The sequence below is a fragment of the Microtus pennsylvanicus genome, chromosome 7, assembly GCF_037038515.1.
Source record: "Microtus pennsylvanicus isolate mMicPen1 chromosome 7, mMicPen1.hap1, whole genome shotgun sequence".
In the NCBI taxonomy this organism is placed as follows: Eukaryota; Metazoa; Chordata; class Mammalia; order Rodentia; family Cricetidae; genus Microtus; species Microtus pennsylvanicus.
Window position 1 is genome coordinate 13,239,910 of NC_134585.1, and position 144,179 is coordinate 13,384,088.

At 39.8% G+C, this 144,179-nt stretch overlaps 1 protein-coding gene and 1 long non-coding RNA gene across 2 annotated transcripts; one reads left to right on the forward strand and one right to left on the reverse strand.

Moving 5' to 3' along the window:
• Positions 1 to 41,834: 41,834 nt before the first annotated feature.
• Positions 41,835 to 63,964, reverse strand: Zwint (ZW10 interacting kinetochore protein). The gene is made up of 8 exons (XM_075979995.1): positions 63,886 to 63,964; positions 63,044 to 63,134; positions 62,765 to 62,888; positions 62,442 to 62,608; positions 62,270 to 62,326; positions 61,786 to 61,925; positions 61,577 to 61,692; positions 41,835 to 42,165 (listed from the first exon to the last, which is right to left on the reverse strand). The coding sequence occupies exons 1-7, from the start codon at positions 63,921 to 63,923 to the stop codon at positions 61,578 to 61,580; spliced, it is 732 nt and encodes a 243-aa protein (XP_075836110.1). The 5' UTR covers positions 63,924 to 63,964; the 3' UTR covers positions 41,835 to 42,165; position 61,577.
• A 6,927-nt stretch (positions 63,965 to 70,891) lies between these two features.
• On the forward strand, positions 70,892 to 113,916 carry LOC142853654 (uncharacterized). The gene is made up of 3 exons (XR_012911227.1): positions 70,892 to 71,058; positions 83,677 to 83,725; positions 113,681 to 113,916. It is a non-coding gene; the product is annotated as an uncharacterized LOC142853654 (long non-coding RNA).
• The last annotated feature ends 30,263 nt before the right edge of the window (positions 113,917 to 144,179 follow it).

Here is a 144,179-nt window from a genome sequence, read left to right on the forward strand (position 1 = left end):
TACTGAGGGAGAAGCAATGGAAGCTCATTCCTCCTCACTTAATTCCTGCCCTCACTTGGAGAAAGCCAAGGAGTAAAAAGAAAGGAGAGAGTTTTAATATAAGTGTCATTAAAATAGCACTTAGGTGGGAGAAAAAAAGGCTGCAGTATGAAAAATGCAGAGAGTGCAACCTAGACAGACAATATTATCTGCCTTACTAAGAGGGGAAGAAACACAGGCTCATGAAACGCTGGCTTGGCAAAAACTGGGTGCTGAGGGTAAACTCTCAAAACCTAGGACACAATCTGGTGAAGTACTCACAAGGGATAACTACATATAAGTTGTGTTGTTTAAGTGTCTAATATATTATACAAACTGCATCTACATGTTCTGTAAAAACAATTTGCACCAAAACATCTAAATAAACCAAGAATGAGTGCACAGCCATGTTCTAACATAAGTGGTGAATATTTAGGGGGTCTCACATACAAATTTACGGATTAAAGTTGCTTTCTATTTATTTTCCTTGGCATTATCAGTGCAGGGATTTCATGGTCAATCAAGTCTCTCTTCAAAATCCACTGTGGGAACTGGCTTGAATCAGCATGACTGGATATTTTATTTTTAAATTAGCTTATACAGAAGTGGGTTTCTATATGGGATTTTTATACATATTTCACCCACACCCATTCTTTCTATCACAAGCAACATCAACCTTTACTTTATCCCTCTGAAACTTGATATCTGCCATCCATAAACCTCAAAGAAAGGCCAAGAGGATTTCTAAACCAATCTAACAGGTATTTTAAAAGTCTCTTCGGCATCTTATATTAAACATAAGACAGTTTTTGTTCTCAAGGACACTTCTCATGTATCCTACTTCAAGCTTTGACATAAAATATAGAATGAACTTTCAGGTAAATCTTGCAGTCTTATACACACACAAATACACACATTTGCAAACACGTACACATACACATGTGCAAACACACACATGAATACATGCAAACACATATATGAACACACACATAAATACACATACACACACACTTGAATACAAATTCACATGAATAAACAAAAAAGCAGATACACATGAATATATATGCACACGTACATACACACACGAGAGAAAGAGAGAGAGATCTTTCTACACTAGCCCCGACACAGAAACTTTAGCACAGGTGGTAGATTCTGGGTTTTTCAGAAGTGTAAGTAAACTGCTTTCTGTAACATTCTGTGGCCTAGACATGAAAATTTCAGGACGGTAGTTTTATTTTAAAGAGCTAGTGATGAGTTTGATAAGATTCAAACTTTACTAGTCCATTTTTATTTCCCATTCCTTACGTCAGATTCTCAGTTTTCTGTTTTGCCCTAAATATTTGCCAAAAGTATTGTATTTTTCAGAATAAGTTATCCATGTTAATTAATATTGCCCTCCTTCCTGTCTGTAGTCTCCATCAAACATCATAGTTTTCAGGATAAGTTATCCATGTTAATAGTGTCCACTTTTCTGTCTACCCTCCATCAGTAGACACTGAGTTTTGAAGACCTTTGAAAGTGATCAGTTTACAGTCTGACAACACTGCATCTAAATATGCTAGACCTGTGAGTGGCCCCTTCAGTAAGTGTTTAGTTTACTGAAGTATTGTACTTAGACGAAGCGAAAGACAGAGGAGACTTAGGGCCAAGAAGCCTGTGATGATGAGAAATCTTGAGAGAGAGATTCTCCAAAGAGAGAACTTGTGTAATAAAGTCAAAGGGAAACAGCATGTCAACACATATTATTCACTTATTGGCTGAAATATAATCTATGGTATTTTAGGACCTTGGAGAAAAAATACAAGGAAGCGTAAGAATCGTGAGAATTAGCTCATACTTTTTTAACAGTGAAAGGAAATATAAGGAGATATTGTATAAACAGAAGTTTTGCTGCAAAGAGTAATCAATAGGACATTGGTTTGTTTGATTCAGGTCTGTGTCATGTTTCAGTAAGTAAGCAAAAGGCACCTATAATATATACAAGTATAGCAACACTTACAAGGAAAGACACTGGAAGATATCGAGATATACTAATATCAGATTGAAAAGAGTGCCTCTCCATTCATAACACGGGGTCTGCAAGGTTCACTTCTGATAGACAACACAGAAAGATTCTGAACATGATGCCCCACCCGCCTTGTAAGGCTAGAACCCTGCAAGCAAATTGCATCGTGTAAACAATTTAATAATTTCTATTTATGTATCTGTGTGGAACTTTTACTAAACTGTTAGTTATTATTTTGGCTAAGCAATTATCAATACTTTTAATTAGTCCTCTGGTGGGATACCTGAAGGTCAATAGAATGTAGCGTTTGTCACTTTCCCCATTCCACCAGAATGTGGAAACCCATTTTCAGGTTGGTCTTATTTTACCAAAGCATAATTTGTATGTGATTAAGACCTATGGAATCCAATGTGTTTTACTTCAAACTAAATGACATACTTTAGGGTCCTGTAGTCAAAGTCAGAGAACAGAAACAGAAAATCAGCAGCGTGGAAAGCAGATCCTGGTGTTTCTCTAGCCTGTAGTAATCAACTGGCAGGAACACAATGAAGAAAAAACCTTTTGCTTGTCATTCCAGAATTTCTTTATTCAACAAGAATTTGTTGTCCTTTGAACAATGCAGAAGAATACTTACGATATAGACATTTACTTGAAGCTCCTCACATATCATGGGATCTTTTCTCAGTGGGGAAACATAAAGGGTAATAGTTGCCAAGAGCATCCTGACTCAGATATGAAGGAAAAGACCATCAGGCAGCATTTCAAACTTTCTCCTCCCGATACAAACCCTCTTGGGCCAGGAGGGATGCAATGACCCTGGCTTAGGGAAGTTATTTCATTTCACCTTTAAACAGTTCTATACCTATTTAGAAATGGAGGCCTAAGGTTTCCAGAATGACTTCCAGGTTCTCTAATCAATAAGGTTGTTCTCACAAGATGGGATAAGGATTTTACCCTCAAAAGTGAAGACATAGTGACAGGATGAAAGTAACACAGGGAGAAGAGAACCAAAGCTCACAAGTGTGCTCCTCCAACAGTTACTGTGACCAGAAGATGAAGGTTTGGGGCTGTAAGAGTGAGACAGCTTTACACCTAAGAGACCCTAAAGGCTCCACCAGGAAACTCCCACAGCAGATAAATACTTTCATCAAAGCAGCAGGACACTGCAACAAACAAAAATCAATACCTATCCAATATATAAATGACACACACACTGAGAAAGAAATCAGGGAAAGAGTACTTTTCTCAATAGAATCAAAGAAAGTAAAATACCTTAGAGTGTTTCTAATCAAGCAATTAGAAAACATATATAATAAAACATTAAGAGCACAGGACTGAAATCTCAAGGTCCAAATCAGGAGCAGAAGGAGAGAGAGCACGAGCAAGGAACTCAGGACAGCGAGGGGTGCACCCACACACTGAGACAATGGGGATGTTCTACTGGGAACTCACCAAGACCAGCTGGCCTGGGTCTGGAAAAGCCTGGGATAAAACCGGACTCTCTGAACATAGCGGACAATGAGGACTACTGAGAACTCAAGAACAATGGCAATGGGTTTCTGATCCTACTGCACGCACTGGCTTTGTGGGAGCCTAGGCAGTTTGGATGCTCAACTTACTAGACCTGGATGGAGGTGGGGGTTCCTTGGACTTCCCACAGGACAGGGAACCCTGATTGCTTTTTGGGCTGGGGGGGGGACTTAATTGGGGGAGGGGGAGGGAAATGGGAGGCGGTGGCGGGGAAGAGACAGAAATCTTTAATAAATAAATAAATTAAAAAAAAAGAAAAAAAGAATAAAAAAAAGACAATGACAAAATTGAGAAATCTAACAGAAGATGAACAGTGGATCAGTAGAATTAATATTGTGACAATGACCATTCTACCATAAGCAATCTACAGATTCAATAAAATCTTCATCAAAAATTTTTCACAATTCCTCACAGAAAGTGAAAAAAATCTTAAATTTAATATGGGAAGACACACATACAAAAATAGCTAAAACAATCTTGAATAATAAAAGAACTAGTTGGGCTATCACTGTCAGATTTCAAGTTATATTACAGAGTTATAAAAATAAAAACAGTATTGCATTGGCATATAAACAGACATAATGACAAAGGAATAGGATGACCTGAACATAATTCCACACACCGAGAGACATTTGCTGTTTTACAAAGGGGCCAAAAATTTGAAGTGAAAAAAAGAAAGAGTCTTCAACAAATCATACTGCTGAAATTGGATACCCTCATAAAAAAGAATACAAATAAATTCATATGTATCATCCTGCTCAAAATTCAACGCCAAGTAGATCAAGGACTAAGCACAAGACCACATACCATAAATCTTATAGAAGAAAACACATGAATTCATTGGCAAGTTTGTCCTTCATTCCAAGTTTAGAGAGAAGCCTGAGAAGAAATTGGAACAAGAAATGCAATTATGAGGTGATGAACACACTTCTAAACAAAAACCACTCTGGCCCTCTTTCTTGAGTCCTCAGCTGCAGTAAAAGTGTGGTGCTAGTTCTACCAAGATAACAAAGTAAGACAAAAACAAACAATGGTTTGGGTCGCTCTCAATCCAATTTAATTTTTGTACCTGTCTTAATATGTGGAAAGGAATATGGTATAATAAACGTGGAAATTATTGGCTAGTGCAAATCGTCAAAGGAATATAGAAAACACTGGAGAGTATTGCTTACATTGTGTCTAATTCTTGCTTTGGACAAAGGTGTTGAGTGCCCTTAACTTGAGAGCTTTCACAGGTATAGACTCTATAAATATAGAAGGTCAATAAGTAATAATTCTAAGTTTTGTTTAAAGGACACACAAAGAATCTTTCATAAGCTTACAGAAATCGGAGAAATATACTTCCAGAAATGTGGGCTTCCAAAGCTCTTCTTTAGAAAATCAATAGCAATATCAAGCAGAGCCATGCTGATGTTTCTAAGGCATTTATGTAGCCTCACATCTTTCAATAGTAGGGCTTTGATTTTAAGCCCCTGTCGCAATGATGCAATGTATTGATTTTTTTTCCTTCCCATTGTTCACTAGGTCGGTTTATTTTTATAAGAACACCACTACAACGAGTCCATTAACACAGGAAAAGGTATCTCTAGAAATTATCACCCAGAAAAACTTCTATAAAAAATAAAAGAATATAATCAGTGTTATATCCATTCCATAAATTTCTGGACCCAGAAAGTATTATGCACTCTGGAAATCATTACTACGAGTCCGGTGGCAAGCAAGGGAACTTAAATAGTAAACACAACTGTAACAGGAGAGGAACCCCCACATTTAAGAGAGTTTCTTACTCCATGTTTTACTCTTCTCTCCACCAGTGATCATAATATGATTTTAATTTGAAAGAAAACAATTTGATTTTTAATTGAAAATTTAAGTGGTGGATAGCTCTGAAACCTTTATGTAAAGAAGAGCTACAATCTTTTGGCCTAAACAGCATTTATGAAAACAAAAACCTGTGCTGTGGGTTGGGGAGGGAGGGAGGATGATATGAGTGCATGTGCTTCTGTGGACACTCTGATGTCGTTCTCAGAGTTGACCAGATGCACTGCCATTGCCTCTTCCGCATCCTCCTGCTCTTCTATCCTTCCTCTCCTTGGATAGGGACAGGGTCTCTCACTAGTCTAGAACTAGCCAAGCAGGCTAGACTATCTGGCTGGAAAACTCAAGGACCCCGCCGTCTACTTCCCAACACTAGGATTCTAAGTGAATACCTTATGCTCTTACCACCCCCTTTTATTTAAAACATGGTTCTGGGATCAGATTGACACCCACCTGCTTGGGAGGTAAACATTTAACTGAATGAACCATCAGGACCCATTAATTCTTACAGCTCAGTTTCCAAGACCAGTGTCGTCCCACCCCACCTTCACATACCTGTTCTAGCTTCTCCTTCTCTTGAGGAACCTATAAACTATGATGCTTTATGCTAAATGTCCAAATCGAGACCAGAGCCATCTCACTTGTTAGGTGACAATCTGTTCTTCCTCTAAGATCTTCAACCTCAACCTCATGCTAACATGCAAAATCACCACACAGAGCCAAGCTCTGAGAATTTCAATTTTACTTAAGGTTTCAATTTCAAATAGAAGATATAATTCTTCCTATTGAGTTATATTAATTTCTGCTTGTGAATGAGTAAACTCATCCATTTTGAACATCTGAATATTACATGTGATGATCTGACAGATACAGTGTCTGAATATATATAGTTTCTGAAAATGTTTTCATTTCAGGATACAATTTTTTAATATTTTCATTGGTACTTAAATGAACTTAATGAGACTTAAGGTATAGATTTAAACTTTCTATTTTAAGTAGTACTACTTAAAAATGATAGAATACTATAAAGAGTTAAAAAATATAAATAAAATATCTCAACTGGAAATGAAAATCCTAAATGACTTATTATGTATTGTTCACATTTGTTTATATGATATGAAGTTGGAAATTTATCTATGTTAATTGTGGTTATTTTGCAAATATCATCTATCTCCAGCTACTATGTTCTTGAATTTTCACCTTAAAATAATACTGTAAGATATTTGGTTTGCATAAAACTTACCCGAATTCTTTGAATATCTCTGTGGTAGTTTGAAAGAAAATGGACCCCAAAAGATGCGGCACTATTTGGAGTGTGTCACTGTGGGAGCAGGCTTTGACTTAATTTCCTGTTGCCTGCAAGATGTAGTGCTCTCAGCCCCAGTAAGCCCCATGTCTTCCTGCATACTGCAAAGCTCACTGTCATGATGATAATGGACTGAATCTCTGAAGCTGAAGGGAAATCAGTAAGCATCTCTCTCACATCCATAGCCTCTCACTTCCATAGCCTCAGCATCAACTCCTGGCTCCAGGATCTTGCCCTATTTGAGTTTTTATCCTGACTTCCTTCAGTGATGAACAGCATCACTGCAGTATAAGCCAAATAAACCCTTTCCTCCCCCAATGTGGCGATTAGTCATGGTGTTTTGTTGCAGCAATAGAAACCCTAAGACAATCTCAATGCTACTAGGATCAAATATATAGTCTTATATGGTGGAATGCTGATGGGTGTAGACTCCACTCCATCCACAGTCAAAGGTTTCAGGGATTTGGGTACCATTCACCAGTGGCGTGCCATTGGTACAACACCACACAAAAACAAGTAACTGCTCTGGGGTAACAAAAATATAAAAGACATGAAAGTATGAGGGGATTGTGGAGAAGGGGCTTGGTGGGGGATGGAGTGGGTAGATAAGAGAGGACAGTGCGTGGATTCTCATCAGTCATGTATGTGAGTATAAGTGTGTTTGTATGTGTATGTGTGAATGAGTTCATGCATGTGTGTGTTTTATGTGTGCTTGTGTATACATGTGTGTGCAGTACCTGTGTGTGTGCATGTGTTTCTCCACAAAAGAATAAATTAATAAGGACTAGAGGCTATGTCAGAACAAGTCATAGATCACAGCTTTAGAAACAAAGGAAAAATTAATGTTTCATAAGTTCTACTACTTTTCCATTGACTACTTCTCTATTCCTTAAATCCGCAGAACAAACCTTTTCTACCCAGGAAGTTTCTCTACCATGAAAGACTGGACGTGCTACTAGGACTAACATCTTTGAAATGCTACAAGGTCATAATTACTAACACAATCTAATACAACAAAGAAACTGTCATAATTGAAACTGAAAGAAAAAATATTCCATGATAAAATCAATCTAAAGAAATGTATGATCACAACCCATTTGTACAAAGAATACTGGAAGAAATACTTAGGTCTGAAGAGAAAGAAAAACATACTCAAATGAAAACAGGGAGAAAAATAAATGATGCTATGACAGTTGTTAAACAAAAAAAAAAGTATCAAGAAATTCCTAAACATTAAAAAACATTTTAAAAAAAGGGAAGCACATTTAATCCCTGAACTCAGGAGGCAGAGGCATGTGGATATTTGAGTCTAAGGCCAACTAGGGATATAGAGTGAATTTCAGGACAGCCAGGGCTACACAGAGAAACCATGTCTCAAAAAAAAAAGAAAGAAAGAAAGAAAGAAAGAAAGAAAGAAAGAAAGAAAGAGAAATCAACAAAATGACAGGGGAGAAAAACAGAGCATTGTAGTCAGATTACAGAAGGTAATCTCCAGGAAGCACACCTTCTCATCAAAGGCAAACACTATCCAAGCATGAGAGGGGAAAAAAGAACTCCAAGCATATTGAACCAGGAAACAAAGAGACATGGCTATTCTAGTATCTGACTAAGATAGACTTCAAATTATATGTCATCAGAAGCGATTAGAAGGGTTGCTTTGTACCGATCAATTGAACAGTCTGTCAAGAAGAATTATAATTATTCATATATTCATCCTGTGTACAGGTAGCTTTGACACACTCCAATAGATGGTCCCGCAACCCATTGAGCATGATAGGTTACCAAAAATAGAGAGATAGAGAGAAAGAGGAGGGTGAATTTGAGAAGAGATGAGGAGTAGAGTGGATGTAGAGGGAGTTAGGAGAAGGTCTGTGGGTGAATGAGAACAAAATACATTGGCTGCATATATAAAATTCTCAAAAAATAATAAAATTATGTCATGGCATTACAATTGTATTTTAATAAATAAAGCTTGCCTGAAGATCTGAGAGTAAAACAGCCCCACTGGTCAGCCTTACAGGCCAGGTAATGGTAACACACATCTTTAATCCCAGTAGCCATACTAGTTGCCATAGAAACCGGGTGGTGCATTCCTTTAATCCCAGTGGCACATACCTTTAACCCCCAAACCAGACAGGATTATAAATGGGAATAAACAGCCCTCAGACACAGTTTCATTCTGAGATTCCTGGAGGCAGGATCATCATTTTCGGACTGAAGTCGTGGTAATACGAAGCAGTGACTGATTGCTTTGCTTTCTGGTCTTCAGCTTGAACCCCAATACCTGTCTCTGAGTTTTTTTTAATCATGCTTCAAAATTATGTTAAAGCATAAAAGAGTAAATTAATAAAATACATGTGTTGAAGACTTATGTGAACAGACAGAGAACACTCTAAGATGAGCATCCTATATTTCCTCTGATGAATTTGTTCCATGTATTACATGGTTTTCTCATGATAATGACACAGAATAGACCCACACATAGACTGTAAAGCAAGAAACTGCAGATTTTACTTCCAAATGAGTACAAAATGCAGAATTCATGGAGAATTTCAAAAAGAAAGCAAATATTATATGACTTTTGATAAAGATCTGGTCAGGAAGAGAAACGAAGTGTGCCTGTGCCAGGATGGCCAACATTACAGAAACAAAATCAGAGTGCTTTACCTGTGCTGGACTCTACTCTGAATAGCATTATGGAAATCTGAATAAACTTTAGTTTTGTACAAGCCCTGTAATCTGAATCATCCAGATGGCAAAGGACAAGGGATGCTTCCAGATACGAAGAGAGCCATGGTGTTAGAAGAGATCTTCAAAAGTACCAACTCTGAGTGTTTTTTTTTTTTTTTGGTGTAATAGAGTTTCTGTGTTAGCTACTGTTGCTGAGATAAAACCCAATGACCAAGGTATCTTACAGAAGCAAGAAGTTATTTAGGCTTATGGTTCTAGAGGGAGAATCCATAATACTAGAAACAACATGGAAGAAGGCAGAAGACATGGTAGCTGAAGCTGGAAGCAGAGAACTCACATCTTCAACTTGAAGCAGGAAGTAAAGTCAGAAACTAGCACTAGTCTTTAAGCTCTCAAAGCCCAGTCCAAGTGACACACTTCCTCCAGCAAGGTCACAAATCCAAAGCCTCCCCATAAAAGGGGTCACCAGTTGGGAATCAAGGATTCAAATGCCAGAGAGTGTGGGGGCATCTATTCTTCTAACAATTCCAGTTTCCCAGCATATCTCTTAAATGTCATCACTGCAACAAATTGAAACCAAACCTGGTAGCTAAGTGTTCAGCTGCCATCACAACATGACAGCTAATTTTTCAAAATCAATAATTCACATGTTTAAATTAGTTTAAATTTCAGGCAGAGGATTCTTAGGGAGTTATCTCTTTACAGGAAAAAAATCTATCAACGTTATTAAAGTAAACTGTATTGGAAAATTAGCTTGTGCTAGTCAATGCCATATCACAATAAAATTGAAGATGCTATGGTATTTTCCACAGTAATCCTTGAGTATGCTAGTTATATGATTTGGTACTTTTATAGAAACATTAGGTAATTAATTTTGAGGTTGCAGTTGACAACTATTTTCAAATGTGTTACTTTTAAAGTTGAAAGATTTCCAAAGATAAATATACATTTACAGTGTGATTGCTTTGTTTAATCATATGAGTTTTAATTCTGTATAGTTGGCAGCTAATAGAATTCAATTACATCAAAAGCTTTTTGTTTTTGTTGTCAACTCAGAATATGTTCACAGTAAACTATACAGTACATATTACACACACACACACACACACTATCTACCATACCAAGCCTTGTAACTAGAACAAACATGGGAAATGATGGGCAGAACCAGTTTAGTGATTTCCTTTCTTCTTGAAGGAGTCACACTTGTGGGCATTCGTGCACACATGCACACACTGTCTTCTAATGGCACCACCTAGAACACTGTTCCAACTCCTGCCAATTAGGGTTCATTTCCACTATTACTGTGTAGTCCTGCCCTATTTGTATTGCCACAGAACTGTTACTGGAGCTCAAACTGAAATAAAATATCACTAATCTTTGCAAACTGAGATCCCATCCCAGAGACTTGAAAGCCTGCTAAGAAGAAACTTTTTTCCAAAGCAACAAATCCTTAGACCCAAATTCTGAAGACATGGTAGCTTTAAAATATCTATGCTGGTTTAGCTTAGCAGCTCATACAATGAAATGTGTCTTTGTATTTAGCTTTTTCCCAGTCGATGAACTTAAAGAAAACACATAAAGTACATAATCCAGACTCTCTGTGCATATTCCATTCTTACGTGGCTTATTTTTCTTACTCTATTACTTTTTCTACAAGATTAATGTTTATTTTGTTATTTTTATTCATTTAATCCGTGACTGTCTGTACTCTTTTATATTACATTTACTGGCACTTTAATCTTTTTCTTCTCTCTCCCAAGCCTATGTACATTTTTTAAATACACTATGTCTCATTTAGAGGTCTTTTATGTCTGAATCTGTCCTATTATATATTTGAAATCCTTTTCTGTCCAGGAATGCTTCTCAAAACACTAAACAACATTACTAGAACTAAGGCTACTTTGCCTTTTGGCTCTGCCCAGTCCAACATGTTGGAGATCCTGGAGGTTCATTCATTGTTTCTGAGAGCCTTTCTCCCCACTCTAGATCCAGAATTTGGTTGCAGCAGACCACTAAGCAAGTTGTAGCACTCTGTTCACAAACCCTATTTAAATGCACCATAGCCAGACCTTCCAAAAGAGTCCGAGTTCATGCTAACAGCATGACCCAGGAAGCTACCATTTCAAAACCACATGATTGTGTGTGTGTGTGTGTGTGTGTGTGTGTGTGTGTGTGTGTTTGCTACCACTGAATTAGGAAGAGCTCTTTTAAAGGAGCTGCATCATGACACCAGAAAGCAGAGCCCATCCCCCCAAAAAATGCAGCTAAACTTTGCTTTTTAGTGTCAGAATTCCTTTTCAAGCCCTCTCATGTTTTATGTGGATTTAGCCATCACATGTTGAAGCACCAATCTGTTGGTGGGAGGTTTCCATCCTGCCTGGTTCCATAAAAAACACACAGAAACTATATTATTTGCAACACTGTTTGGTCTACTAGCTTATGCATATTCCTAGCTCACTCTTAGGGATATATGTAGATTAGATTCAGTTAGAAGGAGTCATTGGAAAAATCCAATATGTTTTCTCATAAGACAAATAAACACAGGATTGCAGCACATAGAGGGAAATAGCACATGTCAAAGATGCAGAAGTTAAAATGCTATGGCTCAGAAATGCCAACTTCTTCACTCATGCATCAATGGCAGGACTGAAAAGGAAGAGGAAGGTTTTAGGTGACCCAGGCATGGCTGATGTTTGGATTTCAGAGTTAAGTACTTACAAAACTATGAGAAAATAAGTGCCTTAAATTTTAGGCGGCCCAGTTTGGAATATTTAATTTTCCATCCCTAGAAAAGTAATGCAGGATCTTATGCGAGGGTGACAAAAATTTTCCACATTCATTTAGGTTATGACTTAACACTCAAAATGTCATTTCAGTTTTCTGTGGAAATGGACATTCTGGTAAAAAGACAGAATGTAATCTGTAGAGTACAATTGATTCATTTGGCAATTTCTCATCACTATAGCTATTAAATTGTGTTTTATTTGCAGAAAAGAGCAGCTTTTCCAATATACGACCTTCAAGGCAGAAGAGGAGCAGTCACCTAGCATAAGAAATAAAAAGCTATCCGTGTTTCTTGTGTCTTCAGAGACTTTCAGGCTATCCAGTGTTAACAATGGTGTTATATTACAGTAATTGAGTTTATAGATTTCCTTTCTCATCTCATCGCAGTCTTCCTGGTGACCAACATAAAATATTTCTTGTAATTGTATCATTATATGTCAACTAAAATTAGATCGAGCACTAAAATGTATGCTTATTCCCAAGAATTCTTCACCGCGTATAATCCTGTCACTTGCCACTAAAGCATACAGATCAAAATCCTCAGCAACTGAGGCATGAGTCCTGAGCCAGAGTTTCCTCCCAACTCTATTTCCAATCCAGGCTCCCCACAGTACCCTTGGAATGCTGAGATCCCATCACCCCACTTGGTTCTTGAATTTATTAGGATTATTGTTTTCTTGCATGTCTCCCTGTTTTAAACATTGTGGAGTGGGTCCTGTTTGTTTCACTCAAAGTCTGAAAGGAAGACTGGAAGGAAAGTCGGAGCAAACCAAACTGCAAGAACACTAAAGGGGAGAAATTAAACTTGTTGCCTCCTGTAATGAAGAAGGTTGGGGCTTTTATCTTTCTCAAAAGACTCTAGCCCATCTGGAAAATAGCTAACTCACCAATTCTCATAATGTTTTCAGCTTAATAACAGGCTTCACTTTTAAGTAGTGTTATGAATATTTTTCTTGCTTTTGATTACTCCTTGGCAATTCTTGAGTTTTGCAAATCCCCCACTTCTTTCAGATTCTCCCAAGATTCATCTTAACTATTTTATCTTAGCAATTGGGATTTGGGTAGTAATGTCTTTTGTAAGTTTTGCCATATTAAAGCATTGAAGAGCTGCTGAATGAGATCCAGCTTGTAGAAAGCTAAGACTTTACTCCCAATAGTTCAAAGCATATGCTTTACTTTTCTCTTTTTCTTCCCAAGGTCTGATCATTTACTTTTAAGTGGGCTTAGACTTCGAAGTAGAAGCTCTTAGGGAAGACAGCTGATGTCTCTTACAAATGTGTTCCCAGTATTTTTCTTTGGCTTCCTTCATTCTCTTGGCAAAAAGTTCACATAATTTATAGTGCTCTTTTCATTTGTCTTCGTGCATGATTTCTTCAGAGAAATATGCCAGGGTTTGTGTTACAGCATATGTATCATAGCAAGACACAGAATCCTGGTTGTTTTTGGTCCTGGGTCTCTTTGTCTAAGGGCTTTCTGACAATATATTAAAGATATAACCTTCTTTAGAGATTGAACTCTTTTGGATTTAGGTAGCTCTTTGGGGGCCCCAACCACCACCAAGGCATTGTAGTATATGTCAGTCCAGAGAAATCTCTCTCTCTCTCTCTCTCTCTCTCTCTCTCTCGTGCACATAGTCTCTCTCTAACAATAACCAAGTCGAGAACACTCAGTTTGGTGTTCCCAATGCATCTGCAAAGAGACTTGTATTTCTTCCCCCCAGTTAGCCTATAAAAAGAACATCCCTTACTCAACAGCAGGCAAACTCTGCCATGTGTCCAGACACCTTGCTTCCTGGGAAAACCCTGTTGGTCATTCACACCACTGGTGTGGACCATGGAACACTTCGCTCTTCATCCAGACTGTCAGCAGCTGCTTTTGTGGCCCTGAGTTTCCCATAGAAAGTACAAGGTTCTTGTTTATCAACCACTTCACATAAGTTCCTCACAGTGGGTGGGGGGAAAGAGATACTCTGCCTCATCTTGACACAGCTCATGGCCTATAAAGGACCATGAAAAAGATGCACAGGCTTTCCTGTCTGGCCATTATACAGTAATTATACAAGCACCAATGGTTAATGTACGTAGGCACTATATGAAAGCTTTCCACATAATGCACAGAAATTCTATATTTTATCTATACCATGGGTTATCCTTTCCCTTTTCAATATTACTCAGGAATTTACTGATAGTATTAGTGAAGCTTTCTGTCAGATCCTAGCACATCAAATAACTGCAGCAGAGCAATAGAGAAGTTCTTTAGCTAGGTGCTCATTCAACATCTGGCCTGGATGAAGTTTTATAGACCCTTGCTAAAAAACTGTCATGGGCTATTCTCATTCCTCAATTATATTTTATTAATACCCTTAAGAACTGTTCCTTGATTTTATTAAAATTATACTGTTTAGTATCTTCCAGTAAGAGAATTTATTTCTAATCACTTTCTGTTATTGATTTCTAATTTAGTCCACTGGAGTCAGTGTAGGCAGAGGCTGCTTGTTCATTTCCCAATCATCCAGACACAAATAATCACACAGAAACTATATTAATTATAACAGTTTGGCTAATAGCTTATGCATATTTCTATCTTACTCTTACATCTTATATGAATTCATTTCTATTAATCTGTGAATCACCATGAGGCTGTGGTCTACTGATAAAATTCTTACTGGCAGCTGGCCTCTTTTTCCTTCAGCAGCGACGTGGCGCCTCTCTGACTCGGCCTATTCTCTATATATATCCCTGTTCGGATTTCCCCTTGGTTTTACTCTACTAAATCATTAGCTATAATAGCTGATTTAATAACCAATGGTAATAAAAGATATTCATAGTATACAGAGGTGAATCCCACATCAAGCCAGATAATGTCATCTTAATGAATTAAGCATTTTTATTATGGACATGGACATGGAATACTGAATAATATCTTGTGAACATTCTGTTTCTTACTTCTGTGTTGTTTAACATTACTGTTATTTTTGCCTGAAAATTTCTCAATCCCTCTTTATTTAGTATCTTAATATATTACAGCTTTGCCTGAAAAGTTCTCAAACCCCCTTTGCTTACTATTTTTGATCAATTCCTCTTATAGTTGACAAAGTTTGTAAGTATATTTTGGGATTTGGCTTACCTATTTTGGTTAGTTTCTGTTCCATATATGAAATTCAATATGTTTAATAAACAGCATATTAATTTATGCTGCCATATTATAGCACTGAACCATTTATTTCTATAAAGTGACCCTTATTTTTCTTGATTTGAAGTGGGTCTTGTCTAATGTTAATATGCCCTACCAATCTTCCATTTTATTATTGACTGGAGCAGAGTTTTTCCAGTCTTCTCTCTCTTTGATATATCTCTATTATTAGTTTTTTAAAGAGGATTAGCATTATTGGGGGGGGCAGTCATCTGTAATGAAAGATGATTCCATCTTTTTGAAGCCATCATTTTGTGTACATCCATTTTATCTCTGTCTTTTGAAACATTTTGTGTAGGATTCCCATTACTGTGGCAGTTTGTGTAAGAGTCTTTCTTCCCACCTTCTACTTTTGAGAAAGAGTCCATTTCATCTTTGTCTTGGAAAAGTCAGCTAAAGTCCACCTTTTTCTTTCACCCTAGCCCATTGTCTTGTGACTTCCCAGCCTCTGAGAGGAAGTCTGGTGGGACCCTTTGGTTTATTTACAGAAAAAAAATCCCTTTAGGAATCTTTTTAGACTGCAAAATGCTCAAGAACTTCCTATATGAGTTCTATAATTTCATAATTTTCATCCTTCCCTATCCCCTTCAAGTTCCCCCTTCTTTCCCCCTCTCTCTTTCCTCATGTACGTGTGTGTGCACACACGCAAGCACTTGTATATCTGTTCGTAACCTAGTGATCCCACTTAGTGTTGCTGTTACACACGTGTGTTTTGAGCTGACCACTTGGGATGGGATAAACTCGCAGGGGTCCTTGGCGAGTCTCAACTATTAGATGACATTATGCCTTGGCATGGTAATTTTTTCATGTTTCCCTGATCCCGGGTTCCTGAGAACTTTGGATTTGTAGTTGATAGTTCTCTTAATTGTATAAAGCTCTGGCTATGCCATCTACAAGTGAGTGTTCATCCTTCTGTTGCTGTATTCCTTGGAACACAATTATAGAGACTAAAAGACCACCAGATGTCTCCTAAAATTCCTTGGCCCTCTACTCATTTGTATGGTAATTTTTTATCTTTGTCTCTTGAATAATTTCTAAACATAGTTTTAAGTTTCCTAATAGCTTTTAATTTTTTTCTTGATTCAATATACTGTATGCTCATAAAAACAGTGACTTCTTCATTTTGAATTTGTTTTATTCCTTACCATTCCCTCCTCATAGTCATATATTTTTTAGCTTCTTGAACACTTGTAATGTATCTATATACTTTTTATGACCTAGTTGTCTAATATTATCTATCATCTGAATCCTTGTAGCCCTGATTCTTCTTCTTCCTGATTTTTGAGGCCGATTTCCTGGCTTTGAAAATATTTAGTACTATAACAGATATTTTGAAATTTAAGTTTCTTTTTTTTCTTGATCTGTTTAAACTTGCTTTTGGCTATTTTCTAGGAAACAATTATCATGCATAGAATTAGTTTGATTCTATTTTTCAAAAGCCCTTTTAACATGATCACCGTGAGCTTTGGACAGCCTTTAATCTATGCGTAATTGTCTCCCTTTCCTGAGGACTCTATTAGTCTGTGTCTGTTCCAACCATGTCAGCATAACAAACAACACACCCTGAAAGGATCGCAACAGAAAATCCATTCTCTTTCAGTTATGGAGAATGAAAGGGAAAAAAGCAGCTGTCACACGGCCCATCCCCTTGACAATGGGCAGGCTTTTGCATCAATGTGATGAATCCCTGTCCTTTTTTAAAAACCTCACCTTGCAGTGTAATTCAAGCACATCTACAGAGTCTCAATTCTCTAAATGTGTCACACTCACAAGTGCCAGAGGTCGTGGCCTGAACATATATTTGCAAAGCAAATAACACCCCCTTATTGCAGCTACTCCATGGACTGGTGGTCTGGGTGATGTGGCCACAACTACCAGCAGGGTCTAGGTGCTCGAGCCACAGTGCTGCCAGCAGGTCTGTGCATCATTCTGCATCTTCCCTTCTCTGTCCTCTGCCTCACACTGGAACTTCACTCACAAACTTCTGTGGACCAGCACTTAGCAATGGGCCCAAGCTGATCCTTTCATAAATCACCGTCTGGCTCTGCGTAGCTGCTTCTTTGTGCCATTCTTGAAAATTCTAGTTTCCTGGACTTCTGAAGCTCCCACCTCTGCTTCTCTAATGCAGGGAAGCTCCCAGACTCCACTGGAATTGCAAGTTCTTTCCATCGGGAGGCTGGTGCACTTGAATACAAGCAGTTCTTGTGTTCCTATTTTGTCACGGATTGGTGGCTCTTCCTTCATGTTGCCAAATGTTTTGAAGCCGTGACCTCACTTCTTCCAGGGGCTCTGGTAGTTTAGGGCATAAGGCCATGCCTGGTGTTCTCCCATAATCACAAAGGCTGGGGATTGTTTTCTGTTGCTTTATACTACGTTTCCGGCTAACCTTACAACACTTCCTAGTCACCTATAATAAGTCCAGACCAAGGTGCTTTTTAGCCTGTTACTCTCTTGATATCTCCTTGCCAGAACCATTTCATCTTACCCAAATATAGCACAGTTTCATAATTATATGCTTTCATTTCTTTCTGTCCTGGGAACCTAACGGAGCCTTGCTCAAGCTAGGTAATCCACTGAGCTTCCCATCACTGTGCTGCTTTCCAGTGGAAATTAGCTTAATGCTATCTTATCAAAACATCGGTTAGAAAAATGTCAAACTAGCACATGATAACATTGGGGATTTATTATTAGTGCATTTCCCAGATTTTTATTCATTGTGTTGTATTTTGTAGCAGTGCATGGACCAAACCCATGGCCTCATGTATACTACGCAAATGCTCTAAAACTTAGCTACCACCCCTGCCAAATCAATCTCACATTTAACATAATACAATTTATGTCTTATAGACTCTCATAACCACCAATGTAAAAGGTAAGTAACATTTCTTATCACTAAGAGTTGAAGACAGTAAATCTCCTATCATAAAAGCTTATAGCCATAGTTCAGTGATTGTGGCTGGCTCATGCTATATGGCTGAGCAAAGATGAAAGCAAGATGGTGGTGGTTTGATTGTGATGTCCCCTAGAAGTCAATACAACCCCTATACTTGGTGCCATTTGGGTCATTTTGGGGAAATGACTATGGGGTATGGCCTTGTTGAAGGATGTGTTCACTGAGGTCTGACGCTGAGATTTCAAAAGACTTCCCATTTCCAATGTGCTGCCCCGCTGCCTGCTTAGAGTTAACGACCCTATAAGACAACACTAATGGAAAATGTGGGGTTTGTTTTTGCTTTTTAAGTAAAACAAAGGTTTGATAGGATGCTGACTTTTAGTAGCGTGTTATAAAACAAAAAACTTCAACATCTCTTTTCCTAGTTTCACTAAATTAAAGCAAAGTGGCCTCTTCAAAGTGAGAGGAACTGCAGTGAGACTTGGTAAGGCAAAAGGAGACGTCATCTCTGCCCAACTCTAACAAGGATCCTGTGTGGCCCAAACCTGTTTAGAATAACAGTGATAAAAAAAAAAACTGTACCCATCTAATTGAAGATATGACTTATTTATTGCTGTTATAAAAGGCTGCTAAAAAGCCTGTATGCACATGGCAATTGCCCATAAAAATAACCCTCAAGATGTTGAGACACTGATTGCCCTGTTAGTCTCTTTAAAAGGCCATAACTGTTTCAGAAAGGTTCCTATGACCATCTGGCACAAGCAAAGGCATTTACCTGTGTGACATCATGCAGGAGTTCCAGAAAAATAAAAGTCTATTTATTTGTAGTTTAAAAAAGAAAAAGCTAGACACCACTACCAGTGTCTGTACACAGGTGAGCTATATTCCATGCTATTCCCATAGCTCTTTTGGTAAAGTGATTATTAAATTACTAATGATGTCATGGAAATTCATGAAAATATCAAATAATACCATACATGGGCTGTGAGTTTACATAGTACAAATTTCATAAATTCCACAAAGTAGGAATAAAGTCTCATCATGCAAAATGGAAGAACAATGCTGAACACTATGTTGAAATAATCTACTTTTCCAGATTTCTTCTAATTTACCAGCAGTACAGAAATAAAAATAGGTAACATTTATAGATCCTTTCTTCCCACACTGAGGAAAAAATCATTTCTTCTATTCTTCAACCTCAATAAACAATACATCTCAAATTTAATACTCTTCCTTCACACAGTCACAAGATCCCAGGATCCACGTAAAGGATCTGCTGATGAAGTCCAGACTGCTCCAACTACTTGCTCTCAATTCTTAATCTAACAGTTGAACCATGAGATGGCTCACTGTGGCAGATCAACACACACACCAATCAGGCAGGGACCACACCCATCTCCTCTCTCACCCCTGCCATTCTCCCCACTCTCGGAAGTTCTTCAGTAGACTCATCACAAACTGTCGCTGTAAAAAACAGTCCTCAGCCAATGCATTACACCTTGTCATTGGTTTTCTAGCAATCAAACACCACTTAATCCTATACTTTATAAGCCACGATTCTCAGCATCTCAGACCTTATTTTCTATACCACATGGCAGTAAAGCATTAATTATGACAGGTTAGAAAAGCTGTGGACTCATAATATACCACGTTTGGGGCAGACGTTAGATGAAGGGTGGAATAATGCTGTCCTTGCTTCCATTCCTGGCCCTCACTTACTTCTTCACATTTCTGAAGCTCTTGGTTGATCTGTGCTGTAGTTCACCTCTGCACCCTGCTCTCATCTTCCAAACCAGATACAATCCCACTGGACAGTACTGCAAAGCCTTCAGTGGCAGGCGGAGCTGGTCATGATTACGTAGGCATGATCTGGAGAACTTCCAGGGTTTGCTAGACCCACAATCCACAAATCAGACCCTTTAACTTGAGTGCTAGATCTTTGACGCAGAAAGTAAACCATGAAGGTTCAGTTCCAATCTAGGTTAAGGGTAACATGCTAGGAAAGGAGTGGATGCACAGATTGAGAAGAAAGCCCACTCACAGCACATCTTTTTTAGCCTGGCCTGCCCTTCAGTCTCATGAGCACTGGGTAAGTTAGTCAAGTGTATTTGCAAAGGAAATAGATTCAAGTCAGAGAGGAATAGCAATTTCTCAGTCCTATGCTCAGTAAGACAGAAATAATGAAGACAGCCCTTGGAACCACACACACACACACACATATACACCCAAACACATATGCACATACACATACATGCACACATGCACTGACACACACACACACATACATTGGTAGTGAGCATAAACTAATGAGTGTCATGTGTTTGTTCATTTGTTTGTTTGTTTTTTAAACAAGGTCTACTATATATCCCTAGCTTTCTCAACATCAGTTGGCCTCAAATTCACTTCTGTATCTGAAGTGCTGGGATTAAAGGTACATGCGACCTAGATTAGTGAGTGTCAGATTTTTATGAATATTAACTCTGAAATATAAGGATGATGTGGAAAGTAGCTAAAGTAGAAAAATTTTAGAATCTGAAATTAACACACACATAAAAAAGAAAACACTTACACACAAAGAAAAAAGCTGACTGGAATGAATTGTGGTTGCTTGGTAGACAATTCTACCTCTTGTCTTGGACCAGGATTGACTTTCATTTCTCCTTAGCAGCGGGATCAACGGGGGTCAGAACTGACCACTGGGCTCTCATTGAGAGTCACCCTCTGAAAACAAGCACCATCAAAGTCCAGATTCAGCAAATGTCTGAATCAAAGTTTCCTTCTCAGTGACTGCAGCGAGGCCTGGCAATGACCCCATGATGAGTTATTCAATGTTTGCTCTTCTTGCTGGTATTCTCTCAGCAGAGGTCACTACGATGCAGCATTCAGCATGCTTCTACCTCACAAAGATGAATACTACCTGATTGCAGTACCCCGTGCAGATTGTAGTAATAGGGGCGGCGGGGCTGCGTCCCCAAACACCCCAGCCGCCTGCCCGGCTAGCTTTACCCGAAATAATTACACAGACACTGTATTCATTTAAACACTGCTTTGGCCCATTCCTATCTAGCCTCTTCTAGGCTAATTCTCACATATTAATTTAGCCCATTTCTAATCATCTGTGTAGCGCCCCTAGGTGCGCTTACCGGGAAGATTCTAGCCTAAGTCCATCCTGGGTCAGAGCTTCATAGCGTGCATCTTCCCTGGAGTGGGGAGGATGGCGTCTGCTCCCGAGAGGAGAGCTGTGGAGTCTGACCTCACTTCCTCTTCCTCCCAGCGTTCTGTTCTGTTTACTCCACCCACCTAAGGGTGGGCCTATCCAATGGGCCTAGCAGTTTCTTTATTGCTTAGCCAATGAAATCAACAGATTGATATATGACACTCCCACATCAGTGGATGGACGATACTGTGACCCCGGGAGTGTGTCCATTCTTTCCCCCAAATATGCAAATACCTTAGATAGTCAAGGCACTGGAGTGGAATCACCTCTGCTAGTTGAAACTTAAATGCTGTCCCCAGTTTCCACTCCAGAACACAGTATAACAGATCTTCATGGGACATTGTATGCTGGGCTAGAACACTTTAATAATAAAATAACGTTTCTTCTGTGTGCCTATTCAACTCTAGATTATGTTATTGGGTAAAGTTATTAGGATCCATGGTTTACTCTCAAATAAGCAGTGTTCAAAACAAACAAATTCTGTTGTTGTCACTAAATAACCCAGACTGGTCCAGAACATATTGGAATCCTCCTGCCTCCCTCCTCCTCTAGAGTGCTGAGATTATACCTATGTGCCATGCTATTAAGCTATAGAGATTTTTATTTAAGACGTTTGTGAAATTCACAATAGATAAAAGTGAGAAAGAGAAATATACATCAAGATAAAGATATAGAAACATTAATACAGAAAGACATGGAGACAAAGATATACAAACAGAAATAGAAACATTAAGGCAGACAAGGAGGCAAAGAGCAACCAAAACAGACTAAAGACGAAACACTGAAAAAAAAGTTCCAAAGTGTAAAAGTCTTTTCTAGCAATCATTGATATCCAGAAAGGCTGAAGAAACAACTCTGCATTAAATACACAATTTTTAAAAAATGAACAAAGTTATTAAACACCTTGTAGTCATTAAATTTTCAATTATCACTCAAATATAGTCATTTCCTGCCAAAATTGAAAACACTATATGATGTCTTATTAGTCATCTGTGTTTCCATTATCAAGGGAGAAAAGTGATGGTCGGGGAGATGGTTCTACAGGCAAGAGCACAGGCTTTTCTTTCAGAGGACAAAGGTTTGGTTTCCATCGCCAATGTGATGGCTCACTACCACTTGAAACTACAATTCCAGGGGATCCAACACCCACTTCTGGTTTTCTAGGCCACAGGTACCCAAATAGTGACTGACATACATGCAGGGGAAACAGAGAGACAGAGACAGAGAGGGACAAAGTGGCAGGGAGATAGACAGAGGGAGAAAGGGAAACAGAGAGAGATATAGACAGGGAAAGAAAGTGAATGCTAAAAGCACTAAAAATTAGATCCCCAAAGGTAGCGCCCTCTGCCTTTGAGCGGTTTTGTGGGTGTTGCTTAGGAACACCAATGTAAGTGCAGGAGACAGGCGTCAGCTCCTTCTGGCCACTCAGCATTTGTCCTTACATCTTCTCAGATTTCTCTTGTCAATACAGTCAGTAAATTACATTATTTTGAAGTTTCTGTCAGAAGCATCATGTTGACATTTTCACCATTTACCAGAATAAAATTATAAATTTCAAAACTGGACTTTCATGCAATACCAAAAGTAAAGCAACAATTTGTATCCTTTATCCTTGAAAGATCTAAATTGTGATAGCCTACAAAGATCTTTCTATAACTGTGATAGTCTGAGTATAAAATGTCTCCAACAGGCTCCTGTTTGGAGTGCATACTCCCAGTGGGTGGTACTGTGGGGAGGTTGTAGGGCGGTTAGGGGCTGTGGTGGAGGCAGGTCACTAGGACATGCTTCTGAAGGTATTGACCTGGCTTCCAATTCCAGCCACTGTCTTGTAGCATGTGGTAATACGAGGTGCATTTGTCTCATGCCCCCATGCCTGTCTCGCCAGGATGGACGGAAGCCCTCAGAAAGCAAGTTCCAAATTCGACCTTTCCTTTCTCAAGTTGTCCCTCTCTGACACTGTGCCACACTGAAGCAGAGTAACTTTCCATCATAGCAGTTATATGAAGTTAATTAAGAGGTACATAAGGTTAATTAAAGTTAAACAGAGAATTAAAATAATTATCAGTAAACATTTGCATGACATTCCAGGAATATCACTGTACATTTTTGGAGATCCCATCTTTGTTGTAAAGGTTGAATAATATCTAATCTTTAATGCCTGTAATATTAGCCATCCAGAAGCCCTAGCCTAGGAAAGCTACTGTTATGAAGTTCCTGAGAAAGACAGTATGTGTTTGCATATTGCCTGCAAACATTCCAGTAATCATCGTCTATCATCTGCTTTAATATAAAACACAATGAATGAAATTGTCTGCACAATGTTGCTGAGAGAACACTGACAAAAATGTTCTCTGCATCCAGAGTATAAATGCAGCTTTTTTTCTTTTTTTTAAATTTATTTATTTATTAAGGATTTCTGCCTCCTCCCCGCCACCGCCTCCCATTTCCCTCCCCCTCCCCCGATCAAGTCACCCTCCCTCATCTGCTCAAAGAGCAATCAGGGTTCCCTGACCTGTGGGAAGCCCAAGGACCGCCCACCTCTATCCAGGTCTCCTAAGGTGAGCATCCAAACTGCCTAGGCTCCCCCAAAGCCAGTACGTGCAGTAGGATCAAAAACCCACTGCGATTGTTCTTGAGTTCTCAGTATTCCTCATTGTCCTCTATGTTCAGCTAGTCCAAATTTATCCCATGCTTTTTCACACCCAGGCCAGCTGGCCTTGGTGAGTTCCCAATAGAACATCCCCATTGTCTCAGTGTGTGGGCGCACCCCTCGCGGTCCTGAGTTCCTTGCTCGTGCTTCGTCTCCTTCTGCTCCTGATTTGGACCTTGAGATTTCTGTCCAGTGCTCCAATGTGGGTCTCTGTCTCTGTCTCCTTTCATCACCTGATGAAGGTTAATATTCAGGAGGATGCCTATGTGTTTGTCTTTGGATTCACCTTCTTATTTAGCTTCTCTAGGAACATGAATTATAAACTCAATGTCCTTTATTTATGGCTAGAAACCAAATATGAGTGAGTACATCAGTATTTTTGCTTCCTGACTGGTTGAATTTGAAGTAATGCAAAACTTAAGAGTGATGACTGTTTTTCCGTTTTGAAAAATGTTTGAGATTACATCAGTGGGAAAGAAATTTTTTAAGAATAAAATACAATGCTTATTTTTTGATAACCATGGCAAACTAAATGAATATGCATGAATGAGAGAGAAAGGTTTGTGGGAAGAGCGAGGCAGACGGGGATGTCAGAAAGGGAAGAGTGGTTGGCATGCATTGTGTATGTGTCACTAAATAGAATCCTCAAAAATTGTCTTCACCAGAAACATAGTGTATGCATATGATCCCAGCACTCAGGAGGTTACGGTCTCAGGATTCCTGCAGACTCAAGGCCAGCTTGAGCCAAACAGGACTTGAAGACTCATGTCTCCAGAACAAAATAAAACACCAAAAAAAAAAATGCACCCTGCTGAAAGAAGTGGTTAGTGTCAATTAAAACATCAGTTTGTCTTAGGAAGTGACAGGACTTCAGCGCAATGAAGAAGCAACAATTATGTCGAAGGCCCTGGGAGACTCATCCTAAATCGCCAGGCTCTTTCTGTAGTGTCCCAGTGACTAATGAGTCAGACTGGAGCTCTGCTCCTGCGCTTCTGTCTTTATCTGTAGTGAGCACTGTGAACATCACACCATCTCTATACCAAAGGATCAGCTGATTTGTACCCTAGTTAGCGAAGAGCCTGGGGAAAAATGGGCTTTCTTGGCACTCTGTGTAGTGCAGATAGCCTTAGAACATAGAATCAGAGCAGTTGCCGAAAGGACTAGTCACTAAAGATAACACAGGACTGATTACAAGCTAAAATAATCTAAATTCTTTTGATCAAAATCTGAAGCAACTGACAGCAACCATCCAGCATTGTGTACAGCCTATTTAAAGAAGCAGGGTGGACCTTTCTCAACTCTAGAGATACCTTGCACGTGGCAAACAAAGTATTCCTGACATAACTAGTTTATGGGAGAGTCAGGAACTGGTGCACAACTTTATGCCCAGGATCATGTAAGTACCATTCGTCCTTTTCATATTAATAATTCTTATAAATACTCAATGTAATGAATGATCATTATAATCAATTCATGTTTCTTTAAGGAATTCAACATCCATACAATTTCAGTTAATTATCTCCTTCAATTGGTTACCTTTTAGTATTGATCAGTTTCTGTCATCATTTATTTTAGATTTAAGCTAATCTTATTCAGGCATGATTTTCTAACATTTCTTTTACATCTTTGGCGATGGGTTCTTACTCATTTATCACATTTCAAAAAGGCATTTATCGGACAACAGATGCTGACAAGGATGTGGGTGAAGGGAAACTTCTGGACATGGTAATAAGAAAGCAAGTCTGTCCAGCCGCAACACAAATCAGTATGAATTTTCCTTAAAAATCTAAAAGTATACCTATCTACCACATATATATATATATATATATATATATATATATATATATATATATCCAGCTGTACCATTTCTGAGCATATGCTCAAAGACTGAGTCCATCATATGACAGAGATACCCACTCGTTCATGTTTATTGCAGTATTGTTCACAATAATAAGCTTGGGTATCTGTCATTAATGATTGTACAGAAAAAAAAAATATTCCATGCACATGCAGTGGGATTTTTATCCAGCCATAAAGAAGGATGAAATTGTTTCGTTTTTCCAGAAAATGATGACTAGAGATCATATTAAGAACACTTTATAGGTATTAAACTTGTGTTTGTGTGTATGTGTGCCTGTCTCTATGTGTGTACACATGTCAGTGTTGAGGTACTATGTAATTACATTAAGGTGAGCTAGGCAATGACCGACGATATGAGTAGCACACTGGGTGTTACTTGATCAACTAATGCCAAGATTCCGACTAGTCTCATTGAAGAATAAGTGTGATAGTCGTGGCACATAATTTCCTAGTGCACAAGAAACAAGTTACAGCTGGCCTCTGTATAATATGAGTTCACAGAGAGAGCTCAGAAAGTTCAGTGCAGTAGTGGATGGAATACCTTGATAACCCCAGCTGAGCATGAGCTCAAACACAATAATGAAGGATCTTCACACCTTTCTTTCTTCATTAAGGTGTGCTGGAAAGAAAGTCGTATCTCTACAAGACAGGAGTAAGGTCATGGAAAGATTTTAAAGTAGCTAATACTCTAGCTATTTTGAAGTGTATAATTGACCTTTATAGACAACATCGGAAAGATAACACTTAAGGAGAAACCAATACTAATTACTACAGTCTGATGACTATATACTATGAGTGTATTTAAACATAATATGCTCCACGATGGAAGGCTATATGGGGTGGTACATGCTAATAATCCCAAAGCTGGATGGGCAGAGACGGGGATTTCTGGTGCTCAGCTCAGCCTAGCTGGGAAGCTAGAGCCAATTAAAGATCTGATCCCAAAAGAAGAGACAGTCTTCCAAGGGAGGATACCACGTGTGTCCTCTGACATTCAAGTGTATACACACATACATATACATATAAACACATACTTTACAAATAAAGGGTCAAATATTATTGACAACTAAAAAAATTAATCTTGATGCTAGATTCAGCTCAACTTTAAAAAAAATCATCAGTATTGGACATGAAAAGGAATAAAGGGACAAAGTAACACAGAAGTCACATCTGCCATAATCCCCTAGTGCTTTAAGGACATGATTATCCATTATCAAAATTTATAGGAGAAAAATACTGCAGCGGTGGCTTCAACATGCACATTAGGTCACATGGCAAATAACACTGGAACATTACAAAATCAGTTACTTATTAACTGATATTTATTTCTATTGAAGTTAATGCAATGCTTTTATTAAAAAGATTTCATGCTGGGCAGTGGTGGTGCATGCCTTCAGTCCCAGCACTTGGAAAGCAGAGGCAGGTGGATCTCTGTGAGTTCGAGGCCAGCCTGGTCTACAAAAGCTAGTTCCAGGACAGCTAGGACTGTTACACAGAGATACCCTGTCTCAAAAATAAACAAAAAAGAAACGAATTTCATTTATTTGATTTCATTTGTATGAGCCTTGTGTGTGCATGTTTGTGCACTGCATGCAGGGCTAGCACCTGCAGAGTCAGAAGACACCACTGGAACCTCTGCAACCAGAGCAACAAATGGTTTTGAGCTGCCCTGTGAGTGCCAAGAATCGAATCTTCGCCCTCTTCAAGATGGCAAATTTTAAGGTAAATTTAAATCTTTGATGTAGTGTTGCCACAAATGACAAACAAAATTATCTTACTTAGTAAGGCTGTCAAATTTTCAATTGTAAAGTCTACTTTGATGTCGGTTTTAAATCTATTGGTCACCAGAGCTCACTTGAGCGGACTAGCACTCAACATGGAGTACTCTTAACTCGGTTTCCATAGTGATAGCTTTGCACGAAGCGATGCCTTAAATATCCAAGGTATTGTGTTTTTGTTGCTTGTAACAGCAGGCTTGCCTTATGCACAAATCATGCATCTGAAGCACTTGAGCTTCTACTTAAAGATCTATACATCAACTTCTCTCAAACCTACCGTTCTGATTGTGAATAGGACAAAGCCACATACTGTTCTTTGTATTGATGTTACTTACATTGGAAATGCAGTAAGGATCGGCAAGCTGCTTACAAAATAGAAATGAAGACTAAGGGAATTTGGAAACGTGAAAACACACTACAGATGTTAAGATCAGAATGAATCACTTCAATACGACACGTTTGGAAAGAAAGTGAAAATGTGATGTAGAACACCCAGGGTGTGCCATACAAATGGTTAACCTTTTCACTCTTCAGGCCTCCCATCTCTAGTGAAATTATCTGCCCCTAAGTCAGAAAGGTGGGCTCTATCTGAACCCATGTCAGTGGATTCACAGTTCAAGTGTGGTGGTCATTTCTAAATAAGAGAGTGTGTGACTGAACATCTATCTGCAACCCTAATGCTAAGGAAATGGAAAATACAGTATTCATTTGAATCTATGAAAATCTTTAGCTGGTATGACTATCTTCTTTTTTGAACAAAAGTAAAATTAGTCCACCATGGTTGCAAGCAATTTTGGCTACCTAAAGAACTGTGATTTCTTTTCTAGTATGAACGTCCCACATTAAACATTGCATCAGTTATAACATTCAATACTAAAGCAGCCCCTTAATACCCAATATGTAGATGGCAAAAGTGTGTTTAGAGAGGGCAAATAGCTTCTCCAAAGAATTGTTCTTCTTAAGACATCGTCATCATAGCTTCCCATGCCCCAAAGCTACCCCCAGTCAATAAACCCACTTTATGGACATTTTTAGAAAGTTACAGGTTTTTGTTATTGAAATAGGAAGAAAATAAGAAACAAAAACGAGGAAATAGTCCTTTCTTTGGACAGATCACCTTCAACTGGCACAAGAGGCTTAGAATTAGAGCTGGAGTCCAGTCTGAGCCTTTGTCCATCTCCAGGCGACTTTATAGAATAGCTTAATTTCAGACTTCTGTATTTAACTGCTTCCTAAAGATCCCCAGCTAAATATTTGAATTCTTATATGGAAAATCAGCTTTTTCTTTGCCCTTGGCCTTCAGCATCCATGCAATCACTTCACATGTGATTTCCAAGCCAGATGTGAGAACATCTACCGCCAAAACAAAGGAACAAACAAAGAAAATAAAAAGTTCAAAGCAGATGTGACAAATAAGAAAGAGGGGGGAGGAAGAGAGAGAGGGAGGGGGAAGAAGGGAGGGAGGGAGGGAAGAAGGGAGGGAAGGAGGAAGGGCATTGGGCTTTATATTGTTCTAATTATTTTCCCTTTGAACAACAGGGAGTCAAAAAAAGCAGCCAAACTCTCAGAGACAAATGAAAACCCACAAGGATTGGAGGCACTGGCTCACACCTTGAAAGAGACCAAAGTTTAATAAAGTTAATGACAGCTCAGTACCCAGGCAATGCACTGTGTCAAGAAAGCAGACTAGGTTGGGAACAGAAACATAAATTCTGTTTTATTGGACATGTACACAGGCAGTCTTGGGAGATAAGGGTAGAAATTAGGTGAATTTGGGTCATGATATATAATGCTTTTTGGAAGAAGTAGGGGAATCTATAATTAATTCTGAGAGAAGTAAGGAGCCAGCGAAATTTACTTTGCATATTTTTGAGGTCTAATTAAATCTCTGTTTAGGAACATAGTTTTTTCAGCACCCAGGAATTAGACTTCACAATATCTAACCTTCCAAATGTACCTCCCAGTAAAAGTATCTCAAATTGTCTATTATGCAAATTAAAACTTCATATGCCCTGTTAGCCTCATTAATAAATTACAAGCATCTTGGAAAGTCTATTACCTTTGTCCAAAATCACCTAGAATAATTTCTTAAAGAATATATCCAGAAGTGTTAACTATACGAAGTAGACTCTGTAGTCTGATAGCTATCAAAATCCTGGCATTCAGCAGAACTCAGCGAACTCTGAAAGCAGCTCATCATTCCGTGGCCCTCTGCTCCTTTAAGTTTTACAGAGTTCCTTCAGGTCTGTAGCCCTCTGAGTAATGATTACAGAGGTCAGTTATCCCTCTACAGAATTTGATAAACACTTTATGGTCAGGAGCCTGATCTCCCTGTCTGCACTTCTTGCCACATGGAAGGCTAACAAAAGTGCACACCTGAGAATCTAGTCTAGGCTTACTGCACCCCCATTCTGATTGTCCCACTGTACGGCACTGTAAGACTCTTGTCCACTCACGGTTTGACTAAACGGTCCAAAGTGTTTTCTATTCGATGTGCCAGTTTGCATGGAATTTAGGAAACCATTCCTACACTGCTATTTCTCTAGCGCCTACAGAGATTCTTTGTGTTGTATTTTCCTTTGGGAACTGATGCTGTCGTGGGCTAGAAGAATAAGGTTATGGGTGAAAACAATACAGGCAAGTAATTGTTTCTGCTTTTCACATAAGTAATCATTGCTGTTTCCCAAAATTTCTGTCCTGTGTGATACAAGACTGGGAACACCAGGAACATCTTCACAGCACCAGGTCAAATGTATCCCTGTGATACTTCAAATAAGCCTAACTCTAAACATTGAGAAGGATTATGTACTTGAATGTAATTGCCCAAGTGCTGCCTCATCAACTTTGTTCATTAACGTAAGAGCTGTTAGCACCTAATTCAATTTATAAAATCAAAAATTTCTTGAACAGTTTTACTCTATAAAATGCAGTTTTTTAAAAAAACTTAAAATGTAGATATAGCTATTCTGTTATTATCATAACTGAGTACCATTTTCGAATGATCAACATTCTGTTTGTAAAGTGTTTTTTGTTTATTTGCTTTTGTTTTGTTTTCCAGCTTCACATTTTCTCTGATGAAAGCCTTGATATTGAGAACTCAGTTTGCATTCTTATAGATATGAAGTAGAAATGAAAGTCCCCTAGTAGACATTTTATTCTATGTCTATTATCCATTATTTCTTCAGCACTGTATTAAGAAATCTAAGGAAATATGATATGCAGAGAAATAACCAGGCTAGGGAGAACACAATAAAAGTAGATAAAGTCATTTTTGCCCTCAAGGTGTCTGCTCTTAATCTGACTTTTACTCCTTACTCTTTGGAACTAGAGCAGAACTCTTATTTGAGTTAAAGCATTACCTACTTCAACTATGTGCCTCTTGACCTAGTCTCTCCATTTCATAGAAAATACAACAGTCCCTCAGACGAGAGGGGATAAAACGGGAACTTAGCTAAGAGCTAAGTGCAGACTCGTTAGACATTAAACTAGCTGCCTGGAAACTAGATCTGTTGTCTTTCCATATGCTCTGTCTACTAAGTGTAAGATTGGAAGGAATCAGAGGCAGTGAATGCCCACAGTTCAACATGTCCAGATAGAATATATTGGAGATCAGGCAGGATAAGGCTGTAAAACACACATACATTCATCCTATGACACCACGAACTCCATTCTTGGCCAACGCAAAATTAAAAAAAAAAAAGTCCAGGAATATCAAAGTCAACTTGTGCCTTAGAATTTTTATCACTGCGATAAAACACTGTGAGCCAAAACAATTTGAGATGCCAAGTGTTTATCTCACCTTACAGATTGTAGTCTATCATCTAGGGAGGTTAGGGAAGAAGTCAGGCAGGAATCTGGAGGCAGGAACTGATGCAGCAGCCATGGAGGAGTGCTGCTTACTGGCTTGTTCTTCATGGCTTGTTCAGTATAAGAAAAAACACACTGGGCCACCTGCCCATGGCGTGGTACTTCCCACAGTGACCTTGCCTTCCTATGTCAATCTTCAATCAAGAAAATGCACTATAGACTTTCCTACAAACCAATCTATTGGGAATATTTTCTCCCCCGAGGTTCTCTCTTCCAAAATGACTCTAATTTGTTGACATGAAACTAGCCAGCAGAATTGGTCCCTTGTCAATTTTGCACACAAACATATCACTACTAAACTAGACCTTTTCTTTTTTGTTGTTTTCAAGATAATATATTATTAAATATCACAAAATAAGACATAGTATAAAATTGAAAGTCCAATCTTTAGAAATTCAACCTAAAAGTTCAGTCTCTTCAAAATATCCAAAGTCTCTAAATATCCTAGTCTCTCTAAAAGTCCGAAATCTCATTCAAAGTTCAAATTCTCTTAACTTTGGACTCCTGTAAAATGAAAATTGGTTAAATACTTTTTTATTTCAGTAGGGAAGAGCCACAATAAAATTAAAGAAAAACCAAAATCCACCAGCATGAAGATCAGTGTCAGACTTCTCAGATTCATTCATGATTTTCTGGGCTCCTCCAAAGGACTTGGGGCCAATTCCCTGGCCCCACCCTGCTCAGCACACACAGTCTGGTTTCCTTGGCTCAGGCCAGCTCCACCCCATTTGTGTTGCAGGCCTAGGAGTGGTCTCGTTGTATTGGTTTCTCCATATTGCTTGGGTTTCCAATGTAATCAGGCTGCACATTCAACAGTAGTCTTTCCTGGGCTCTCTCTAGGGCCTCAAACCCTGCCACATGATGCAAAGGCACGGTCTCTCTCCACAGCCCTTTAATCCTAGCTCTTTTACTGTAACTGAGGCTGCATATTACCCAATGGTCTGTCCCAGCCTCTCTCAATGAAACCTTCATGCCTTCAAACCCAGCACCACCTGGGTGACTCTTAAACTACCAGCTTTGGCTACTAATACAGGGTACAGCTTTTCTGACCTTTGGCTCACAGTCTCCATGTGCTGACTCGGAGGAAGCACTTCCCAGATTTCACCTCTTTGATGCTGGTCTCTTCTTAATCTCTAGTCTGATTCTCTAGTCCCTGCTGAATAGTACCCATTGTCTCTACCAAGAAAAAAGATTTACTTCAGTAGCGCTAGGGTCTTCTCGATCACAGCTGATTCTTCAGCTCTGACCGACCAGACACCACAGATTAACACAAAACACCACACAAATGCTCCAGGAGTATTGCAGGGACTCTAAAAATTTCCTTCTGAAGCTTCCTAAGCCAACGCTGTCTGGAGCACTCTCAGCAATCTTATCTACCGAACTTCCACAGAAATAATAGTCCACTGAGCTCTGAGAACCCAGTTGCTTTTCCGGTCCAGTGCTCCAAAATCCTTCCAGAATCCTGCCCAAAACATGGTCAGGCATATTAGAAAAACACTATCATCTCCGCTACCACCTTCTTTGTGTTAGTTAGGCTTTCTATTGTAGTAATAAAACACCTTGGGGAGGAAAATGTTTATCTCATCTTACAGCTTGTAGTTCCTCAGCCTGGTGAGTAAAGGCAGGAACTCTGGGCAGGAACTGATGTAGAGACCACTAGGAGTGTCGCTTATTAAATTGTTCCATATAGTTTGTCCAGCTTGATTTCTTAAAACACCGAGAACCAACGTGGTGGTATAGACCACTGTGAGCGGTGCCCTGCCACGTCAGTCTTCAAGCAAAACCAAACAAACACTAAGAAGAGCAAAACAACAAACAAACAAAAACCAGCAGGCTTCTCATCTGGGGTTTTCCTTCCAAAATGATTCTAACTTGTGTCAGGTTGACCTAAAACTAGCCAGCATGCCTTGGTGACTGAAAGGCTACTGAGAAAAGCATCCCGGACTGAAGAATGTGGAATGTGGGGCTCTTGTCCATGGGTGCCCCGGCCATCTGGAAGCCATAATGATCTAGCAGCTTTGGAGAAGTCTGGGAGCCTGCGTGGGGTTCACTTGGAGCTTTACAAAATGGAACTTCCTGAAGAAAGTTTACTGTCATGGTGAGAAGCCCAGTGGGAGACAGTGTGACAAGAAGAGCTGGAGGAGCTGGTTGTCGGGAGGTTCTGTCCTGGGTTAACTTATTGCCATCATCTGTTTCCAAACCTCATTTGTGTCTTCAGCTGCCAAGGAAGGCTTTGTATCTAACCACAGGAGGCTTACATCTGGATACCAGATTTCTTCATTTTTTTATATACATCTATCATGTCCTCTGAGAAAGGACATGAATCCATCCAGCTTTAGCTGTGGTGGTGTTTTAAAGTAACTTATGACTTTATGTGTTCATATGAATTTTTCTATATATGTGTATACACATATGTGGATCCCTGTTTCATTTTGAATCATCCATCTGTAACAAAACGTATTCATACTTAATCCTACAGAAGAGTTATTGGAGTTTAAATAGAGACTCTTGTATCCGAATCGTTACCTAAAAGTAGGCATGCAGGGACTAAGGATGCAGGGTACTTAGCTAATGTGGAGGAAGATCCTGGGTTCAGTCTCCAGCAATGGTAGATTAATTATAATTAATTAATGGCAGTTAGTCACAGTCTTTCACTTTGGGGGTAATGACTTCATTGGCAGTTGTATACTTAATATATGATGAAGTATATAATCTCTATTATAAAACATTTAATTGCTTTGAATGGAAAATATATTACTGTAGATCCTTAATGTTTTCAAAGACTAGATCTTACCACGTGCAAACTGCACTTTTTGCTCATCATCTACGCAACAGCATGATAAAGTATTAATATATGTTCTAAATCATTATTCCATAAATAACAGTTTTTTAAAAAATGTATCGTCATCTGTGGCTGTGAGCTCACCCAACCTCACTCCCTTCACCACCTCTCCTTTCCATACTCATCTTGCTTACAATGTGTGTTTCAGCAATCACACAGTATTTCCAAACTTAGTCAGCTCCACAAAAGTAAAACAATGACTCTGGCTGTGCCTAGATTCTTCTCAATTTGTTCACTGTCCAGAGGTCTGCAGTGACAAGGACACACCTTTTACTGCTGCAGACTGACCTTTCCAGTACAGGTAATGGGTTGAAGAGAGGCACAGCACAATATTTTATTTTCAGAAAAATTTGCCTTTCATTTTACACCCCAATCCCAGTTCCCCCTCTACCTGTTCCCTCTACCTTCCCCCTTCCTACCTCCCATCCACTTCTCAGAGGGCATAAGAACTTCCTTGGGGAGTCAATTGTTGTGGGATATTTTACTCTCTTGGCCGTTTGAGGGGTCCACTATTCAGTTCCTAAATAAATCACACATGGAGGCTTATTCTTAGTTATGAATGCCCAGCCTTAGCTTGGTTTGTTTCTTTTCTTAACTTGAATTATCCCAACTACCTTTTGCCTCCGTGCTTCTATCTTTTTTTTTCCTTTCCTTCTTACTCCATGGCTGGCTTGCATGTCCTCCTCTCCTTCTTCTTTCATTGCTTCTCATTCTCTCTCCTCTCAGATTTTTCATCTTCTCTTTATACTCTCTGCCTACAAGCCCTGCCTATCCTTGCTCTTGTTTTGGTATTGGCTGTTTATCTTTTTATTAGTTCCATCAGGTGTTTTAGACAGGCACAATAACACAGTTTCACAGAGATAAAAAAAAATTCATCATAAGCAAAAGTCAAACAGCTGAAAATAGTATTTCCCAACAGTCAGCCAAGTCTGGCATACCAACCTGAGGCAGGTCCAAGCTCCCCACTCTACCACCACCAACCCGGTATCAAGGTATTCCACCATAGGGAATGGGCTCCATAAGCCAGTTCATGCACCAGGGATAAATCCTGGTCCTACTGCCAGCCCCGGCCCTAACAGATCAAACCACACAACTGTCACCCACATTCAGAGGGTCTTGTTTGGTTCCACGCAAGATCCCCAGCTGTCACTCCATAGTTTGTGTGGAGGTCCAGGAATGTGAGGCTGTTTCCACATTGACCAGAGTTGGAACTTACTTCTATTCTTCAAGGTTTTTTCTTTCTACCTCAAGCAAAGATGCCACCTAGACTCAGACCAGAGAGTTCTGCTCTCTCAGGGTTATTGTCTACAGGTGTGACTAAAAGTCAGCCCTTGTATTTCAGGCTTAGAGAAGCAGATATGTTTCTACCACAAACAAAAGTCTAAGGATCCAAATAAGGGCCCATATCCTTTATGGAGACAACACTAGATTCCACCCAGGGAGTGGTTTGCCTACAAAATGTTTTGGTCTAGGGTATGAGCATGACTTGTTTTGTTCTACCAACAGAATGTTGAACTGTGGTAGCCTGAGACCTTCAATTGGTATGTTCATTTCCTTGTATCGTGTTAATGCAGTTTTTTGTCTTACTCCTACCTTTTGGGGTCAGGGATATTTTAAGCAATTGGATATTAAACACAGGTGAATTTCACTGGAACTCCCTCCTGATACTATCCTCTATGTTTCTGCCTTATTATTTTTAAGCGCATTTTGTATTATTTACTATATTCTTAAATCCCAACGTCCCTACCCTGGCAAGAGGCATTTTTGTCGAGGTTGGTCCCTGACAAGTTCATGACCTCCCACTAGCTTGGGTCAGCTGTCTCTGAAGACAGTATTTTAAATACACTGTAAGAATACTGCATATACAAGGGCATCAGGTGGTCTGACAGCCATGTGTGTTATTTCAATTTTGATCTTTTCTATTACCAAGTATTTACTTGAGGAGCCTGCCATCAGATCCTCAGGGATCACAGACCCTAATAGGAAAGGGGATGCTGAACTTCTGCACTCTGAAAAAGCTGCCCAAGAAGAGATTAATTACACATGTCAAGAGTTCCTGTGTGATAAATTAAATCCTTCCTTGATTCATAAGCAGGTTCCCCAGTGAGTTTTGGAGGTAGCAGAAATTTAATTTGAAGAGGACTGGGCATTTGGTACTAACTATGATCCAGAAGAGAATAAAAGTCACTTCACATCTAGAAATAGGTAAATTAGAAAGAAATTAATCAAATTATAAAGTCAAAACATAATTTATAGTAGCATTGATTGCCATCACCATACGACTGGTAAAGAAAAGACATGCCAGAGAGTTTGGGTCTTATCCAATATAACTGGCTAAATCTCACACCTACTGTTCTTTCTCCTACACTAGAATATAAGGAGCAATGCTAGCCAGGAGCAGCCTGTCCCTGTACCATGACACCAAAAAGGAAAATTAAATGGTAACATATTCGTGTTTTAAATTATTGAAATGAACATTCCACATGGGAAACTGGCACAGTTTCAGTAAGCCTCAGTCAGGCTGGGAGGTAGGAGGATTAGGATTCCATTGTTAGCTTTAGTCTCCTGCCGTAGACTCCCATTTTGGGATTTATGAGATGCTGCCTCAAGAAAAATTTACATTTGAAAGTGACTGTCGACCAAATCAGAATATGCTTACTTATTTTATTTAAGATTTGTTTTCCTGTTGGAATTGTTCTTTCTCAGAGCAGTGGAAGCCTTTCCTTTCACCCCGACGAGTGCTTCCTGAGGTAATCCCCGCACTGACTGAGCTTCTGGATACTAGCTATCATTTCCCTCAGAACTTGGGCGAGCCCTTGTACCTCACGGCTGCTTTTGTCATTACAGTGCATTTACAACACACGACGGACATTCAGTAGTCTTGGATGTCGGGTAAACTTGGGGGAAGTCCCAGTTGACACAGTCACTACATGTGTACTGAGAAAAGGAGTTTGTTGGGATTAGAGCAGCCTGGGCAACAGGCTACCTGCGGCACAGCTGCTTCTCAGCCGCATTCAAAACCCCATGGCAGATGAGGGAGGGTGACGTGATCGGGGGAGGGGGAGGGAAATGGGAGGCGGTTGCGGGGAGGAGGCAGAAATCCTTAATAAATAAATAAATTAAAAAAATAAAAATAAAAAAAAAACCCATGGCGCTGATACTCTCACTATTATGTTAACTCAGTTTGCACGGACACAATCCCTACCTAAACCATCACCACAATGAGCTGTCATCTCCTCTTTATTCTTACACTAATTGTGTGGCTAGCTGGATTCTGGTTCCCACATACCCTCCAATCTCCTATCACTATGGTATAAACCACGTACTAAGACCACGACCGCCATTCCTGTAACAGTGTTAAAATGAAACCTCAGCTTTGGCAATGTAGTAAAGAATCAGTCTTACTTTTCCTCAGTTAAACACAAGAAACATTCACAAACTCTATGGATTGTTTCAATTAAAGATCTATCACCCAAACCTTTACCACAATGTCTACTAGATACTGAGTGTAAAATTATGATTACACATAATTTTATTATGTTATTTTGAGTATTGAACAATCCCTAAATCTAGTTCCTACTCCTTATATTCCTAGTTTCCCTGAGCCCTGTGCGACTTACCAACCATGTCTAGTTTTCCTTAGGCTACTGTACTTAGTCTTACGTCTTACTCCATTTTACGCAACTTATTTGCAGAACTTCCAGAGCCCCCAACGGTCATTTATCTCAATTAAGGCGTGCACCTGCACATTCAGGAGCACGTAGCAATTCCAGTGCCCCGGTAGATGACTCACAGTCGCAGAGCGGGCCTGGAGTGATCTGAATGCATTCAAGCCACATAGTTCTAAACCCTAAATTAGGGCCCACAACAATTTGACTCATTCTTTTTAAAACTTGCCATTTAATTATTGAGATTACAGTTACATCATTTCCCCCTACTTTCTCTCCTTCCAATGCTTGCATGTATTTCACTGCCCTTGCTTTCTTTCAAATTCATGGCTTTTAAACATTTAATTGTTGGTGGGTATGTGTACTTTAATAAATACATAATGCAACCTGTTTTTGTCCATATGACATGTGTGTTTGATCTCAGGACTGACAATTTGGTTTTGGATAACCAATTTTTGTTCTTTTCAATGGGAAAGATGTATTTCTCTAAGCCCAGAATTCCCACGTTGTCTAGAGTTGTGGTTTCCCAAGCTTTCCCCTGTCCAAATCAGCATGTCTATTGGTATTATCAAGAAGCTACACCTTATTTTAAGCTTTGGGATATTCTGTCAATCAATTCTTAAATCACTCACCTCCACACTTTAAATGTTCTGTACTTTTTTAGCTGACTGAACTCAGAACCTGAAGTTTCTAAAGTCACTCTGAAAAATGTTGAGAAGTGATGCCCTCAATATATATGATTCTTTGATCAGGATTACAGTAAAATATCTGAATCAGTTTAGCATTTCCCCAAAACTGCTTGAATTCTGCAAGAAATGGGACATCCTTTAATCAATTTTATGCCTCTCTCTGACAGGATGCTTGATCGGGATCATTGATCATACGGTGTCAAGTGTTCTTCCAAATCCAAGCTTTACTGACAAGGAAGAATTTGAAATTAAATGCAGAGTAGTTCACTTGTTCCTCCTGGAGGACATGTTTTTATAACTGTGTTTCTTGTGCCCCAATTAAGCTATCAATCTAGGATTACAGGCAGAGAATGAAACAAACACAATTTAAACCCAAAGGTATGCAAAGTGATGAAAGCAACTATCTAATGTATATTCTCACATGTCTTTCCCCCTCACAGATAAGTTTCAAATTAAAGAGTTAAAAGCTAGGAAATTATTTACCTACAGCACTAAGCAAGATCATATTAAAGCTCAGCTACCTTATGAGCTAGTGTCCACACAGAAAGGATTCAAGGCTATATTGATCAATGGGGATCACCTACACTGACCTTGACACAAACCCACTCAGTTATTGAGACACAGTGCACCTGTATTTATACCAATAGAATTAATTTGCTACAGCATGATATTTTTTCCCTAATTGCATGATGACATGGCACACCAATTAATGGATTCTGGCCATGAGATGTTGTTACATCTGTGGCACCCACCTAATTAAGACACAATCACAGTACTCTGGGCAACGTCAGAGGGTAAAGCTAGTGGTTTGAATGAGAATGGCTCCCACAGGTCCACAGTTAAACGTTTGTACCCCGGTTTGTGGAACTTCTTGGGAAATATTAGGAGGTGTGGCCTTGTCTGAGGTGTGTCATTGGGTGAGCTTTGATGTCTCAAAAGCCCACGCCAGGCCCAGTCTCCCTTCCCGCTGCCTGGCTAGCAGTATAAGAAGCTGTCAGCTACTGCTCCAGCACCATCCTGCCTGCGTCCTGCCACAATCACGGACTACCCCTGGGAAACTGTTACCAAGCCCCCATGAAAGGCTTTTTTTTTTTTTATAAATTGTCTTGGTCATGGTGCCTACTCACAGCAATAGAACAGTAACTAAACAAGTAAGATTCAGAATAGTCTTAGATAATTTTCTTTTTTTTAATAAGTGTTTATACTACCTCTTGAATATGTAGTATATTTTTTCTGTTTACCCGTTATAGTCTATAAAAAGAGAATTTGTTCTAATCTAGCCTTCAGTGACTCTGTGATTTGATTTGGAAATGGATGGGGCTTTATAGTAGTAATCAAATTAAAATAAGATCATTAGGTTGAGTCCCAATTAAGTATTACTGGTGTCTTTAGACAAAAAATTAGAGATACTATCACACTAAGAGCAGATGATGGAGACACAGAGGAAATGCAGACCAATGGGAGGAGCCTGGCTACACATTGTAGAACAAACAATGTGGACTGCGAGGAACCACACCATGGAGTTACTTCTTGTGAACCCCGACCCCTACCACCCCAACTCTAGCTCTTTCCTTACCTCTTCCAGGATATGACCTCCTTTTGGACAAACTGGGCTAGTACTATACATAAAAGAAAATCAAACAATAATAAAAAATACTTAAATGTAAGAGTAAATATTAAAAACAAACAAAAGAGTAAATAGCTCAAACCTTGAACACACACAGCTGACTGTACTTAAACCGGTAAAAGCTCTTCTCCAAGAATCCATATAAGCTGGACACGTAGGTGCATGGAAAACCAGGCTCTCTTCATAATCAGTTCATGTCTGAGCCACACTTCAGACATGTTAGTTTAGTCGCAAAGTTTTAGCAAGCGTAACTAACCTATCCCAAGGTTTACTCTGAGGATTTTCAAATTAGAAATGTATTGTACATGCCTTCAGATAAATGTAAAAACAATTCCATTTTTAAAAATATACTATTTGGAGATAAGTTTGGGGTTGTAAGTCAGAGATAAATGGAACAAAGGCTTGTATTTGTCTAAATAAAATAAAAAAAACCTGGCATATTTCAGCAGTTATCTACAATTTATGTCATCTATTTTGTGATCAATATGTGTCTCCTGGCTCAATTCCATTTTCTCTACCTATCCCTCACAATTGCTAGTAATTAACGGGATAGTCGAGATAGGAAAGGACAGAGATTAGAGCAAGGAAAGAGATATCTTGTGGCTAGTGAGAAACTTGGCACTAGAGAAATTCCCAGAAATCCACGAAGATGACTCTGGCTAAGACCCTAAGCAGCAGTGGAGAGGGTGCCTGAACTGGCCTTGCTCTGTAGTCAGATTGATGACTATATTAAATGTCACCATAGAACCTTCATCCAGCAACTAATAGTGACAGGGGCAGAGACCCACAAGGGAGCACTGGGCTGAGCTCTCAAAGTCCAGTTGAAGAGTGGGTGTGAGAATATGAGCACAGAGGTCAAGACTATGATGGGTTCACCCACTGAGACAGTTTACCTGAGCTAATGGGAGCTCACCAACTTCCAGGGAAGGAACCAGCATAGGACCAAACTAGACTCTCTGAACGTGGGTGACAGTTGTATGACTGAGGCAGACTGTGGGGCCACTGGCAGTGACTTCAGAATTTGACCCTGCTGCTTGTACTGGCTTTTTAGAATCCATTCTCTTTGGATGGATACCTTGCTCAGACTGGATATAGTGAGGAGGGCCTTGGACTTGCCCTTAGCAATGTGCCTTACCCTCTCTGAGGAGTGGATGGGAGGTGGGGTGGGAAGGAAGGTGGAAGGAATGGGAAGAGGGGAGGGAGTGGGAACTGGGATTGGTATGTAAAATGAAAAACTAAAATAAGCGATTTTTAAAAACTAAAATAAGCAATTATTGATAATTTAACTGTCATGAGGCAAATTTCTCTAACAAATTCTTATCTTCATGTTCCTCTTATCTCAAACATTGTTCGAATGATCTTTTTTATTTCAAATAAGGCAGAATAAGGTAGATTGCACTGTGAGGGAAAAAATGAGCAATTTAATGAAAGATTACACTTCCATAAATGTATTCAACAATAAAAGGTCTCCCAGAAGGTTCATCTCCATGGAGTGGGTCGACATCCAGGTCACCGAGTCTTGTTGAAAGTTCTTCTTTTGCTGCCTGTCCTGGAGATCTGCTAATGGGCTTCACAACCATCAGTCTTAACTAGATTTCCTTCAATCCAGACTCCTTAGCTCTTGAGGATATCATGACACCATCTCACTTCTCAAGGCGCAGCATTATCACATGACTTCTTATTCTCAGTGGATAGGATGTTCGATGCCAAACCAGTACTTCTTTTTGTTCCTTGTAAAATATAAACATGCATGATAGAACAATGTTAAAGAGCTGATGATGTCAACCCTACCTTTAGTTGTTGCCACTACTTGAGTTATTAGCCACTCCAGCCTTAAGAGATACACAAGTAGAAGCACTAAAGCTCCATGATTCCAGTCAGACCTATGGTCCCCAGGCACCTGAATGCAATGGTCTAGTGTGCCACTTGAATGGGTGCACACTGTAAACCACCATTTATCTCTGTTTCCTGGCCAAGGTCAAAGCCTGTCTATTCTTCCTCTCAGCATGAAACTGGATCCTACCAGTTCAGGACAAAAACATATTGGAGCTCCCCTGACACACAGTCCAAACATTCAATATTGATTGAATAATCAATGGGGAAAAAGACACTCAAACTATCCATAATACTTTTCTGCCAACAGTACCTGGTCTAGATATTAGTTATTTTTCAACCTTGTTAAATGCATTCATAAATTCTAAATAACTGTATTTCAAACATACCATCCCTGTTCTAATCTGTATAGAAAACACCACGTGGTCCTTGTAAATATAAATCAGATTACATACTCAAAGCTTTCCACTAGTATGCTTCTCTCAGAGTTGCTCAAACCCAGTGTCCGGTACGCTTTGTCATCAAGGTCCATCTATTGTCTCTGTGTTTCTTTCTTCACATATAATGACTATCTTTCTTCACATATGACTCTCATGTTATTTTCTGAATAAACCTGCTTCATGGATTCCTTGTCGGAATCTAGTCAGACTGATCCCATGTAACTCAATTGGCTCAGTTTTCATCCCGTGGCTTTTTTATCATTAGTGTAGATTATCTTTCTCTACTTAATGTACTTTCGTAACAAACACCATCCACAGGAACTCTCCTCCCCATGGAATACTGTTCCTTCCCTGACAGATTTTCACTCAATAATTTGTTGCTATATTTATTTCACTATCTGTGCTAGAGTGTCAACCATATGATGCTGAAGGCGAAAATTTTGAAATGCATGATTACTACATAGCAAGTTGTGCTCCTAGAATTAGGAGATGAAACAGGAGAAAGCTGCGCCAGAGACCACGGTAATAAAGATGAAAAGCATATTTTGAAATGTTATTTTGGCCAAGATTTGTCTACTTCAATTCATTTTTTTAAGTTATAAACAAAAGTTGGAAAAGAGCCTACAAATCATGACTACATTGTACTAATATTTAAGAGCGTAATAAGTTTTACTCCATTTCTCAGTATTTATTTTGGAGGAGGATTTCAAGTATTATAAAAAGAAAATGGGCCGGGCGGTGGTGGCGCATGCCTTTAATCCCAGCACTCGGGAGGCAGAGGCAGGCGGATCTCTGTGAGTTCGAGGCCAGCCTGGTCTACAAGAGCTAGTTCCAGGACAGGAACCAAAAGGTACGGAGAAACCCTGTCTCGAAAAATCCAAAACAAAAAAAAAACAAAACAAAACAAAAAAAAAAAGAAAATGAGTTTAGGGAAAATATTTTGACTTGAGTAGCACTTCAGTAACTCTATTTTCACCTGTATCATTTTACAAATTGCTAATTGGAAAAGCATTTGCTATTATTTGTCATTCTATATGTGAATGTCAAACAAGCACATCCCTAGACTCTATACTAATGGGCAAGTTTGGTATGAATAGCAGAAACAGACTTCGTTCATGCAGAACAACCAGCCAATAGCTTGCTGGTAAGACCTTGCAACCCCACACTCCCAGCTTTTGTTAACAAGCTCCATTCTCCCCAGCAGGATGTGGCTGGCCAAGTCAGTCACAGGACAGTTGCAGAGTGGGTGGATTTAACTTTGGGCTTTATAATAGCTTCATTTTCTTCATCACTGAGTAGCTTGGTAGCACTGATTTTTTTTAAGATGATGCATACAGTGTAAAAGGGAAAACTTCACCAACGTCTTATTGTTTTCCACCTTATATAGAAAAATATTTCTAAATTATGGTAGCAAATTCCCTCACAGATCACACACCACAGAGGAACCATTTCAGGTTCTGTCTTATCAGATCTTACAGATTTCAGTTTTTTGGAACTCTAGGAGCAATTCAAGAAACTACCTGCAATCAAACCATACTCTCTGAGCCAGCCTTTATTGTGGAGTTATCCCAAGGGCTTTTGCTTGTATGTGTGTGTGTACACTCGCCTTTAAGAAAGAGTCTCACTGTCCTTTATTTATGGCTAGAATCCACTTATGAGTGAGTACATACCATATTCATCTTTTTGGGTCTGGGTTACCTCACTCAGGATAGTGTTTTCTATTTCCATCCATTCAGATGCAAAATTCAAGACGTCATTTTTTTTTACCGCTGAGTAATACTCTAACGCGTACATATTCCACACTTTCTTTATCCATTCTTCCATTGAGGGGCATCTAGGTTGTTTCCATGTTCTGGCTATTACAAATAATGCTGCATGAAGATACTTGAACAAATGTTTTTGTTGTATGATAGAGCATCTCTTGGGTATATTCGCAAGAGTGGTATTGCTGGATCCTGGGGTAGGTTGATCCCGAATTTCCTAAGAAACCGCTACACTGATTTCCAAAGTGGCTGCACAAGTTTGCATTCCCACCAGCAATGGATAAGTGTTCCCCTTATTCCACATCCTCTCGAGCAAAGGCTATCACTGGTGTTTTTGATTCTAGCCATTCTGACAGGTGTAAGATGGTATCTCAAAGTTGTTTTGATTTGCATTTCCCTGATCGCTAAGGAGGTTGAGCATGACCTTCTTAAGTGTCTTTTGGCCATTTGAACTTCTTCTGTTGAGAATTCTCTGTTCAGTTCAGTGCCCCATTTTTTAATTGGGTTAATTAGCATTTTAAGGTCTAGCTTCTTGAGTTCTTTATATATTTTGGACAACAGACCTTTGTCTGTTGCAGGGTTGGTGAAGATCTTCTCCCATTCAGTAGGTTGCCTTTTTGTCTTAATGACAGTGAGGACATTAAGCCTATAATCTGTGATCCTAGAGAAGCTAAATAAAAAGGTGAACCCAAAGAAAAACATACAGTTATCCTCCTGGATATTGGAAGGAGACAAGATTGCCAGGCAAAAATTGGAAACTTGGGGGTAGGGATGGGGTGGGGATAAGGGGAGATGGGGAGAAAAAAGTGAGAAGGGGGGGGATGGGGAGAGCTTGGGGGAATGGGACGGTCGGGATGGAGGAAGGGTGGATATGGGAGCAGGGAAGTATATATCTTAAATAAGAGAGCCATTTTAGGGTTGGCAAGAGACTTGACTCTAGAGGTGTACCCAGGTGTCCATGGAGATGTCCCCAGCTAGATCCTTGGGCAGCTGAGGGAGCCTGAAATGGCCCTATCCTATAGCCACACTGATGAATATCTTGCATATCACCATAGAACCGTCCTCTGGCGATGGATGAAGCTAGAGACAGAGACACACATTGGAGCACTAGACTGAGCTCCCAAGGTCCAAATGAGGAGCAGAAGGAGGGAGAACATGAGCAAGGAAGTTAGGACTGCAATGAGTACACCCACCCACTGAGACGGTGGGGCTGATCTAATGGGAGCTCACCAAAGCAAGCTGGACTGGGACTGATGGAGCATGTGATCAAACAGGACTCTCTGAACGTGTCGGACAAGGACGGCTGACTGAGAAGCCAAGGACAATGGCACTGGGTTTTGATTCTACTGCATGTACTGGCTTTGTGGGAGCCTAGTCTGTTTGGATGCTCACCTTCCTAGACCTGGATGGAGTGGGGAGGACCTTGGACTTCCCACAGGGCAGGGAACCCTGACTGCTCTTTGGACTGAAGAGGGAAGTGGGGGGGAGTGGGGGAGGGGGTGGGAGGAGGGGAGGAGGTGGAAATTTTTAAGTAAAAATAAATAAAGAAAAAAAAAGGGTCTCATTGTGTGCCCCAGGCTAACCCGGTACTTACTACACAGCTCAGGGAAACCTTAAACTAATAGGGAGTTTAGCCTTCCAAGGAAAAAGAATATGGGTATATACCATCACATCTATTGTTTTTCAAAAAGAGAAGTCAAGGCACACTCAAGAGTTAGCACTTGTTTCTTCTAACACCAATGATGAGTGTTGAGGTCAATGTGAGAAGAAAATTAGATACTTCACAAAATAGGATACAATGAGACCTTTGGGAAAGGCATCGGAGTCCTCTTAGCCAGCTCACTAAATTATACAACCGCCAAATAATCAGCTTTACAACAGCATCCTCTTTCTCTGTAGTTAATTTACACAGGGAGCTGGAGTTAGAATTTTGCATCCAAATTTGGTCATCGTTACTCACCCAGTCATTTTCAAGACATTACTCAATACCAGTTTAGCTAGCTTTAATGTAAACTACAATACATTAAAGTTTCTGACTTAGTAGTAGATAAAAATGAATGCCATGTACTGGGTACAATATTTCTTAGAAATAGGTGTCTGAGAAAGCTACTGTACACATTAGTGACACTAAAGGTTCCCAATATAACTTGTGTTAAAATCAAAACAGCATTCAGCCGAGGTTCATGCTACTTTACAGATCAGTGTCTTAGGATAAGAAGGAACAGGAAGCTACCTGGCAGCTTCTGCATGAGCATGGATATTTACTTTACAAATCACCACGACCTTAACCCCAAGTCTTCTAGCATCTGTGTCAGCATTTCCAAGTACCTTTTTATCAAAGGACTAGTTATTTTCCTTATTTGTAAGAATGCTACTTTTGCCATTAATTTACCCAAAAGCTTAATTACAAATGTGATGGAGGAAGGTCATTGGCTAATAAAGGAACTGCCTTGGCCCATTTTATTGGTTAGAACATAGGTAGGTGGAGTAAACAGAACAAAATGCTGGGAGGAAGAGGAAGTGAGCTCAGATTCCACAACTCTCCTCTTGGGAGCAGATGCCTCAGAGAGACGCTATGCTCCCCGCTCCCGGGAAGATGCACGCGATGAAGCTCCGACCCAGGATGGGCATAGGCTAGAATCTTCCCAGTAAGACTGGTGCTACACAGATGATAAGAAATGGGCTTGTCCAGGTGCGAGAGTTAGCCTAGAAGAGGCTAGATAGAAATGGGCCAAGCAGTGATTAAAAGAATACAGTGTCCGTGTAATTATTTCGGGGCATAAGCTAGCCGAGCAGGCGGCTGGGGTGTTGGGGACGCAGCCCCGCCGCTATTATTACTACACAAATGAAAAACAAGAAAACATGTATTATTATTGGTTGCACAACTGAAAGTTTCGAGTTAGTCATGACAGGACACCAAGAAGTTGCACAGCAACTCAACTAGTGAGTAAGCAGGAAATACGATGCTTAAAAGATGAAGAAACCCCTGCACAGGGCTTTCTCTGTGAACGCTTAGAAAACGCAGACTCTGGGGTGTTCCTATCAGAACTTACAAATCGCAGCCAGGATACAAATGCTTTTCATAGAGTTTTTGGAAATTATACCTGTGCCATCATTCCTTTCACATCTTTGAGTAGGCTAACCAAAGATGGACTCGAAAACTATGCTATCCAGTATTGCTGGTGCTTATGTGCGTGCCCTTCACATTCTGATTCTACATAGGTGCACCGTCTCACACATCACCCCAGATGACTTAGGATAGGTGTGATTTCTTCCTGCCAATGTCCCGGAAACACGTTGTGATATCTGAAACTAACCCTGAAGCAGTATTATAATTGTGCTAAAGGTATTTACATGTCACAGCTAGCTTTATGTGTGTATGAAAGTAAAGAATGATGTGTAGAACTATTTTCAGAACCTTGACCATCAGGGAGGCTGTACCAAAGCCGATAACGACATAATTTCAACAACATGTGCTATGATGCAGAAGGGACTGAAGGGCTGCAGAGCTGATTCAGTGGCTAAGAGCTCTTGGTGCTTTTGTAGAGAACCAAAGTTTTGTTCCCAGCACCCAGTCAGGTGGCTCACTAATGTTCTTTAATTCCAGATCTAAAAAATGCTGCACATTCTTCCAGCCTCTACAGATACCTACAACTGATGTGCACAGACCCAGAGACAGATGCATGTACAGTCATACACATACACACACAAACACGCTTATACACACACAAATCAAAAAATATGTTTTAAAAAGATGGAATTCAATGTTCAAGGTTCTTTATCTAAAATCCTGCTTCATTGAATCATACTAAATTAGATTAGGTTTTGCAACAATAGGACCACCAATGCTCTGAAGGTATGAAAGGGTCCCAGATACCTCTTATTACTGCAAAGGACTACCTTTGAGAGTTACACACACATTCTTTTCTGCTAAAAAAAAATAATCTTTAAACTATTTGTCTGCACCTAAATCATAGAACTTTCTGATTCTAAACAAGAGAAGCACGGAGTATCAAGGACAAACATCCCTTGAGGAGTCTAAGGAATTAGAAAGCAACTGGCTTCATACTGAGAAGTGCAGATGTGGGGAGATGACCTCCATCTGGAGGTTCAGCAGGGCCTCTCCCCAACAGAGCCCCATCTACATGCTTGTCTGCTGCATTTCCCACTAACTTCCCATAGCAAACTTGAACACCAAGGTCAAGCAAAGACAAGCAGTATCACTGACCCCATCCAAGTCCTCTTTTGTCAGCCAAGACAAGTAATTTCTAGAAAAGGAAAAAAGGCAGCTTGACAGCAGCAACCTGAGGTTGTGCTGGGCTGGGGCTAGAATGACATCTTATTTAGGAGATAGGAGATTCTATGCTGGTCCCTGCTGTTAGCTTTTATTATTCTATCATAGTTTCTCTTTAGATACAGGAACCAGTGTCTTCAGAAGAGTGAGAAGGCCAACAAGATCCTGCCTAGAGATAAATTCTGTCAAATAAGACAAGGCCATTGCCGGGTTTCAATTTGCCATATGATATTAACATCACTGTCTTTTCTTCAGCAATCCAGAAGGTGCACAGGTCTCAGCTCTTCTCCTAGATGCATCTACATCTCAGTGTTCATCACTCTTCCAAAGGTACGATGATTCAATCAACCACCACCTTTTTGCCTCATCTTACACTTACTAAAAGCTTTAAAATCTTTTAAATTACATACACCCAATAGTCTTGTTCAAAATTCTTGGTAGCTGAACTCAGAATAAATCCTAAACTACCAACCACAGTCCACAAAGCGCCCATAAGACCTGGCTCCTTCAGGCTCCTTACTTCCTTACTCTGTTCTCACTCTCGGCTTTCTGGCCATTCTGCAAAGATATAAAACTCTCAATTATCTCAATGCTATTACTGTCAGGTTTCCTCCACCTTTCTGGAAGTTATCCGAGCACCAACGGCTTAAGTTTCTACCACATTTTGCCCTGGTCTATTTTCAAATATCACTGTACCTGTGCTACGCACCTACATAACTCAAGTCTTAAGAGTTGGCTAGCTACACACACACACACACACACACACACAGAGAGAGAGAGAGAGAGAGAGAGAGAGAGAGAGAGAGAGAGAGAGAGAGAGACAGAGAGACAGAGAGAGACAGAGAGAGAGACAGAGAGAGAGACAGAGAGAGACAGAGACAGATGCAGAAAAGACATCGCTTACCAAAGATTTCCCATCATTTGCATCTCTATGGTATTTTATGGCAACTCAATTATTTTGAGATACTCAGAAAAGACATTGAAAAAAATCAACATCTTCAATTATTAATCACAGGCATTACACTTGGGATGTTTATAGGTAAATAAATTCTCCCACATCAATTAATTCAGGGTCAAAAGTAAAGATTACAGAAAACTTTCTGCAAACATCTGACACACTTTTAAGTTTAGGGGGAGGTAAGGAGAAGGAAGAGGGATGACAGACGGGACTGAAACAGAGAATCATCACAAAGCAAACACTAAGGGTCTGGAGAGACAGGCGGATCAGCAGGCAGGAGTATTGGCTCCCTTACAGAAGACCCAAATTTAGTTATTTCTCAGCACCCATTTGGGAGGTCACAAGTGTCTCTATCATTGAGTTCCAAGAGACTCAATGATTCCTTCTGGAGCCAGAAGCATAAAAGGAACACATACATACATGTAAGCAAACACTCATACACATAAAATAAAAATTATTTAAGAACAATCAAAAAAGAAAGTATTAAAAGTAGAAAAAGGAAATCATTGCAACCTCAAAAATGTTGCACTGAAGGGCTAGGAAGACAGATGGCACGGCAGTTAGGAGGACTGGTTCATCTTCCAGAGAACTCAGGTTCAATTTCTAACACCAGTATGGCCGCTAACAGTCTTCTGTAACTACAGTTCTCAGGGCGTCAACACGCTCTTCTAGTTTCCTTGGGTATAGTACACACATTTTACACAGGCATATAAACAAACAAAAATATCCATATGCAATAAAAGATCTTTAAGAAAGGAAACTTTCCATTTAAGTATGACATCTTCAAGAGGAAAATAGAAAAGAGTACGTGTCATGTAACTCATGATGAGTGTCATGGACATAGGAGTGACAAAGAGCAGACACTGCATGGATGTCGAGGGTGGAAGCCCGTGCGAAGTGACTCAAAGACAGAGCAATCAGTCAACAGTCTTCTCAAGGAAGCTAGAAGACATCACACTCAAAAGGAGGATGCCAGCTATTTCCCTCCTTTACAAACTTTAACAAATCAGGTCAGGGAGCAGCAGCAGCAGCAGCATTCACTGGCACACTAAAGCTCCCAGTGTGTGAGGGGATTAGGAATTTAAGACATCTTCCCAAGGATGATGTAACTGATTCAATAAGGCATTCAGCTCTGAGAACACAGTGTTTAGTACTTATGAGATATTTAAGGATACAAGCAGTTCAGTAATGATTTCATCAAAGCACATAGGGCTTTGTGTTTTACCATAAAGGCCACTTGAAGGAAACAAAAGAGCAGACAATGCAGCAATACCATTTTACATCATTTTTGGGAGGACAGAATTTAATGCACACAGAATCCATCTGAATCCTATGTTATTTTAAAATCAGACATGAATAATCCTTGAAGCTTCTCATATTGAGGAAAAAAGTATTAGCACCAACAGAAATGGGATTTTTCCAAAATATTTGCTTGGAGATATCACAATGTTTGCAAGTGATATAACTCTTCCGGAGGCAGCATATAGTGTACACCCTGCCTCTTCCCTTTCCTGGGCAGCCCAGCACAACTGTCTGTACCAGTGCTATTTCTTGCAAGACTGGAGAACCTGTACTCCCTCCATTTGGGGAGCCTCCCCTCCCAGTCTCCAGTATCCACTATTTAAGCACAGAGAGGAAAAAAGGAGAAAAGCTTAGGAGGATTTGCTATAAGGATAAAGACACTTTATCCACAGTTCCTGCAAAGCTCAGGCTGTGAAGATAGTCATACCTGAAGAAAATTCATATTTAATACTGTTGTTTACATGATCCATTAGCCATGTGGGAAGCATTACATATACTTCAAATGACTGAATAAAATACATATTCTCACAAAACTTTAATGATGTTAAATTCAGAAAATCTTCTAAAGCAACAAACATCTCTTGAAATACACCATAACATAAAATGTAAACACGTGTCCTGACACAATTTAAAAACCAAGCAGTCACTTAGCTTCTTCATAAACAAATGAATAATAACTCCAATACAAAATAAACAGAGTAAACTACTGATAGTAACCTAGACTGCAACAAAGTTAGACAAGATTCCTGTAGTTTCCAGATGTCTTCACGAATGAAATGAGTCTTTACAAAATAAAGCAGAATACATTAAGAAGGAAGATGCCTGGGAGTTCACACACACACTACATATGTATACACCTATGCACAATTTTATACATACATAATATTCTTCTATATTAGACTAGACACCTATAAAACATAATGCACCAGCTTCATAACTAAATTTACAAAGTAATATTAAATAAAAAATGTTAAACATGCTTGTATTTTATGGAAAGGTAACTTGATACAAATATTTACCTTAAATCACATTGTACTTTTGGTGAATACAATTTTCCAAGGTATATTTAATTAGATACAAAAGTTATGCTCTGGACATATGAAATACCTGTTTAACTTTCCTCAAAACATACACAATCTATAGTTATCATTGTATAATAGATATGAAATAGAACACAAAACAGCTTGAATGCTGAAGTCCTAGGACCTGACTGGTGGAGAGGTGAGTGGCTCACAGGGGCTTAACATTCACCAATGGATCAATCTAGCTGAATGGATTGGGAGGTGGGTCCTAACAGGAGGAAGTGGGTCACTGGGGTGCCTTTAAGTATATAGCTGTGTTTGCACTTAGGAGCATGCACACATAGACATACACGCGCCCTCCCTCTCCTAGTTGCTGTGAGGTGAGGCACTCTCTTCCACCACACCCTTCTGCAACGATACCCACAGCAACAGAATCCCAGAACCCCTTTACATCCCCAGAAGCATGAAAAAAAGAACTGCAGTCTGAAATCATGAGCCCAGATTTGGGTTCCTTCAACCTATTTATCGCAGACACCATAGCAACAAAACATTGACAAAGATGCTTAGTAAATGACCTATTTACTACCCTTACTTTCCTGGCTGTGAAACATTTTTCTAGTAACTCTTACTCTTTTAAAAACCACCCAGCTTACCAATGTGGCTTAACTGAGGTAGTGAACTAGTTACTAAGTATCTCTGAAACTGTGAAAAAGAGATGAAGGTAAGAAAAATTCCCATAATGGTACCAAGTATTCCCTTAAATAATTTGTATATATGTGAATGTGTTTGTGCGTCAGTGTGCATGCACGTGTGTGGATTTCAAAGGACAGTCTTCGGTGTCATTCCTCTTCAGCTGATGTTTACCTTGTATGGAGAAGATAGTTACTCACTGAACCTGTAGCTTGCCGATTCAGAGCCTCAGGAATACACCTGCCTTCACCTCTGTAAAACTGAGATTCGAAACGACTTCTGTCACCATGATTAGTGTACTTAAAGCAGATTCAAGGGACTGAACTCTGGTCCTCATGCTTTACACAGGAATCACACTACCAACTGAGCCATCTCCTTGATGCCACCAAAAATATTTAATTCATTTCCCAAAATAATTTTTAAAAAACTTATCTCTAAGTACCAAGAGTGACAGAGATACTTGAAATTTCTTCTTGGCTTTAAATTTAAAAAATCTAAGAATATTGCTCAATCTAAGTGTTAAAGATGTTTGATACAATGACAAAGCACACCTACAGTCTAAATAATATGTAAGCACAGCTCGTGCTTAATGTTTATATACAGATGGTGGTTCTTTTCCCTTCACATATCCAACTAATTCCTACGTCCTTGATAGGTAGATTATCATTACCTAGATTCAATGAGTAATTCTGCATTGCTCAAAATGTTTCCCAACATTCATGAGCTCTTAGTAACTATTTTCATGAAGTATCAACTGCAAAAGTAGGTGGTTTGCCATAGGTACCTTTTTTTTTTTAACTGGTAACTATCACCAGCTCACCATCTAGGAATAAAGAGTCATTCAACTGCCTTAGTCATTATCCCTGAAAATAATATGCTGCAGCTCAAAGCTGCACTGTATTCTTTAAGAGCAGGTTTTTTAATATAGCAACATTGCAAAATAAGAGGCTCCATTGTGATACCACTTCAATGCTGCTTTCATTTGGTATCTAATTGCCTGAAGTGGATTTCAGTGGTACTATGTCATTACATTGTACCCAAAGTACCCCAAAGCTATTTGGATGGAAGCATTAGTGTTTTTCTTTACTGATGCCCATTTTGCCAACAACTGAAACACTGATGGCATGACTTCCACAAATTAAAATGCAACTGAAGATATTTTGCCAAAGTAGGAACTTTCTTAAATAGGCTCTCTACATTCTGGGTTAAGGCTCTGAGTCTAAGCTCTTTGAGACTCACTACGTCTGTTACCGTACTATCTGTAATAGAACCTCTGCTCCAAGCTCTGCTCAGCTCCTAGTGTTTGATTGCATTCGTCTCTCACTCCTTTATTCCATTCCTGATGTTTCTTCAACCTGACAAATGTAATGATCCTGGATGTGGCCAAAACGTTCTGTTTCTTAGTCTTAAATGGTACAAGGTATTACCGTTTTTGGATAGAATTTTCTTTTCTGATTTTTTTCCCCTATTTCTAACCTGGAGAGTACAGGACCACTGTCTTCAATGCTCAGGACTTAAGTTCAACATACAGTACCTTCAATAAATATTTGATGTTTTCTCTGGGTAATTACATGTGTGAAACCGAGCTAACAGTGCCCCCAGTTCTCTAGTTATTCTTCCGTCAATAGTATACAGTAAATATCTGCCACAAACCATAGCATATTGATTTGTGATCACAAAATTATGTGCGGTCTTGAACAGAGGAATATGGAGATAAATGTCTGCTGACTGGATCTGTATCTGAAAACAGAAACCTAAAATTAAGAAAGGAGTAATATCCTTGGTCCGCCTTAATCTGGTTCTCTGCCCAAAGCATGTATGCATGGACATACACCATATATGTCCATGTATTATGCATCTCTGTAGTTGAATTCACATACTGAGTTTAGTGTTTCTACTCTTATTTTCTGTCAGGTTGTACATGGCACATTGAAATAGGCAATGCAACTATTGTTATGAATAAAGGTTTTCAAATTAGAAAGAGCACATCTATTTCTAACAATTGTGGGGTTACTAAAACAAAAACTAAGATGTAGTAGCATTTCTATTGTATTTTAATAAATAAAGACTGCTTGAAGATCTGAGAGTAAACAGTCCCACTGGTCAGCCTTACAGAGCTTTAATCCCAGAGGTACACGCCTTTAATCCCAGCCCTAGAGAGAAATATAAGATGGAGGGAGTCCATTCTCAGAAACACAGTCTCATTCTGAGATTCCTGGAGAAAGAATCACCATTTCAGACTGAGGTCAAGGTATGAGCCAGTGGCTGGCTGTTTTGCTTTTCAGATCTTCAGGTTGAACCCCAATTTCTGACCCTAAGTTTTTATTAATCATGCTTCACTAAGATATAATACTAAGCTTTGTTAAACAGACTGTTCTAAATTAACCATTTACTACTAGTGTCTGATTCACATATATGGAGACCAGGCTCTGCCTCAAGATATCATTTTCTCTCCACATACATGCAAAACATAATCTATGGCTGAGGCCCACTATGACACAAAAATTTTAGCATAAAAAAATTTAGACTAGTCAAATTCTGACATAATTTGATAGAGGCATAAAAATATAGCACTAATCTTTAATATATTATAGAGTCCACAAAGAAGTCTTTTAGCCAGATGTGTTGACGAACAGCTATAATCCTAGCCATGCTGAGGAAGGGGGATATGAATTCAAGGCCATTCTGGACTACAAAGTGAGAGAGACAGTGTATCACAAAGAAAAAATTCTCTTTCAGGACATTTTTTAAAATTAATTCAACCAAAGTAAAATAATTTATGTTTCTCAAAAGAAATTTGGCAAAGACTTCAAAACATATAAGCGATGTTGATTCTAGTGCAGTGTTTCCGTGGAGCATGTTTGCTAGTTAATAGACTGTGAATCCAAACAGCAAGGTTTTCAGAGCCCAACAATCTACCTATCAAACAGGTGACTCAAAGACTGGGCTAGGAGTAATGATTAAATCAATGTATCAATTTCACACTCCACTAGTATTTCAAAACTTAGCATAACAAAGACATGAAGAAGCTCAAAGAGAAGACAGCTTAATGCAAGTTACATAGATTCTGTAAGATAGGGATGAAATATATTCATCTCAGAAAGGTCATACAATGGGAGAGGACTAACAGTGTGTGAACAAAAAATTTCCATTTTCAAAGTTAGCAGGAATTTCCAATGACATATAATTTGGTATACTTTTGAATAACTAAGTTTGGAAGAACAAATTTATAAAATGATAATGCCTCAATAAAACATACAACCCTCCACAGGAAAGAAAGGACATTTGTCCTTCATTTACCAAATATTGTCTAAATTATGCAAATAATAAAAATATATGCTACAAGAAAGTAAATACTTTTTTTTAAAAAAAAGATTTCATTAAAAGAAAAAAAAGGCAGTAAAAAGGCCAAGGTTTGAAATGTCCTGTCATATCCCTTGTTTTGTAGAGCTATGGATTAAATGTAGAGCCTTGTGCATACTGAGTTGGAGCCTCAGTCTAAATCTAGAGTTTAGAAAAATAAACAATAGAAATAAAAGCTCCTTAGAAAATGCTAATGAGAAAGAAAAAACCCATCTGGAGACCAGGAATATAACCTAGGGTGGGATGCAGATGTAAAGAATAGCAAAAGTATGTACTTTAAAATTTTTGAGTGGGAAGAATGAGAATATGAGCAAAGAGGTCAAGACCACGATGGGTACACTAACTGAAACAGTCTAATGGGAGCTCACCAACTCTAGCCAGACAGGGAAGGAACAAGCACAGGACCAAACTAGTCCCTCTGAATGTGATTTACAGTTGCATGGCTGGGCAGACTGAGGGGCCACTGGCAATGGCACCAGGATTTATCCCTACTGCTTGTACTGGCTTTACGGGAACCTATTCTCTTTATATGAATACCTTGCTCAGCCTAGACATAATAGGGAGGGCCTTGGATCTTCCCGAAACCAGTGTGCCTTACCCTCTCTGAGGTGTGGATGGGGGGTGGAAGGGTAAGTGGATGGAATAAAAGGAGGGGAGTGTGAACTTGGATGGCTATGTATAATGAAAAACACACACACACACACACACACACACATATATATGCTCTTGATTAAAGTATTGATTGTGCAGTTCATTTAAAAATGTAATGTATAATTAAGAAATATAGGTCAATAGGTAATCATCTATAATAGTCAAGCTTGTAGTCATGTTAGATTTTCTAGATGTACAAAGACGTATTTCAGATGGATAGGTATTCTTCTAATCTTTCAGAAACCTTCAGAATATGGAACTTAAAATGTTTTAAAAACTTAGGGCTTATCATGGCAGTGAGACACATCTTCACCAATTACTTTAAGAGGAAGATAGGCATTGAAGAGGCTCCTCATGGAGTTGGTTAGCCATTTGAGAAAGAAACTGCTCTTGCCTGAACTGAGAAATGACTGCTGAGCTTGCCTAAAGGTGAGACCATCCTTTACTGTTCCTGCTTCATGAAAGAGTCCGCCAGACGTTCTGCAGGACACAGAAGAAACTGACTGGGCAGTTTGCCAATACAGGCAGGACTATCTTTGAAATTTCCTTCTTCATGGAAAAGTCTGCCAAATACTATTGGCCTGTAGGCTGAAGATTGGATGCCCCAATGGTACAAAAGAACTTTTGGTGACTGTCCAGGCAGTGAGATGTCTCTGTCAATTCTAGAGTTTTGGAAGTTGCTTACAATGTACTTCCTATTTACTTAGGTAATATTATATCCTTCTGGAGTCTTTGATGGAGTTAAGAATTTATAGTTATAGCTTTCTTTAGTTATAATAAAAGATAAAGTAGATATAAATATTCTAACTGTAATTCTTGTTTGATACCTGTTTTGTTATATGTAATTTTATTATGTTAAAGTTAAACCCTTACAGAAAAGGGGAAATGGTCCTTCTATGTGTTGACTTTATTGTTTAATGAATAAAGAAAACTGGCTTGGCCTATAGCATGGGAGGAGGAAGGCGGAGTTAAGAGAAGCTATGGATCTGCTGCCTGAGACAGATGATGGGAACTTTAGCTGTTAAGCTACAGCCATGTGGCAATATACAGAATAATAGAGATGGGTTAGTTTAGGATATGAGTTTAGCCAGAAATATGCTTAAGATATTGGCCAAACAGTATTGCAAATAATATGGTTTTCTGAGTTTTTATTTCGTGGCTGGGTGGCGGGGACAAACAAGCAGCGCCCTTCCCAACACACTGGTAATTCCCATTAGCTGCTGGCAGAATCCTTTCAACTGTGTATGAGGTACAAAGTGTTGTCAAAGACAAAGGTCAGGATATGGAGAGCTCACAGTAAGATTACTTAAACATAAACAAACGGTAGCACGCAATGTTGGCAGTGTATGAGAATTGTAAACTAGGAACCTAGCCAACAATGATGACAAGATTTCTGTGCCCATAATTCTTAAGACATAAAATTAAAGTATACTGGGCTCTAATATAATATCTTGAAATGAAAATTCAAAATTCAAAAACAGATGATTGAATAATGGATAGCAACATACGATTACAATGACATTTTAAAAAACTATGCTCCTAGCCGGGTGATGGTGGTGCACGCCTTTAATCCCAGCACTCGGGAGGCAGAGGCAGGCGGATCTCTGAGTTCGAGACCAGCCTGGTCTACAGAGCTAGTTCCAGGACAGGCTCCAAAGCCACAGAGAAACCCTGTCTCAAAAAAAAAAAAAAAAAAAAAAAAAAAAAAAAAAAAAAAAAAAAAAAAAAAAAAAAAAACTTTGCTCCTGTAGAATAACACAAGGTTGGGCTTATTCTAGAATGTAAAAAGACTGGTATTTTCTCAATTAATAGCAAAATCCAAAAAAACTATTCACAACATAATAAAATGACAAAGTAGCCAGTAAGAGTAAGACCCCATGAATGAGTTCTGGCAACCTACTGTGTGTAACAGAGTAATAGGTTGATTTATTGTACTCTTAAAAATTGCTAACAAAGTGTATCTTCAGTACTCTCAATGCAGAAAGGTAACTAAATATTATTGGGTTTGATTTGGACATTTCACAACATATACATGTATCAAAACACATTGTATACCTTAATACTATGTACTGCTTTTCTATTTTACCTTGATGAAGTTAAAAAAAGAAATTCAGAAAAAAAATAAGCCCAAAGAGCTTTGAAATGTGCAGCTGATTTCTCATAGTAAACAATGAGGCAATACCTTGAGGATGAAACAAAATGTTCAAGTCATACAGTCTTTGTACTTTGTGGTGGCTTGAGTGAGCATGGACCTACTGGCTCATAGATTTGAACGTTTGGTTCCTAGTTGGCACAACTGTTTAGAGAAAAATTAGGTGTTGCCTTTTGGAGATATGTCACAGGGAGTAGGCGGTGAGGTTTCAAAAGCCCAGCCAATGGACCCAGTCTCTCCTCTCTGCCTATTGCTTATTGACCAAAGTAAGAGCTCAGCTGCAGCCCCAGCGCCATTCCTGATTGCCTGCTCCAGTGCCCCCTGAATGGGTCATGAACTCACCCTCTGAAACCATAAGGAAGACCTAGGCTAAATGCTTTCCTTTCTAAGTAGCTTTCGTCACAGTGCCTCTTCACAGCAACAGAAGTAATAAGACCAACTTTAAAGGAAATTATGAGATATTCCTATATAATGAAGTTATTCTAGGAAAGGAACAAAATGTAAAATCAAGATAAAGGAAACAGTAAATTTATATGTAGATATGAGTATAGCACTGAATAACTAAAATTCTAATATGTGAAAATACAAACAGACTGGAAGTAATATGATCAATAACAGTATTTTATTAATTGAAGGTGAGATGATATATCAATAGTAATGCCTCCCAGGTTCTTTCAATGTTTAAGAAAAAAATCAATATTTCTTATACATAACCTCAGGCTAATGATAGCTAATCTTACAGAGAAGAGCTTCTAGGCAAGAAAAAGGACAAGAGGAATAAATAAAACAATACATTAAAACTAAGGCACAAGGAAAATTAAAGTAATAGAAATTATATTAAAAATGGCAAACGTGAATGTTGTGTGATGTTTTATTCTTTTGGTTTTTTTGGGGGTCCCACCACCCAGCTCCCAAATAAACACACACAGAGGCTTATTCTTACTTAGGAACACCCAGCCTAAGCTTGGCTTGCTTACAGACAGCTTTTCTTAAGTATCCCGACTACCTTTTGTCTCTGGGATTTTTCTTTTCTTACCTGTGTATAGCCCATGTTCACTCTTACTCCATGGCTGGCTGAGTGGCCACTGGTGTCCTCCTCCCCTTGTTCTCTTACAGCTCCCTCCCCTCTTCAGATCCCTCCTTCTACTTATCCTCACTATCTGCCAGTCCCACACATCCTTTCTCCTGCCTTGCTACTGGCCGTTCAATTCTTTATTAGGACCATGACGTGTTTTAGACAGGCAAAGAATCACAGTTTCACAGAGTTACACAAAAGCAGCATAAACAAAAGTCACATACCTGAAAATAACATTCCCCCAACATGTGAAATCCTTTTTTATAGAACTGAGAATTATGACCTCTTAAACTATGAACAAATTTTTTTTATTATTTATTTATTTATTAAAGATTTCTGTCTCTTCCCTGCCACCGCCTCCCATATCCCTCCCCCTCCCTCAATCAGACTGGGTTCCCTGCCCTGTGGGGAGTCCAAGGACCTCCCACCGCCTTCCAGGTCTATTAAGGTGAACATCCAAACAGCCTAGGCTCCCACAAAGCCAGAATACTGAACAATTTTTTTTAAAGTAACCCTAAAACTTGTTAAGTCTGGAGCGTAGGCCCAGCCACTGGTATCCATCCCAGCCCCCCTGGCCTGGGAGTATATTGGTCTAAACTCCAAATCCCAGCATGCCCCAGGGAGGGGATAAGACCACTCCCACAGGTTTTGTAAGTGGGCTCCCAGAGGAGAAACACGTGTGTTCTCTGCTTTCCCGTGTCCCCACCACGCACTCAGCCCCTCGAGAGCACAGTATTTAAAATGATGGGCATTTTAATTCGGTTTGATCTGACCTAATTGAATGTCTTTGCCCCGCCCTCTCATTATTTTTTTTCTAACAAAACTGTTGCATACAAGTGACAAATAAAAAGGATTAAGAAAGATTGAAACTCAAAACTGAGATCCAGACAAAGGTAGAGCAAAGAGAAGTGGCAAGGTCACATGAGTATTAAAAAAAAAAATCTCTATTTCAAGTACAAATGAACATGAGTATAAACATGTGAGTGTTAATGCAACAGCAAGCTCAGCAGAACTATGAAGAAAAATAAGTAAATTAGTAATCATAGTTGAAAACTTGAACACACTTCTCTTGGACCTCAGAAAACCAAGAACACATAAATAGAAAAAAAAATAACAAACATAATCCAGTAGAAAAAAAAACTACACAATGCGAAAATAAAGAATTCCAAACCCATAGGAAACATTAAACAAAGACTATATTGAGGCTACAGCTGTTTTCCTCGCACAATAACAAATGGCAATGATGACGAATAGCATTCTCTAAAACTTAAACTACACTTCGCAGCATTACCTTTTCATAAATGATAGAGAAATCTTACAATCATGTTTTCCCTATCCTCTCACTTCCAGTTCCCTCACATTTAAAGTTCTGATGTAGAGGATTTCCTTTCAGTTTTAGATTAAAGGACATCAAATTCTGAGTCGGTTCTACCTGATGGAGGATCTTTGTGTTTACAGCCATCAACCAGGAAGCCCCCGCTGGAGGGTGTGGGCCTTTGGCCTTGACATAAAATCTGGGCTACGAGTCAGATTAAGACCCTGGCTTCCTTCAATTCCCTTTAAAGGACTGTTCTGCTCTGGGTCAGCTGACGGCTTACCTTACAGAGATTCAGGTGGAAGGGTACTTCCCTCGACACCTTTGTCCTCGGGCTTCGCCTCGGGGACCTGCGGCTTGTTCTGCAGGGTACACAGCAGCTGGAGGTAGGTCTGGCTCCTAAGGGACAGAGTTTGAGGCAAGTGACAGGAGTGTGGGGGGTGGAAGGGTGAGGGGGACTGCCTGAGGCTTCAACCCAGATCCCCACCTCACCTGCGCAGCTTATCCTCTTCCTGTCCCTCTTGCAGCTTCAAGGTTTCAAGTTCCAGATTCGATTGGTCAAGCTTCTGCTGAGTTCCCGCCTGACGTTCCTTGGCCTCTGCAGAAATCTCTGCCAGCTTCTGGATACGCTTCTGAGGGGGCAGAGAGAGTGCAACTCAGGCTGCTGTCCTGAAGCCACACCCCCTTGTCCCCTGCTTAGAAAGAGCTAAGACTCCCTTCTGAGGGGGGTGAGGGTATAGACTGACTCATCACAGCTGCTATCCTGGAGCCACACCCCCTTGTCCCCTGCTTAGAAAGAGCTAAGACTCCCTTCTGAGGGGGGGGTGAGGGTATAGACAGTGACTCCTCACTGCTGCTATCCTGGAGCCACACCCGCCATGTCCCCTGCTTAGACTGAGCTCAGGGCTCAGACTCGCTGACAGAAAGGGTCCCTTATTGCTTTGAGGCAGAGAAGAGCCTGGAGAAAGGAGTCTACCTGATGCAGCTGCCACTGCTTCTGAGCGGTTTCCAGTTTTTCCTCAAGTACTTGCTTCTGCAGGGAGAAAATGATGACTTCTTATGTTTGGGTTCGGAGACAGTGCTAAGTCCAGCCCAGCTTACCCCTTCCTCCCTCCGGGCTTTCCTTCTCTCAAGTCTTCTAGGTGTACCTTAGCCTGGAGTTGCTTGTACGCCTCCTGGAGCTCAGTGTACTTCTTTTGGGCCTCTTCTGCCTGGGGCAAGGCCTGGGTCAGGGCACATTTTATGGCTTCCACGTGATCCTGGTACACAGCCTTCAGTTCCTTCCATTGCTCTTTTGCTTCAGTGGCCTTCTGGCCTAAGATGGGCCACAAAGAACAAGTGCATGAGGGAGAACGGCCTGCAGCTGGCCTTCTATAACCCTGGGCCACAGTCCTCCCATGAGCTAGACACAGACATAACTCACATCTTCCCTCTTCAACCATTTAGATCAGACCCCACCACAAATACTCACGACTTGTGTCTTCAGAAAGCAAATTGTCTGGGCTCTGGGCAGTATCTTCCTGAGCCAGAAAATTCTGTAGGAAGTTGACTACCTGAAGCTGGCTGCAAAGCAGCTTGTCTTTCTTCCGGGAGTTCTGTTCAGAGCGAGAAGCAGGGACTAGCCTTACCTTTGGACACTGTATGCCAAGACTGTCTTCCACTTTGTTCTTCGCCAGTGTTGCCCGCTATCTCAACAGGCAATCCTAGGACCAGCCTCTACTGAAATGCTGGGTCCCACCTTAATACATACCTTCATGAATTCCTCCATGATCCGGGCTGGCAGTTCTGTTTCTTCCGGCAAGCCTACAGGTTCTAGAATGCCTTCTACCTCAGCAAGGACCCTGTAGAAAACAAGTGAGGGCGTGCACAGTAGCTCTAAAAGACATGCGCACAGGCATAAATGTCAGGGACTGTACAAGGCTTTCTTCCGAGTCCTTAAGCAGCTCCCAAATCATAACACACCCCCTGAAGCCACACCCCCCAAGTCCCCTGATTACAAAGAGCTGCAGGGCTCAGACTCCCTTCACCGGGAGGGGAGGGGAGGGAGGGTGTAGAGGCGACTCCTCACAGCAGCTATCCTGGAGCCACACCCCCCCACCCCACCCCCCGCCATGTCCCCTGCTTAGACTGAGCCCAGGGCTCAGACTCGCTCAAAAAAACGGGTCAGGGTTCATACTCGCTGACAGAAAGGGTCTCTTATCACTATGAGGCAGAGGAAGGGCCTAGAAATTCCACTGTTGCTGGGCGGTGGTGGCGCAGGCCTTTAATCCCAGAGGCAGACGCAGTCGAGTGCCAGGCCAGCCTGGTCTACAGAGCGAATTCTAGGGCAGTCAGGGCTACAGATAAACAACATCCCTCTGAGGTCGAACTCCTGGGACAGGGTGACACCATCGCTTAAAGGCCGCACTCCCGAATTTGAGTGGCATTGTCCCTCCTAAGCCGCCGGCCTAGACGCCCCCAGCCCCCGCGCTCACTCTTTGGTCGCCCCCGACAGCCCCAGCCGCTGTCCTAGTCGCCCGCCCCCCTGGCACTCACACTTCGGTCGCCGCCACGGTCTCCAGCCGCTCGCCCCTCCCCCCCACCCGCACTCACTCTTTGGTAGCCTCCGCCTGCTTCTCAGGAGCCGCCATAGCTCTCTGGGAGCAGCACCTTGGGATGCTCCTAAACTCCGCGCCGAGGCAAGCGATTGGCTTCTGTGTTGGTGGGCGGGACTCTAAGGAAGGGAAGCTCGTTTTCATTGGCCATAGGCCGACTCCGGACCCGCCCTTGACGCACACGCAGATGTGACTGGAGCCTGTGGGCGGGGTGCAGGTTCGGCGTCTGCGCTTTAGGCAGTACTGCCGACGAGTGTCATTTCTGGCAATGGCTGCAGAGAGAAGAGGCTTTTTTTTTTTTTTTAACGTTTTCTTTTTTAAACTTATTACGTCCAAAGAAAGGAAGTGTGGCTGTCCTCCAGGACGCTAAAGAATATTGGTCTTATAAGTAAATTCTAAGAGTCCAAAATATTGTGCTTTGAAAGATGTTATCCAGGCCCCAGCCGAACCAGCAGGTTCTCCTGTGTTGACAAGATACAGCTGAAATAACAGAGTACAGAAGGAGAAAGCTTCCCCCTGAGAACCTAGAGCCAGCAGAATTCTTGAAATCTTCAAAAATCCTGAGCAACAGGATTTTTCCTAAGGGGTTGATAAAAGTGCTTGGAGATGAAGCAGTCGCTATCAGTTACCGTTTTCACAAATCGGGATGGAAAGATGCATGATCTATGGTAAGACGATAGACCCCTAAGAAGTGTTGCCCTCGAGGGGCAGTGATAATTAACCCTGGACTGAGCACTGCTGTAGTGTTATCTAGCAGATTAAAAGAACGAGATTTAGCAATCACTTAAGTACGTGACCAACTAAGCTGCCACATTGACTATGAAGCAAGTTACACTGTTCCCTTTATAATATCCGAGCTTGACTTAATTATTACCAGGCGTGACTAGAAGAAAATTCATGTCTAGAAAAAAATAAGTCCAGGATGAGAAATGAAATGGATGTTAGGACAGTAGACAAGCAAGTAAATCTCTCTTTGCTTGTGAGAAAACCTATCTTTACGTTGTTCCAAGAGGATGAGCGGAGTTAACAGAAAGCAAAGTGTGGTACAAATGTCGGGGGAGGAGGAACGTTCGCGTTGCTGTTGGGAAGGCAGAATGGCACGTGCTTTTGAAAACAATGAAGCCTTTCCTCAGAGTGCTAAACATAGGCTTATGGAATGAGTCAGAATTTCCCAAGCATAACTACAAAAGAAATCAAGATATAAACCCAACATGCCTACAATACACAAAAGTCTGTAAGAACCGAAAATAGAACAAAAGCACCCTGATAGAGGGAATGAAGAGATGCCCATATCGCCCAGGTAATACAAATTGCTAATAACAAGGACTGGGGCCCTCGTATGGTAAACTAAAAAGGAACCAGGTATCCAGGTATCAGAAAACCTCTGCAGATTTTATTATTCTTTTACATGAGATATCCAAGCAAGGTAAATCTTTGAAAGTAGATTAATACTTGACCAAGGGGTGGGAGAGGGGACCGGAAGTGGGGAACAGACAAATTAATGAGAGGAACTGGAAAGGAAAAAAAAGAGTTTCTTTTAAATGGGGGATTAATTTTTAAAAAGTTCTAAAATTAGGTTATGGTGAACGTTGAACAACATATACAAAAAGCCATTTTTATGCTATAAACAAATATCCACAAAGTCATTATTTAGAGATGTGGAAAAAAAAATAAAGGCCAGGCAGCCACGTTGAGATGGATGCACTGCATTGTACTATGTGAAATTAGATGGCCTCAATGGCAGAGTAAACATGAAAATTAAATCAATAAAATTTAAAACAAACCAGCCAAAATGAGCTGCTGAGTATCTTATTAAAAAAAAAATAACACAGGCAAAACAATCAGCTGAGACACGAGTTCTTACAATTTGATTTACTTGTAAATAGAGTTCCTGAATGAGAGATAATAAAATAAGGGAAAAAGCAAACAAATGAGTACTATGAAAAAACCCCACATTGAAATTTTATTATAAATCCAAACATGTCCAAAGCTCCTAACATACTGGTTCTCAACCTTTCTAATGCTGTGACCCTTTAATACAGTTCCTCATGCTATGGTGACCCCCAACAAGAACAAGAACAAGCAACAAATTTTTGTTGCTATTTTCATAATTTTGCTACTGTTATGAATCATAATGTTAATATCTGTGTTTTCCAATGGATTTAGGCAACCCCTGTGAAAGGGTCATTTGACCCCCTGTAGGTTGAGAATTACTGCCCAAACACAAGAAAAATGAATAAAACTGCCATTGCGTGCCATAATTACTTCAGTTTATCCAAGACCATTAATAAAAAGAAAATGCCATAAGCAAGCAGCCAAAGAAGGAAGAATGTTACATATAGAGAAACAAAGGTAATGAGTACTTGGGTTTTTTGTTAGCTATAGTGCAATAAAAAGGCAGTGGGACAACTGTAAAGTCCCGTTTGAATAGGCAAGCCAGCCTTGAGTTCTACAAGCAGCAAACCGCCTTCGAAATGATGGTTAATGAAAGGCATTTTTCGTGTGGAAGTGGAAGTGGTTTTTCAGATCCACACTGTATAAGGAATGTAAAATGCATTTATCATATGAAAAAGTGACATATTAAAATATGAATATGTACGAAGAGTAGAAAACACCAGACATGGTAACTATATGAGGAACTATGTCTCTTCTTAATATTTAAATTTTTATGAAATACATATTGATAATTTCAGACAAAGAATGGATGTCATCGTACACAGAGATTTTTAAAATATGCTCTAATCTTAACATCCAAATGGCCAGCACTTCAGATCCTAACATGCCCTATGTATGTCCCATCCTCAAAGCCCAATATTAGCTAAGAGAGGCATATCTCATCAGAGACCGCATTTTCCCTATTACAGAGGACTTCAATTAGCTTGCTTGATGCACAATTCATGGCAATGCAAAGCACACACTCTGGAATAAAAGGAATTCAAATTCGTTCTGAGTTCAACCACCTAGTACATCGATGACCTTGAATAAAATTACTTAATCGAGAATTTAATTTTGTCACTTATTAAGAAGAATAAGGATAAGAATGTTTCTTTTAATAATTAGGAGAAGATTTTCTTTTTTGGAAAACCCATAAAAGGTACTTCTCAAAAGTTTCTTCCACTTTTGACGCCGTGTAGTATCATAAAGTGTTAACACTTTGGTTTCTGTGCCTGTCGGTTTCCTATAGCGGTCATGTGCAAATGGAAGCAGAATATGAAAAACTGCTTAAATTTCTTGGGGAGAATCTTTTACATAATAACTTAGGAGATGTTTAGGGAGGTAAAAGATGAATTAGATCATTGTCTGGTTTGCTATGATTCACAACATTTCCCTTTCAACGGTTGCTGCCATTTGTTTTTCAGTTGTCAAGTTGAGCCATATACTTAAAACTCTAATTTTGAGGAGTTTCACTGAAACCACAATTAAGAAATAGCTGCCAAAATGCTAAATATTTGTCTCAGAAATGATATCACTATCCTTTCTTGAACCACTACTCAGAAAGTTGGTGTGGGTGTAACATTAGCCACCACTATGGTTTTCTGGAATTTCCAAACCAAGATAGTCCATTGTGTTTTAGAAAGGACCTTCATGTTCAGCATCTAAATTGCAGTTCCTAAGGCAATTCTTGTCTTGGGTTGCTAGTTCCAGAGGAATAGATTCTGCCTCCCACGCTGTTCAATAGCTTGTTTAGTCCATCACTCCTCTTGCTATGCTCAGCATCTATGCAGTTTGGACACGGACCACCTGACCTGAATTGCAAGCCCTTGTGAGAAAGGAATGACTTACCAAAAGCAAATCCTTTTTTCAAACCCACTGAATCCTTCCTAATCAGTCTAGCCTTGCAGCTTCTTACTCTGTTGTCTGGCAGAAAGGAGTCAAAACACTATCAGGAGAGTGAAAGTCAGAGGAATTCTTTTTAAGTCCCAAATTCAGTGTTATGCATGTTATACTTACTATCACGTTGATGTTGTTCTGGTTGTTTTCCATCTAATTTGAAAGGGATTTTGTGCTGCCTTGTCCCCACAGATCCTCACAATCACTTTGCAAAGACCTATCTTAATCTCCATAGTCAAGCCACAGGCTAAGTTGATTGACCTCATTCCACAGTCATCAAGAGAGACCCATAAACAGGTGTCCTGGGAGAGACAGAAAGAACAAGACTATCCACAGTTCCCCTGCCCTATCTTATCCATGTCTTTCTCCACTATGGCATTGCTGGAGAGGTACCCAATACTCCTGGGGAAGTTTTATTTAATCGTAATAGAAACAATCAGTGAATAATGGGGGCAAGCTAATAGTTCCATTTAATTTAAACGTTTAGAAAAATGCAATGTCATTTGTTAGGATTCACCCCTTTCTTTTTCTCTGTTTATCATTAAGTATTCCAAAACAATTTGGTTTGGACAGTTGGGCTAGTATTTCAGGTAATTTCTAACTCAAAGAAAAACCATGGTGATAATATTGCTGTCTGTTATCTCATTATGATAATGTACTGGAATAGTATAAAATAATGAATTACTGGGTATTGTTATTAGTTATCTGTGTAGTTTTAATTTTACATAGTGTTTAAAGCTATGTCTCACAGTATTGCATAAGCTTACCACAAATTTGAGCTCAAGCACTCCTTCCGCTCTGACTTCCCTGATGTCTTCCCTGCAGGTTTATGCCACTACATCTGGCTCATTTTCATTTTACCAAATGGTATTACTCCAAGAAAATTAAATGATAAATTGATCTTAGCCCAATATATCACAGTTATAGTTTATGATTCCTATGTTCACATACTTAATTTTACTGTAATAATACAAACAGGACACAAAGATTTTTCTCACCTCTTGAGAAGCAGAAAGTTCGCAGTTCTTATACCTGAACTTAGAGCTCTGACATAGTAAGTAAGGTTTTGAGTGTGCGCGCGAGGTAAGCATTGAGGTTCAGCCTTGCACAAACTGTTCTTCAAGTGGTTCAGGACCATTTGATGAAAATTTGCTCTTCAACTTTGAGTGGCTTTGGCATTTTAGTGCAAAATGAAATGGAAAATATCTACCTGGATCTAATCCTGGACTTTCTATTCTTGTAGAAATTATTAGTATGCCCATTTTAAACAATTAGCATCTTAATTACTATCACATTGCTTTAATGGCTGCATATTTGCATTAATAGCTGAAAGGGGTCAGGGTATATCTTTGAGATTCATTTATTTCCCAAATATTGGAGATACTTACGGTGCTTGCATTTCTTTTCAAAGTGTATGATTGACTTTATGAATATTCTTCTTCAAACTTGGATTACCTTTTATTCACTGTGCAAATAAAGTTCTGAGAATGCCTTCTCAGCAATAATGAGCATGGGATTGACTTAGGAACATTGCAATTGTGAGTGTCTTTTTGCTATATTTCATAACATCTGGAAATGTATTTATACTGTTCAGATCAAGCATGGTTTCAGTTTGGTGAAATCAAATTCTTAGAGAAATTTTATTGACTTCTTTAAAATGTCAAGATTATTGGGATCGAGTTATTTGCATTTTCAAGTTAATATTTTTTAGTGTCTGGATCATCCATAGATATATCTTCACTTTTGTTCTTTAGAGACAATCTGTTGTGGTCCTGTTCTCTGCACTCTCTTTATATCTGTCAGATCAGGCCCCTTCCAGTTATTCTAACTGGAGTTCTTACCCGTTTGTAGAGTTATTTCTTCAGCACATTGGCTTTATTGAGTTGTTCACCCTGCATCTCTGCTATCACCATTTTGGGCTTGTATCCTTAATAATAATAGTAGCTGTAGCTGCTGTTGTCATGTTAGATCACATTATATAATATGAATGTGCTCCCTGAAAGTTCATACACATGTACAATATATCATAATTACTATCACCCCTCACCCTCTCTTATGTCCCTTCCTCTGCCCTGAACAGCAGCCTCCTCCCTATTAAACATAGCCACATTCTTATCAACCAAAGGCTGCATTATATTTTGAATGGACTCATTTTCTAGAATGTTCTGTGCATGTGAGTTGGAGCCTGTCTTGGTCCATGATGCTACTCAGTCTCTCTTGCTTGGTACTGTTGGAAGCCTGGAAGTGAAGCTCCTAGGAAGACCTGTGGATTTCTTCTGCTTCCAGTCAATTTGGAGTTTTCACCTTCTGAACTCTGAGCCGTGTACAATGGGGCATGCATGTTTAGAGCTTTTCGATCTTTTTGATGGAATCATTTTTAATAATTATAATAATTCATTTATAATAAGATTTATTATAATATGATCCACTTAATTTTTTAGAAATTTATTCTGTTTCTGTGTTTTTATTGAAAACAGAGGTTTTTTTCATACAATATATTCTAAGGAAGGTTTACTCTCACCTCACTCCTCCTAGATCCTCCCCAACTTCCCCCCAATCATCCAAATTCATACCCTTTTTTCCTCCCTCTCATTAAAACAGCCAATTTAACAAACAAAACAGAATAGGACAAAAGAGACAGATGAAAAGAGCCAAAGCAAAAGCATAAACAACACAGACAGATGCAGAGTCAATACAATTTTACAAATAGAAATCTCGTAAAACCACAAAACCAGAAACCGCCATGTAGGAATGAAAGACTTACATAGAAAAAAAATAGCTGAGATTAATCATTACGAGGGGAAATAACCTTTAAAATATTACAAAATATCATTTTTGTGTTAGCCATGTACTGCTGAGCATGGGACTTGGCTCCTATGTGTAGTTTACACACCCAATGAGACTACATTGGAGAAAACTAATTTTTCCTTTGCAAGTGATTGTCAACTGGAGATAGCTTCCGGATTTGGAGTGTGGGCTTGTGTCTTTTTCCCCTCTTGGTACTGGGGACCTCATCTACCTTGTGCATATGCAGGCCAGTGTCTGCTGCCAGGGTTTCTGTGAGTTCGTGTTTGTGTCAGCTCTGTTGTATCTAGAAGTCCTCATCCCCTGATGTCTTCCATCCCCACTGGCTCTTACAATATAATACTTCTACCTCCTCTTCTGCAGAGCTCCCTGAGTCCTGAGGGGAAGGATTTGATGGAGACATCCCACTTAGGACTTAGCATTCCAACGTCTCTCACTGGCTATGGATTTCTGTATTTGTTTCCGTCTACTACAGAAAGAAGTTTCTCTGCTGATGGTTGAGCAAGACGCTGATTTGTGAGTAAAGCAGAATGTGGTCAGGAGCCATTTCATTGCCGTGTTCCTTTAGTTCAACAACAGTCGTCGGTTTTCCCCTAGGTCCATGGCCTCGTCTAGTCTAGTCTCAGATTCTTGGCCACCCAGGTAGTATGGGACACACATTCCATCTCTAGAGTAGATCTTAAATCTAATCATGTAGTGGCTGGTTACTCCCAACTTTGTGCCACTATTGCTCCAGTGAATCATTCAGGCAGGTCGTCACTATAGATTGAAGGCTTTGTCGCTGGGTTGATGGTTGCCTTTCTGCTCTGGTAGCATGCAGAATACCTTCCAGTACCATGGGTACTAATCAGTAGGGTAAAGTCTCTAAGTAGGCACCAGATTGACTTAGTTCCAGTTTTAATTTAATTAGATTCACATGGAAAGTGGGCCAGTTTTTATTAAGGTATATAGTGATGTGTGATGTCCTTTTGTATATGTGATGTTTTTATTGGTTGGTGAATAAAACTGTTTTAGCCAGTGGCTTAGCAGAGTAAAGCTAGGTGGGAAGTCTAAACAAAGATACAGACTGAGAGAGTAGGCAGAGTCGAGGAGATGCCACGTAGTTGCTGAAGGAGTAACATGCTGAACCAGAAAGCCATAACCTCGTGGCAGTACACAGATTAATAGAAATAGGTTAATTTAATAGTGAGAGCTAGCCGGTAAGAAGCCTAAGACATTGGCCAAACAATTGTAACTGATAATAAGCCTCAGAGTGGTTATTTCATAAGCAGGTGCGGGAACTAGTGAGGGGGAGCCGGTGGGTAGAGAGAACCCATTCAAGTGGGACCAGGCAAGATGGAGAAAAGCCTCTGTCCTCATCATAGGCCATGGTTTTACATACTGTTTCTTCTAACCTGACTGTTTTGCTTAAAGTAAACATCTTAAAAATAACATATACTTTATCATATATTTTAAGCTACTTTGCTAAATCTGTCATAAATTAGTATATTTGGAAATTTTAACACTGAAAGTGTTAACTATATGCTTTAGATATATGTCATCTTACAGAAGGAAACTAATTATAATTTCAGTTATTTTAGCTGTTAGATATGAAATGCTATTTAGTCATTTTGCATAGTTTCTACTTATTTGTGGTGACTTCCTATATTTCGATTTTGAGAGAATTTCTACATGATTTCTAAAGCATTATTACATATTTCAGAAAAATTCAATATGATTTATTTCTCTATTGGCATTTGATGATTGCATTTTCTAAGCTGAAATCCTGCTTTGTTTGAGCATATTAATTTTAATTGTTTCTCCTATACTTTCATTACTTTCTTAGACTACTTTTTTTCTAAGTCTTATATTTTAGCAGCAGCTATGATGCCAACTGTAATCTGTGATTTCCAACTTTTTTTTCGGGAAGTGTAATTCTCATTCTCATGAGCTTTCACAGTGCTAATCCTGTCTGCTCTTGGGGCTCCGGTTTAGCCCAATAGGAGCCATCTGTGGGGCCACAGGGCCACCTTCTGAAAAGGCAAGCAAGCATTAGACCTTAGTCTCCTCTGCCTCAAGTAGAAGTCAGGAGACAAGGCTTTGCATGCTGCTGCTGGGTGCAGATGGGGCTCTTTCAGCTCCAGTTCTGCATGGGGTAGGGCATCTCTGTGGCTTTGCTTCCTCTGCAGAGGAGGGTATGGAGTAGATCTGGCATGAATGAGGACAGGCTGGGCAGAAGCTGTTAAAGAGGCAGACCACACACCTCTTCTGTGAGGTTCCTGGAGCTAGTGGCTCCTGGGCTGGGAGGATTGGCTGTTTTTATTTTGATTTGTTTTTTGTTTTTCTTTTTCTTCCATCTGTTCATTGCCCTAGGCCAATTCAGCACCTGTGCTATCTGAGAGGCGGGAAGGAAACCCAGGAAAATCAGCACCCTCAGGGCTGTTGGCCTTCTTTCCTGGTCTCAGAGGTCTCTGGTTGTCTGTTAAACCTTTCCAGTATGGAATTATGCCTAAAGAGGAGTCACACAAAGACGTGAATTGATTTCATCTTGTTTCTGAATGCTCAGCTATTGATTTTACAGCGGGGGTTGGTAAAGTTTTCAAAACATAGGCTTGCTATATAGCCCAAGCTGGACTTGAGCTCATGGTACCTCTGCTGGTGGTGTTATAGGCATTACCACACCTGATGTTATTTTTATTTTATGAAGAATTGGCAGTAATTGTAGAGAATCCTGAACGTTGGAAAATAGTGTATTAAAAATGAATTGAGAAGTTACTACATGAGAGAAAGGAAAAGAAGGAGGAAGGGAGGAGAAAAGAAAAAGAAAGTAAAGAAAGGGAGCGGAGAAGAGGGGAAGGGAAATGAAGGAAGGCAATGGAGTAGATTAACACATTATGTGCCAACAGATTACAATTTGTCTTAACAACAATATAGAATTTTCCTCAATAAATGTCAATTCTGTCACCACACTTTCTTATTTCTAAAGGCTTTGCTTGTAATATCTGACCCTTACTACCTGTGTACACGCTAGATCTTAAACAATACTATACTGATGCACTTCGTAAATGTGGTTCTGGGAAAACTTACAGCCACAGCTCTGGAGACAGCATACAAACTGGAACACAGCTTCCGAGCGGACAGAGGGGAAGCAAGGCACGGAAGTGGTGTGAAACAACAGGGTTCCTTGACTGCCCAAAGCCAGGAATGTGTGAGTAGGAGGAAAAGGAGTTTCCAAACCTGAAGGACAGCAGAGCTCTTATCGGTGAGCAGATGGTCACACACTTTGGTGTCAAAATACACCCATACATCTAGGGAAATCTACTCAGTGGCTATTACCTTAGGGCATCAAGGACAAACACGCCACGGCTAATGCCCATCCAACTGTTTGTGCAGTCTGTGCCCTTGTTGGGACTTCTGTTCTGAGTCTAACGGATGCTTCCTGGCATAACTCTTGCTACTCTCTGCCTTGATGACTGGCAGAGCAGATCCCTCCAGGGCCATTACACTTGAGCTTTTCTTAATAAGTTAAGCCACTGTGGGAAAGTGGAAGATTCCTGTGTGACCTCTTTTCCCTAACTCACTGAGGACAAGGTATCAAGAGCATCAAAGGATGACAAGAAAAACGGTTTTGCAACTGAGAACAAATGGTCAGCAAAAGAAAATATATAAACGCATAGCCAAAATTATATTTAAGCTAATATCATAAACAAATTTTATAAACACAAATATTATAGAATTACCCTTAGCAAGTGTGTAGTATAATATATGAACACACATGACAACATGCTGGTTCTTAAATGCAAATAAGAAGACATATAATTAATATAAGAGCTTTGCAAATGCTTTTCCCAAATGTAACTTGAACTTTCTAAAATCAAATCTTATTGTTTATTAAGTTTTTATTCTATTTTTTTTTTCGAGACAGAGTTTCTCTGTGGCTTTGGAGCCTGTCCTGGAACTAGCTCTGTAGACCAGGCTGGTCTCGAACTCGCAGAGATCCGCCTGCCTCTGCCTTCCGAGTGCTGGGATTAAAGGCGTGCGCCACCATCGCCCGTAAGCTTTTATTCTAAAGTGTGTTATTAGTATTAGGTAGGGAACTATGGATGGCAGAAGACAAGTTTGTGGAGTTGGCTGTCCTGTGGCATCTTGTGCTGCTGTTCTTTCCATGTTTATTTTACACAAATGCATGCAACACACTGCATGTCCTGTGGAGATCATGATGTAGGATGTGGATAAAGTTAACATGAAGGATTCAGTTTGGTGAATTGAGTCTCCAACCCCTGCAAATGGTTTATTGATACATTAGGATAGAGACTCTCATATCTATTTTATTCTCCTCTTAACTCCACATCTTTTCCCAACTTGAACTTCCTATTCAAAAGAAAATGGTTTCCCTTCTCCTTAACTTTCCATCCACTCTCTCCTAACTGAAATATTCTCATATTCTGGACCTTAACAGTGATAAGCAAAGTTCCCTTTACTTAAAAAAAAATTGAAATCAAAGTTCAGTTGTCTCAGAGTTCCTATTGATATGCTGAAACACCATGACAAAGCAACCTGGGGAGGGGAGAAGGGTTTATCTAACTTATGCTTCCACATCACTGTTCATCACTGGAGGAAGTCAGGACAGGAGCTCAAGCAAGGTGGGAGCCTGGAGGCAAGAGCTGCTGCAGAGACCCTGGAGGGGTGCTGCTTACCCTCAAGGCTTGCTCAGCCTATTTTCTTGTAGAAGCCAGGACCCCAAGCCCAGGGGCAACAGTCACAATAGGTTGTGCAGTTCCACCTCAATTGCTAAGGAATGCCCTACAGTCTTGCCCACAGCCTGATCTTAAGGAGACATTTTCTTAGCTGAGGCTTCCTCCTCTCTAATGACCTTAGTTTGTGTCAAGTTGGCATAAAACTAGTCAGCATGTACAATAATTATATTAGTTTTTTTCCTCTTTTCTCCCTCCAACTCTTCCCAGGTAACCCTCCAATCCTTGCTCACTCTCCAAATCATGACCTCTGGCCTGTTATCCTCTAATTGATTACACAAGCGTGTATGTGCGCACACATGCGCACATGTGTACACACACACACACACACACACACGCATGCACCTGCTTAGTCTATATAATGTTATAATGACCATTTGAAGTTGGATAACCAATTTGTGTGCTTTTCTTACCTTGATAGACAATTTTTTTCTTTTCTTCTTCTTCTTCTTCTTCTTCTTCTTCTTCTTCTTCTTCTTCTTTTTTACTTTTAACATTCCTTAGTTACCTGCAGTTCTTGGTCTAAGGTTCGGGACTCATGAACTTTCCCCTTTTGCATGCTAACATGTTAGTTGGTAGTGTCCCGGTTCAGGTGTTGTTTAGACAGCCATACTGTTGTGGATTCATGGGAGTAACTTCTCTGACATTTCCAAGAGATACAGTCTCACAGCAGACATCCTGTTCCGTTGTCTCTTACAGTCCTCTGACCCCGGTTTTGAGATATTCCCTGTGTTTCAGTTACTGCCGTAGTTGTGTTGGGAATGGGCACTTAAAGATCACTTTTTTTCCCCTTTTTTGGATTGGTTGTGGTTTTCTGCAATGGTCTCCACGTGTTGAAAGGAGAAGTTTATTTTATTTGCTTCTTTGACACAAATGTTGGAAGTATTTCCCATAGGAGCTCCTTTGTTTAGTAAGGTGCTCCCATATCAGGCTCTGTATACTGCCTCGTTACATTTTGGAAGACTGTCATGTTCATGATTCATAACCTGCATGGACTAAAGCCATATTTTACAGCAATCTTCTGCTTTAGGTTGTATTGAGAAGACAGAAAATGAAGCCTTACTCTTAGCAAACGTCTAAGCTTTTGTTAACTCCATGTTCATGGTTGCGTGGCATTTGTCTTGAATTGTCTCATTTATTGTGATTGAAGTGCTATAGGCACTAAAGAGCAGATTTCTCTTTCCACATTCCTTCAGTCCCTAGCAACTGCCAATCCACATGCTGTTTCTAAAAGTTTGACACTTTTGATCCACTCATGTAAATAGAACCATGAAGTAGTTTTTTCCTGTGACTAGTTTATTTCAGGCAGCACAGTGTTAGTAGGATTCATCACATTGCAAGACAATGTAGGAAGTAAGATTCCCTGCTTGTCTTGAAAGTTCTCTCTCTGCTGGGCTGACACTTGATTATTCTAAGATCACACTTGATTACACTCTACCGCTTAAGCTCACTTTACCATTATGCTCTTCTTGTCCCTGGAGAATGAAATTGGATTTCTTCTTTAGGAAGTGCAATTTGATTATCTCATTTATTTTATTTTAACAGGAAAATGCCTTATTGAAGGACATTGAAATGAAACACTAATATGAGAGCCAAAAATATTTTGTGTTTAAGACTGGAGCCCAAATGATCTTGCATATGAATTGGGAAACAAATGCATACTCTAGCAACTTCTCAATGAGATGGACGAAAGGCCAGTGTGTGGTCTGTTTCTGCAAGTGGGACAAGTAGTTAACTAGAATAAAACATAAAGAAATGTTAGCCATATTCAAATTTTCAGTGTAATAATACATGATGGAACATTGCTTACTAAACTATACTATGTTTCATGAAAGAGCTACAGAAAATGAATGTCAGAGTCCCTAAATGAATAACAAAGGGGAAAGGGAAATGCACGTATTTCTCCTAAGGAAAATAAATCCAAACTAGAACTTAAGGAGCCATTTCCTGCACTAATGTAATTGAACCTTGCCTTTGCTGTCTTATATTTGGTGATCACGTTCTTAGCCATCAATCACATTTGTAGGTTTCTAGGTTGTCAGAAACACAATGAAAATGAGAGCAGAAGGAAGGGAAGGTAGGAGAAAACTCTTGGGAATCTTCAAGCCTTAGAGGTAAGGAAGAGGTATAGGCTAGGGTTTGCAGTGATGCCTTTGATTACCTTAGTTAGGGCTTTGCTAGATTAACCTTGGCTTTGGCACGGTCAGAAGGCAATACTGAGTTTGAGGGAGAGAACACATGGATTACCAAGGGACTGGCACCTGGCTTCTCATCCACTTCACCTAGCTGCCCAATTTCAGATGCATTAGTTGCACAGGCTGAAATGGTTTAAGTGGGAGATAAAGGAAACAATCTCACTGACCTTTACAGCATCCGAAACTCTAAGAACTGGTAGTGTCTGGACTTTTTTATGTATCGCTATCATTTTCTCTTCCAAATATCAGAGTGAACCTAGTGAGGAGCATCCTCTGAAATTCTGGGACAGGACTGTAGCACTTGAAGCAGACAGTAAAAGCATTTGCTGCAAGCTTTCCTCTAGCCATGGAAGTCAAGTACATGCATTAGTTCCTCTAATGTCCAATTTGTATAAAAAATCTTTTCTTTATTTTGCTATTTGTGCAAAATTACATCATTCTATCAAAGCTTGAAAAAGCTAGTGATTGGCACTTCACTTGCCTCTACAATCATTCAAAGTTTTTAAAAAAAATCACCAACTCAAGGGAACAAAGATGAGTCTTCTTCCATCTTTCTTCCCCTCCTTCCTCTTCCCCTCTCTGTCTTTCCCTCTACCCTTCGTATTTCCTCTGCATCCCACCTTCTCTGAATTTCCTCAAAGGAATGTTACAGCCAGAGTTAAAAAGTCTTAAAATTCTATTTTGCCTATAGGTTTTTCAAGTTCTTGCATAAATACTGAGTTTACATCAATAGTTACCTCCTCCCAGACATAATAAGGATCAGTGAGGTCCAGTGTGAAACCTTTCCTTGCCTCCTTATAATTTTCCCTCACTTTGGAATTATTTCTAGAGGACATATAACCAACACAACATCCTTGCTGATTGCAATAATATGACATTAAGAAATAGAAAGTTTTCTTCTATATTTGTGCAAGTTTTCACTAATTAATAACTGAACATCTCTCTTAGGTAAGGTAAAAAATATTACTTTTATTCCTTTTGAGGGGGATTGAAGACACACTAATGTGCTCACTCAGCCTACATGGATGTAATCTTTTTATACTGATGTAATCACTCTGCCCTGATGTCATTGTTCTGCATTGATTTTATCACTCTCTACATTGATCACATCACTCTATACTGATATAATCCATCTACAATGATGTGATTAATCTACATTAACGAAGCTACTCCACATTGATGTCATCACTCCACATTGATGTGATGTGCTCATGTACGTCACCAGATAAGCAATAAATGTTAAAAAGGAACTAAATACCCTAGGGCTTAAGTGATGATTTGTTAGCAGTACGCTGGTATCCGTCACTGTCTTGTCTCTGAAAATGGAATCACAGTTTTTTGTTTGTTTTTTGTTTTTGTTTTTTTTTAAACTGAAGGGAGCAGATCCTAGACACTCTTTTGGAACCTCAGGTGATTTTGAGACACAGAAATTATAAATTAATGGTGACTCAACATGTCAATATAAGAAGCCCTTTTTGATGCTGTGGACTGTGTGGCATGTTGAATTTGAACCCCGAACAAAGTGATGAGCCCTGTGGGAGGCAATTCTTACCGAAGACGGAGTTAGTATCTTGCCCCAAAGCGTCATGTTTCCAGACCTTTGCTATCCACAATGAACCTTAATCCTTACCCGTAAAGCCTAAGTGTTAGGCACATATTAAGCATGTTGGTATTTTTGGAGACATTGGCTTTAGTTTTCTGTGTTAAAAATGTATCCATATAATCTGTCTGGTAACTAATGCTAGAGTAGCCTTTTACAAGATTTAGTCAATTCTAGGTTTAGATGGACTACTCAGGTGCTTGTCTCCAGTAGAGCCTGACTTTAAGATAACGCACATGATAATGTTCTGCTCAGATTTTATTGTCAGCTCGCAGAACCTGCGAGTCATTGAAAGGGGAGGACTAAAGCTGAGGGTTTCTGTAAGGGGAGTACTAAAGCTGAGGATTTCTGTAAGGGGAGGACTAAAGCTGAGGGTTTCTGTAAGGGGAGGACTAAAGCTGAGGGTTTCTGTCTGTCCCATAGCCATCTCTGTGAGAGATTGTTTTGACTGATGATAGATGTGCAAGGGTCTAGCCCACGGCCATTGTCTCTACTCAAGTTAGGTAAGCACGAACAAAGTGCAAGACAGAGAGTGAGTCAGGAAGCAGGAAGCCCTGCTCCTTCATGATTTCTGCTTCAAGCCTCTGAGCTCTTGCCCCTGACATTTCTCAGTGATGCATTGGCACCTGGAAGGGAAAGCCAAGCAAGCCCTATCTTATCTCCGCTATCATGTCATTTAATTTAGAAAACGTGTGTCTTAGAAGAGAAAAATATTTGTATGATATCTAATAATGATGCCATTAAAGTAGCTAAAAATGTAAAAGCTGATTGATTTTGACTAAGCTTGTCTTTGACCTCGAAATCTTTAATCTAATAACTTTGTTAGGTGCTCAACAGGCTACACAGACTCAGATTTCTGTGTGGAAAAGAAATGAGATTTTATCATCATCAGATTTATTTTCCTTCTGGAAAAATACTTCTGCTCAGGTGGTGTGATGTTTTATATTGACTGTCAGCTTCACAGGATCTAGAATCACCTTAGAGATAAAGAGTCCCCAAGTAGAGGAACTTTCTAGATTAGTTTAGTTGATGTGGGGGAAAAAAGCTATTGTAAGTACCAGATAAGAAGGAGGAAGCCATCTGAGTACCAGCACCCACCACTTTCTGTCTCTTGAGGTTTCCATGATTCTGGGGTCAAAACTAGAGCTCCTTCTATGCTTGGCCAATACTCTGCCAAGAGCAACTCCCTCAGCCCTGCCCCAATGCTGTTGTTTGTTACCTGTTTGGATGGTTTCCTCACAGAAGAGATGAAAGCAGAGAATGAGAAGAAAGTTCAGTTCGGCACTCTAAACAGCAAGGATGATGGAAATTTGAAAGGCACAAATGAATAGCTTCCTAAACAACTAGCCTCCCAGACCCGGCGCCGGAGCCAGCTATTTCGCCTCTAATCACCACAAAAATAAAAGCTTGCCTGAGACTACTGGGATCTAATTTGCTGCGTGGAATGTAGGCTCACCAGTTCGGCTGTGTCAGTTATGATAAGGTGTGAGTGGAAATCGGAGGAGAGTGATTTTCTTGTAGCCAAAGGGAAAAGTCAGACAAAACTATTTCTTATTCAAAAATAGAAGAGTAACTGGAACTTTCTCCCACTTGGATTTTAGTTTTGTTTAGAGCCCAAAGCTAAAAAGCATGCTCGTGCGGTCTAAAGAGAGTGTCTGCCTATGCAATGAGTACTTGCAAAGGAATTAAAAACAGGGACTAGCAAGCATTCTTGCATCCTTAGAGAGGCAAGGGGAGTGGGACAGAATTAGAAAGATGGTTGTCTCCAGCCGAGAGAAAGCAGTCAGAGGCATTTCCTGGAAGCATGACACGTGTCTTCTGGAGTTTGTGGCACTGAGAGGCTGGTGTTAAAGTCTCCCCTGAAAATCAAAGGTCTGGGACTGACAGGCGCTGCCTCTGGTGGGGGGCTGTGAGAGGAAGTTCTGTGCATTCAAAGACGAGCAAGAACACAGTCTGCAGTTTAGGACTGGGCAGAAGAAAATTGTCAGACTGGCCTCAGGCTGCAGTTAGGGTCAAAATGACTCCATCTTAGGGTCGAGTCTTGAGGACAGCATATCTCCAAAAGCGGAACTTTGAGGGTAAATGGGCACAGTAGCTGAGGAGGGGGGAGGGAAGGAAATTAAGCGCTCCACCAGGTCTATTTAACCTGACTCATTGAGAAAGAAGGCATGTGGAGGGTCTAATGGACATAAAGCTCAGGGGTAGAATGCACCACCTATGTGGCTATCAATGAATAACAAATATATGGCATGTATACACAGTCGCCTCTTCAGCCATAAAAGACAAATGAAACGCCATTTTCAGGAGAGGTTGCAGCTGGAGTCCATCAGATTGACGGAAGATGTCAGACTGTGAGAAACAATTGTGGTTGGTCTTCTCTCATCTGTGTTTTCTAAATGTTAGAAGCATGAAGTCATCCTTGTGCATAGGACATGGGAGTAGAAGAGAGACCAGGGCAATGGATGAAAATAACAGAGAGGCAGGGGAAAGGAGGAATGAATATGTCAAAGTACATAATGCAGTTGTGGGAAAACGAGGTGAAGCCAGAGTTTCTCAGGTCCCTTTCATACTTAGTTTTCCCTTTCCACTCATTCCCAGAACAAGGATCAAAGGTGAAGGGGAACATGACGGTGGTTGTCAAAGGAGGAGCTCCTGCAAATAGGTTTATCAGCCACGTTCAATGATCATGCCATCAGTGGAGGCTAGGCTTCCTAAAAGGCCTAAAAACGGGCTGATTTTAGAGCTCTGAGGGGAAGAAGGTATGCAGCTGGATTTTGAAGTATAGCAGTTCTCTCTGTGTGTCCTCCTCCTTCTCCCTCTCTCTGTATGTGTGTGTGCTCTGTCTGTTCCTAATAAACTTTTCCATGCTGCTGGCTGAAGAGTTCTTCATTATCCCAGCCACAAATGAACCTTCTCTGTGGTACTCTGGACATTTGAGGCAGTCTTTAACATTTTTTAATTCAGCGCCTGGTTGTAGTTCTGCTCCAGAATTACAATGCACACTGGTTCTGATCAGTTAGCTCACTTACTAAACAGTTGAAGATTATCCAGTCTGGAAATATGCATATGAAATATAGAGAATTATCTGGTATTGTAGCAGTAATGAGATTCACTTTGATACCATGATAACCATCTTATTTTTTAAAAATGGTCTCATCAGCGTAGTGGCACATACTTGTACTTGACACACCCAAGAAGTTGAGGCCCAAGGAACATAACTTTGAATTAACCTGTGTTACATAGCAAGCATCTGTCTCACTATAAAAAAAAATTGTTCTGCGTTGCAATATATACTTTTAGGCATGAGATAAGGTTCTTAGAAATCTTTTTTGAAGGAAACATCATCAAACCCATCTTGTAGTTGAGGAAATCGGAACATAAAAAACTAACTTCCCAAGTTAGCAGAAATAGTTGCTCCCAGAGCTGAGTTTCACACTAGAGGCCTCCGCATCCCATCCTCGTATTTATAATGATGCTGACGAATTGACCATCCTTTCTGTTCAACTGGTGTGGCCTGTGAAAACACATTCACGGAAACAACCAAAAGAGCACTCTCAAAACTGCTTAAGAGGCTCAGAGACCTTCACTGTAAACTATACATCCTAGAATAAACTTGAAGTATATACTACTATGGTTGGTCATAGCTGTGAATCTTTGTCTCCTCTGAGAAAATATGGCTGCTGTTTGTTTTGTTAGATGTGTTTGTGTGAGCATGGATGTGGGCTCATGTGTTTGTACAGATGTGCATAGGTATGTGTGCACATGCATGGTAAGACCAGTGGATAGCCTCTGCTACCTTCCCACAGTATTGTTCATAAAATCTCTCACTGCCCTGGACCTCTTCAAGGAGACTCTCCAGGTTGATCAGAAAGCCCCAGGTTATACGTGCCCGCGAAGCTTCAGCACTGATAGTATAAGCATATGCCACCACACCTGGACTCTGGACTTGAACTCAGGTTCTAATGCTTTCATAGAAAATGTTTTACCGCCTGAACTATTATGTCCCTAATGCAAAATATATATTTTTTTAAAAATAGCAATATTGAAATATTTTATTGTACAGAATAAAAAATTAGTTTATATTCTGCTATCTGATAACATATTCATTTATAATTATATTTTACTGTTTATTCACAAAGGAAATACAGGTTAAAAATAAATGACGCCACGATTAAGTAATGTTAGATTGTAGCAAATGTAACAAAGATTTCACTTGTTTGTCCTGGGTAAAATCCTATCATCTGAAGGTCAGAAAGCACATTTAGAAGGAACAAATATCAGGAACAAGACTGGGCAGTTGAAAATTAAAGCCCCATGCAACACGCAGTATGACATTTTAGATGTTAAATGGAACACAATTCAGTTCAGACCGGACAGCTATTGTCAGTCTGGATCGCTGCTTGATCTACAATTTATATGGAGTTGAAGCAGAAAGAATTTTTTCTGCCTCAGCTTCTTGGCTTTTAACACAATGTTTCACAGATGTCTGACCTTTGGTTTTTAATGTGATAATGCACTCCCAACCGACAAAAACCAAAGCTGATTGTCAGAACAGAAGTTGTTTTTCAAGGAGAATGATCCCGAGTTGTGGACATAAATGACACCGTGTATTTTTTTTTTTTCAGGATGTCTAGTCACATCAAATGTCAACGCACTGGGAATGGTTCAAGAATGGTAGGTAAATATAAAAAGCGGCATATGTTAAAATTTGTTGCATTATTTACTTGAGAAAAAAAATAGGTTTTCCTCTTGGAGAAGCACTCTCCTTCACGTCTTCTGACACCTGTCCTGTCTTGCGGAGTTTTATTGTGTTGCTGTCTTGAGGTTGGATGTGCTCCTTAGCCCCGCTCCCATCAGCTGTATTTATTGTCCTCAGTACCTATTGCTCTCAGATTCCACTCTCGTATCTTCTCTACAACACGCCGTGGAGGCAGATTCAGTAGTACCTTCCCCGGCATTTTGTCATAGATTTCTCAATGGATAGCAAGGAAGACAGGGTCACATCCATTCTGTGTTACCTTGGCAGATTTTCCTCATTTGGAACTGAGGTTGTTTTGATGCCAGGTTTCTCTAGAGAACCAGAAGTGTAGAATGAATGTATATTACCAGGGGGGACTATTAATCCCTTTACAGAATGCTATCCACAGAGTCCAACACGGCTGTCTTTACACTTGAAGGGCAGAGAACTCTATAGCACTCGGTCCATAAAGCAGAATGCCTCAATAGCTAAGGGTCTGGGTGATTCCTGGAGAGCCACTGGGCTTCAGTCTCCCAGGGGAAAGCCAATACAGCTGGGCTCTGATATCAGACGGCACCAGTACCAGGACATTTCCCTCAGCAATTTGAAGTTAAGAGGAAGCAGTATAGCTTTCCCCTCTGACCTCTTTACATAGATGCTGCAGTCAGAAAGCGTTACCAGCTCTGGAGGAAGATCTGAACCCCTCAGTCATAGTTGCCTGGGAATGCCTTCACAGCTCAATCCAGAGAGGCTGTCTTAGTTGATTCTAGATCCAATTAGGAAACTGTATGATCTCCCCACAAAGATTCATGATCCACAAGCTTGGTTACCTCTGCAGTATTGAGCCATTAGAATTATCAAAAAAAGGACCTGATGCATGGTATTTGGGCGTCGACTTTAGAAGTTTGAAATGCTCATCTTGTAAAGGGGGAATATTGTCCTGTGGGTGTGTTGGGAAGGTCACGTTCCATAGTGAACATGCCATGTGCATAGTTCCTTCAGCGTGCAGCAGACTTCATTTCTCAACCCAACTGCTCCTCAGTGAAAGCCTCTCTACGATGCAGGAGCATGGGGTATGTGCCCTCCAAATATAAGAAGGGTGAGTCCATATTTAAAGTTACACTGCTTCAGGTATTGTGCTATAGTCACACAGAGGTCTTCATCTGGACATCTTTCTTATTTTCCATTTCTTACTGCTCTTTCCTTCCATCGGCCATCTTAATGCCATTTTCCCTTATCCATCCACTAGCCAAATTGCCCTGGCTTGCAAATGTCCCAATACATGTTCATTCATGCAATCCAAGTCTCTCTGTGCTCACTGGTATGTTCTTCCCTGTTGCTGACTCTGAATATCGGTCAGTCCTGCACCTATTTGAAATAGGCTGCTAACCTGGGCATTTACTCATGTCTTCTTGATTAGTGTTGGCTCACAGTTTCTTTAGATATGAAAAGCCTTGTTACTTTCATAGATTCTTCTATATTCCAACATTAAACTCGTTTCCCTATTTGAATGGAAATGTTCCCAATCCTTAATGCTTTGTCTTAATGATCATCACTCCTCTGTGATTTCTGTGATATAGCATGCCTTCATGTCAATCTTCACATCCTTGCTGTGACACTTCATCTCTACCTTGAGGAGGTTTATATGTTAACTACATCTCCAGGGTGTTTAGGCTGCAGAAATATCTGTTTCCAGCTGTTTCCCTGTGATCTTATCCCTCCCTCCATGTGTAACAGGTCTTCTTGCACAGTTTTTCTTGCCTTGGGTATATTTTTACAACTTCTCTATTCTCTTTTTCTTTTTCAAATTGTCTGTTGGTTCTGAATTAGTGGAGGAAGCCACATCTTTACAGATAGCAGTTACCACTACATATCCGCAAAACACTATGTACTCAGTTCTCTTGTAAACCCAATACTGTCAGACTAAGTCACAGTGGAGAAAAGATATGTGAACACCATAGACACAGTTCTAAGAGTTTGTGGTTCTTTGAAGTCAGAGGAGAAAAATTCGGATATTCACTAAATTCTGAAGAGAGGTAAGAGATAGGAAATGGGGGTATGAATGCATATTTGACCACTCAGCTCTTCAATAACAGAGGTTGAAAATGTCTTTGTCATCGATCTCTTTGGTGTCCCATCACTTCCCGTGCACAGTGAAGATGTCTAAAGCCTGAATGAATGGCTAAATGAAATGCTAGCTTTCTACAATGTGTCAAATACTTTACATTATGAAGTCAGAGACAGAAAACCACTGAGGATTATGGGAACTACAGGGGAGTTGGTATGACAGATTTGCTATATGGCGTAGTTCATGCTAAACGAGTTCAGAACTCATAGGTAATCAAAGCTAATGCCTTGTAATGGTGGAGTGACATAGTTAGGCAGATGTTTTAGGAAATAGTTAGGACCTGAAGAACAGGCTTGACTGGTAGGGTGTGTGGAGGAGGCTCTGATGAAGCCCCTCAGATGGTACAACTGAGAAGACATGGTTGTCAAACTGCCTGAATTCAGAAGGAGCAGACATTCTCCTCACCTGGGTAACCACAGCACTTTGTGAAAGGGAGTGACAGGGACAGAGAGCTGTCTCTTCTTTAAAACACTTTCATCACCATAAATCAAAGGAGGTTTCATATAATCTCTAGGTGTTTGCAGAGCAGGTGTTTGCTTTACATCCCTATATTGACATGTGTCATCTGACACCTCCAGGTGTCCTTTGCACAGAAATCTCTTGACTCATAGTTAAGGATACATCTCCTAAAGATCTTTCTTCCCACTTTCAGTATGGGTAAACTCTAGGTTGCCAGGGTTTTCTTTTTGCCCAAAGGCAATCCTGCCTGAATCTTATCCATCGTCCAGGGAACCTGTCCCTCAGGCCCTTTCCATTTATATCCCACCATCTGAGCAGATTTGATTTCATTAGTAGGTCATACTGGGAGTTTTTATTAAATGCACACTCACCAATAGAACCTTGCTTATGAACATTAACCACGAAGTCAAAATGATATGGTTCAGAAGCAAGTTCATGTGCAAATAGTTATTGTATGTATATTGTCACGCTCTGTAATATGTTAACTGACTGTAACGGTCCTAATGAGAAATGTACCCCATAAGTTCAGGGGTTGGGACACTTGCTCCACAATTAGTGGTTCTTCTGATGGTGAAGTTCCTGAACCTTGAGGAGGTGGAAGAAAGTACTTGCTGGAGAAAGTACATCGCTGGGGATGGGGTTTGAGAGTTTATATTCTGTCCCACCTCCAAATCATTCCTTGTTTCCCAGAATCCCTATGTAATGCTATCAGTCAGTTTCAGCCCTGCTCCAGCCAGCTGCTATGCCATCCTTACCATTATGGATGTTCCATCTGGAGCCAGAAGATAAATAAACCCTTCCTTCTATGCGTCCCTTTGGTCATGGTGCTCTATATCAGCACCAGGAAAGCAAATGACACACTGGCAACTAGCTTTCCACATTTATTTAACTCGAATTGGAAAGGAGTCAGAGTGTTAAAATATATGTGTATAGCTTTAACACAGTGAGCCTGAGACCACCACTCCTGTCTATAAGAATAATTCCGCTGTTTTCACAATGGAAACCCCGAGGAGGCATCTTTATTTCCTATTTAAACTGCACCAGCAGTACTGGGCTATTTATCAGAAGAAAATACAAAAATACATATGATGTTTGTTAATAACAAACTGATGTTTGCATAATTCAGTCAAGCTGGAGAAGTTCGCTATTAACTTGCCAACAAATCTCATTCAGCTGAGCACCGCATTTACGGAGAGAGGGAAATCAATTTTATCAGTCACGATATATTTGGATGAGAGATCAATGTAAATTTTTGAATATGCCATTTCTCACTTTTTCTCCAGAGAAGGGAAATCAAAATTTTCCCATTATTAACTGTCATAAAAAAAAAGGCATTCTTGAGATTGATTTCTGGGCGGATAGTGATAGAATGCCAGATAGTTGGAAATGCAAACATTTGCTTAAATTTGTCTTTCCTCTTATAGAAGTTCTACAAGTATCTCTTTTCTTGCCCTTTCTAAATAAGTGAAATACACAATCATAGCTTCTTATGGCTCCACTTCTGGTGTGTTTTGTTTCTTGGTGTATGGAAGTAGCAGTCTTGTTTGTGATCTAAAACAAGGCACACCGGGAGCAGTGAGGATGGTGGCGACAGGCAGGCTGGTGGTCGCGTTTCTGTGACACCCTACCTGAGGGAAGGTGTCCGGCTAATGAGGACAGGGGCCACTCGCTGATAAACAGAGAAGCTTGAGATGCCATCCAGAACGCTTCTCCACCCGGTCAGGAGCGTTTGGCCAGACAGACAAACAGAAAACAGCGGCAATCGCCTTAGTGTAGCTTCCTTATATGGATTCTTCTTTGGGTAGTTGTCATTGATGCAGTGTTCTCGTGACCAGGCCAAGGAAGGATTTCTCTGTCAGTCACCCTTAAAGTTCTCAGTCGACAAAAATCCCTGTCTACCAAAGTATACCAAATAATAGGAGATAAGAATAATAGTAAATAACACTCCAGCTTACATCACAAGCTCCAACTCTGTCACTCTGAAATCTGATAGGGCACAATGTGAGGTAACGATTTTAATGAAGCGTTAGACAAAGTCGTTGAAATAAACCATTCTGTCATGTTGTTAGTCAAGGTAAGGTCACTTAGGATGCAGCAGATATAAGGCCATTGTGACCTTCAAGCTACATCTGAGAAACAGAAGGGGAAATCCCCATGTGACACCTACCCTCAGCGTGTCCACAAGCAAGAGTTGTCATCTTCATAATAAATATTTTTCTAAGCATTTCAGTACCATACACATAAAAATCAAACATGATTTCTAAATCTCAATTCTCACAGGTTTCTGCCCCCTGGATACTGGCATATGTTTATATGAATACGTACAAAAATCATGGGAAGCAGGCTCGGCCTGGTAATATAGACTAATGACGCCTGGGGCTCAGAAAGCTGAGACGTGAGGATCATGGGTTCAAGGCCAATCTGGGCAACTTAAAGAGACCTGTTTTAAAATGAAAAAGTAAAAGGAGTCCTGCTTTTGTTTCTGTTATTGTTGTTTTAACAGACTCAGTGATAGCACACAAGTCAAAGGAGACCCTAGATTCAAGGCCACTATCTCTGCAAATAAAAAAGCTAATGCAAGCTAATTCAGGAACAAATCTTTGGAAAAAATACCAAGAGAGATATACATCTACCCCATTACTCCCTCTCAGACTCTCGTGAAATATCTTTCTATCACAGATTCCTTTCTTCCTGTGTTCTTCAAATAGCAAAAGAAACTTGGGCATTGAGGCTAAAAAGGACCATCCATTGACAGGTTATCTCATTTGTGAACAAGGGTAGAATGAGTAACTTAAAAGACACAGTTGAACAAGATCTTTATGATGTCGGTCACAGCAACACTGTGAAAATCAATGAATCAAAAAAGAAATAAATCAAGATTTTTTTTCTGTCTTTTTTTCCCTGAAGACAAGGTCTCATGTAGCCCAGGGTAGGCTGGGATTTCATGCACATGCCACCATGTTAAACTTCAGGATAAATGCTAAGAAAATAATTTTAGGATAGAGAAATTTAGTTATTCAAAATTGGTATTTAATTAAAATGATCATATTTTTCGTCTTGGGAAAAATGACTTAGCTCTAAATTCCATACTTAAGTCATGTATGTGTGGGAAACCTATTTAAGACACTTAAGACATGTATGTGTGTAAATCTCACATATAATACTTAAGGCAGGTATGCATGAGAAGTCTACATAGCAATGTTTTTCTGTTTTTACAGATGTCAGACTCCCTCCCACCAAAATGTCTTTGCACATACTGTTATTGAAAGCGTTGGGGCTGTTACAGCATCACATGGTTACCTCCTTTGCCACTTAGCTCAAGCAGCTCCTCTGGAGGCAGACCTTTCTCTTTTGCTTTTACAGTAGGCGTGGTTTAGGGGACTAACCCTGTACTTTCTAAGGATGCTCTAATGGCTCCCCTTAGCAATTGCAAAGCAAGTCAATGCTGAGTTTCCATGGAACCCATTCTACTCCACTTTGCTGTAAGAACTACAGCCAATTACGTTAGACACTTTTCTTATTGCTGTGATAAAATACCCAACAAGAGAAAGGTGTGGAGCCTGGAGTGTGTTTTAGCTCACAGTAGGAGAGCACACTTCGGTGTATCTGGGAAGGCATGGGGTGAGAGGAGCCTGAGGCGGCTAGTCACATTGTGTCTGCTGTCAGGAAGAGGAAATGCTGGTACTCAACTTGCTTTCTTCTTTTGAGAAGCATATTTATTATTATTTTTATTTTTGAGATCGCACAGTGAGCTTTCCACTTCAGTTAACCCAATCTAGAAATTCCTCAAGGGAACTCTCAGAGAGGTTTGTTCCCTAGTGATCCTAGATGCTGTCCAATTGACATTATTAACTCACAGTCTAGCTGAAGTCATGGCAGTCCCTAATAGAGAAATACAATGCTGATTCAAGAGGAAGGATTCAAGTCGCAGGACTCCTCATTTATACAGATGGAACCTGAGGAGTGTGTGTGGGAACTGACTGTCAGTGTGGGGAAACAGAAGGGACTCACAGTTGGGTTGTCCATGTGCACCAAGCAGACATTTCCTATCAGATGCTGCAGCTCGGGGAATTAGAAAGTGATCTCCTGCCAGAGAGATGGGGGAGAAAAAGAATTAACACTTGAAAGTTCACCTTTGAGAAATATGATTCTAAGCACTAGAAATTTAGAAATCCAAGCAACCTTAGTTCGTGATTATAAGTGAATATTTCTGATAGAACGGGGATTCAACCACAGAATTATTCTAACTGTATCCATTTTTCATATTATATATTTAAAAGTGTTGTAATCTATAAGCAGTCTATCTGTACAATCTATAAGCTGTCAACTACTAATTTACCATGAATCTATAACATATATTTGTCATCTCTTTTCTATCATCTATCATGTACATATCTACAACTGCATTGTTGAATGTACACATATATATGTTGGTGTCTGGCTATAAACTTATTGTTCAAATTTAAAGCTTTTATGTGTGCACTTTAGTTTATCAAGAGCTAGAATACCTGCCTTTTGGTTGTGTTCACTACTGTATCTCTATAAAATATTCCTTGTCTCCATATTAATCTTTATTAAATAATTAAGACACAGTCAACAATCTTTAGTTTGTACCAATGTGAATGTCATCTTGATTATAGTAATAAAGTTTGTTTTATTAGTTATAGACATGGCTAGAATTCCCAAGAAAGCGTGATCATATTTTATGATTTCTTATCACATTCCAGTTGAGGTATTTGTGCTGAAATCTTCATGCTTTAGGCCACCAGTACATTACTCCACAAAGTTTTGGTTAAATAAAGTACATATTTTCCTCTTGTGTTTTCTTCTCAGACATCTCTTTGGATCTAGGTGTAGATAGTCAGTATTACATCTCATGCAGAATGGGATTGTGTGATTGTGGTCTCAGGTTTGGAGACTTGGTTCCTTGAGGATAGAACCTTACTGCATCTGGGCTCTTTATCCTCCACAGTTTATGGTAAACTCTATGTCTGCCTTGGGAAATGACATCAATCCATGATGTTGTCACAGAAAATCAACCTTTTGCGTTTTAACTCGTCTGAGATACTTTGCTAACATGGAAGCAACACCAAGATCTTTATTTGTTTTTGTCACCTGTATATGATCTAGTCTCTCTGACACTGAGTTTCCCATAATGATACTTTCTAGGCTTTATTTTTCCCCAGCAGGAATCCTGGCTAGGAAGGTGAGGTGTACGGGGAAATGGTGCAGCTAATTCATAAACAGGTGAAGTGAGTTCTGGTGTCTCCTCAGAATTGGTCTCTTCCCCATCTCTTGGCTTCCTATCGCTCAGTTTGGCAGGAACGTCCTGTATTTTAATGGGTGTTTCAGTTCAACTAAATTTGGCCTGTGGAAATCAGTTAAGATATTTTTACAGTTGTTTTCCTACCAGTTCTTAATGCCATTGAGCTTTCTCTTTCTCTGACAATGGAAGAAGAAAGAAAAATGCTAAGTGTGATTCATCAGACACGTAAATGTGTGGGGTGATTTTGGAAGCCATTCTGACAGAACTCTATAAGAAAGCCCCTGTGCTAAGGAACTCCTCCATATTTCATACATGGATACTTCTTTATTTTAGAACAATAATCCACTTAAGGTTATTGCTGTTGAGGGAAAATCACAGTATTCATTGGAACCCACTCTTGCTTTGCAACGTGAATCAGAATCCCCTAATGATTCATATTCCCAGGAAGTGAACCTTGGTCTATAGCCTAACAGCATAGCTACAGCCAGAGGCACTCACATTACATGGGCCTTGGGGCTTTTTTCCTCTTTCCTATGTTTCCAACAGCCACTGAGACCCGAGAAGGGCTGTGCATCTTTGTTTTAGCTTAAAAAATTGAGTGAATATATTGCCACTGGCCAGATCCTGTTCAAATTTACTTTTGATCCCAAATGAGTTTTACTCTCACAAACATTAAGAAAGGAAAAAAAAAGAAACATCTTTCCTGCTATTTCAAAAATGTAAGAGAGAAGAGAGTACATTCTTTGCCAATACCTGAGCAGAGTCAAGAAAAAACACAACATACAGGGTCTTGAAGAAAACAGTGCTAAAAAGCCATTAGCTAACAGCACAAAAAAAGTCAAGGAGCCAAGTCTTGCTACTTGAGATTAGTGACTGCAGCCATGCGCTGTTTCTGAAGTAGCTCTCTACAGAGAATATGAAAAAGAGCAGCAGAATTGAGCACTGTCTTCAGGTCTGGCCTTGTTATAACTCATATTGCATGCGCTCTAGTGACCCTCTGCCTTCCTTGAGAATATCCCACCATCCTTCGCCGCTGCTCCGGGCATCAAAGAGGCAGGAAGCAGTGGCGAGGCCCAGGTTCAGCTGTGTGAGGGAAGCCACTTAATGGCAGGGAGAGAGAGTTCATGCCTGTTCTGTCAGGAAGCAAAAATAATGAAGGTGCATGTCACTGGCCTTCTGGAGCCATGAATTCTCAGGGGTCGTGTGAAGAAATCACAGTTGATTAGAGTTAGCTTGTGACCAAACATGACCTTTATTTGCTTTTCTTCTTCAAACTTGGTACAACTGGTGACCAAGCTTCTATGACCCTGACTTTCAGGTATAACTGGTGGAGTAGTTATTGACACTTGTCACGATGGAGGCACCGTGCCAGTGAGCTTTAACAGTTGTGTGAGCACCTGGCCTACTTGTATTCAATATGTTTCTATAGGAATTACACACGTGTGTGTGTGTGTGTGTGTGTGTGTGTGTGTGTGTGTGTGTGTATCTGAGGCTGTCTGTGAATGGTTCCTCCCAAGCCTGACATAAGGGCTTGAGTAAACAGTCCAGGAAAGCATCCATTGCTTCCCCAGGTGCATCCATTGGTAGAATGAGCGCTGCATGAGAGCCTCTTCCCGCATGAAGCACCTGCATTTGAACTAGTATGTTACTGTTGTCTTAATAATTCTGCACTGAAACAAATATCCTAATAAATAGCTTAAATTTAACACTAGCCTCTCTGCTAATGCTCCGTGCTCTGTTGGTGTTTTTGTTTTCTGTTTTGTATTTTTCTCTTAAAGTCGCTCTTCTGAGTTGCAATTGATACAAATAAAAGCTCACATGGAGTGTGTTAGAATGAGCTTGGACACCTATGGCTGCCGGTATTATCCTGACAACCAATACACTCAAGGACCCATCACCCTCAGAAGTGTGGCCTTCTGTAGTGGTGAAGCTGTTTACACAGATTAAGCCTCTGACGGAGGCTGAGAGGGCATCATCACAAACTGGGCAGTAAATGGATTTTACTTAAAGGGGTAGAATGAGATATGAGCAGATTTCCCAGTGTGGGCTTCTGACGTGTCACATATGGGTAAAGCTTCTTCCTTCCTTCCTTCCTTCTTTCCTTCTTTCCTTCCTTCCTTCCTTCTTTCCTTCCTTCCTTCCGTCACTCACCCACCCTCTTACTCAGCCACTTGTCCTTTGTAGAAGGAAGCATTTGTTCTTTTCTCACCATGTGGAGGAATAAGTCAGCAATTCTTCTGTCTGACTACCAGATGTGTTGGTGTGCTTGTCCCCCAAACTCCACAATACCAAGGTAGCTATTGATATGACACCCATTTCTTTTTAATCTAAGAACTAGAATCATTTTCTATACTCCCTTGGTTACATTTTAAGACATACCTCCCTAGGCCTGTTCGATTAAATGGTTAGACTTGTCAGAGAGCTAACGTTCCCTCAGAACAATACAAATTAAACTGATTGGGTCGTTGAAATTATTTCAAAAGATGAACAGTCATAGAATCGAAATAAACTAGAAAAAGTGGGAAATCTGAGTAACTAAATCTCCTAGGAAACATGCATAGCAGATGGTAAAGTATCTAGTCCTGTTGTTATAAATAAATTTCAAAGACACTCAGAGCAGCCTTACAAAGTTTTACTGCACTAACAAATGACAGGCAGCCTCTGCAGCAGGCAAGGGATGCTCTGCCCCCCTTTGAGTCTCCTTAATTTAAAGGCATTTCTGCTCACGCCATCTCTGCCTGTGCTTAGAATCTGCACACACATTCATCTGGAAGCCACACAAGCCTATTTGGGAAAAATTGCTCATTTTTTTTCTGGGGGCTTTTTGTGCTTTTCAGATTATGATAGTACCAACTCCTACAATAAGTTGATGTTGGAAAGGATGCATCCTCTGATTGTGTGCGACCCTCTGCAACAAGGCTCCACCTGCAGCCTTCACAGGAGCAGACACTGTTCTAAATGACGAGGATCAAAGCCTAACCGCCAACTCACTGGCCATGAAAATAGAGCTATGCAACCCTCAGATGGGTCATCTGTTACTGGTCTTGACATTATCTCACAGGCTGTGAAAGACATAGAGCACAGGAATGGTTCCTGGAGCATAATAAGTACCCTCATTAAAGCTCTCCTTACCAGGAGGTCATCTAAACTCAGACACTGCTGGGTCATCCTCCACTTTTAGTATTTCAATAAGAAACAGCTTTTCATTCAATAAATTTCATATTGAAATCACCCAAAACTTTACCTAATACTATTTTTGTGTTATTACTATAAAAGATGGTCAGATTAACACATGTCTCTGAGTTGTTCATGCATGTTTGCTCATCAAATTAGTAGGAAGCTCATTCATTCAGATCCAGGTTCACATTTGCCTGCACACTGAGAAGCTGGATGTTCTAGACATGTTCAAACCACTTTCCAGGTCTCAATTCGCCATCTGGACTTCGTGTGTGAGAAACAAAAGCACATAGCTCAGAGGTATGATGTGAACGTCCTATGAGAGAGTTCACACCAGTATTCTTGGTGTGCTCTGGCACTTAGCATGCATAGTGGGCTCTCAAAAAGACTCTAGGTCTCTGTGTATTATTAATATTTTAAATCTAAATGACTGTAGACATGTGAAAGTACATTTCTTTAGGTCTTTGAGACTCTCATTGAAGGAGACTCTGTTATGGGGCATTTTCTTGGTTAATGACTGATATGAAAGGGTCTGTCCTGCTGGGATGTCACCCCTGGGCTTGCAGCCATGGGAGTTCTAAGAAACCGGGCTCAGCAAACTATGAATAGCAAGCCTTAAGTAAGCAGCATTTCTCCACGGTCTCTGCTCCAGTTTCTGCCTCCAGGTTCCTTCCTTAAATTCCTTTCCCGACTGCCTTTCGTTCATGTTCTCTCATCATTTTTAAGGTGGAATAAACTCACCTCTGAAGTCGCTTATGGTCATGGTTTCTGTCACAGAGATTGAAGGCAAACTGAGACAGGTACTTTTGTGACCACTCTTCCTGCCATTTCAAAACCACCACTAAATTTGGCCACTCCTGCTGCTGTGCTAGCTTGTCAGAAAACATTTGATTATGTCTGGTGAGTTACCCAGAGCTAACCTCATGGATAAAACTACTCTCTACTTGTTCAGAGTCTCCCTGACCCTGTCTTTTACATATCATGTAGCAAGAAGCCCAACAGACTTGCAAGCCTCCGGTTATGACTGGAAGCCATGTGAGGTGTGTTCTCATTCTATTCAAGTTGTCCTTTCTAACTCAGTGGGGAAATACAGACTTACAAGGTGATAAGTAGACCAAATTGAAGTCACAGAAAGCTCGTGTTATGTTGTTCCATCTGAATATTATTAATAAGGCTTATATTTTTAAGAAAAATCATAAGTATGGTATTTCAAACAATCTGACCAACACACTACTCATTGATTTATGCAGACAGAAATAAATGAATTAAGTAGATAATAATGTTTTGTCAACTTACTGGTTTTATGTTTACCATCACTGTTATAATTGCAAATATCAACAGCAAAAGATTTTTTCTCTTTTTTATTACTTTATAAATAATACCAGTCAAAATTCCCACTCTCTCCCCTCTTCTCACTTTCCTCCTGCTCCCCGCCACAACCTTCCCCCCACCCCTCTACAGTGATTAGAGAGGGCAAGGCACCCTGCCCTGTGGGAAGTCCAAAGCCCTCCCTCACTACATCCAGGCTTAGGAAGGTATGCATCCAAAGAGAAAAGGATCCCCAAAAACCAGTACATACAGTACAGACAAATCCCAGTGCCATTATCATTGGCCCCTCAGTCTGCCCCAATTGTAAGCCATATTTAGAGAGTCCAGTTTGATCCCATGCTTGTTCAGTCCCAGTGCAGCTGGAGGTGGTGAGCTCTCATTAGCTCAGGCACACTGTCTCAGCGGGTGAACCAACCCCTCATGGTCCTGACTTCCTTGCTCATATTCTCCCTCCTTCCACTCTTCAACTGGAACTTGGGAAAATTTAAAGCTATTAAAACTTTCCTATTTCGATTCCCTACTCTTTATTGTAATTTAAAACAGGTTGTGATGCCTATCCATGTAGCAGACATTTGAAAAATCTGTTTGCAGTATAAGCAAAGTAATACCACAAAACTTGAAGTCATTAGTATTTACGAATCTTTAGAAAATAAAATGGCAACATACAAAATAGTTGGTCAAATTTCTCTCCCCTTTCATTCATTCATGTTTCTACATTCATGTGCTTTTGGGTCTTATTGTACTTCATATTAAATTAGAAAGTAAACAGGCTGCTCCCTAGATGTTGCTGCTTCTATTTTGGCTCTTTGGTTTGCTTGTGAAGTTTAAGGTAGCCATGGTTACAGTAGAAGGACACATAGCAAGATCCAGATATGAAGCCAGAGCAATTATACCCCTGGCTCAGTTTTTGTCTGGCCCCTGTCACATTTGGTAAAACCAGAATAGAGTGGGCAACTACTTTTTAGAGTTTGTCATAATAATTAATGAGATAATTCAATTCTCTCATCTTAAGAGAAAATCCGGAGACTTGTCTATGCCAGGAAATATTAGCTATTATCATAAGGATTATTTTTCCTAATACCTAAGCCATTTACTGGCAATCAAGTTAATCATCATATCCTTCCAGGAAAAAAAAAGAAAATTAGTTCAAATCTTAAAAACTCTTCATTTTTAATTCAGGTTTCAGGCCTCACGTAAACGTCTTGAATTAGATTGAGTCTGATTGGAGCAGTAGCAGTACCTCTCCATGTCCTATGTACTTGAGAGTCTAAAATGTCCGAGGACACAGACCACGGCACGAGAAACCAAAAATTGCACTTACTGTTCAATAAATCAAAGCCATCGCTGAATCTTGTAAAGGGGAGATGAAATTCCTCAACTCACCTATGAAACTCTGGGAAATTCCTCTGAAGCAAAAACAGATTTTCTTTAACTGCTGTGTAAATTTTGTTTTAGCATGATCATGAAAAAGGAGAGAACAAAGGATGGTTAGTCCTACAGATGGGAAAAGTTTTTGAAAATAAAATAAAACAAAAACAAAATCAAAGAGTGGTTGTAAGATGAGAGCCAGATTTCTTTGATAGACAGTATAAAGCAGAGAGAAGGGCAGGTGGCTAAGTCAGACTGGGGGTGTACACAGCATTCTGAGACAATGGCTCAGGCTACAGACAGCAAGCAGAACAGGACACCGGCATGACCTCAGACTCCTCCATAACAATGTGAACGTGAGTGATGTATTTGACTTGTCTGTGTTTTAGATTTTTCAATGGAACTTCAATAAAAATAGGGACAATGATCATGTATCCATCATGGAGTTGTGACAGTTCAGTGACTTCCCATGAAGAGTCCCCAGCAGCAATTGGATGGCTATTAGGCCACTGTGTGAAGATATCGGCTATGTTTGCTAGTTAGCATCTCACAACTTTAACTGAAGATTTTCTACCAGCTAGAGTTACATATTTCAAGAAATTCTTCACCACCAGAAGTCTTAATTATTAAAAATATAGACATATGCAAATAAGAACATTTACATAGGATGGATACAGAAGCCCCACTAAGTACCAAGTTTGGACAGACTTGCTGTGTCTTTGAGACTTTATTTCCCATGGGTCACTGTGCTGTCTTCTTTGCAAAGCTCTACACACACACACACACACACACACACACTTTTTTTTTTGTAGCTGTGACCACATTCACAAGCCACATCCAGCTATTTTATGACCTTCCTTACAGGTTTACTTTTTAATGTGAAGTTTAAGCTATTTCTCCCGAATGGAGAAAGGTTTCCAAGCCAACTAACAAAGGAAACATTCCTGACTTTGTAGCGAGAAGAATCTTGTTTGTTTGCATTCTGGTCCCACCACTTCCTAACTTTGTGATGCTAGCAATTTATAACCTTTCCAAGTGTGTATTTCCTCCCCAATATGGGCTAATAATTTGTACTTTACGGAATTGTTTTGAGTGTTAAGTATAAATTACATGCTGTTTCACAGTGTTTGTATACAGTACCCAACGTCTGAAAGTTAACATTATGAATATGATTTTAACTGTAAGCTATAGAAGAAATAATGTACCCAGATTCTTAGAATCCATCAAAACAGGTTGTAAAAATGACTTAAAGAAACATCCACCATAGCAATGACTAACATTTTGAAAAGCTTTATTTTTCCATGGAGAACCATATCCCAGCACAGCATTGTGCCTCTGTGTTCTTCTTGTCAAGAAGGGTAATATACATGATGCATTGACTAACTGCTAATGAAAGTTTTTATTCGTAAGACACAAAATATTTCCCAGCACAGAGCACAAGGTCTTTGTGCTCATGTCAGCTCTAGAGTGGAACTTTGGAAAAAGAAGTAGAGAACGTGCTTCTTTCCGTAGACATCAAAACGTGAAGGTAAAAATGAAAGCAAAATACCGTATGGCAGAATTTTTGTTTTGAAAAGCCTGCCTGAAAAGTGTGTTTAAGTATCATGAAACCGCCAACCAATGCCACTTTAAATATTCTGAAATAGAGTGTCAATTTCTTAATGGCACATGCTCAGTTTACTCAACATGTTCTAATGTTTGCTCTGTGGGGATAAATATCTGTAACTTCCTGAGGGGTAGGGCTAAGAAAGACATTCCTTCTTCGGCACCTATAAGGGAAAGCAAGCATGTCTTTCTCAGTCATCACAGTGGATCTAGCAAGCAGCACAGTTATTACTGTGTTATTATTATAATGCACTTCTAACCTGAAGACACTCAGGGACTTAGTTTAGGCAAAAATTCAATATATGCTCTTTGTTAAGACTCAAGTGGCTTGTTGTGAGAGCCAAAGTACTTTATTTGGACACTTGTTTTATCTTGTCTTAGTTAGGTTTTTATTGCTATGAAGAAACACCATGACCATGGCAACTCTTATAAAGAGAAAATTTAATTGGGATGGGTCGCCTACATTTACAGAGGTTCAGTCCGTTATCATTGTGATGGGGAGCATGCCTGTGTTTTTTAAAGTAAACCTTTTGACCTTGTTAAAGTTGAAGTTTTGAGCTGCAAAAGTGTCTCAGGTTTATGCCTCATGTGTGCTCTAATCTCCACAAGACACCAATTAGGTTAGGTCCAGGAAAAGCTGTAAGACATGTGCAAAAATTAAATCTAAATGAATTAAAATTCAAGATGAAATTGATATTTTTGCCAGACATTCATTTAGAGAATAGGCCTGGAAGAACCGTATGGCTGTGTGTGTCAAATTATACTCATGAATCCAGTCCTATGTATCTAAAACTAATTATAATCACGTGCAGGCTTTTTGAATCATAAAAAGAATAAGTTACATATTTGTATAGAAAATTAAAAGCAAGACATTCTTACAAATTTGTCAGTCTAGATATTTTAAATAATTATTTAACTGCTATCATTGGTGTCCTAGTATAACTACTTTTACCTATTTACATATGTAACTAAACATTATTAGTTGTGTATTCAGAAAGCAAACTAAGAATTCTTATTAGAGTCTCAGTAACTGCAAGTGAAACACATAAAAATAAACCCCCGTGTATTTGTGAGAAAACATTCAATTTGAAAAGTCTTTGATAATTTTGTTGTTAACTGATAATTAAAGAAGATAGCAAGGGGCTGAGGAGACGGCTCAGTGGTTAAGAGCACTGACTGTTCTTCCAGAGAACCCAGGATTAATTCCCGGTACCCACATGGCAGCTCAAAACTATCTGTGACTTCACACCCTCACACAGACTCACACACAGCCAAAACACCAATGCATAAAAAAGATAACTATGCTCGTGCTCTCTCTCTTTCTGCTCCTGATTTGGACCTTGAGATTTCAGTCCTGTGCTCCAATTTGGGTCTCTGTCTCTGTCTCCTTTCATCGCTTGCTGAAGGTTAATATTCAGGAGGATGCCTATATGTTTTTCTTTGGGTTCTCCTTATTTAGCTTCTCTAGGATCACTAATTATAAGCTCAATGTCCTTGGTTTATGGCTAGAAACCAAATATGAGTGAGTACATCCCATGTTCCTCTTTTTGGGTCTGGCTTACCTCACTCAGGATACTGCACGCACTGGCTTTGTGGGAGCCTAGGCAGTTTGGATGCTCAACTTACTAGACCTGGATGGAGGTGGGGGTTCCTTGGACTTCCCACAGGCCAGGGAACCCTGATTGCTTTTCGGGCTGGGGGGAGACTTAATTGGGGGAGGGGGAGGGAAATGGGAGGCGGTGGCGGGGAAGAGACAGAAATCTTTAATAAATAAATAAATTAAAAAAAAATAAAAAAAAATAAAATAAAAATAAAAAAGATAACTAATTGGATAAAATGAGCACATTGAAAACTAATACAAACAGGGTCAGGGGCTCAACAGTTAAAAGCAGGTGCTGCTTAGCAGAGAACCTAGGTAGGGGTCTCAGCATTCCCACGGTTGATCACAACCACATGTATCTCCAGTTCCAGTGGATCTGATGCTGTCTTCTGGTTTCCCTACAGTGGAGTAACATTGCAGTTATCTCTTTTTGCCTGGCCATGATGAGATGGTAACTTTAAAACTTTTCTTCCCCTCTAAAATGGCGAAGTTAACCACTGAGGCTTAACTAATAGTTAAGCTATGGAAATTAAGCATGAGTTCCTTAATTACGTTTTCCTTCATATGAAATGTGATATGTAGAGGGACTTGCATTTATTAAGAATGTCCTCCTAGAATGGTCAGTGTCAGGGAGCAATGGATGAAAGCTGCCTTGGCCTTTGTCACAAATCAGTAGTGTGAACGTGACCTCTTTGACCTTCAAATGTGAGACCTGCCTAGTGAAGGAGACGGAGTCTAGACATATGTGGAGACAGTGTTGATGATTTTTCTTAGTTCCAGGCAATAACTAAATGAAAATTCGCGACTTCACAGGTGCCAATGTGTTTTAATTCTCATTCATTTTTTTTGTCTTCTTTTAGGGCTTGTTAAAATGTTTACTTTTAGATGATTAAAATCTTTACTCTCTAATTGTTGAATCTAGAAAGTTGAATGTACTCTGTATTAGTGGATTTTCTTTATACTTTGACCAAACACCTGATAAGTAGCAGATCAAGGGAGGAGGTGGTTATTTCGGTGGCAGTATGAGGGTAACCCAGCTGGATAGGAACCCACTATCCTTTGTAATCACATAGGGTTCATTAGATCTCCAACAGCAGGAACTTTTTCTCATTCTTCAACCATCAAATGTGTGGTTATGTGGTATTTAAGTGAAGTTATACTTCTGTTTGACCTTTCTTATTACCATGTAAAACCTCCAGTTTGTGAGTATCAAGCATCCAACTAAAAGTGAGGTTACGAGTTAAAGGCTGGACACAAAATTATCTCCGAGCGGTCATCCAGTGTTATTCAAGAGGGCTTAATTCTAGCCTAAAATCATACCCCTAAGTTCAAGTAAGACTTCTAATCCTGTTATCACCTCCAAAATAGCACTCTATGCTGTTCAGAATAATTCCCACAGAATACCTCTATTCCCAGATGAACTCAAAGCTCTTCTCACAATGAGTCAGCTACTTTGGAATTCTTGCTCTTAACTAGTACTCTTTTATAATTCCTATTTTAGTTTTTTTAATTTTGTTATCTTTTCTCTTTGCACACTTGTATTGAGAACTCTGAATAATGCAGCCGTCCTCTGTTATAAACTCCTCATTATATAATTTCCTAGGCAATGAGTTCTAGATAATCGTTTAGTTATTTGAGCCAAATTTTAATACAAAGTTCAGTATAACACACACACACACCCACACCCACACCCACACCCACACACACACTGAGTTAGCGTTATCATTGCTGTGATGAACACTATGATCAAAGCAACATGAGTAGGAAAAGGTTTGTTTGGTTTACACCTCTAGATCACAGTTCATCATGGAAGGCAGTCAGGACAGGTAGGAGCTGTTGCAGGAGCCATGGAGGGGAGCTGCTTACTGACTGTCTCCTCATGGCTTGCTCAGCTAGCTTTTGTTGTTGTTGTTGTTGTTGTTTTTCGAGACAGGATTTCTCTGTGGCTTTGGAGCCTGTCCTGGAACTAGCTCTTGTAGACCAGGCTGGTCTCGAACTCACAGAGATCCGCCTGCCTCTGCCTCCCAAGTGCTGGGATTAAAGGTGTGCGCCACCACCGCCCGGCCTCAGCTAGCTTTCTTATAGGACCCAGGATCACTTGACTAGGGATGGCAGGCATCCCACTGGCCTGGGACCTCCCACACAAAAAGCTAATTTAGAAAATGTCCTATAGGCTCGCCTACAATCCTATTTTATGGAGACATTCTCTCAAATGAGGCACCTTCCTCTCGCATGACTATAGGTTTACCAAGTTGACTTAAAACTAATGGGAGAGTTTATTTTACAGATCCGACCTGCTTTCATTTAAGCTCACTCCCCTCAACTTCTTTGGAAACAAAACAGAATTAATTATAAATAGTATTATCAGACGTGAACTTAAAAGACTAATTCATAAACAACTGGATCACACATCTGGAATGAACATCTGGAACGCACATCTGGAATGGACATCTGGACTGAACATCTGGATCACACATCTGGGATAAACATCAGGATCGCTGGGGCTGGAGAGATGGCTCAGCAGTTAAGAGCATTGCGTGCTCTTCCAAAGGACCCGAGTTCAATTCCCAGCAACCACATAGTGGCTCACAACCATCTGTAATGAGGTCTGGTGCCCTCTTCTAGCCTGCAGGGATACACACAGACAGAATATTGTATACATAATAAATAAATAAATATTTAAAAAAAACATCAGGATCGCACAGCCGGATCACACATCTGGAATGAACAGCCATGTAACACATCTGGAATGAACATCTGGATAGCACATCTGGAAAATGAACATCTGGAGCACACATCTGGAATGAACACCCGGGGCACACATCTGGAATAAACATCTGGAAATGAACATCTGGATCACACATCTGGAATGAACATCTGGATCCAGAAAATGAACATCTGTATCGAACATCTGTGGCACACATCTGGAATAAACATCTGGATCACACATCTGGAATGGACATCTGGAACGAACATCTGGATCGCACATCTGAAATAAACATCTGGATCACACATCTGGAATGAACATCTGGATCGCACATCTGGAATGAACATCTGGATTGCACATCTGGAATGAACATCTGGATTGCACATCTGGATCGCACATCTGGATCGCACATCTGGATCGCACATCTGGATCGCACATCTGGAATGAACATCTGGATCGCACATCTGGAATGAACATCTGGATCGCACATCTGGATCGCACATCTGGAATGCACATCTGGAATGAACATCTGGATCGCACATCTGGATCGCACATCTGGAATGAACATCTGGATCGCACATCTGGAATGAACATCTGGATCGCACATCTGGATCGCACATCTGGAATGAACATCTGGATCGCACATCTGGAATGAACATCTGGAATGAACATCTGGATCGCACATCTGGATCGCACATCTGGATCGCACATCTGGATCGCACATCTGGATCGCACATCTGGATCGCACATCTGGATCGCACATCTGGATCGCACATCTGGAATGAACATCTGGATCGCACATCTGGATCGCACATCTGGAATGAACATCTGGATCGCACATCTGGAATGAACATCTGGATCGCACATCTGGAATGAACATCTGGATCGCACATCTGGAATGAACATCTGGATCGCACATCTGGAATGAACACCTGGATCGCACATCTGGAATGAACATCTGGATCGCACATCTGGAATGAACATCTGGATCGCACATCTGGATCGCACATCTGGATCGCACATCTGGAATGAACATCTGGAATGAACATCTGGATCGCACATCGGATCGCATATCTGGATCGCACATCTGGATTGCACATCTGGAATGAACATCTGGATCGCACATCTGGAATGAACATCTGGATCGCACATCTGGAATGAACATCTGGATCGCACATCTGGAATGAACATCTGGATCGCACATCTGGAATGAACATCTGGATCGCACATCTGGAATGAACATCTGGATCGCACATCTGGATCGCACATCTGGATCGCACATCTGGAATGAACATCTGAATCGCACATCTGGAATGAACATCTGGATCGCACATCTGGAATGAACATCTGGATCGCACATCTGGAATGAACATCTGGATCGCACATCTGGAGTGAACATCTGAATCGCACTGCAGGAAATGAACATCTGGATCGCACAAAGATAAGTTTCAACACTCCAGTCTTCTGCATAAATACACCACCGACTCTGCCCTGCTACCCTGTCATGATGTCCTTTTTTCTGCTGGGTCTTTTGGGCCTCGCTGAGCAGCCAATTATAATTACAGCAGCTGCGGGCTGTTGTGTGTTTGTGTGCCCAGCAATATTATAATATATTGTTCTGTGTTGCTTTCATCCTTACTTGTCCCTCTGCTGTTCTGCGAGATTCTCACTGTAATTGTCATTTTATAGAACATGAAACAGAGGCTCAGAGGACCAATACAGCTAATGGGTGACGGAATAAAATTGGGGACTTTTGTTTTGATCCCAGTTTTTGGGGATCAAAACAAAAGTCCCCAATTTTAATACCAATCGGATACCATTACCCACACAGGAAGCCAGACCCACTCCAGGAGGAGAACCTGTGGCTGTTATCTGGGAGATGGATCAAGAGCCTGCCCACCTCTCACTGCCTCTGCTCGTTCCTGTCTCTCACTAAGCAGCATGCAGATGGCTGAGAAAGTCTACCTGCTTCAACGTGAACAACTACCCACAGACCTGTTCCCAGGGCAACAGACAAAAGGACAGACATAATCTTACAATTTAGTCTGAAATCAGATTGAAATTACAGGTACCTGGGAATGATAGTGAGCCCTGATGCTATCAAGATGTCACCCTCATAATGATGCACGATGTGGCAAGACAGAGGCTGTTTTTCCTGCTGCTTTTCCCAGGGTTCCCAGGGTAGCTTCCAGAAAACAAGACATCAGCTCTGTGAAGCAACACTCCCAGAGCTTGTTCACAGAACTGTGGTCGCAACAGAGAGAGACTGTTCAGAAGTTATCAGATCTGTTTTTTCCCCTTCTGGCGGGATGACACCATCCATACGCCATGTTGTAGGAGACAACTCATGGGCTCTAATGCGCTAGATCACTGCTGCTCCGCTGGTAACATTAACTGTCCGTGCCATGGCTGGCTTAGGTTCTTGCATTCCCAGAAAGAACACAGCTTTCATAGGGCCGTAAAACAACCAGACGGGGGTTATAATTAGCAGAGTGAATTAAATGTTATAAGCACATGGAAGAAGCTATAACCAAGTTCACCTGGACACAGTGTGTCTGAAGGATGGGAATATGAAGGAGGAGTATCAAAACAAGGTTTCAGAGAAGTGCTGATTTTATGGAGAGTATGAAGAATAAATTGGGTATTTCCTGGCAGAGATAGTTAAGAAAGTTATTCCAGGTTGTCTCAATTTAAGAGGCATGAGGCATGGACATCATGCTGTGGTTGAAGGATGATGAAAAATTTCCCTCATTGAATGTGTAGATGATAAAGAGGAGGAAGAGACATTCAGAAAAGTAGACGGGTACCGATCTTAAATGATTCACAGTGTTGCAATGAGAATTTTTATAAGGATTTGGATTTTCTCCTCAAGGCAATGGGGGAGCATTCAAGTGTTTTAAGAAGGGCGGCAGCGAGATAAGATTTATCATCAGAAAGATCACTCTGGCACTGCTTGGACCAAAACTGGAGGCTAGCCAAAACAGAGACAGAGGTATGAGGAAGCCTCTATTTGCCACCAGGTGGGAGGGGAATGGGACTCTTTCTGGGATGTACAAAGGGGGTTAAAACTGGCAGACATGCAGAAGAAAGACCAAAGGAAACCTGCTGTTTGTGGGAGCAGGAAACACGAGAGGACAAGTTTTACCATGAGTAAAATCGCGTGAACATAATGACAGAGGAAGAGGTCTGACCTGGTATCCAAACACTTGAGGGAGAAAAACACCAGAGAAGACATCTAGACGAGAAAGACTGATAAAGAGTTGATGTATAGACATGAGAACATTCGGAGGAGAGAGCTGGTAAATAGCATCCAATGGGACAGAGAGGTTGAGCAGGATGAAGCTGACCTGAGTTTATGAATTAGTCATGGAATAGATGAATAAAGTTGTACAAGGGCAGACAGAGGGAAGATAGTGAATTATTTTCACTATAAAGTGAAATAAAGTGTGTATGTATACACGAAAAAAAATAAAAATAAAAAAAATACTCTCTGACTAACAAAAAAACTAATGGGAGAGAGAGAGAGAGACAGAGAGAAACAGAGACAGAGAGACAGAGAGAAAGAGAGAGAAAGAAAGCCAAAATCTTAAAAGAAAAATTGATGTGTGCTTTCCCCCTCCCTTGACTGTGCAGGAAGGGAAAAACATTGTTTGTACATATTTTATAAGTGAACTAAACTCATTTTAGTTTTTGAGAGCATTTTGTATTTTGCAGAGACAGCATCTTTCCCCGATCCACTGGCAAGGAAATCACTCTGAAAGCAGTTAGACTGTTTACCATGTGCCACTTTCCCTCACATTTCATTTTAATGCAAATTCCCCTTCAAAGCTAATAGTGAAGCACAGTTTCAATAATTCTAGCTCCTCCAGCCAACGTAGAGTGTGGCTGTACGTACATTTAAGCATTTCCACACTAAGGTTACAGCCTTTCTGTTGGGTCTTTACCTCCTGAGGTCTCTGGTTCGCCTAGGCGATCCCTCCTCCTCCTTACCGTCAACCACCCTGCTCGCTGTGCTTAGAGCTCTTGTTGCCATCTGATATTCACTTGCCCTTTATAAACTCAGTGTCATTGTTCTATAGAGTGACTGTATCACTCGGAAGGGAATAGACACGCCCATATTATCTGTTTTACTTGCATATTCAATAGCCATTATTGCTGTTTTATTAAGCATTTGTTTTCTAATTTTGATAGCAAATCTAGGCTTATGTTTAGCCTAGCAGCATGCCTAAAACATAGAAACCACTGGAGATGTGGGAGATGAGCAGTCAGTGAAGGGCTTCATAGACCCTTAAACACATCCATCGTATTCTTTTTCAGTTAGGACAGCCGTATTGCCTATACACATCCAGCAGAAATAAAAATCACTGCTAAATAACGGTCATGTTAAATGACAGGACCTTGTCAGCCTCTTTTGTTGGGGATGCTCTGTGTTTCAGAGAAAAGGCTTTTCAAAAAACACACACAAATTAGCTATAATATATGCATGCTTTGTTGCAGCTGAACAAAAACCACATAAGAAGAGAAAGATAAGTTACTCCTTCACAATATTAGAGTCGTCTGCTGAAATGCAAGAGTGAGATCCTGACTCATGATGAAAAATTTCTTTGAGTTACACAAACATCATTAAAGTGCAAAATACAAACCAGAAAAGCAAAGTTAACCCACTTGTGTATGTCTGGATTTCTATAGTTTACATCATAACATCTTTGGAATTTTTATAGGTATCATCTCCAAAGATGCCTTTGATTAGGATGTTTGTTTTTAGTGTCTTCATACCTCAACTTCATTTCAGTTATCTTAAGGGATCTATTCTAAAAGTTATATACTACTTAAGTGTGAAAAACTACAAAAATTATGAATATCATAGTTGTATATACATCTATAGAAGAAATATATGTATCTGCCTATTCTGTCAACCTCCAAGATAAAATTTCAGACCTACTTAAAGTGAAAGCATACATATATACACACAGTTCATAATCTCAAATGTGGTTTGACTGTGAAATGTCCCTCATAGTCAGATTTGTTTGATTACTTGGTCTCCGGGTGACAGAGTCATTTCAGAAAGTGGTAGAACCTTTGGGTGGTTTGCTGTTCAGTCACGACAGGTGTTTTTCATAAGTTTTTGAAAATCTTCCCGTTGAAAGTACATGGAAAATGTCTCCTGGAAGCTTGGTTGACTTTGATTCACTTTGAACCCCATAGACTGACTACGGGAGAGACATTTGTATATCTGTGTCAGAGAGGTTCATCATCTCTTACTGTGTTTGGAGAAACAGTCATGCTTGAAGCTGCATGAGGCCATGAAAGGAATTATCGAAGCTAAAGCCACCAAATTTGCAGAAACTAATCTGTGTAGTTGTGCCAAACGCCAGTTCTTTGCTTAACGGCCCCTACCTTTCAGTCCTTCTAGACCTGATGTCAGGTTCAGTAATGAACATGTGCTAACAGGCTTCAGGCCCCAAGCCATCATCTCACGGCCAGACTTCAAACCTGCCCATAAGGACCTTGCATCTCAGAGAAGGAGCCACTATTTCTATTTTCAAATCCTAAGCACCTGACTCTGAGCAAATGTGTTTTGGTTTCATATAGCATAGGTTGGGATGGTTCCTTTTTCATAAATTATGATGAGAACAATACATGTTAACATGCTTACATCCGTGGACTGATTATGCAACAAAGGGATTGAGGACAGAAAAAACGTTCCAAGGTTCTGCTTATGTGTAGACATATATTTTCATGACAATAGAGTTGCTTGGGAAAGTATTCTTCCAGCATATGAGAAACCAGCTGCCAAAGTCAGAAAGTACTGTGGAACTAAAACCCAAAATGAGTAGATCTAAAATGGACAGAGTGAAATTTATTCAAGATTTGCAAACAGAAGTTTGAATTTTGCAGCAAGGTCTTGAACCCCCAGACACAATAAAGGGGCTTATAAACTAATCTATGCACAGGAACTCAAAGTTCATCAGAATGTAACCAAATGTCAGTTTAGAAATAGTAGGTATGCTGACAGCACAAAGTACCCAGTTGTCTTAGCAACTGTGTCTGTCCTTTATGGTTTGGGATGTCTGTCAGAGTCACTTGGCAGGCTGGAAGGCATGGTGTCAAGCTCTATCTCTGCCGGGCTAAAAAAAAGTTCAACTCATCCATCTACCTATATGACAAAACCAACTGTAACCTTTTCTTTTCTGTTCTATTTTGTTGTTCTTCTGTTTTCTTTTCTATTTATTCTTCTCTCATACAATAAATCTGAACCTCCACTTTCTCTCCCTCCACTCCTCACAGATCCCCCCCCCCAACCTCAGCTCTCCCCAGATCTTTTCCCTTCAGAAAATAGCACATCTCTCAGGGATATCAATCAAAAAGGCATAACAAGATCCAATAAGACTAAGCACAAACCCTCACATCAAGGCTAAGTGAGGAAATCTAGTAGGAAGAAAAGGGTCCCACGACCAAGCAAAAGAGTCAAAGATACCCCTACTCTCACTATTGGGAGTGCCACAAAACCATGTTGCTAACAACTTTAATATATATGAGGAGGACCTAGAGCAAACCCATGCACTTTCGCTGAACAACTACAACCTTTTTAAAGACAGCATTTCAAAAGAAAAAGATGTACAATGTAACAACAGTGATGATATGAATATAAGCTGACCCCATAGGCTCATATGCTGGAATACTTGGGTCTCCATATGGTGGAACTGTTTGGAAAGGATTGGGAGATGTGGCCTTGCTGGAGGTATGGGGCTTGAGTGTTTAAATACTCCAATCATTCCCAGTGTTCTCTCTTTGCCTCCTGCTTGGGGATTCATACATGAGCTGTCAGCTGCAGTTTCAGCTGCCTGATATTATGACTTCACTTCATTATCAAAGACTCGAACCCTCAGTAACCATAAGTGTAATTAAATCTGTCTTGTACGAGTTGCCTTGGTCATGGTGTTTCAACACAGAAATAGAAAAATAACTAATAGAGTAACTAAAAACAAACTTACCTAACTTAATCTTCAGTGGGTGGGTGTGCTTTTAGGGACCTAGTTTCTCTAAGCACACAACTTAGCTCACCTACTCCAGGCGTGGTTTAAGGTATTTTCTCTGCACTGGACGAATAAACCAACCATCATGGTGGCTCAGTGCTCTCAATTCCATATATTGTCATGGTAGAGCTATAGTGATTGCCTGTTGGTTTGACAAGACAGAAACCCCACATCATGAAATGTTCATGAAAAAATAGAGAAAAAGCTAATGGTGTGGGAATTCCTTCTGTATTTATTGCTTTTATTGGTTAATTAATAAAGAAGCTGCTTTCAGCCAATGGCTTAACAGAACATAGCCAGGCCGGAAAAGATATATAGGTGGAGTCAGGAGAAGCCATGTAGCTGCCACTGGAAAAAGATGTGCTGGAATCTTACCAGTAAGCCACAGTCACATGGTAATACACAGGTTAATAGAAATGGGTTAATTTAAGGTGTAAGAACTAGCCAGTTAGAAGCTAGAGCTAATAGGCCAAACAGTGATTTAATTAATACAATTTCTGCGTGATTATTTTGGTTCTGGGCAGCTGCGAATGAACAAGCAGCCTCTGCCTACAAGCTAATGAATCATATAAGATATTTTGAGCAACAGTCTTTGGAAAATGTTAAGATACTTTCAAAAATCTATTTTTAATCGACATTTTCTGGGAGAGGAAAAGGACCCCATTCTCAGAAATAGTTGGCTAACACAAGCTGGAGACTCCATTTTCATTATTGTTGCTTTTGTGCTTTCAAAATATTATTTTCTGCTTTGCTTTTAAGAGGTTGAAAGAACAAGAAGTTGAAGGGGAATCTGGGAAGGATTTAGGAAAGACTATTATCAAAATACATTGTATGGAAATTCTAAAACTTAAAATTAAAAAAAGAATATTTAAAATATTAGTGGGTTTTAATTTAAAGAAAGAGTAATTTCTTTTAGTAAGAAAGGCCATAAAATAAGGCTGCAAACTATATTGTCTACTAGAGATAAATGCATTTCAAAAGCCCAAATTAAAACAGTATTGAAGCTTCATGTTTGGATTATATAAATCCCGTGTTTGAGCTGATGCTGCATTAGGCTTTTCTGGAGGTGGAGAATGAATAAGATACACACACACAGACACACACACACATACACACACACACACACCCCACACACACACGTTTATTGGATTACCTAAGCAGGAGTGTCTGGGAGGAGTAACAAGGGCTGCATGCATTCAGGAAAACAAGAATTTAGTAGCTTCCCAATCAGCGAAGTCAGAAGCCTCAAAACACAAGCAACCATCTTACATCCCAGCCCAAGTTGGAGTCTTGGAGGAAGCTCTGTGGAGTTTTTCTGTCTTTTCCCCTAGACAATCAAAGCAATTATTAACTGGTCTGTTTGAAATGACTGAGCAAGCACACCTGAGTGAATCTTCAGGCATCATAATCATCCTTTTCACTAATAAACATGCTAACCTGATCTTACCATCACATAATATATACCTGTATTAAAATGTCATATGATAAATAATTTATATGTTTTGTTCTATGACCTTATAGGTCAGTTAAATTTTTAAAAAGTTAAACAGTAGAAACTGTTGACCTAAATGCATTCATATTACTTTTTCCTACAGAAATCTTGACTGTTGAATTTTTGGAAGTATTGTATACATGAACAGTATATTACCTTGTATTTAAATGACACAAAATGAATGCAGGAAGATGGAAATTTTCTGAGGACACTGGCACACACCTTTCCTGTTTCTCAGCAACAGGAAGACTGCGGGCTGATAGATCTTGATTTTTAAGGTCAACCTGGTCTGCATGCTAAAATCACCTTAGAAACAAAGGTGGTAGGAGGGAAGAAAAGTAGAGAAGGAAGAGAGATGGTGAGGGAAAAGGGAAAGAGAGAGAGAAATTGATGTACTGATTATTCATATAGTTATCCAAATAAACCTCCTCTGGCATCTCTTGCAACGGAAAGCTGTTATTGAATAAGAAACATTCACTTAGCAATAGAATAGGCTGGGCAAATGTTCTTTAAAAGTACAACCATGTGAAGGCACTGGAGGCACAGAGAGCTGATGGAAACTGGTGGAGAGCCGAGACTGCAGGAGGGACTCTCCCAGTCTATTCCTGTGATTTTAACTTTCTGCCTGAAGACAATGGCAGGCTTGGTGGTAGGAGCGGTGGGTAACCATATACCCAAGAAACAAAACAAAACAATGACCTCTCTGCAGATTTTCTAGCTGCAAGGGATCGGAAAATACAGTGAAGGGCTAAAGAAGGAGTGTAAACAGATGAAAGGACTGTGATGGACAGGCACTAAGTTATTAGCCCGAATTAATAATGTCTTGCAATTTTGAAGTCAGAGACGGGTGATGATCTCAATGTCAGGTAAATAGACCAATCAAAAAAAAGGATTGCTTGTTGCACGGAGGACTGCTTGTTGATTCCTGGCTGCCTGGCTAGCTTAGACCCAAAATAATCACACAGAAACTGTATTAATTAAATCACTGCTTGACCCATTAGCTCTAGCTTCTTATTGGCTAACTCTTACATATTAATTTAACCCATCTCCATCAATCTGTGTATCTCTTTCTCCGCCTTCCTTCTCTCAGCATTCAGTCCAGTTTTCCCCGCCTACCTATGTTTTGCCTATCAACAGGCCAATTCAGTTTCTTTATTCATTAACCAATAAAATCTACACATAGACAGACAGACCTCCCACACCAGCTAATATATTGTGGGTTCTGTTTATCACATATCAGCCAGGCAACTGTCAATACTGAAGAGCATTTAAGTATGTATATACATACATACAGTAGACCAGGATAAGATATAATCTGTACTTTTAAGTGTTGTTATAATTTAAAATAGAGATTTCAATATCTAATTATGTAGTTTAGTGATACTCCAGTGTGTAAATGTTCTTGCTAATACTGCCCAGGAAAGGGAATCTTCCAGGCTTCAAAAGCCTCCGATCTATAACAACATAGCGACCTGCTAGTCATGGCTCTTTTTGAATTCCGTAGTAACCAAACATTGTATTTATATTCCAGTTTATTATACATCTCTTTTTTCTTTTATTTATACATTTTCCAATCTGTAACAACATAGCTACCTGCTAGTCATGGCTCTTTTTGAATTCTGTAGTAACCAATCATTGTATTTATATTAGTTTACTACACATCTCTTTTTTATTTATAACTCCATTCAACCATCATTTTAAAATTATTTTCATTTAGTTATAGGTGTGTATGTCTGAGAGTATTACCCGTTGTGCGTGTACCTGTGGAAACTATAAGAAGACATTGGATCTCCCAGGAACTGGACATAGATAGCTGTGAGCTGTCATGTGATTGGTAGGAACTGAACTCTAATCCTCTGAAAGAGTACCAAGTGCTGTTAAACACTGAGCCATCTTTCCAGGTCCCTTTCAACCACTGTCCTTAAACTCTGTGTGTGAAACAACCCAGTGTTGGGAGCTGTGAACCCCAGATCCTGAGTTTCTTGTAAACAACTTGTTTTCTCCTGATCTGAGTGCCTACAGCTGCTCTGAGCACGAGACCCTCAGGAGTTCCTGATGGCAGGGGAATGGTTTCTGGTGTGTTTGGCTAAGGCATTGCTATCCCTATATAAGATGCCCCTGAACACAATAAAGGGGGCATTTTGGTGGCATTTTGGTATCACGGATGACCCGTGTCTCTGTCTGTGAGTCATTGTGTGTTTCGATCTCCAGCCCCTTGCCCAGTTCCCGAACTGTATGGCGGCACATAGAGTGCAGATGGGCGTCATGTGCCGCAACCCAGGGTATTTAATCTATGAACTTTTACAATGGCATAGCTCCTGAATCCCCTAAAAATAAGAAGCTGGACTCATAGTCTCGGCTAACTTATTTTTTTTATCAGTGTATGTATAATATATGATGACTCCCCATTTATTCATTTTTGACATTAGTTGTTGATTTCTAATGCCTGGATTAATTTTTTCTTTTGAGTTTGCTAAGTAATGTTATACTAACTATCTAATACAAATCTGGAAAATAAATGTGTTAGCTTGAAAGGCCATTTCAAATCTGGAAAAAATCAGATCAGAAAGTGACCATTAATGGCAGAAACCCAAGAAAACATACAATACTAGAAACGGTGGAATGGTAACCAGAGAATGAAGAAGAGACTACAATACTGTCTTAGTTAGGGTTTTTATTGCTGTGAAGAGACACCATGACCATGGCAACCTTTATAAAGAAAGCATTTAATTTGGGGGGCTCGCTTACAGCGTTAGAGGGTCAGCCCATTGTCATCATGAGGGAAGCAGAGTGGTATGCAGGTAGAGGTGGTGCTAGATCTGAGAGTGCTACTTCCTGAAGGGCAACAGGAAACCAACGGAGGCGTTGGGCAGGATTCTGAACATAGGAAACCTCAAACCCTGCCCTACAGTGGCACACTTCCTCTAACAAGACTACACCCACTCCAACAAAGTCACACCTTCTAAAAGTACCACTCCCTATGAGATTGGGGGGGGGCAAATTACATTCAAACTACCACAAATAGTTTCAGTATTTATATTTAATTTCAAATTTTGTAAAACCGAAAAGCCAATGTGGAACTCAAACTCTCAGATAAAAAGCTGTTGTCCTGCAGGGCTCAAGTACCAGAACTATGGTGCCTGGGCTCTCTTCTCCAACAGTCACTGATGTTCTAAATGTTTCTATGTTATCAGCTCATAAAATAGTTACTGCTATACATTTAACTTTAAAAAAGACCTAGTTTATTATTTTTAAATTACATACACATGTGTGGGTGTGTGCATATGCGCACATTAGTGCAGGTGCTCACAGAATTCAGAAGAGGACAATGATACCCTGGAGCTGGAGTTACAGGCAATTGTGAGCATCCCAATGTAAGTGCTGGGAATTGAACTCAGGTCCACTCCAAGAACAGCCAGTGTTCTTGCCAGGCGCCTTTAATCCCAGCACTTAGGAGGCAGTGGCAGGCAGGTCTCTGTGAGTTTGAGGCCAGCCTGGTCTACAAGAGCTAGTTCCAGGACAGGCTCCAAAGCTACAGAGAACCCTGTCTCGAAAAACAAAAACAAAAACAAAACAAAAAAAAAGAACAGCCAGTGTTCTTAACCCTTGAGACATCTCTCCAGCCCCCCACTTAATCATTGCCTCTAAGAAAATATTTAATGCTTCCTCATAATTAATTTCCTTATTAATGAGTTAATGAAAATAATTCTAGAATCAGAAATTTTATCAACTGCAATTTTAATTTGTTTCATACATTTATGGTGAAAAATCTCTTCACTGCTAGAGAGGATCTTGAGTTTATTTGTAATAAGAGAGTTACAACCTATACAGCAGATTCTCTCTGTTCTGTTACTGAGTGGAGGACCTGAACAGCACTTTGATTTGCATGTTTAGATTTGCATCTTTAAGTTAAGATTGGGGCAAACAGAATAATAAGAATCGCTCGTAGTTAAACTTTTAGGTTAGATTAGTATTTGTGATTCTTTTTCTGTACTAGGTAACTTGGATATTCTTTCAACATATATACTGTTCATACAATAATTATGCTATGTGTTTTCTTATGGGAGCAAATAATAATTTGCCTTTCTACCATAACTGTAGGGAAATTATAAGAATAACTAATTGGAAAACACATTGGTTGGGCTTCTTTGAACCTGAAGCATTTCCCTCTGGCATGTTCAGCTGTGTCGGGGAAGTGCAAGGTTGCATGTGCTCTGACGCCTTCTCTTGTTTGTCTCAGTCTCTGCTGCCACTCAGTCACAATCAGCGCTCCACTCTCCTCTCATCCTCCACATCAGCCCAAGTGCTCTCCAATGGTCTCCAGCTTCAATCCGCAAGTTTAGGAGTTCAGCCACCAACACCAACATATAGCCTTCTGGCTGTGGAAGGCAGGGTCACCAGCCTACCATCTTTTCATTCAAGGTTCTGAGACTCGTGAAGTAGTTGTGCCAAGATGAAACTTAGTGTTGTGTGGCACAAATTCTAATTGGTCTTAATAATAAAAACCCAGAATCAGATATACTAGTAAATGCTGAAAGATCAGAGAGACAAAGGAGCCAGTCACAGCTATTTCTAACTTCACCAACTCTCAGCCTAAAAGGGGGTGAGCTCCTGTCTCCACGGGCCTTATATCCCTCTCTCTGCCCAGCCATATCATTCCTGTTTCCTCCTCCCTAGTGCTGAGATTAAAGGTGTGTGCTTCCCAAGTACTGGAATCAAAGGCTTGAGATCCCCAGTGCTGGGTAAAGTTGTGTACCACCACATCTGGCCTCTCTGGTTAACTACCGACCAGCCCTGCACTCTGATCTTAGAACACAGATAAAATATCAGCACATAGTATCATGTTTACAAAATATTAAAGCCAATGATCTCTTGCTTTCAAGCACTTAATTCTCTATTTAGCACATCTTTTACTCATTTCAGAAAAAGGCATTTGAAAAACATACGTGTTGTTCAGACAGCTCGATGATACTGAAATTCTTTTTATTATTAAGGGTAGTCTGAAGTCATTAAGTAAACATGCTTACCTGTTAAGTCATCTTGCCAGCCATTTGATAAGACTTTTGGTGGTAATATGAAATCTGTAATTTTAACTGGTTAAAAATATACGTATTTTATGTAGTAAACATTCAGTTTCAACACTAGTTCTAAACACCAATTTAAATTAAATATAATTTAAAGGACATCTGCTGTCTTTTGCTTTTTTCCTAGTATCTTCCTTTTATTAGTCACATTGTCCACAAAGCACATCATTTTTAATTTTGATAATATAATATTCAATTTTATTATCACTGGCATGGGAATGATAATACTTGGTTATTAAATGATGTTATATATGTAAGACATTTGGTCAGAGCAGATGCATTCATTAGTGGTTGGAAAGTAGTGGCAGATGCTGGAAATACACGGTATTTAAATGGCAGCACAAGGTTAACCCGGAACATTCAATTTCACCCGACAATCAGAACTAGCAGAAGTCAGATGAAAAAAAATGCACCTTCATGAGCTGGGTACAAAGAAATCCTTCCAGAATGTTATAACTGTTACAATGTAGCAAATAGGCTGTATTAGAAAAGCACTATTGAATAAATCAGACATGCCCTTTTAGGTGTAAAATTATGTCCTTTCAAGTTTCACTAAAGGGATAGGCTTCAGAAAGTGTGGTCCATATTGTATGTTTTAAACATCTAACTTACATTTTCCTGTAGCAATTGCATTGTGAAATTTTGCTTGAAATTTGAGAGCAATTCGATAAACTTAAAGTAGCATTTTGAAGAAGGCACTTGCTTAATCCCTCAATTGCTATTGTTTTCCTTTATTTTATTTTATTTTATTTTTTGAGTTCTAGGATTCTCTAGTTTATTTTGTGAGGGTGATTCCAGAGAGGTGTGACCAAGCAGAGAAGATTGTCCCTAGATGTGGGAGGCAACATGGGGAGAACCCTTGTCTTAGACTAAATAAAAAGAGAAGAAGTATAAAGTAGGCTGAGCACGGGCTTCTCTGTGGGGGAGGGTGCTTCTCTGTGGGGGAGGGTGTGCTGGCAGGAATTCAGGAGTGCCACAGAAACAGTCCTGGGTAGGCTAGTTAGAAGCAATAAGAGGGGTTTATTTTGGCCCACAGTTTGAGGGTACAGCCCACCCTGGTGTAGAGCCGGGAGCCGGGAGGGTTTGTTACATTGTATCCGGGAGCGGAGGGGGGGTTGTTACATTGTATCTGGAGTCGGAAGGGTTTGTTACATTGTATCCCAGAGCCGGGAGGGTTTGTTACATTGTATCCCAGAGCCGGGAGGGTTTGTTACATTGTATCCGGGAGCTGGGAGGGTTTGTTATATTGTTTTCCTTTAAATATAATCTCAGTGTTACCTTGTGCTAGAGGACCAGGCAGACCTGTATGGGACCGGATGTGTGGTATGTACATCGGACAAAGCCTGTTCCTGATTATGTCTTTTACCTGGATAAACAATGAAGTCAACTCTGTGTCATCTGCTATAAATTCAGCGGTTTCAATATGCAAGATAACTCTTTCTGCATATTGTGAATCTGTAACTATATTAAGAGGTTCTTTAAAATCCCTTAGCACCATAAGAATGGCATATAATTCTGCCTTCTGGACAGAATTATAAGGGCTTTGTTCCACCTTACTCAATTCATCTGACTTGTAACCTGCTTTCCCTGATTTATTTGCATCCCTGATTTATTGGCTCCAGTTATTGGAGCATCACGTACAATTCTAGGAAGAATCCAAGAAGTTCTCTTTATGAGGTTAAGTCTACCACTTTTGGGATAGTTGCTATTAATTTCTAAATAAATAAATAAATAAATTAGCACAAGCTCTTTGCCATGGTTCATTGTCTTCCTGTAACTTTTTTATTTCTTCAGTAGTAAAAGGCACTATAATTTCTGCTGGGTCTATACCTGCTAGTTGACGAAGTCTCAGCTTACCTTTTATAATTAATTCAGAGACTTTTTCCACATAAGTTTTTAATTTTTTTACTTGGTTTATTAGGTATAAATATCCACTCTAAAATAATATCTTCCCTCTGCATTAGAATCCCTATAGGAGAAATTCTGGAAGGCAATATGATTAGGATGCAGATAAGATTTGGGTTCACCCTATCCACATGTGCCTCCTGTAATTTTTCCTCAATCATTGTCAGTTCCTTTTCTGCTTCAGCTGTCAGTATAAAGTGACATTTGATAGTCTATTACGTGAATACTGCAAACCTGGTAATCAGAAGGTAGGAAAGGAGAAAGCACTATTTGGTCACTTCACCAAGAAATGCCCAGCACATTAAAACACAACGATCCTGGAAATCTTTACCTGCTCTGGTTTTATTGTTGCCTTCACAAGACTAACGTAAGAAAACGGAAATCTATCTTGTCCTAGCAGAACGGTGTTAAATATGGTGGTGAGGATTTCTATATGTCAGATCTCCCCACTGATACCCTAACTTGGAACATGCCCTTTGGTGACAGAAGAGAATTGGTTCTGTCACACATTCTTTGTGGCTTACAAGGAATAGCTCTCTGCCTGAGAGTACACAATTAAGGACTCTAGCACAATGGAACATGCTGATGCCACTTCAAAATTAGAGCCAAATCCACATCTTTTGAATGAACCTAATGAGCCAGTTACCTAGTCATCTGCTGGCAACAGGTAGAAAATTGACTCACATTGTGACTTTCCATTGCCCTTCCTTTAATACTTTCTATGGTCAGCATGCATTAAATGGTGTTCAGTGGGGTCAATGTCTGATGCAGGTGCCATAAAACCACATAGAGGGCTAGACGAGGGAGGTATGTTAAGATGAGGCTCATGACTTGACCTCATCATTTTTCAGGACAAGAGAAGGTTTTTTAATACAACAATATCTAACTGCAAATGAGAATTACCATATAAGATGTTCACAGCAAGGCTTGGCAGAATTCAGTTAAAAGCAAAAGCATTAAGGCATGAATGAGAAATTTTCATGGTGACCATGGATGCAGACTGGACATTAAAGCTACAGAAAAGAGAGACAGAGAGTAGTTCACCAAGAAACAAAAGTACTAAGCAAAATCTAACCTAGAACTGTATGATATGGATAAGAAGGCTAACAATCCATGGGTCAGAGGTAAGAGTGATACAGCAAGGCACTGTGGAGGGCAAGGGACATTTACTGGAATAATGATGATGTTGACCAGCCCCCAATCTAACTTTCTCAGGGTTTCTATTGCTGTGAAGAGACACCAGGACCACAGAAACTGTTATAAAGAAAAAAAAAATTATTTGGGGATGCCTTACAGATGTAGAGATTTAGCCCATTACCATCATGATAGGACATGGTGGTATGCAGACAGACATGGTGCTGGAAAGGTACTTGAAAGTTCTACATCTTGATCCCCAGGCAACAGGAAGTGAACTGTGTCTCACACTGGGCATAGCTTGAACATATGAGACTTCAAAGTCTGCCCCCACAGGACACACTTTCTCCAACACAGCCTCATCTACACCAACACCACCACATCTCCTAATCATGCCACTCCCTATGGGCCAAGCATACAAACACATGAGTCTTTGGGAACCATTGCTATTCAAACCACCACATTAACCAAGCATGATTCCTTCTTACCAATACCCATACTTGTTTGTAGAAGTGTTCCATAGTATACCACAATGAGTTTATGCAAGTAACAGATTACAGTAGAAGTGATCTTTGCCACTTCCAAGATTGAACTATAAACCCATTGTCTTTCTGTCTTTTCCTGCCTCCCTTCCTCCTCCTTTCTCTCTCCCTTCTTTACTCATCCCTGGGCCACCAGTTCCTGTGCAGGGAGGAACAAATAATAAAGAATAGAAGCTTTCTGCAGGCAGTCACACAAACACATTTGCAAGCACGCCAGGGAAGAACTTATTCATCCTCTCATCAACTTGACAAAAACTAATTTGAAAGTATTTGAACCTTGAAGAACTCTTCAGGATTTCCAGTCCCCAGTGACTAGGATGATGAATGCTTGATGTTTTCTGAGTGGTTTGGGAATTTCCTTGTTATGGGGTAATTGATAACCCAAGGCAGTGTTAGGTGGCCTTCGTAGCATGATATTTTTCACTTAGCAATGGGGTTGCAGTTAGATCAAAAGAGAATGTTTTAGGAATGGGAAGATGAATTTCAGTGACTTACAGTCTCCTGAGCCCCCTGCTGTGCATTCTCTATGCTCTTCATCATTTTGTATCCCATGTTATCCTTTAAGAGAGATGTTATTTGTATTCTTGAATCACAGAAAGAAACAGAACATTAAAAACTCCCCAAGATAACCCAGATGATATGCAGTGAGGCAAAATGAATGATTAAATACATGGGGAGTAGTATGACTTGCATTCTTATAATTCAATATGATAATTTCCTCATCTATAGGAAAAATGAGGATGATTATGAATTAATATTAAGATCTGTGGTACTCCCCCCACTGTAGGAAATAAAAATGTTTCTAAAAAGCAGCATGACTTAGCATGATTCATAGGTCTTGATATAGTTTAGCTTTTATAGTGCAAATATTTGAGAGATGTCTTCCACTTCTGAGTAATTCTGCAAAGTTATTTTTTTAATGTATTTATTTATTTATCTTCCACTTCTGAGTAATTCTGCAAAGTTATTTTTTTAATGTATTTATTTATTTATTAAAGATTAGGGTTTAAAGCAATAAGGACCATAGAAAAACACACTTGAATAAAGTTTGAACTACTACAGAGTTGGGAATCATTTCAGTATTGTTACAGACATTGTCAAAACAATGGAAGACCAAAGTAAGATGGAATAAACATTCAAGGCGAAAAAGGTGGGAGAAGGAAACAAAGACAAAAGCAAGTAGCCACAGAAGACGATAGTAACAGCCCCCAAACACAATTTCTAAATAAATCAATTAAAGATATTAAGGTAAACCTCAGTATTTACCATATAATATATCTCAAAGATATCTTTCAAGAAGTAGTATAGAAAAATGATCAAGAAGGTGGGAGCCAGAAGTATTCTGCTTGGGTGGATTTGGGGATTCCCAATGTGCTGACTCTACTCTATGGGTCTCTGGGAGCTTCTCTACTGCAACATTCAAGGAAATGAAAGACCATCTCCCATAGTAAGTGTAGTGCGCATCCCAGTTTCTGTGTTTCCTGATCAAGTTTCTCTCAATTTTTTGTTCATTTTCTTCAATGTATGTCCCTAAAGTCCAGAGAATGTATGAATTTTCTATAGCTGATTAAATCCAACTTTTAGCTTATTTTGCTGTGTTTACTGGATATGTTTCTTCCAAACATGTTCTAGTATGGAAAGGGTGTCACCAGGGAGGTGACACAAGTGATATGAATGTTCTTATCATTGTAGAGTCCTCTGACTCTGCCCTCTGTCACCATTAGTGACTTTCCAAATAACGGTTGATGAGAATATTAATGACCACCTACCTTATTTATTGTCCTCAAGTATCTCTCTTTCTCTGTTTAATGTGTGTGTGTGTGTGTGTGTGTGTGTGTGTGTGTGTGTCTGCACATAATAGCAAGTGCCCATGAAGGTCAGAGAGAGCATTAGATCACCTGGAACTGGACTTAGAGGTGCTTGTGAGCTGCCTGGTGTGTGTCCTGAGAACTAAACTCTGGTCTTCTGCAAGGGCAGCAAACGTTAATTTCTAACCCATCAATGGAACCCATATTCTCCTTAAACTTCATAAATTCTAGGAAAGAAAATTCAATTTTAATTAATGCAAACAGTATTGTGATCACAGCTAAAGCAGAACTCAGGTTGTTGAATCTCTACTGGGAACATACTTTTTGAGCAAGTGTCGTATCTGAAGGGATATAAGAAGTCAATGGTGTGTCATGTAATGATCAAACATTCAAAGATCATATGTGAGAGGTAAGCACACAATGATAATTATCATGAGTGAAGTATTCCATGGTAAAACTTAAAGCCTAGTGAGGGGAACAGATTTCTCCCCAAAAGTGACATGAAATGTTCAGTGATCTAAGCAGTGAGCAGGTTAAATAGTTGAACAGACAAGTGTCTTCCCTGCTCACTCTTGTTGAAAGATTTTTTTCCCCTTGTGTACATACATCAAGTGGGGTTTTATTTACTTTTCTGAGCCTGGATAGACCAGGGAGACTTGTTCAACATAGCCTTCAGTGGCTGGCAGGTGAATCAATTCATCCTCTGCTATGAGGACAAATCTTGGCTAAGACAATCCAGTGGTTGGCAGGCAAAACAAGCCATCCTCTCCAGTCATGTTGGATCCTTGCTTGGGCACTCCAATAGCTGGCAGATCAATTACACCAGCTTCTCCTACTAGGATGAGCTCTGTGTCAGACACTCCAAGGGCTGGCAGGAGAATCAGGCTATCTTCTCATATCAGGATGAATCCTCCATCAGATGCTCCAGTGCCTACCTAGAACTTGGTCCGGACACTTTATTTAACCTTCCCTTGATTTCTGGGAAATTGGCATTGTTTTCTTTCTCTTCATTTATTCTTAAAATTCTAATAAATATGAATGTACATCACAAGATGAGAAACCACGTTAGTAAAATTTATTAAAAAATTTAAAAACCATGTTGAAGATCAAAGAAAGTAGGAAAAAAGTTTTTGTTTTTGTTTTCTTTTTTTAGAATTTCATATTGTCATATCATGATGCTTTGAGATGTAGTCATGATTTCAACTTCTATTCCCATCTTATGACCATGACAGACTTAATGAGAGATTCTCCTAGTCATTTTTTTTTCTGGAGCCTGGTCGGGCTAATCATCTCTCCATGATAAACCATTGCTTGTCTGATGGCTCCCATTAATTGGGAATCTTGTGACATATGCATTCTCTCATTCCTCCTGCATGCATTTCTCAAGGTTCTGATTCTTACCTTACCTAGATGCATTCAGATCCCCATTCACGTGCTTCTCTTTTTGAGCCAATCTGACATTGACAGGACCTCATCATTGTAGTTGCACAGTCTGGGTGAGGATGACCTCTGACAGAGCTCAAGACTCTCCTTTGTAGAAATCCCCTTCTTCCTTCTCTTTCTTACCCTGTCGCAAGTAAATATGTCAGTCATTCTGCCTTGTACTGCTTAATACCTGGGAACACACATTCTTCCTTGTACTGCCTAATACCTGGGAACACAGAACATATAGCTCATAATCAATGACCAAGAAACCAGAGAGGACACTTGAGCTACAATCTTGAAGGGTTACATAAAGAAAAGAACAATATAGTGGTTTGAATGAGACTGGCCACTATAGGTTCATACATTTGAATATTTGGCGCCCAGTTGATGGAGCAGTTTGAGAAGGACTTAGAGATGTGGCCATGTGGGAGAAGGTGTGTCACTGGGGGTCACAGATTTTAAATGCCTTGTGTCATTCCTAATGTTCTTGTTTAACCTTCTGCTTGAAGATCTAGATGTGAGCTTTCAGCTGTTTTTGCTGCCACTATGGACTCTAACCCTCTGAAACTGTAAGCCCAATGAAATGCTTGCTTTTATAAGTTGCTTTGGTCATAGTGTTTTATCCCAGCAATAGAAAAGCAACTACAAAATATTATGTTTAATTGTTATACTTACAAAACAAAGCTAAAAGTAGCAAATGCTAGTTTAGGTCTTCTATTCTTATTATTCATTTTGTTATAAACTTCACCTATATGTATATATGCATACTTTGATTATATTTCTGACTCTTTCCTCATTGTCCTTTCTTTTTCTCCCTCCCATTTTCATGAAACCACTTCTCTTTTCCATCAAGTTAATCTCCTACTTGTTAAACTGCTTTTTAAATTTTCATGGTTCACTGCCTTTAAGTAGGTTGTTTATGTGGGCTGCTTACATGGGCATGGGTGGGGGTTATTTGCTTGAGAAAAGACATATTACCAGTGACTATACCACTAAAGAATGTTAGTTTATTTCTTGGTAGACTTCGTGCCTTTCAGAAGCAGTACAGCACGTGGCCTCACATCGTTTTAGACAGGAGCTGGGTAGGTAAAATGGATTTGGAGTTTTATCGGCCACCACATGAAGAGCAAAGGAAGAGATGCCCAACTGCAGTGACACAGGGTACCCTGGTCTATGGGTAATTAATGAGAATTATGCCCCTTCCTACATATCAGTTGATGGAGATATTAGTAAAAAGCACCATGACACTGTAAACTCCTGAAGTCATAAAATATAGTTCCTGATTCTTTTTTTATTTATTGGTCTCATTAAACCCAAAGTCTATGCTAGGTATAAAAGAAATACTTCTGTGATATGTGAATGTATAAACTCATGCATTGTGTTATAAAAGTGAATTCAAATGTTTAATATGCTAACTAATCTATGGTTTATCTCATAAATGTTTATCCTGCTAATTGATATGTGTTTTAGCTCATAAACACTTCCAGAAGGGTTTCTCTCTCCAAAAAATGTTATATACAAATACATTTTGTTTTTTAAATTCAAAAAGGTAGAATCTTCCATTTCAGTCTTCGGATTTTTAGGGTTTACCCTGAAGTATCTTTTACCATACAATATTATCTAAAGCACTTTTGGTACCTTGCCAAGCCTTGCCACAGAGATTTCCCTCTGAAATTATTCTAGTGTTAAATTGCCTAACTTGCTGTAGGAGAACATTCACATTCAAAACTGTTAATCATGGACACCACAGTCACATAAAGCACTTAATATCTTTCCCCCGTGGGATATTAGGTGCCATGTTATTGTACCAGGATCATTACTTTGAGTTCATGCTTTAATTCTGTTCTTTCCCACGCATGCACAGCTCCTAGTCTTGTAACAACCCTTGTGTGCCTGTTTCCATTCTGGGAGTCACTTATCATTACTGAGTTTCTACTCTGGCTTAATTGCACACGTTTCCTCAAGAACTCATTGACTGAATCCTGAATGGGGATCATGGAAAGTACAAAACTGCTAAGTATTGACAGGGAGAAATAACCGTGAATGTGGTAAGACACATCCCAATTTAGGAATATTTATTTCTAAGTCAGTGTGAAAAAGCCAATGTGAAAAAGGTAATGAAAGAAAAAGAAATTTAAAAAACATGCCAAAACTTATGCTAACAAACCTAAAATACAATAGGAAATAAGAAAAACAAATTGCTTTCCTAAATGTGGACTTTTTAATGGTAGCATTATATTTTGATGACTTTAATAGATATACTTGATCTGTCTGTCATGACTTATTACTCATTAACAAAGACATAATACACAGTACCATTATTGCCTACTTCAGAGTCCCCCTTTAACTACCCGCTAGAAAGGAAATAGAGTGGTACAGGAAAGCCTGGAAAATAAAATGTGAACTTTTTTTCCAAGTAGGCCTCTGTCTCCTCTTACTAGCCATCAGATGCTTTCACTTCCTTTATTCTCAAGGCCAGCACTCCATCCTTCTACCATAGAAAATGACACTCCATTAGCATGTTCACAACTTTCCCCATCATATCTGTGTGCAAACTCTAAGGCTAAGGCTTGTACCTTTTGTTCTTTCTGCACATTGATTTTATTAGAAAATTTATAATTTATTGATTTTTTTTAGAGGGAGACAGGCATGTTCAATCCTAAGTTAAACAGTCTCCAGTTTCTCATCATCCAGACAGTGTAGGGCATGGGCTTCCTCTCAGGGGATGAGTCTCAAGTTTAAACAAATATTGGTTATTCCTACAAGTTCATCTCCCCCAGAACATATTGCAGGCAGAACAGGTAAGAGGAGGAAGTATGGGGGGGGGAGTGAACAGATGAGAAGAATTCTGGGAAGAGGAAAGCCAGAGATGCAGTCATCATCCCGAAGCAGAAAGATGAGAATGCTTTACTGAGAAAAAGTGTCAAGCCATATGGCTTAACATAAATAAGAATTATGGTTTAATTTAAGTTTTAAGTGGTAGTTAGTAATAAGCCTGAACAAGAGGCCAAATACTGTATAAGTAATGTAAGCCTCTGTATTTTTATTTGGGACTGAATGGATGTGGACCAGCTGGGATAGAAACTTCCCTCTATAGGTTTTCTAGCTGGGTTGGTGTTCAGGTTTCTCTTTTCGCATGCTACAGAGTTACCTTCTTGTGAGACAATTCTAGGACATAGGGAAGAAGGTTCCATTCAGGCACCAGTTTGACCTCTTTATGTTCAGTGAGCTGTATGGATGCTCTCCTCACAATGGGGCCCCACTGAGTTTTCAGAAACTGACTTTGTGTCCTAGCATCCCCCTAGGTTGTTTAACAATCTCCATGGGAAACCCTCAGGCAATAATTCCACAGAAAGTAATTCAGTCCCACCACTGGAAGCCTTGTAGGAAGACTGTGGGAGTTGGAGGGAATGGTGGACATCAGGGTAACATGGTTCCACCAAAGTAACAAAGCAGGGCTCATATGAGCTCACCGAGACTAAAATGGTGAACACAATACCTTCAAGGGTCTGCACTAGGTCCTCTGTATGTATGTAACAGTTGTTAGCTTGATGTTTTAGTGCGACTCCTAACTATGGGAGTAGGTGTATCTCTGACTCTTTTGCCTGCACTTGAGACTCTTGTTCTCCTATTGAATTGCCTTGTCCAGCCTTGGTTTAAAGATTTGGCATAAAAAATCTTTCATCCCAAAGAAACTTCTTTCCATTTATTCATTTTTTTTGTGATTTCAAATGGAGAGTTAAAATGGTGGCCAGATATTTCCTTCAGTAAAATTACTTCAGTGTTTGGTGTGACGCATTAGGACAACTTAGAAAGCTAGGTTACTGTGACATGGAGTCTGAGGAAGACTTCTCATTGTTTTCATAAAGAGGACTTTCCTGAAAAATGTAAACAACTAGTGAAGACACACGTATAGAGATGTATGGTAAGCATAATGCTTCAAAATATTTCAGCACTTAAAAATTCTAAGGAAATTCTGTTTCAGTCTTAAGTATGAATCCCAAGAACCAGGAATCAAAACTATAGTAATACATGGGGCATCAGGAGGACCAATATCATTACTCTTTAATAAAAGACATTAACACGAGGAAGTCAAGTCTTAGATATCTTATATGAAAAATGATTTTACATGTGTAGAAATTATATAAAATATGATGCATATGGACTATGGAAAGCTGTAAACACAGATACTAAGCATTTAACATCATGGTTTTCGGGTTCTATGATGTTACCACAGGTCCACTTGTCTGAATTCACACATGCCAGAATTTACTGAAGGGCACTGTGGACCTTCTAGGGCTTGCCCACTGCAGTCACAGATGCATGCCTGCTCTCATAGATAACTCTGGGCAGTTAACAGTATTGTCAGGCACATGGAGTCAGGGTGAGCAGACTTTGGGGTCCAGCGCCAGCTCTGATTTAAATAAGCTTTGGCCTCAAACAAACTGCACTGAGTTTTCCTGGACTTGACAGAGAAATGAGGACGTTCCTTTGAAAACTGAAAGGGTGTAATCAAAAACCTTGATTGAAAATTATATTCACTTGTCCATACAATGTGAATCCCATTAGCAGGATTTGGAAAATTAGTTAATCTCTCAAGCCTCTCTCCTTGCTACACAGGCCGAGGCCTCTCTGCCACATGGGTGGCAGAGGACACAACAAGGAGAGAAACCACAAATTTGGGAGTAGGGAACTGCTTGGCTGAGAATGATTTAATTGTCTTCTGTGCTGCCTGACAAGATTTAGTCCAAGATTGATGAAGCCTCTCTGGTTTCAGAATCCATCCCCTCTCATTATCAAAGCTTGCTGTTTCCAGAATTTTGTCATCCAAGTCCAGCTTCCTTTGTGTTCGTTCAAAATGCCTAGAAATGGACAGCACACACGAGACTCTGTCCTCTGCTCTAGCTGACAATCACACCAAGTAGAGGCCAGGTTCCTGCCAGCCTGGACCTGAAGTCCTAACCAGGAAGAGAGCTGGAACCTCTTCATTCCAACATTTCAAAAACTGAAACATTGCTTTAGTGCTGGAAACATTGCTTAATGATGAAAGGTGCTTGCTGCTCAGAGAGACGACACAAGTTCAATTCCCAGCACCCACAACAGTCAACAAACAGCTGGGTCAGGAGATGTGACATTTTCTTTGACCTCTGAAGATACCTGCATGCAGGTTCCTATATCTATACATAGTACACCCATAGATATACATATGCACACATGCATAAAAAAGGAAAAAAATCTTTTTATACTAAGACAGATAACCCAATAGGTACTATAGTGGCACTTACACTTTGGCATTAACCAACAGCTTCCTAATTGGACTTAAGACTTGCTCAACCAGAAGAATACCGACCATGCCTGGTTTTAGAAACCTAGCTACCTACTCAGTGCTAGTGAAACCATGGTTATTGGAGGAGACGCTGCAAACACTAATTTACAGCAGCCTCGACAGTTACCAGCCTGTGAGATCCCACAGACTGATGAGCGCTGCCTACAGTGCCCAAAGAACCTAGACAAATCTGTATGTAGGGATGTGGTCATTTGCATTTTAATTAATCATGCTAGAATGTTGTCAGAATGCTGTAATAGTGAAATTGTCTAAGGACTCCTACAGACCAGCAACAGTCTGAGAAGCTGGGACATACAGAAGGAAAGAAAAGTTAAAAAAAAAAACCAAGGTAAAACAGAGACCTGGTAGGACCTTTCTTTCATTCTGTATGTCCCAGCTTCCTGCTTCCTTCATGTCTGGCTCTGAACCCTGGCTGGCTGGACCACGGCTAGCTAGCTGTCCCTCCTTTTCTCTTTGCCCACCAGCCCCACCTATTCCTCTTCTGCCTAGCTTCTGGCAATTCAGCTTGTTATTAGACCAGTCAGATGCATTAGGCAGGCAAGGTGAAACAGCAATACATCTTTACATAGTTAAACAATTATTCCGCAACACAGACAAATGAAACATGTCATTACATAGTTAGACACATATTCTATTCCACAACATCAATATCCCTTCTAAATCAACTTAGCACACAAAAGATTGCTCTTAGGTATTTTCAGTCTCTCTTGGAGTGTTTGCTCAAATGATTTTGTCATGGACATTGGATGTCTTCAAGGGATCTCAGCAGTGCTCAGGTATGCAATGGCTACATCCACAGTCCTTCCTCTCAATCAGCTTTCGCCCTGGCAGAGAGGCATGACCCTTAGAGAATCCCAGGCTTTACTGATGATTGACAGGATCTGTGAAGCATCCACTTAAATCTCTGCAAGAGGCCCTTGATATGGAGCAATATTGTGACCTTCTGATCTTTCTGAAGTTTGAGTAAAAGGTTGTATACCTCTCACATTTCCTCTATGACATTTCTTCAAAAGCAATTTCTAGATTTTTAACAGCCTTTGCCATGCTGGAGGGAGGCTGAGAATTTTCAAGACCTCCAAGGCTTAGCCTTTGCATCCAACTTTCTTCCTTAGTTAATGTCTCATGCTGCATTGAAAGCATCAGGAAACAAACAGGGTGGTGTTTTCCCCTTTCCTTTCCATGGTCCTGCTAGCAGCATCCTCCCAGTGCACACCGTGAGTTTAAGGTAGTTTAGGCTTTCTTTATCATGTCTCTCAAAAGTATTTCCTGATTTTGTCTGTTGGGTTGTTATCTGGTATTTATTATACTTGTAATGAAATCACTTAGACATAGAAATATGTGTCACATCTAGTGTGGCATAATGGTTCAGAAAGTTAAGAATATGGTTGGGAAACAGGGTTTTTGTTATCTCGTAGTTTACATGGATTCAGAGTCTAAACACATCTTACCTGGCTCTCATGCTTTTCAGCTTCACCATGCTGCCATCAGATTGTCAGTGGGGCCTACAGTTTCATTTGAGACTGAAGTTCTCTTTCAGGCTTTCATGGTTGAAAGAACTTCTGGTCCATGAGTTTGGAGCTCTTAATTCCTTTGTATATATGTCAATGCTATGGTTTTATATCTTGCTCAGGCCCATAAGGAAGACAAGATGCTAATGCAAGCCTGTTATAGGATGGAGATGGAGATCCTGTTACACAGCCTGAGGTGTGGCATATGCTATTGACCAGGAGTGTGTCACAAGACCTGCCCATACTACAAAGGAGCACAACACTAAGTGGGGGAAGCCACCAGAGCCAATGTCAAGTCTATTCAACATAAGCTTCCGAAGCTTAAGTAATCACTCTCCTTGAATTCGAGAAGAAACCAGGGGTAAGACTCACGAATCACTGCAGCTCACTTGTGGAATTCCAAAGCATGTCTATAACTGTTGGGTTTCATCACAGAGATAACGTGACCATCTTGAGGACTAAGATTTCATTTAAAGGGATGAAAATCTGAGGCTATTCCATGTGTTTATTACAGTCTATCTGGAGCCTAAAGAGTAGAAAACTTTACAGTCAAAAATTGATAATTATTATAATTGTGAAATTTTCTTTTTTCTGTCTCTATGAATACATCTGTTCATTAGCAACTTCTAGAAAAAGTAGAGTTCATATAGGTTTCCTCATTTGGGGCCAAAGTCAACCTTCACTGTGTTGTTGGTGCTAGAATCTGACTGTGTGTGACTTCAAGGACCATTTCCTATAGATCGTTACCCCCAGAATGCTAAGGGAAGGGATAAATTAGACTAAGGCAGAAAAGATCAATTATTAGACACTGATTTATCTAGTGGTTTACTTAAAGCACTTCTTGTCCGGCCTATTTCCCAGGCATGATTTAACTTGCCACTTGAAACAGAGTAACCCAAGGAAACAGCTGAAACAATGGTTCGCTGACCTTCACAATCTGCTGACTACGACCTCGGCTTCTGTAAAATCTCATTTGCTTGCTTGCCTTCCCTATTTTATGGTTTTACAATATAAAATAAAATACCAGCTGGACATGACATTGAAGCCTTTTAGGAGCTGCCCTGACTTTGGTCCACCAGTGACGTCGCCTCTCTTCCACTCGCAGTGATTGTGAAGTGCTTCTTCCAGAACCTAAGTGAAGACTGATCCCAGGATCCAGACATGAAGAGAACTGTGCAGGACCTCGTAGGGACTCTTTCCCCTCAGCCATGACTCTACATTCTTGCTAAACTGTATTAAAATCCCAGTGACAAAGAACTCTTCTGTGTGAGGTATCCAGACTTACGTTTATTTTAAAAGAATCAAGAACTTAGCATATTGTTGTAGGTATCAGATAAAACCAGCAAAATAATTTAGAAATATTTCTTTCATTTGTTTTAGTATTTTGCATTTAGTGTGTGCATGTGTGTGCACTATAGCATACTTATAAATGTTAAAGGACAATAGATGGGAATCAGTTCTCACCTTTTACCCGATGACTTCTAGGCATCAACATTAAATCATCAGGTTGGGCAAGCAAGCACCTTTACCTGCTGAGACATCTTGCTAAGCCTAATGTTTCTTTTGGTTTCCCATACTGCCATGGGGATGGCCCCACACCTGTGTACATATGTGCAGTACTAATTGGATACAAAGGGAAATATAAAGTTATGGATATACGTCAGTAGGGTCCATACAGAGAAAGTAGAAGTGTTTTGATTACAGCACATTGTAGAGATGTGTGAAACTTTAAAATAATATAAATAATTTTAAAACCTTAAACAGTCCATTTTGTAGTCACTTAGTTAATGGTTCATTATTCAAACTTGGTTAAATTTCTAGAAAACTGATTTTACAACAAATATTCACTGCCTACCATGACAACTATATTGTCGCTCAGAGGGTAAAAATCCCCAAATAATAATTAATACCTTGCCTGAAGAAGTTGAGATTCAAACAGGGAAGACACGAAATGCACCAAGTAGTGTAAAAGTGGCGATATTCGTGCCATAAAACTGCTAGTGGAGTTGAGAGAGGCAGTGAGATTACAGCTGGCGAGAGAATTCCATAGAATTCCACTAGCACAACAAAGTAAGATTTAGTAAAACAAAAGTTATAGCTGTACAGCAAAGAGGAAATACATTAATGACTACGGTAGTGAAGAAAGGAACTGTAGATGGGAAGGACCGACTTAAAATCCAATTAGAAGAGCCAGGAAAGGACAGCCAATAGAGGGGGGCCAGCAGCGTCTTCATCTGACCAGGAGTGACACAGCGAAAACAAGACTTGAAGACATAGGGGGTTGGGTACGTGTTTTGAAGACATAAGAGGGTGGGCATGTGTTTCAGCTTCCAAGTTTTGGTACTCAGATAATCATCTATAGGAGGCAGGAACTCATTCGAACTTCTACCCTCCTCCTGGTTTTTATATTGTTTGATAGAATTTCATGTGTGGGATTAAGGAAGATAAATCTGGTCTGGGAATGTGGAATGGACTGGAGTCACAACAGGAGACGGGAAACCAGTCAACAACACAACATTTCCAAAGCTTCTGTGAGAATTGGAGGCCTTGAAGTCTGAACACAGCCACAGGCACAGCACGGAGGAGAAGAGACTGAATAACAGTTGATAAAGACAGAAACAAAACCTCAGCAATGAATTCAGTCATAGCCATCTCAGGGCCCGGTGCTGGGAAAACTTCTTGTCTAAGGCAGCGAGGAAAGGGTAAGAAACTGTAGGTGTGTGTTTTATTTTCAGATAGAGAAGGGTCTGAGCTTTAGGCTGTGCAGGCATAGTTTGAGTTGCAGGTTACACGGAGCATTGAGGGGCACCCCTGGGTAATACAATATGCCGACGCTGGAATTCTCAGGAGATGTCTTATTGAGGGTGATGAAATCCTTAGTGCCTAAGAAAAAATAAATAACTAAAACAGATTGAAATCGTTGTCAGGTTATGAGAGCAGTGTCAGAGAAAGATAGGGAAGAAACTTCCTATATTTATATTCATGAAGTAGAAGAATATAGATGTATTCATTGCTACTTTTGTCAACTTGACACAAACTAGCGTCATCTTTGATTGACAATATAGTAATGACCTTAATTAGATTGGCCTGTCGGCAAGTCTAAAACATTTTCTTGACTAATGGTTGATGTGGGAAGGTCTAGATCACTGTGGGCAGTGCCATTCCTGGGCAGGTGGTCCTGGCTTCTATAAGAAAGCAAACCATTATGAGCAAACCAGTAAGTAGTGTTTCTCCATGGATTCTGCACCCGTTCCTGTCTCCAGGTTCCTGCCTTGAGTTCCTACCATGATTTCATCAAGAACTATAAACTGTGAACTGAACTTAACCCTTTCGTCTCTAAGTTGCTTTTGGTCATTGTTGCTTATCACAGCAATAGAAAGCAAACCAGGACACTGGATAATGAGGCAAGAGGTGGAAAATACAATGTGCTATAGAAAAGAATATCAGGAGCGTTGAGACAGAACTGCCATGAAGCCTAAATCTGAACACAATTGTTTGTAACTTTAATTTCCTATCCAGTGTTGTGAGAAAAGACTTAGAAGATGAAGGAATTTATTTGGGTTCCTGATTCCAGATTCTAGTCCAGAATAGCAGGAAGTTACAGCCACACAGGGAGCTTGTTTCACCGTATCTATAAGCAGACAAGGATAGGAGATACATGGATGCTCTTCTCAGCCTGCTTGGGCTCTCCTTTTCCTTTAGACTGAATCCCACTATGAAATGGTGCCACCCACAATCCAGGTTGGTCTTCCCTCCTCAATTAACCCATTAGAAATAATCCTTCAAAGGCAAGCCTACACCTTAATGTAATGTAAACAACTCATTGAGCCGCCCTTCCCAGGTGAAGTTGGGTAAAGTGGACACTGACAATAGAAATTGCATCGCATGCATATAACAGAAAAGCAGTTCTTGCTGTTTCATTTACAATAAATCCAATATCGCATTAGGAGATTTTATTGTATAGTGAAATGTGGGTGTTCTAAAATGCAAGCGTGATCTAGTGATTCCCCTTAGAATGGATGAATAGCTTCCAGAGTCTCCTAAATCATAACGTGCACATAATAAAGCTGCCTTTAAGTACAATGAAAACATGTCTGGGTTATTTACAATTTCGCACGTCCTGTAGGCTTTTTCGCTTTTCTAAATGTCGTCACATCACAGGAAAGTAAGCATGCGTTTAATTCTTTACCACCCCAGAATACTGCTGAACCAGGCCACGGGCACAGTAAACCTAGGTATAAAAACATGTTACTTTAACGATCAAGCCAACGGCTTTTATCAGTGGTTTTTATTATTCTACACAGAGACTGTATTTTTAAATATTGCCAACCCAGAATCATATCCTGTGTATCTTTGGGGCACAACCCTCCTTCACTGAGAACTATATATCTAGCTAGCTTAACTCTGCAGACTAATGTAACATAGAAACACTAATGTTTCACAACTCCACAGGTGATTTCTATCAACCCAAGACACCTCCCTGTGATTCTTTAAGAAGTATCACCATGGAATCTCTGAGCTGACATAGAAGTCCTTTTCATGGAAATTTCCACACTAAAGATACCCGAGGGCAGAGTGCATAGGCAGAACTTCTGAGAAGACTGAGTGGGTGACACAGCTCAAGGTGCGATGTTGCATACCTAACTCCAGACACAGGACAAGTGAGTTTAAGAGGACACTGACTTTTGCTTCCTGAAGCAGGCAAGCTGCACCAGCCAAGTGCATCCTAAGCCACCAATTCATTAGCAGGTTAAATAGCTGGTATTTTGATGCAATCATGTTTAGGATGCTTTGCTGTATGGCCACAGCAGTGGAAATATTTAGTAGTAAAGGAAGATATTTATATGGGCCTTAATCTAATAGGACAAGTTTGTTGTTTAAAATCTAGAATTTGAACTGATCCTTTATTTATTGCCTTGAATGTGTGGGCCACATAAGCCCCCATCCCATTAACAAAAATATAGCTTAAATCAATCCCAAATGATTATATGAACTCAACAAACAATCCAGGGAGTGGTTTTCTTGAATAAACAAACCTGCTTCTGTCTGCTTAGGATCTTTGTTCCCCATACATTATGTTTTACAGTATACTTCAACAGTATCAATTTGAATTAAAAACATCTGATGATTACATGGCCTTTATAGATTTTTAGGCAATTGTATCAAAACTTCTTTTCTTTTTAAAATTTATTCTTTATCTTGTTACATCCTGACTGAGTTTTTCCTCCCTCCTCTCGTCCCAGCTCTCCTCTCTCTCAGATCTCCTCCTCATTTCCCTTCCAAGGATATCAACCAAACATGGCATGACAAGCAAAACTGCTTTTCAAATGAAACCGTTGACTGTCTCTTCTTGAATAAACAAACTTTTTATAATGCACTAAAATTAATTTTGATAGGTGTTTTTATCTAGTATGGAAACTGATTAGATATTAATATTCTTAACAGTAAAGATGATTTCAAATATAAATTTAATAGCTGTTTAGCCACTATTGATGATTAAAAAGTTTAGAGAATCTGCAAAAGCTATGCTGTTGTGTTTCAAACTCACCATCCAGGTCAAACCCACATTGACTGTGTGTTTCATCTGAAAAGTCGTGGAATTTTTGTCTGCATAAATCTGTGAGCTTCACTTCAAAGTGAATAATAGACTGTATCTAATAAGGAATTCCTTCCTCTTGGCTGCTAAATTCTGCTGATCCTGTCTAATGGGTGCAGTCTGAAAATAAAACACTTTAACAATTAATATTTAAAATTGAATAGTGGGTTAAGGAGAGTGCTCAGTGGTAAGGAGAAGCATTGGTCTTCCACAGAAATTAAGTTTGGCTCCCAGCACCCCAAAACTTCTATAACTCCAGCTCCAGGAAATCAGATCCTGTCTTCTGGCAGATGGGTATCAGCACCCACATGTGCACAGGCATGCAGTCACATACATACACACACACACACACACACACACACACATGTGCACAGGCATGCAATCACATACATACATACACACACAGAGAGAGAATGAAAATTTAAATCTTTATAACTGAATAGTAAAAATTCCAGTACTCAGCAAAAAACAAAACAACAACAACAAAAACCCAGAAAAACAAAAATCTCTGAAAGATTGCATCTTTTAAAATGGTGGACTGAAGAACTCATCAAATCTTTGGCACAGTTCATATAAAAAATGTTTTCAGCAAGGCATATTTGAAAATATGTGAGTACTAAAACATTGAAACAAATATTTAGAAGGCTGTCCTGTCTCCTTCATCTTGATTCTTTTTGAATCTTCAATTACTTTTTTATTATATTTTCATCCACAGTTAGATGTACCCTCATCTGTAATATAGATGGTTGAAAATACTTGGGGAAGTATATCACTCAGCTTGTAGGTCTCTGTACACCAAGCCCTGTCTCTACATAGATAAGAAAAGGCAATTCTGACTGCTGAGACAGAAAAATGGAAAAGATCAACAAAACAAAAGCAGCATCATTTAAGATGAAAGTTCAGAAGTGTAACATCCTGAACAGAAACAGTTGCCTACAGAAAGTTTTGTCCCACTTAAGGTTGTAAGTATACATCAAATGACAGGGTAAATTAAATCTCGTAAGCTTTGGTATCCTCTGAATAAGTTAAAGTAAGGAAGTACAACCTATTACAAGGTGCACAGAATTAGAAAGTTGGAGATCTAAGTATCAGGACCCAGGCCCAGAAAAGTTAAGAAGTAACTTAAGATGTTACCATAACTTCATTCACACAATCTGTTGCAACATGCAAGGAGCTCTCAATAATGTTACTTCCCTGAGATAAAAGGAGGGGCAGTTAGAAGAATCTAAATATTTCAATGTTTTGTAAACATTTAATATGATAGGGAAAACATTATATATGCAAATTACATTCTCAAAGGCTTTGTGATTCCCCCAGAATCAAGGGCTTAATCTATCAGTCTCATTTAGTGTGAACAATGGAAATGTCACACCTACCAGTCTGTCACAGATTACTCCAACTTTCCATTAAATAGAGTCAATGCTCAGAAACACAGTGAGTTCTAGAAAGAAATTATCTTTCCAACTGGTGTAAAAGAGTAAGTGTTACATCCCACAGTGCCACTAGACTATAGCATGAACACCGCAGCCCCGGCATCCTCACAAAGATTATCAAGGTGTCAACATTGCAAGCTTGGTTAACAATAGTTTACAGCAGGCTTGCTATGGACATCCTGCAATAACTCCACTAGATGATTAAAGCAACATCCCTCAGAGGTTCACATGTGTTTACAAAGAAGTGTAACTAAATTCTTGCTCATGGGGATCCTAGATTCATGGTGGCACTGTCTCTTTTTTTTATTAATTTTATAGTCTAGATTTACTTACATGTGCCACATATATGTCTGTGGAGGTCAGATAAAGTCATTGGAGCCTGTGGAACTGGAGTTACAGATAGTTCTGAGTCACCATGTGTTTCCTGGGAATTGAACCCCAGCCCTCTGGAAGAGCAGTCAGTGCTCTTAACCTCTGAGCCATCTTTCTAACCCTACTCTCTTAATTTTTAAACATAGTTTTGTTTTATCTTTATTTGCTTATTGGACTAATATTCTATTTGAGCATTTTGGACGCTTTGAATAAGGCTCTAATTTTAGCCATGTCTCTCAGCTGCTAGATTAATTTTGGAGGAAAAAAAATTCTGCAAAATCAATGGGTTTCTTCTGACTGGAATAAATAAATCTGTCAACTCCCTGAGATCAGAACTGAGTTTGAGTTCATATTCCTTGAAGTCCTAGAGAGACACTAAAAACTGGTGGTTGTGGGGACCATGGGCCATTCAAGTTTATTAATTGACTTCACCAGGGAAATATTTTTCCTGTTTCCTATATTCATAACAGTAGGTAACTTTGTAACCTGGAGCAAGATGGAGCTGAAGTTAGGGCCCTTGACTGTACTCCATCTAGCTAGCCCCAAGTGTTCGACAAAGACAGTCCCAGTAATGAAACTGGTCACAGGCTTCCAGGAAAAGAATTTACAATAACTTTCTTTCTTTCCCTCCCTCCCTCCCTCCCCCCTCCCTTCCTTCCTTCCTCTTTCCCTTTTTCCTTCCTCCCTCCCTCCCTCCCTTCCTCCCTCCCTCCCCCTCTCTCTTTCCTGAACATAAAAGTTCAAGAAGGTCTATCTACTGGTTTAGTTAAGCTGAGCTAAGCATCAAGGCCTCCTTGGCCTCTATCAAAACTTGCCAATGCATTTTCCATTTTCCTTGTCTCATACAGTTCTTGTCATTATAGAGTCTCCATCTACAAAGATGCAAATGCCATGTCTAGCAAGAAATTCCTTGTCAGCTAACCCATTCAGAGAATGGTGGTTGCTCCAAGGGATATATTTTTTTCAATAAGATTCACATAGATAGCTATTTTGACATTTAGAATTCCCTCCAGAACCAGCAGATTACATATGAATTTTTTGCATATCTGTGTTGCATAAATGTGCCTATACAGCCTAAATAATTAGTTTTTGTGTATCCTATTTATCAAAAACCATTAGTCATTTACCTTGGGATTTTGTAAAGAGTGCATCTGTGTGTATTTATTAAAGAAAGTTAGATTCAAGCACATTCTATTAGCCATTACTTTAGCTCTGCCTGTAGCATCATATTCTGTAGGATTATATGACTGAGGCATATCTAAAATAATAACTGCACTCGAATTGCTTTCTTATTATATTTTAGAACTGTTAGAAAGAAGTTTTCCATGACTGTGGAGTGCATTAAATGACCGGTTGTCAGAATTCACTACATTACTTCAAGTGAAATTAATGAAGATATTTAAGTCATGGTGTGTGTTTTTCAAATTCACTGGCTATGAGTCAAGTATCTCCCAGATTGTACTTTGGAGTTCTTGAAGAGATAAACCAATATAATAGAAATCATGGTGTTTATTAAATTTAATCACTCTTTACTGAAGGAGGTTGTACTGAAAATTAATCTCAATACAATAGGATGTTCAGAATGACACCCGTTGTCAGATGCTTTAAAGTAAAATGAGCATTTCCATTGGCTGAACAGGGAAACCAGATTCAAAATAACAGAAGAGGTGAGAAGGAAAAAAGCAAAGGCACCTGCTGTGTTTTAAGTGCTGTGGGATGAGAGGCTTCTCAACAGGCTGTGCATCAGGGCAGTTGCCTTCCTTCAGGCACTGGAACTAGCTTTGAAGCTGGGAGCACACTTATGTTGTGCCAATGAGGGAACAATGCAACACAGTAACAGACTTTATTGTGAGAGTTTGTTACCAAGGAAAATCAAAGATATGAATGGATGCTGATCTGTCCAGGTTCATCTAAACCACTCACAAGACAAACAGGACATGAAAATTCACAAAGGAGAGGTGAGATTTTCCCAACATCACAGTTTGTAGAATACTTTGAACTACAGATCTTTTATTTTCTAAAACTATTTCTGGATTATAGACAGGCTAAAGGAAAAAAGATTTATTGTTTAGAGATATTCTTATAATATAGAATAAATTTAAATTGGGACTTAAAAATTCTATTTTTTAACATTGAATCATTCCCATTTGCTAAATGATAACTTTCAGATTTTGTTGACTCTCAATCCTGTTTGCCCTGGAAGGCTAAGATTTCTAGTGTATGTCTCCAGGTATGTAGGAGAGAAGATACAATGTACCAATGTTCTGTGCAGTTAGAAAACAGAGGCCCAATCAAATGCCTCTTCTAAATATCTCCTTAAGGAGAGAATGAATATTCATATTCAGAGTTGCTGTTTCTCTTCTATTAAATTTGTAGGAGTCCATTTAAAACATTGCGTTCTCTTTTTAATATCTGTTTGTTATTTTCAAGAGTACCTATTTTTAGGGATGCCTGTAGTATTATAAAATGTGGTTCCAGAAAGGACTGACTCCTTACAGTTAGGAATTATGAATCGACTCTCCCAAAATAGTAAACAAGGTTAATATACACATGAGTAGTCTGTTGTCAGCAGGAAGATGCAATTCCCTTCTAACAAATTAAGTAGAATTCCTAAGTATTTTCCAAAGAAATCTAAATTAACTGTAACTTCTTGGCTGGCGTTGTAGAGTGGGAAAATAAGTCCTTTAAAATTCCTCAAGGGTAAGGGCTCCAAAGTTTTGATATGTCTGAGAAAAAACAAGCAAAATCACTAAAAGAGAAGTTGGAACCTGACCCTTGCAGGCCTGAGAGATGACTCAGTGGAAAAGGCCCTTGCCATCACACCTCAAACCCCGAATTCAGGTCCCACATGGCAAGGAAGAGAACTGACCTCCACATTCTCCCACATACACACTAAATAAATAAGCAGAATGATTTTTAAAATAGTGTGGTCATGCAGGTATGCATCTGGTCTGTTTCTCAACCTTTGCACGTCAGAGTCTTCTGAGAACATGTGCGATGCTGATGGTAGGATCCACATTGTGCTGCAGTGTCCTATGAGGAGGAGGAATATTGTCTAGACTGTCTATTTGTCTGTATTGTCTGTATTTATGTATGTTTCTCTATGAGTCTATCATCCATCTATGTAGCTGTGATCTACTTATTCATCTATCTACCTACCATCCAATTATCATCTATCTAATCTATTATCTATTCATCTATCATCTATCAATGACCTTTTATTATCTGATGATTATCTATTGATCAACTTTTTATCACCTATTATACATTAATCTTCAATTATGTACCCATCTATCAGTCAATTTATAATCTATCTTTCATTTATTAATTTATTATCTATCTCTCAACTATCAATTAATTTATTATCTATCATCCCATCTTTCTATGTATCTGTCTTTTACATACCATCTGTCAGGTATAACTGTATGGTTTTGTTTGTCTCTTTATCTTTGTCCATATATCTGTCACAATCATAACTTCTTACTTAGCACTTGGGAGCCCCTGGTGCACATATTGGAAGGATATTCCTTCCCATCTAATAGCATTATTCACTACAGCAGCAAACTAAACACCTACATAGGTAGAACAGGCTTTCTGACCATAAAATATATTCATAGTAGTATGCTTAGATCCCAATCAGGCTTCCACTTATGAGACTTGCATGTCTTTTTATGCTTTCAAATGTGTTCTTCACAACCTTAGCAAAATCTGTAAGCATCATTGCAAACTCTTTCCCCAGACTAATTTTATCGGTATGCATGTAAAAACATATAGTATGTATTAATAATGAGTTTCCTATTTTAATCATATAAACTTATAAAATTAATTACTGAAGATAATTTGAGTATATAATTAATTATGTATGCATAATATATATTTAAAAGATTATGTATTTTAAACCCATGTGAGTATAAGTCAGCTCACTGGTTAGGATTTAAAAAGTGATTTGGTGATATTTATTGAATTCATTGAGAAAATAATGGAGTCTATAAATGACATATTTTAGTTGATGCCATGTCCTTACAATAAACACATAAAGATTTTGTCATTACATGTGCATGAAATTCAAGAAGTATTGACTTACATATAAAATATATCCACTGCTTTTCTAAGGGCAGACTTAATAAATTCCAATCAGCATCACGGTTGTGCTTTGCACTTACTTGTATAGTATAGACACCGGCCATTGCCTATTTCAGGACACAGAAATGAATCCTGTGTGTGTATATCTACAGCTTGCATTTGCTTGCTTGAGAGTCCTGGTGTGCTGACTTAGCCATAAACAATGGAGCCAGCTATGAGGGTGTGGAACCTCTGATGTTGACCCAAACAAACTTTCCTCCAGAAAGATGAATAATGCATTGATGTCCACCTGATGGTGTTCAAAGGTGGGCTGTATGGAATGCGTCCTCTGAACCTTTTCCGAAAAATGCCGCCAAATGCACTTTTATTATAGTTTCTTTATTTTGTGTGTATGTATGTGTGTGGGCACACGTGTGTACGTATGAAAATATCAGAGGACAGCCTCTGTTGGTCTGTTCTGTCTTTTTATCATACCAGGCCTGAGGATCGGACCTAGGTATTCTGGCTCGGCAGCAGGTACCTTTACTCCCTGAGCCATCCTGCTGGCTTACCTAGATATAAATGTCAATGGATAATTAATATGTTATATAAGGTGATACTACTAAGTCATTTCCTAAACAGATAATGAATAATAGCAGTAAGGGTTGGAAGCGAAGCAAGCCATAAGACTTGGGATTGCTTATTTTCTTTCTTCTTTTAATTTTTTTTAATTGAAAATAGATTCTTCTCTCATACATTATGTCCTGACCACAGTTTCTCCTCTGTCCATGTCTACTCCTTTCAGCTCTCCTCCACCTCTCTTCTCTAGATCCGTTTCCCCCTCTTTTCATCTTCAGAAAGGAGCAGGCCTCCAAGAGACTATAGCCAAACAGGACAAAAGAAGATCTAATAAGACAAGACAAGAGCCCTCATATTGAGGTTGTACAAGACAACACGACAGGGGGATAAGAGACCCAAGAGCAAGCAAAAAGAGTCAGAGATACACCTGTTCTCACTGTTAACAGTCCCACAAAACCACCAAGCTAAAAGAAATAACATACTCAGAGGACCCCGTGCAGACCCTTGCAGGTCCCATCTTTGCCTCCTCAGTCTCTGTTAGTCCATTTGAGGCCTGTTTAATTTATTTAGAGGACCATGTTCTCCTGGTGTCCTCTGTCTCCTCTGACTCCTACAGCGTTTTCTTCCCTTCTTCTGCAAGGTTCCTGGAGCTTCTAAGGAAGGGACCTGATGGAGACTTCCAGTTTAGACTTCTCTGCATAATGTCTGTTGTGGGTCTCTGGACTCAGTCCCGTTTACAGTTGGAGGAAGCCTCTCTGTTTAAACTGGACAAGCCACAATTCTATGAATATAGCAGACTATAATTGTGAATCATTTCTTTTTTTCACCCAGTAGTGTTTGATTCTATCTCTGGTACCTGGCCATTCAGGCAGAGTAGGTCATGGGCTCCCTGTCGTGGCTTGGGCCTCATGTTAAACCTGACATTGGTTGGCCATTCCCAGCACATCTTGCAGGCAGGACAGATTTTAAGTTGAAGATGTTATGGCTGGGTTTGGTGTCCAGGTTTCTCTTCTGCAGACTGCAGAGTACTTTCCCAAGACAAAGAGACTAGAATGTAGGCGTAAATGCTCCATGCAGACACCAGCTCTCTATGTTCAATGAGCTGTGTGGATGTTGTCCTCAGCCATGGGACTCCACTGTCAGATTTTGGAGAGCCATCCTCTGTCCTAGAATCATCCTGGGTTGTTTAGGGTATTCCGTGGAACCCCCTTGGCCAACAAGACAACCATATGCAACCTAGTCTTACCACTGGAGCTTTGCCAGGCAATAAAAGATGGCCAGTTCAAGCTCCGTGTCCTTCATTACTGGGAGACCTCAATAGGGCCACCCTCGTAGATTCCAGGAAGTTGTCATTGCACAAGGTTTCCACACTGCCCCCCCCCAAATGTCCCCAATTCCTGCTTTCTCTCCCAGACTATCCCTCTTTG

What these genes read in the sequence shown, in the direction of transcription:
- Zwint (XM_075979995.1), bottom strand. Translation starts at nt 63,923, where the DNA reads ATGGCGGCTCCTGAGAAGCAGGCGGAGGCTACCAAAGA. An exon ending in TCATGGAGGAATTCATGAAG is followed by an intron (nt 62,889 to 63,043) that starts GTATGTATTAAG and finishes CGCTCTGAACAG; the next exon opens with AACTCCCGGAAGAAAGACAA. An exon ending in GCTTTCTGAAGACACAAGTC is followed by an intron (nt 62,609 to 62,764) that starts GTGAGTATTTGT and finishes GGCCCATCTTAG; the next exon opens with GCCAGAAGGCCACTGAAGCA.